At 34.3% G+C, this 123155-nt stretch overlaps 13 protein-coding genes and 1 long non-coding RNA gene across 24 annotated transcripts; 6 read left to right on the top strand and 8 right to left on the bottom strand.

The window, feature by feature from the left end:
* The first annotated feature begins 8839 nt into the window (after nucleotides 1-8839).
* Nucleotides 8840-11877, top strand: LOC129320658 (probable inactive receptor kinase At2g26730). Its single transcript, XM_054966202.1, has 2 exons — nucleotides 8840-10384; nucleotides 11164-11877. Exons 1-2 carry the CDS (start codon nucleotides 9082-9084, stop codon nucleotides 11823-11825), a joined length of 1965 nt encoding a protein of 654 aa, XP_054822177.1. The 5' UTR covers nucleotides 8840-9081; the 3' UTR covers nucleotides 11826-11877.
* An 8176-nt stretch (nucleotides 11878-20053) lies between these two features.
* LOC129321097 (pentatricopeptide repeat-containing protein At5g55740, chloroplastic-like) lies at nucleotides 20054-22624 on the bottom strand. The gene is given in 2 exon segments (XM_054966833.1): nucleotides 20054-20260; nucleotides 20262-22624. Coding segments are annotated over 2 exon segments (2361 nt in total). The 5' UTR covers nucleotides 22560-22624; the 3' UTR covers nucleotides 20054-20197.
* Nucleotides 22625-32415: 9791 nt separating this feature from the next.
* Nucleotides 32416-35171, top strand: LOC129320623 (myb family transcription factor EFM-like). Its single transcript, XM_054966152.1, has 4 exons — nucleotides 32416-32809; nucleotides 33240-33872; nucleotides 34009-34085; nucleotides 34316-35171. The coding sequence occupies exons 1-4, from the start codon at nucleotides 32620-32622 to the stop codon at nucleotides 34802-34804; spliced, it is 1389 nt and encodes a 462-aa protein (XP_054822127.1). The 5' UTR covers nucleotides 32416-32619; the 3' UTR covers nucleotides 34805-35171.
* Nucleotides 35172-47220: 12049 nt separating this feature from the next.
* LOC129320622 (uncharacterized) lies at nucleotides 47221-51177 on the bottom strand. Its single transcript, XM_054966151.1, has 9 exons — nucleotides 50983-51177; nucleotides 50373-50471; nucleotides 49673-50151; nucleotides 48737-48803; nucleotides 48580-48633; nucleotides 48189-48257; nucleotides 48022-48087; nucleotides 47865-47933; nucleotides 47221-47625 (listed from the first exon to the last, which is right to left on the bottom strand). Exons 1-9 carry the CDS (start codon nucleotides 51091-51093, stop codon nucleotides 47536-47538), a joined length of 1104 nt encoding a protein of 367 aa, XP_054822126.1. The 5' UTR covers nucleotides 51094-51177; the 3' UTR covers nucleotides 47221-47535.
* Nucleotides 51178-60332: 9155 nt separating this feature from the next.
* On the top strand, nucleotides 60333-72632 carry LOC129320298 (protein argonaute PNH1-like). Of its 4 annotated transcripts, XM_054965676.1 has the most exons (26): nucleotides 60333-60567; nucleotides 60898-61080; nucleotides 61409-61532; nucleotides 64448-64716; nucleotides 66758-67042; nucleotides 67133-67341; nucleotides 67575-67721; nucleotides 67840-67973; nucleotides 68084-68193; nucleotides 68291-68397; nucleotides 68478-68616; nucleotides 68683-68823; nucleotides 68927-69034; nucleotides 69104-69175; nucleotides 69270-69392; nucleotides 69479-69638; nucleotides 69975-70096; nucleotides 70187-70324; nucleotides 70413-70555; nucleotides 70642-70704; nucleotides 70798-70861; nucleotides 71081-71216; nucleotides 71526-71599; nucleotides 71730-71824; nucleotides 71922-71953; nucleotides 72271-72632. In XM_054965676.1, exons 5-26 carry the CDS (start codon nucleotides 66773-66775, stop codon nucleotides 72435-72437), a joined length of 2754 nt encoding a protein of 917 aa, XP_054821651.1. In that variant the 5' UTR covers nucleotides 60333-60567; nucleotides 60898-61080; nucleotides 61409-61532; nucleotides 64448-64716; nucleotides 66758-66772; the 3' UTR covers nucleotides 72438-72632. The 4 variants fall into 4 exon arrangements, 3 of the variants coding, with proteins under 3 accessions (XP_054821651.1, XP_054821652.1, XP_054821650.1); XM_054965677.1 differs by lacking the exon at nucleotides 64448-64716 and having other exon boundaries at nucleotides 68707-68823; XM_054965675.1 differs by lacking the exon at nucleotides 64448-64716.
* A 2343-nt stretch (nucleotides 72633-74975) lies between these two features.
* LOC129319976 (uncharacterized) lies at nucleotides 74976-77349 on the bottom strand. Its single transcript, XM_054965097.1, has one exon. It carries the CDS (start codon nucleotides 76314-76316, stop codon nucleotides 75117-75119), a length of 1200 nt encoding a protein of 399 aa, XP_054821072.1. The 5' UTR covers nucleotides 76317-77349; the 3' UTR covers nucleotides 74976-75116.
* Nucleotides 77350-77811: 462 nt separating this feature from the next.
* On the bottom strand, nucleotides 77812-80524 carry LOC129319977 (GDP-fucose transporter 1). 4 transcript variants are annotated; one of them, XM_054965098.1, is made up of 3 exons: nucleotides 79046-80524; nucleotides 78702-78763; nucleotides 77812-78505 (listed from the first exon to the last, which is right to left on the bottom strand). In XM_054965098.1, the coding sequence occupies exons 1-2, from the start codon at nucleotides 80082-80084 to the stop codon at nucleotides 78720-78722; spliced, it is 1083 nt and encodes a 360-aa protein (XP_054821073.1). In that variant the 5' UTR covers nucleotides 80085-80524; the 3' UTR covers nucleotides 77812-78505; nucleotides 78702-78719. The 4 variants fall into 4 exon arrangements, with proteins under 4 accessions (XP_054821073.1, XP_054821074.1, XP_054821076.1 ...); XM_054965099.1 differs by having other exon boundaries at nucleotides 77812-78092; XM_054965101.1 differs by lacking the exon at nucleotides 78702-78763.
* A 4291-nt stretch (nucleotides 80525-84815) lies between these two features.
* On the bottom strand, nucleotides 84816-87152 carry LOC129320181 (probable histone H2A variant 3). Its single transcript, XM_054965436.1, has 2 exons — nucleotides 86615-87152; nucleotides 84816-85314 (listed from the first exon to the last, which is right to left on the bottom strand). The coding sequence occupies exons 1-2, from the start codon at nucleotides 86726-86728 to the stop codon at nucleotides 85018-85020; spliced, it is 411 nt and encodes a 136-aa protein (XP_054821411.1). The 5' UTR covers nucleotides 86729-87152; the 3' UTR covers nucleotides 84816-85017.
* On the bottom strand, nucleotides 85176-91694 carry LOC129320180 (uncharacterized). Of its 2 annotated transcripts, XR_008595691.1 has the most exons (8): nucleotides 91022-91694; nucleotides 90462-90597; nucleotides 89827-89908; nucleotides 89246-89421; nucleotides 88979-89116; nucleotides 88761-88900; nucleotides 88245-88576; nucleotides 85176-85314 (listed from the first exon to the last, which is right to left on the bottom strand). XR_008595691.1 is itself a non-coding variant. In XM_054965435.1 (7 exons), the coding sequence occupies exons 1-7, from the start codon at nucleotides 91137-91139 to the stop codon at nucleotides 88314-88316; spliced, it is 1053 nt and encodes a 350-aa protein (XP_054821410.1). In that variant the 5' UTR covers nucleotides 91140-91694; the 3' UTR covers nucleotides 88116-88313. The 2 variants fall into 2 exon arrangements, 1 of the variants encoding a protein (XP_054821410.1); XM_054965435.1 differs by lacking the exon at nucleotides 85176-85314 and having other exon boundaries at nucleotides 88116-88576.
* A 4331-nt stretch (nucleotides 91695-96025) lies between these two features.
* On the top strand, nucleotides 96026-97198 carry LOC129320179 (uncharacterized). Its single transcript, XR_008595690.1, has 2 exons — nucleotides 96026-96643; nucleotides 96752-97198. It is a non-coding gene; the product is annotated as an uncharacterized LOC129320179 (long non-coding RNA).
* A 1113-nt stretch (nucleotides 97199-98311) lies between these two features.
* LOC129320177 (uncharacterized) lies at nucleotides 98312-102248 on the bottom strand. 3 transcript variants are annotated; one of them, XR_008595689.1, is made up of 8 exons: nucleotides 101563-102240; nucleotides 101026-101161; nucleotides 100368-100449; nucleotides 99879-100054; nucleotides 99612-99749; nucleotides 99394-99533; nucleotides 98881-99215; nucleotides 98312-98668 (listed from the first exon to the last, which is right to left on the bottom strand). XR_008595689.1 is itself a non-coding variant. In XM_054965434.1 (7 exons), exons 2-7 carry the CDS (start codon nucleotides 101148-101150, stop codon nucleotides 98953-98955), a joined length of 924 nt encoding a protein of 307 aa, XP_054821409.1. In that variant the 5' UTR covers nucleotides 101151-101161; nucleotides 102161-102248; the 3' UTR covers nucleotides 98492-98952. The 3 variants fall into 3 exon arrangements, 2 of the variants coding, with proteins under 2 accessions (XP_054821409.1, XP_054821408.1); XM_054965434.1 differs by having other exon boundaries at nucleotides 98492-99215; nucleotides 102161-102248; XM_054965433.1 differs by having other exon boundaries at nucleotides 98492-99215.
* Nucleotides 102249-108280: 6032 nt separating this feature from the next.
* LOC129320335 (26S proteasome regulatory subunit 8 homolog A) lies at nucleotides 108281-112852 on the top strand. Its single transcript, XM_054965739.1, has 9 exons — nucleotides 108281-108592; nucleotides 108942-109039; nucleotides 109985-110209; nucleotides 110403-110465; nucleotides 110591-110754; nucleotides 110987-111143; nucleotides 111318-111416; nucleotides 111537-111647; nucleotides 112570-112852. Exons 1-9 carry the CDS (start codon nucleotides 108397-108399, stop codon nucleotides 112708-112710), a joined length of 1254 nt encoding a protein of 417 aa, XP_054821714.1. The 5' UTR covers nucleotides 108281-108396; the 3' UTR covers nucleotides 112711-112852.
* On the top strand, nucleotides 112822-117073 carry LOC129320336 (EG45-like domain containing protein). The gene is made up of 4 exons (XM_054965740.1): nucleotides 112822-112963; nucleotides 115935-116086; nucleotides 116182-116482; nucleotides 116729-117073. Exons 2-4 carry the CDS (start codon nucleotides 115975-115977, stop codon nucleotides 116733-116735), a joined length of 420 nt encoding a protein of 139 aa, XP_054821715.1. The 5' UTR covers nucleotides 112822-112963; nucleotides 115935-115974; the 3' UTR covers nucleotides 116736-117073.
* A 282-nt stretch (nucleotides 117074-117355) lies between these two features.
* LOC129320936 (potassium channel AKT1-like) lies at nucleotides 117356-121918 on the bottom strand. 2 transcript variants are annotated; one of them, XM_054966622.1, is made up of 11 exons: nucleotides 121585-121918; nucleotides 120501-120866; nucleotides 120213-120270; nucleotides 119803-120120; nucleotides 119420-119665; nucleotides 119212-119310; nucleotides 119098-119130; nucleotides 118816-119001; nucleotides 118529-118723; nucleotides 118370-118445; nucleotides 117356-118134 (listed from the first exon to the last, which is right to left on the bottom strand). In XM_054966622.1, the coding sequence occupies exons 1-11, from the start codon at nucleotides 121728-121730 to the stop codon at nucleotides 117434-117436; spliced, it is 2424 nt and encodes an 807-aa protein (XP_054822597.1). In that variant the 5' UTR covers nucleotides 121731-121918; the 3' UTR covers nucleotides 117356-117433. The 2 variants fall into 2 exon arrangements, with proteins under 2 accessions (XP_054822597.1, XP_054822598.1); XM_054966623.1 differs by having other exon boundaries at nucleotides 121525-121723.
* Nucleotides 121919-123155: the final 1237 nt, after the last annotated feature.

Here is a 123155-nt window from a genome sequence, read left to right as displayed (position 1 = left end):
TTAAGTTTAAAGGGAAATGGACTTTTTCCCCATAACAAGCCGGCAACAACAAACAAAGGATATAGATATAAAATATTCATCATGCGCAAGTTGTTATGAAAGTGACACTCACTACACAATTTATTGGCCCGGCAATGGAACTTTGTTATTAAATCATAACGTAAGAAAACTAAATTCCATCATTTATTAATTAAATAACATTATTCTTCGTTTGGATGCGTTTTGGTAAAATTTAAGTTCTTGCGTGCGTACCCGCGAGCGCGCCAATTGAATGGCAGAAGAGCTATCATTACGTGTTAGCTAATTCAGGCTACGTCTAACAAAAAGTTATCAACTTTTACTCTTTTTCACGCCAAAAACTTTTTGTTAAAAAAAGGTCATATTACTTATGATGTATAAATAGTCATCCATGAGATCATCCCTCTAACATTATGTCGCTTCTTTAAAACTGTGATTATTAAAATAAAATTAGAAATAAACAGCTCCTGACTGTTGCCATCAATCAATACATCAGCGTGTGGAGTCTTCAGAGTCAATTAAGAAAATAGAAATTTCTTTCCAATCGTACATAGCTTTTGGATTTGTTGTTAATGACAGAATTGGAAACTACTACTTCTTCTTCTTTTTTCAAAGGATTACTGTAGTTGGTTTTGTTGAGATATTCCAAATGTTTAACTCAGACTAATCCATCCAATTAATAGCTTACACGTACTTTTGTTAAGAATTTAATCCGTACTGCATGTATGAGAATTGAACTTGAAATCTCTAGTTAAGAGAAATCAATTCCCTAGCCAATTGATATAAGCGCCGGTAATAAAGTTTATGTTTATATATATATATATATATATATATAGTTGACGTTCCAAATAGTTTTATTGAGTTCATAATTTGTTAGGGTTTTGGATTGCTCCCCATATGAGCTCTCGAAGTGGGCCCCATTTTAACAGCTGCGAAGGTTGACTTAGGGTGACTCTAGCCCCGCGAACAAGCATTCAATTTTGATATGTATCATTCAAAATTATTGACAATGCCTTCAGAGAGCAGGGATTCAAAATTTTGAAGCTGCGAAAAAGACTTCAATCTTATCCTTACTTATACATGATATAGGTGAATACTTCAGTTTTTCCTGTTGGGGTTTTATTTTTTGAGCATGCTCAGATTTTTGTAGGCAAGACAGCCAATAATGTAATTCAAAATTTGCTTGTTTGGTTTTGCTAAACTTACATTTGAAGCCACTTTCAATCAGGTTTGAGAATTGTTTATGACCACGTACGTTTTGTAAACTAGTTTTCAAACATAAGAAGAAATGCAGCATTCCAAGGAAAGTACTGGACAGGTTATTGATGGATGATGATTGAATAGCCAAGCACAGCCAGAAATGGAGAACAAACAGAAAGTTGGAGGCTTCCATTTCAAATTATGTTATCAAAGCTTCAATCTTCAGTTAAGCCATGAATGATTGATTGATTAATACTTCGAAACCTCTTATCTTGGAGGTGTATTATAGAAGCTGATCAGGAATGTGACAGAGTTGTCGCAAGAGAGGACTTGTCACAAAGTACAACAGCTTTTTTATCCGAAAGTGTGTTGCTGATAGAGAGAGATTATGCCTTTTGTGACAGAGGAGCACATGGAAGAAAGATATGGATGAAATGAAATCATAGTGAGAGATAATACACATGTGAATGTGATTCTTGAACGCATTTAAAATGAAACAAAGTTGTGTTGTGTAAGGAAGTACAAGGTAAGTCATTTACCAACAAGTGCTTAATTTAATTAGTAAAAAAGTTGTAATAATTTAATTAAAAATTTTGAATTTGAGTCTTGTAAATGCAACCGTGTTCAGTGGTTAAACTTTTACCTGAAAGGATTCTAATTCAAATTGATCTAGATTAGTTGAAGTTTTGGCTTCGGACGCTGAATGATTTACTAAAAAAAAGCAAAAGGAAAGTGCTATGGTGGAGATCAGATGAGAATAGTCCAATGCAAGGCAAGTATTTGATAATAGGGTAATGATTGAGGCGTGGTGCAACTGAGGAATGTGCTTCAAACTCTCATAGCTGAGATAGGCGAAAAAAGGGAGGGTTCTCATTATGACAATCATATTATTATTTCCATTTGACATTTAATCGTTGGGATATTGTTGATACCCAATTTAATGAGCAGCAATGAATACAAGCATCTTCTGGGCCTGAATCTTCTGAGATTAAAAGGACAAGTTGTCACAATCAGGTACAGATTGGAGTGGGGAAATGTATGGGAACAAAACATCATTGATGCAGCTTTTGCACCCACAAATTTGCATTCTTCTATGAGGGGGAAAAGGAACTTGTAGTGTAGTTGGTTTCTTCACTCGAAAGCATCAAAAGTTGAAGGTTGAAACATGATCCTGTGTGAGCAAACGATATAAACTAAATTACTGACTGTGGTTCCTCAAAGTTGTCAGCAAATCGGGTTGGATTCAATACTCTGCCCTGTTTTACAAGCTTCATCTTTGACTTTGCCCCCAAAAAATGACCACGTAAATATAAAATTTTGGATTCAACTTGTAAATGTAAAAGATGCTTTTGTGAAAATTATCTCTGTTTGTAATGTGACTTGACTTATATTTAAATTAATTAAAGTGTAATATGAATTCAAATACGAATTGGTTTGTTAAGAAAATGTGTAGTGTTGGTGGTACAAAGATGAGAGGGCACCTTTACTGATGACTAAACTCTATCAATTTCGGGTTACCTCCCTACTTGGTAGCCCTCAAAAGCTTGTCATTCTTATTTTAGGTTATTTCACTCTCTCACACACATTGTCATCTACAAAATTGATTTCATTCAAAAAATATTAACTCTTATATTATTTCTAAGTTATTTTTAATATATTTTACTATACTTTAAAAAATAAAATTCATTAACTTTCTCTAAGAAATTAATGAATTTTTAACTCACCAATATTTAATGGAGTAAAAAGGAGAAACTTGTGATTAAAAATTTAATGGAATAACTTACAATAAATATGATCAAAAATCATTCTCTCTCTATTTTATAAATAAATTGAAAAGATATTACAAGAAAATAAAGCATAATTACCAACAAAGGTTGATTTTGTTGATAAGTATTTGGCACATAACTCACAAGATTATAGGATCAAATATCACTGTCAATGTAAAAACCTTGTTGGTAAGTAATTTATAAATATTTTTGCAACTATTCATTGAATCTAAAAGCATGTTCTAACTCTAGTAAACTCAGGAAACCTAATTCATCTAAACTTTTTGTTATAAAAAAAGATGAAAAAGAAGGGAGTGTAATTAATTTTAAGAACAGGGATGATGCAATCATTTGTACACATTTTGAGTAAATTTTGTGTGGGTGCTTTGAATAGGGAAATAAGGAGGGGGACCATGCTGAAGGAAAGTGAAAAATGTTGGATACCAATTATGGAACCGCAGGTTAGACCCTTTATTTATTTTTGGAAATGTTGTTTGTATGTCCGGTGCTACGAGTTCAAAACATCCAAGGGTTGATTTAGTATTGCCAACGTTGAATTAAAATAAATACTATCTAATTATATAAAATAAGTTAATTAAGTTGGTAATAACAAAAGCCGGCATCTCTCACTTGTATTGCTTCCCAATTGCCTCTCTCAATAGTCAAATTGGGTTGCCTCCTCGTAATTACTTTCTTAATCACACTTTCATATATTTATCAACACATCCATCCTTCTTGTGCCCACCACATATATGCTGCACCTCATTATAGCTCTTTAATTCCTTTTCTTTATTCATCTCAAATTTTCAATTAAAATAAAATATATAGATTATGCAACCAAAAAAATATATTTGTCCTGTGAAAGTTAACATGTTAAAAAAAAAAAGGATCCATGATTTTTCTTAATTTTAGAACTGGGTATAAAATTATTGTTAATTGTGATTGTTCAACTTCCAGGGAGCCTTCTATTGTGTAGAAAAGAGAATTTTGTATGCAAATCAAATATGGCTTTTAGTGGACAATACCTTCTTTTCTTGTCACGGTTAATTCGTCTACAATATTTCTTGAATTAAAATTTCTCCTTTAACTGATTTTAAGGGCCACCATATTTTGTAGGTCAACTTGATACAATTAAATGTATTTTTTTCAGAGATCAGTTGGCGAAAGGGATGATGTAAATTCTGTTTATCGAGCAAAAATATGTGTTAAGTGAACCTAACTTGAATTGAATAATGAAGACCGCGAATGAATGATTCTAATTGCCTTAGCCTTTTCGGTAGCAGTAGAGTTCAGTGAAGATGGAACCGAGCAGAGCAACAACAAACAAAGATATAAGCATAAAATATTCATACTCAAGCTATGAAAGTGACATGGCCGGACAATTTATGAGCAATAAACTTTGTCAATAAAAACATCACGCAACGTAAGAAAGCTTATTATTTCTGTCAATTATTAAATAACTTCACTCTTGGTGTTTCGGACCTCGGTTCGTTTTCAAGATTAAGTTTTAACTCTCTCCTCCCTCCCTCACGCATTGATAGAAGTGGTTACTTATATCCACGATCATCGATCTACATTTGATGTTATATCTTTGTTTTTATGGAACTGTGACTTATTTTTTATCGACAAAAGCTTTGTTCTATGAGTCATTAAAAAAAAGACGTAAATAATAGCTTAAATACACCTATGAATTGACTGGAATTAAGTTTAGCAAAAGGGACTGGTGACTAATGATATAGTAAATTAAGGTTAAAAACTCTATTAAAAAAAGTGCTCACATTTATGCTTAGTTATGTCTTGAACAATAAAATTGCCTTCAATAAAAAAAAAATCTTGTGAGCCATTAAAAAAAATATATCAAAAATATTTTTATAGATTATTCACTAACTGATAGAATGTACTCACACCACTAACATGAGTCATATCTTATAGTTAACTATATTAACTTTTGTCGTTAGCTCACAATTATATCCTTAAATTTGTGATTATTAATTTACAAATAAGCATCACTTGCTTGTTTTGACTAGTCAATTATTGCAGTGCATTGACAGTTGATTAACTGAGAAACTAAAAAATTCTGACCAATCACATGTGTTACCAAGCTCTATTCTGCAGGGTGAAAGGGAGAATGACATAAAGTTCTTAAAAAGACTAACTAATTAATTCAACTTAAATTGTAAGTATCAAATTTTAAAAATTTATAAATTTGACTCTCAATTTTACAATTTTATTATGATAAATTTATAATTTATTTTTCTCAAACTTGTAAATTTCTAACACCTAACACTTAAATCTTAAGTTAAATTAATTGATTTTTTAAAAATTGCTCTATCATTTTCCCAAAGTAAAAACCCTACGTTGATTAAAAATTTGTTGGATTTAAGATTGTCAAGAAAATATAAGCAGGTTATGGCTCTTTGAAGATAGTGAAAACTGACCAAAATAACAACAACAACAACAAAGAAGCAGCTATTTTTATCCACTTATGTTAATTGGGCTGGGTTAGTAAAGCTATTTTTCTTTTTACTAAATGTCTTTTTATTAGAAACAATTTTATTTGAGGAATGGTCAAGTATTGAATATGAATATCTCTTTCAACAAGAATTTAAACATCACTTGGGAATTAAGGAAAAGGAGAGATGGGCAAGAATAGCGAAAAGACGTCACATCTAAACTCAAAAACTCAAGGTTTAAATTTACGAGTCTTTTCTCTTCATTATATATTAATTATTAGCCCAACTTTAAATGATGTGGGACTTTTTACATCATTTTTAGTCTTGGACAACGTAATACTAATTTCTATATGTAATAGTATAATCATTTTAAGTGAACAAGTATCCCAGAAATTAAATTACTGAAAAAAGAAAAGAAAAGAAAATAAGCAAGGGAAATAGGGATAATAGGGATGAATTTGACCTGGTATTAGCACGTGTGAATAAGAAACGCGCTCCATAATAGGACCGGGTCGTTGGGTTAGTGGTCCAATCAAATGAAAGGGAGATGTGGGATTTCTCTAAACTTCAAACTAGTGCCTTTTGTTGCTAGGTGATAATTAATTGAACAATATTACGGTATCTGTCTAAATATATACCTATAAAACAAAGTAGTGAGTTTTTAGGTATCTATAATTCAATTGCTTGTCCATGCGGCATTAATTTATCAGGGATTTACACTGAATACATCAACAAAGATTTCTCCGTATTTTCATGAATTTGAAGTGAATTGTCAGCTGTCACCTTGGATATTTATATGTACCGCGTTTGGTGTTTTGAAGGAGAATGATAGTTAGGTTCATGAATTTAAAAAAAAAATGATTTATACATAGCAATCAATCTTCATTTTGCAATAACTTTAATTGATATTTGCAATTTATCTTTTAAAAAATATTGACGACTTAACTACTGCTTTTTTGGTTTTATTTATAGGATAGGGAGAGAATAATTTTTTTATTCTATTTATAAGTCACGTCATTAAATTTCTATCACAAACTTCTTCTTTTATTCGTCAGTAGAAAAAATATATATATTTAATAAAAATAAATATAAAAGTTTATTAAATTTTTAGATGGAGGTAATGAGGTTTAGGATTTTCTTTTATATTGACAAAATATATTGAAAGTGATATATAAATAAAAAATTAATTTTCTCAATTCAATTTTTTAAGACTTTACTATCATTCTCTCCTCTTCATACAATGATTCTCAAATAAACAACTGAGACAACAATCAAGAGACTAAAGTAATAATTAAAATAAATTTAGGGACTAAATTTTTTAGCATCCCTTATTTTAAAAAATGATGGATGTGCTAATTAGTTAGCTTTTTATTAAGCATGTCACATGAATCTTATTTTTAGTATTTTCAACACCACTCCAACCAAGAGAGTGTAGGAAAATTTAGCTTCCGGGTTCTATTAGAGAGAGAGAGAGAAAGTGTGTGCTTGTTGAATGTTCACATAATACTTGTCCTATTCAAAAAGAGAGGCAGATAAATTTAGGTTTGGTGGCTAAGAAAGAAAGAAATGTAATGGATTAAAAAAATAAAAAAAATACAATAACAAAAAATGTGGAAGAGACAGGTGAGCCATATCATAAAGATAAAGGATAATTTAATTCACAATATTAAAAATTATTATTCATAAGATTTTTAAAAAGTGTGATGTTGTATATTTGTGATATATAATATTAAATTTTATCAAGTTTACTATAAAAAAAATAGTAATGTAGTCCATTCTTATTTTTCTTAATCTATTTTATTCTTATTTTTTTTTAACAACTAAATGGAATTTAAATTTTTTTAATAAGCAAGAGAAATACGCTTGGAAGTACTAAGATTCGAGGGAAGGATCTAGACATTTGTTCTTAGAATCAGAGGCATCAGAAAATTTGACATTTCAATTTCATATTTTCAGTCGCCCATGTGCGAATCAACTTTTATCTTCAGTATTAACTATCAAGTCCCCGTTTGGTTTTCGTTTGTTGCACTTATTTACCCTTTCGATTATATTAGACCACCCATTTTTTGTTCAAAAAAAAAAAAAAAGACCACCCATTTAGGTCTAAAGGCAGGCTTCTATTAGTACGGACAAGTTATTTCCAACCTCAACATCCCCTACAAGAGGATGAAGAATCTAAAACAAATATAATTGGAGCCGCATGCATCATTTACTTTCTATTCAAAACGCTTAATGTGCAATCGTATATCGGTGAACGCTAGCAGCCGTTTGCTTGGATAAATTCTCCTTTTCTTACATAGAGAATGACAAGTTGAGGTTACACATATCTAATGCGAAAAGAATAAATATGCTGACTTCTTAGTTTCTTTCGATTGCATAATCCGGATCACTCTCCCGAAGAGTTGAGGACGTTACTACAAGACAATGCTCTTGGTGTGGGGTAGATACGTTTCTTGTAGTCATAGATCCTCGTCTGGGTCTCTCCCTATTTGAACGAAAAAAGAAAAACTCCCTTATTAACTATTTCACTGAATTAAACTGTTGATGTTATCTAAAAAAACAGTTCTTTAATTCACCCTTAATAAATATGGCATTTTTAAAAATATTTTTTCCTTGTATATGACTTTTTTACCCATTCATAAATTATGTGGTAATATTATTAAAAAACAATTAATAATTCACATTTTAATATAAAATAGCGTATAAAAAGGACAATCATTTCTTTTTAGTAGATGAAGAAGTAATAAACGCAGTCTAATTTTAATCAATTATTAACTTTTTAAATCCTTTTTTCCTGGGGCAAAAAAAAAAAAACTTTTAAATCCTTTTTAATGCACAACTAATTGTTGAATAGGCAGTTCAAGGGAGCATACAAATGATGATGCCCATAGGTGGATCCAGCATGGGCAACATTGCAGCTTGACCTCGGATTACCATTTATGCCCTTCCACCATCTTCCTTAACCCCTCGCACAACCATTTAATATCCTAATCCTAACCCAACAATTTAGCACTCTCAGTACTTGCTTATTATCCCAAGCCAACGTCCCCGCCCGCCCTTTCTTGCCCATGCCCATGCCCATGCCCATGCTTACATTACAATCTTTACTTAAACCCTGTTTAACATGTGTTCGAGTTTGTACATCATCATTATTATCGCATAAATGCATAATAGTAATACAAATATTATCTACACGCGGGAGATCAGCGCGTGGCTGCTAAAAGCGGTGTTCTCTTTTTTAGTTTTTTTGGGGTCAAGGTATAAAAGCCTTGCAGTGGACTCCGTAGTAAATAACTTGATTTACTGCAACGAAAAATATAATAATAAAAAATGAATAACGTTTCGACAAATGCCAGCAAGACAGCTTCTTGTGTTCGCTTTGGAGCCCTCCCTCGTGATACTGTTCTCTTTTACAATCTTACAAAACCCTCTTCCCCCTTTTCTCTCCCACTCACACACCTCACTCTCTTTCTCTCTCTACGCCCCTTCCCCCCTCCTCCCGCCTTCTCCCATGGCACTCCGCCGGACAACCGCTTCTGGGCTTCTCTGCAACTCCCCTCATGGACGCCCGTAGGATCGCATTTTTGATCTCTTCCTCCTTGTCTCCTCTAGTATTATTGGATAAACAGAGCTGAGGTGCCCCAATGGCAGACCTTTTTCGCGATTGGCGTTTGATGATTGTCTTCTTCGTCTCGCTTCTGATACTGAGTGTGCGAGTCAGTACGGAGCCGACTCGGGACAAGCAAGCCCTCCTTGCCTTCATCTCTCAGACCCCACACGCGAATCGGGTCCAATGGAACGCTTCCGACTCCGCCTGCAACTGGTTTGGGGTCCAATGCGACTCTTCTCGTTCCTTCGTCTTTTCTCTCCGTCTTCCAGGCGTCGGCCTTTTGGGCGGGATTCCTCCCAACACAATCGGTCGTCTCACTCAGCTACGAGTCCTCAGTCTCCGCTCGAATGCTCTCGACGGCGAGATCCCCGCCGATTTCTCCAATTTGACGTTGCTCCGTAACGTTTACCTCCAGGACAACCAGCTCTCCGGTGAGTTTCCTACGTCTCTGACTCAGTTGGGTCGTTTGACGCGCTTGGATCTCTCGTCCAACAACTTTACGGGTCCAATCCCTTTCTCAATCAACAACTTGACCCACTTGACCGGTCTATTTTTGCAAAACAATAGATTCTCGGGCAATCTACCCAGCATAAGTGCCAAATTGGTTGGCTTCAACGTTTCTTATAATCAGCTTAATGGTTCGATCCCCAAGTCTCTCTCCAATTTCCCTGCATCCTCATTTGCCGGAAACTTAGATCTCTGCGGAGGACCATTGTCGCCATGCACCCCATTCTTCCCGTCTCCGTCCCCGTCGCCTTCCGCCCCCGTCGTGCCCTCTTCCCCTGCTCAGAAAAAGTCCAAGAAGCTCTCAAAAGGCGCCATTATCGCAATCGCAGTCGGGTGTTCTGCCGCGGCCCTGCTACTCCTCCTACTGCTTCTGCTGCTATGCCTTGGGAAACGCCGCAGAAGCCAGCCAGCGAAATCGCCAAAGCCCGTGGCTGCGACACGTGCCGTGCCGGCTGAGGCTGGAACATCGTCCTCAAAAGACGACATCACCGGCGGGTCCGTGGAGGCGGAGAGGAACAAGCTGGTGTTCTTCGAAGGCGGGATATACAGCTTCGATTTGGAAGATCTGCTGAGAGCTTCCGCTGAAGTTCTGGGCAAAGGAAGCGTGGGAACATCCTACAAGGCCGTGCTGGAAGAAGGAACCACGGTGGTGGTGAAGAGATTAAAAGACGTGGCCGTAACAAAGAAAGACTTCGATGCTCAGATGGAGGTTCTGGGCAAGATTAAGCACGATAATGTGGTTCCTCTCAGAGCTTACTATTACTCCAAAGACGAGAAATTGCTCGTCTACGATTACCTCGCATCCGGCAGCCTGTCTGCTCTGCTTCACGGTACCATTTTCAACCCTCGTCTCAATTTTTTCCTCACTGAATTGATTTGTTTTCCTTTTTCCTTTTTAAATTGATGCTGATAGAGTAGCTAACAGTTCCACATTAAAATTATCGAGGCCACTCCGGCATTTATTATGTTCATACGGAACATTATTCCTGATGTGTGAATTGGCACTGTTTTCTCTGGTTTTGTGAGAGAAGTTGACCAAATTTTCAACTCCCTCCAGCTGTAAATAAGGATGGAGATTGAGGATATTATAATTTAATCCAATTTAATATAGGAGTGTAGAACATAAGAATGTGTGTGTGGGATGATTGGCGCTGATAATGGAGGTAATTGAATATTATGTTTGTTCAAAAGCAGAGCGTAGTGTGCGCTGCATCATGATGCGGCCTTCAACTCATGCCTCTGCAGCAAACATTCTCCGGTCTTTCTTTTGCTTTTGTTATTTCATGTTCCTACCTTCAAGCAACATGCCCCTCATTATCTGATTTATTTCCCCTTTCCCTAAATAAATAGAAGAAAAGGGCCAAGAAAATTTCCACCCTCAATCATCAATTTTAAAAAAAAGAAGAAGCAATAGGCGTGCTTTTTTATGCCTTGGAAAGCAAGCTGTATGCTCCAAGAACACTACTTAAGTGGAATGTTTATTTCCAAATGTGCTTTTCTTTTTTATCACTAAAAATGTGATTATAATATAATGCCTTGTGTTAATGAAGATCATTACGAGTAATATTATTGGTTAATACTAAAATTGAGTTTTGGGAATGCGATACAGGGAGCAGAGGGTCAGGGAGGACGCCCCTTGACTGGGATGGCCGAATGAGAATAGCGCTGGGTGCCGCCAGGGGGTTGCTTCACCTACACGTGTCAGGAAAAGTGGTCCACGGCAACATAAAAGCCTCCAACATCCTCCTCCACGACAACGAAGCCTGCGTTTCGGACTTCGGCCTCAACCCGTTGTTCGCCAACACCACTCCTTCCAACCGGGTCGCGGGCTACCGGGCCCCCGAGGTCGTGGAGACCCGGAAGGTCACCTTCAAATCCGACGTGTACAGTCTTGGCGTGTTGCTGCTGGAGCTCCTCACCGGGAAGGCGCCGAACCAGGCGTCGCTGGGCGAGGAGGGGATCGACCTCCCGAGATGGGTCCAGTCGGTGGTCCGGGAAGAATGGACGGCGGAGGTGTTCGACGCGGAGCTCATGAGGTACCACAATATAGAGGAAGAGATGGTTCAGTTGTTGCAGATAGCCATGGCGTGCGTGTCGGTGGTTCCCGATCAGAGACCCGCGATGCAGGAGGTGGTTCGGATGATGGAGGAGATCAACAGGAGCGAGACCGACGAGGGGTTGCGGCAGTCGTCGGACGATCCGTCGAAGGGATCGGACGGTCAAACGCCGCCGGCGGAGTCGAGGACTCCGCCGAGATCAATCACGCCATGAGCAAACAAGAAAGAAAAATAGGAAGATTTTTTTTTTTTTGGGTGGGTGGGGGGGAAGAAAAAGAAAAAAGAGAAAAGAGAAAGAGGACAAAAGGGTAGGGTTGTGAGGAAGTGGAGGAAGAAGGTGATATGCCGTTGGGGAGTGTGGCTGGGGGGGTACCACGGTGGCTTGAGACGCGTACTTGTATTTCTTTGTTTATTTCCTTGATTTTTAATTTCAATTTTTATTGATTTTTATAGGTGGTGGGATGTGGGGTGAAGTTTGAACTGTGGATGAAGGGGTGGCGATTAAGAAGCTCCCATGAATTTAAGGACATTTCACTATTTGTTTAATTTTTCTGTTAAGCAAATTGCTTTTATTGTGCCCCAAAAAATTTCTTTCACACTTCTGCCCACATTTCTTAATTATGTCTTTTTTATTTCTTTTATTAAGACGAGGGTATTTTAGTGATATAGTAGTGCATCAGAATTGCAAGTAACTGAAGGTAATATGTCAGCATAATTATTAAAAAAAAAAAAGGTAAATAGTCACAATGATGATCAGGAATAATTGAGTAGATGGTCCATGGATAATGCTGTGGGTCGGCTCGTGACCTGTTTTTTTGGGCCAAGAAGCTCATGGCTTTTAATTTCATCTGACTATATGGTGCTTCTCATCTGAACTGCATTTATATAAAAAAATTATTGATGATAGAGTCAGATTCGTACAGCATTGGTTGTACGCAGATTCTTGTCTCCCTTTTTTTGAAAAAACAAAGAAAAGAAAAGAGAAGAGATTTCCATGGGTCTCATGTGTTTATGTGTGTGGCGTGCATTATCGTACATTTTTCTTATAAAATGACAGAAATGGTCATAGAGAGAGCGAGCGAGAGTCCTGTTTCTGTTTTCTGAAAAATGGAGGGTCGTTTTTAAATGTCTGTTTTTATTATTTGATCCGTATACTTTTAATTCAATTATAATTTAATTTTTAAATTTTAACTTATTATAATTTAATATTTATAATTTTAATTCAGTTATAATTTAATTTTTATCTCTTACAATTCAATTCTTATAGTTTCAGTTACTAAAATATTGATCCCTATATTTTAAAAAATAAAATTAAAAATATAAAAAATATTTTAAACTTTCAATGTTTATAATATTTATGAATATTAAAAGAGATGAGTAATTTAAAATATTAGTAATAAATATTAAGATAATTTTAATCAATATAATTTTATTTTTAAGATACATAGACCAATATTTACATGGTCGAGACTAAATTTTAACAATTAAATTTTAGTAACTGAGTTTAAACCGAGTCAAAATTTTAGAGTCTAAGTTATAATAAGTCAAAGTTTAAAAATTGAATTAAAATTATAATAATTAAATGATTAATTTTTTTCTTTTTAAAACTTTTTTGTCATCCAATGGAAATATCTAGGAATAATTTCAATCAAGGGCTATGTAAGGGAGACATTTATCAGTAGATCTTAAAAAAATCTAAAATTTCACTACAATTTTTTTGGACTAAATTGAAATAAAATAGGTGACTAAAAATACCGAAATGCCCTTTTGCAAAAGAAAAAAATGATTGAAAACTAATATTAATAAATTAATGAGTAAAATTAAAGAATTAACAACTAATGATTCCGCATTTATGACAAAATGATTAAACTAGTATAATCATTGGCAAGTCATGTAATTTACTTATAGTAGTAAATTAATAAGTAAAAGTTAGATGATTAACAATTGATATTAGTATGGTTATTGATAAGAAAAATTAGGTAATTTACAACTAAATTAACAAGTGAAATAAACAAATAACAATTAATGAGAGTGCTGTTCAGTCAAATTGAGTGAATAAATCTTGCAAATGATTCAAAAATTAAATTAACTGGTTAACAACTCATGTTGACAAATAAACAAGTAAAGTTATGAAATTAACAAGTAATGTTCTTAAGATCATAGAGTCATGAAATTAACTAGTTAACTACTCCCTCTGATCCTATTTATAGGACAGAGAGAGAAGAGTTTTTTTATCCTATTTATAAGTCACGTTATTAAATTTTTATAATAATTTTTTTTACCATCTATTGAATGTTGAAAAGAAAAAATATGTTACTGAAATGTGTATATTGAATAAGGATAAAGTTGATAATTTATTAAATTTTAAAACAAATTTAATGATTTTTAATGTTTTCCTTAGTATTAATAAAACATGTTAAAAATGATTTATAAATAAGATTAGAGGAGTATTTAACAAGTATTGTTAAGGAATTAATATGTATAAGTAAACAATTAATAAGTAAAGTTATATAGTAATCAAATACTTGTTAATTTTACATGAAGGATATTTTAATTTTTTTAATCACCTATTTTATTTTAATTTAGTCCAAAAATCTGATAGTAAAATTTTAAATTTTTTGTTGGGACCAACTGATGAATATCTTTTTAGTCATTAGTTGAAATTCTCCCAAATTTCCAACTCACGCTACCGCTACCTCCGTGTTATCTAGCTCCCTTTACTCTCTTGTCCTTCTCATTTGGGGTAATAACATCGAAACCTTAGACTTCATGAATTAAGAAACACAAAAATCTCCGTCATACTTAAATTCCTTCTTACACTGTAGTCTTCAAAGCGTTGTTGAATTTGCTGAGGTTAATCATTCCTAGATTCGCGCCAGCCGAACCACTTGGAAGGCTGTCCAAAACCAGCTTTTTTTTAATATACACGCGCCTTTCCATTTCCTCTCTCAATTCTTATTATAAAACATTTTTAATCATCTCATTGGACTCTGAAAAAAAGTAAATAATTCATTAACTTTATTTAAAAATAAAATAAATTTTTAATTTTATCTCTGTTAATTTTTTAAAAAATTCACATTACATTCCCTCTTATAATTGATAAATTAAATAGAATTAATATTAAAAAATATAATTAATTCTTATCAAATGTCTCGTATTAAAAATTAATTTTTTTTTAAAGTAACCTTATAATAGAAATTGGGGTGAATTGTTTTTTTTTTTTGGCTCCCTCAAAATACTCCCTCTTATGTACACATTGGCTAATTATGAGATGAGTATATTATTATTAATTATACGTTTTATGTCTTCGTTTGAGTAAATTATGAGATATAAAATGTAAAACAAAAACCGCATCTCAACAACATGCAAATCCTTCTTCCATATTTTCGAGTCCTTTTATTCTCCTTATTTGCCAGGCGCGGCTGATGGAATATTTTAAAGTTATACTTATAAAGAGAATGCGTTTTGATTAAATAGAACTTCACACTATCTCATTTAGTGTTTTGCGTTACACAAAACAGGAAATATTTTCCTAATGGAAAGAATATAAAAAAAACAATAATAGTGAGTCAAAGTATTCACAAAATGACAAGAAACTCGGTTAAATCCATTCAATCATCAACAGAAGGCCTTAAACATGACACGTGGATGGGATTGGCATCAAAATTGGAGATTAAAAGGGATTTAAAAAAAAAAAAACTTTAACTGTGCCTGTTGTATGTGGAGCTTTTTTGTTATATATTTTTTCATTTTGCTCGTACTTTGACTTCACAGTTTTCTACTCTATACTTCACTGAAATTTTGTTTTTAACGGTGACTTTGTTATCTAAGCTGTTCAAACAAGTTGATATTATTTGTATATAAGACCGACATATAATTATATATTTGCCCAATAGTTTAATCAAATATATCATCATCCTATTACGTGAGGTAGGTATACACAGACACACCCCATTGTTTATCATTTTATGTATCATGATGAAAACTAAAAGCATGTCCTTTTTAATATTAACTTGAAAATTCTAAAAATAAATTTACACTAATACTAATTAGGAGATCATAAAGAACATAGAGTATGAGATGCTTTGTTTTTACTTTTAACCCTTTTTATTTGTCAGCTTCATTTTCTTACTTTCTCTCCTTTTCTTTTATTACCTTATGAGAAGGACTTGATTACTAAAATGTCTCTCCAAAGTGAAACAAAAGAAGCCAAGGGGCCTCAGATGCTTGAGCCATCACTTCAATTAAACACCAACCGCTCCGTCCACCTGGTTATTATTATATTTCTTGCATCAATTATTTAGTTCCAAAAGAATTTTGGAAGTATCATTACTATAAGTATGGTAGGAGAAGAAAAGAAAGAGGGATAAGAAAAAAGAACGAGGCCACACCGTACATAATTATCGCGGAGTATCATGGATTAGAAAAATAGTATTTTCATTTTCAAAAAAATAGACACACTGAAAAAGCTGGGCTGGCAATAAGAAATACTCCTTTTGGTCACACAGAAAATGATTAGAAAAAATTAACGGCTAGTTCGATAAGTTATTTTGTACAAAAAGATGGATCATATTTTCTTTCAATTTTAAACTTTCACAACTTTTTATGAATAATAAAACAAAAATATTACCTATGAGGGAGAAAATATTTTTAAAATGATAAAATTTATTAACAAGATTATGGATTAGATTCAAGCATTGATAGACCTAATTAAAAGTAACTACTTAAAAAAATAATATATCAGAGGGCAACTAAGCAAAACTACCTAAAAAGTGAGCATCCGATAATTTAAAGTAAGAAAAAGTGTATGAATGCTCATAAAATTATTTTTTCAGTGCATTAGTAATCAAATCGTTGAAAGTTAAGAACATTAATCATTATGTTTTGAATCCAAAATTTAATGATTTGGTCACATATGTATTGAAAAAATAATTTCATGAACATTTATGCACTTTTACTCACTTTAGGTTACTGAATGCTTTTGACATATGACTTCTTGGATATTTTTACCCCATTGCCCTGTATTAGAAATTTCTTTCTTTTTCAAACAACTTGAAGTCTTGAATCACTTAATTACCTTTCTTTAGTTTAAATGAGATAGTTAAAAGTGATTTATATAACCAAGTGAGTGTAACTTAAATGATAGCAGTTCAGCCTCTTAAGAATCATTTAGGTCATGTTTGGTACATTAGAATTGGGTTCAAGAGAAATGGAATTGAAATTGAAATCATACTTTCAATTGTTTGGTATGCATGAATCCAATTCCTTATGGATTTCAATTTTACCAAAATACCTAGAATTCAATTCCATCTCCATCATGATGGAATTGCCACAATTTCATGAAATTATCATAAGTGCCCCACATACACACTCCATCATGATGGCTAAGTTTTTTATTTTTTTTATAAGGGCATTTTGGTCTTTATCTATTTTAAATACATATATTTATTAATATTATATTCAGATTCCATCTTCATACCAAACATACATTTATAACTCAATTCTATTCTGATTTCAATTCCAATTCTGATTTTATAAAAAACTCTTCCATCATACCAAACGAGGCCTTAAAGGTTCAATTCTTGAATATGTGTATAAAAACATACCTCTTGGGAGAAAACATACTCTTAAATAAAGCTTAAATTCTTTGAGGGATTAATCTATTGGCCTTGGATAACTAAAAAGAAAAAAGAAAAGTGAGCTATACATGCCATAAGAAAGAGTACATAAATTAAGTATCCGAAGCACTTTTTCGTTTATTATCATCGTGTGGTCCTATCGAGAAAAAGAAGGGTATGGCTATAATAATGATAAAGAGAAAGACCCGTTAAGTGGATTGAGCCAAAAGCCATATGGTGGGTATGTAATGTATTGTATGGCACAAGGAAGCTTTGGAATTACAGCATTGGATCCTAAAGAGGCACACTCATTGAACTCTACTTTTACAGTTTTCTCTTTAGTCTTTACGGTTCAACTACTCTATTTACAATCCCATTCCTATGATCACAACGTAAAAACTTCATCAGATGTGTTCATACTGTTCACCTGATTCTGTAATCAGGATATTAAGCATTAGCCTTCCTTCACTCCATTGAAAAATCTCCAATGTTGTTTACAACTTGAGCCAAGAAATTGACAGACATATATTCTATATTTCCTTGCCATCCTGAGTAAATTAAATCTCGTAACTTGGGACGACGTGAAGAGTGTTCTTCACGAAACACATGAATATATTAGTTTAGTCCTCATTCAGCGCCACATGATGCTCATCTACCTGAAGAATAAGAATGAGAAAAAAAATAAAAAAGTTAGACAGGTGAGAGAACACATGAAAATGCATCATCAACCACCATAAAGAGAAGTTTTCTTGCCTTCTAAGTTCATTGTTTTAACATACATACTGCTATGCAATGATGGTGACTTGTGAAGCTCCTCTTAGAAGAAAGCTTTCTCCCACAAAACTGTTCGAGGCTTGGTCATGAGGAGGAAATACAAGCACAAACATTCAAACGGTACATTATTTTCGAGTTGAGTTTAAATCAATAACAGTATTCTATTCAGTTCAGAAATTGCAGATTAGGCAAGATGCCTACTAAATTCATTACATCCATTATTACAAATTCATTATTAAAGTAACATCACAACAACCATAGCAAAATATAACTTGATTATTCAATGGATTAAAACAACCTAACCACTACTTATTTCTATAACTGTGAAAAAGAGGAAATGAGGCAAGTTCGTTTTCACAGATTTATAAGTTGTGATCAGGATGTTTGAGGTTTATCACGGGAAAAATTTTTAATTTGATATCAAGGACTCACTTTGATACGTAATTCTTTAAGATACAGTTGGCAAATATCCATTTCATTGATAAAAGAGATTCTTGACCTACAAAAGATAAATCAGTCAAATCAAACCAATCAGAGACATGTAAATGATATCAAAAGTAAATTCTATTAAAAGATATGCTACACACTTGCATCTCCTTTAATAGTTAACTTGTTTAATTTATCTTTTATAAACCGGATGTGCCATAAAATTTATGAATGGGAACATCTTCAAAGGTAGGATGGACTAAAGAAAAAGGAAAAGAAAACAAGAATTGATGACTGCCAAGTGCCAACAGCCAGCTCAAGGACTTTCACTTAGTGGTGGACCTCAAGGTGTACTGTACTAACCCTTTTCAACAGGCTGTTCCACCATCATGTGACTTCGCTTAGCAGTTGAGGACCCAGTCGCTCACCCAACTCTCTCTTTTCAAATAATGAAGTTTGAACTCTGAACATGTTTATCTGCCATGCCCATTCAAAATTTTCCATCTATTTGAGCAATTTAACTTGTAAAGAGATTTCACAAAAGAAAAGGGGGGCAAAAAAATCAACACTCATTTAGAGAATCACTCACATGACTTGCTCTTTTGATGACTTGTCCGGAGGTAAGACTCCTAATCTTGTCACTTGTGATCACGACCTGAATAGAAGAGCAACTGTTGCCACATTGTAACGTTTTTTCGAAAAACAATGTGCAGCGCGGTCATGCAAGTCAGTGAAAAACAAAATCAGGTTATACATCTCAAGACAACATAGTCGGGACTTCTAATCTTCTTTTGACACATAGTTGGAACTTCTAATCGATTGGTGCTCTTTGAAAGGAAAAAGGGAAACAATTTCCTTTACACATGGTTAGGCAGACCGGACATTTTGAGTGTTTGTTTGGGAAGCGGCTTTGAGAGATAAAGTGCTGCATTGGTGATTTTCATTTTACAGAGGGAATGCAAAATATGTATATGTATGACAGAAAAGGATTCAAAATCTTGGCCTCTCAATCATAGAAAAATGGAACCTCGGATATTTTCTCATGTGTGCAATCGGTAAACTCTCCTCCGGGGTATTGACAATTGACCTGGTAAAGAGCCGAAGCAGACAGAGCTCCTGGACTTTGAGATTGTTATAAATAAAACAAAGATGTGTTAGAACATTGAGTATTTACAGTAGAAGCAGGGCTATCTTCAAGAACATATCCTTCTTCTATTGTAGCTAGAACACATTTTCCAGCAAAATTTAATTACTGCTGGACATTTTGATCTGAAATTGCATAATGCCGAAGTGTAGCATGTTTTGTTTGAGATAAATTTGCTGATGGAACCTTCTCCAAATTAATGGATCAATGCCTATTCAACCCCAAGGAGAGTTTGCATCCTTCAATAAGCTTTTACCATCTTCTGACAATAGATTAATAAGTTTTTACCATCTTCTGACAGCAGATGTAGCTTTTAAGTTTCTTTCCTTCAGTAAATTTGCTAGTCGTCAGTTTCTTATCTTCCATGGTACACCCTGTTTTCTGCAACTCATATAATTCAATCAGAATCAAGAAGAAAATTAGAACTGAAGGATTTTGCATCAGGACCATGACCAAAACAATTTGCAGAATTCATTTCCACTCTCAATAAATTCAATGTTGTATAAATTTCTTCTATCTGGGGATGTGATCTAGTACCAGCAACAAATACATGAAGTTCTTGTCCAATTTCAATCCAGCTACATCCAGGAATTTTTCTCAGGCCCTTTTCTTTCAGTAGCCTCCTTATACTTGATACTTTATCCCATTTTCCAGCAGTTGCATACACATTTGAAAGAGCCACATAATTACCCGAATTACCTGGGTCCAGTTTTAACAACCATTTTGCTATATAACCTGCAAGTTCAATCTCATGGTTTCGTCCACAAGCCACAAGCATGGATCCTAATATATGTGCATCTGGGTGGCTAGGCATAGTAATAATAATCCTAAGAGCTTCATCTAAGTGACCATGAAGGGAAAGAAGTTTAATTAAGCAACCATAATGTTCTGAACTTGGCTTCATATGGAGTTCAGAGACCATATAACCGAAAAGTTCTAGACCTTCCTTCACCAATCCTGCATGGCTGCATGCCGACAAGACACTGGTAAAAGTCATGTGATCTGGTACTATAGCTTCTTTCTCCATTTGTCTAAAAAGCGCAAGGGCTTCTATAGCTTGACCATGTAATGCATAAGCAGAGATCATCGCATTGTAGACAGGTAATTCCTTTCTTGAACACGTGTTAAAAACTCTCTTTGCAGCATTTATAGCTCCGCATTTAGCATACATGTCCATTATAGATGTCCTGATGTGAAGAGACAGAGAAACATAATGTCTCAGAACATAACCATGAATTGCTCTTCCGTATTTCAACAATGTCATATTTGTACATGCGGAGAGTGCACAAGTCATGCTTATGCTGTTGGCTCTAATTCCTACATTTTGCAACTCTTTAAAAACCAGAATAGCTTCATAATTACGACCATTCTGAGCCAGACCAGACATCATTGTAGTCCATGTGATCAAGTTAGGCTGAACACCCAGAAAGTACATTTCTGAAAACATATTTTGAGCTTCAGTAACCTGACCATTCCTGAAGAAACCCAAGATCACAGAATTCCATGATATCACATTTGGTGTGATGGTCTCCATTTGCATCCTATAGAACAATCTCAAGACCTCGCCACTCAGTCCCAGCTCTGCATAAGCAGCTAACATTGTATTCCACAATACAATATCTCTTTTTGTGGTAGAGCTAAACACTCTTCTCGCATAATCCATCTTCCCACATTTTGCATACATATCTATGATGCTACTTGAGACAACCAAGTCAGATTCAAAGTTGCTTTTAATGCAATAGCTGTGCCCCATCATACCAAGTTCTACATTCCTTATATCTGCAGCCACAGTCAATAAAGATGAGAGGATCACACAGTCAAACCTCAAGTTTTCTTCTCTCATCAGATGGCACATGTCAAGTGCCTTCTCAACCAGCCCATTTTGCACATAACAGGATGTGAGCAAATTCCATGTTACCTCATCTTTCATGATTATTTTGCTGAAAACCAGTTCAGCTTCCTCAATCAGTCCGACCTTGGAATAGAAGTTTACAAGGGAACTACCCAAAATGTTGTCTAACGCTAATCCACCTATAATTGCCAGAGCATGCCCTTGTCTTCCCTCTTCTAGTGCCTCCAAATTAGAAGATGCAGTAAGTAAACCTGACAAAGTGACCTGAGTTGGCTCGACATCTTCCATTCGCATGGTATGAAAGAGTTTAATTGCCTCCTCGTTCAGTCCATTTTGGGCATAACCCACAATCATTGAATTCCAAGCAACAACGTTCTTCTCAGGCATAGCATCAAACACCTTTCTTGCATCCTCCAAAAACCCAAATTTCCCATACATATCCACGAGACTACTTGAGACAAAAACACAGTGACCAAAACCCATCATCTTGACGACGTTCCCATGAATTCCCTTCCCAATGCCATTCCATTGCAGAGCACCACAAGCCTTCAACGCATTTGGGATGACAAAATTATCCGGTAGAACCCCGTTCTCTTGCATTTCACAGTAACTCAACAACGCTTCTTCATACAAACAGCTCCGAGACTGCAAACCAATAATGGCAGCCCAGGAAAAAACGTTCTGTTTCTCTAGTCTACGAAATAGATGATTCGCCACCTCCAAGACGTCACATTTTGCATAGAAAATCACCAGTTTGGTTTCAATGTACTCGTTTCGAGAAAATAAGTCGCCTTTTTTAATAATCTGAGCATGAATTTGCTGACCCAGAAAAAGAGCTCGCTCGTATACGCATCCCTGAAGAATTTCTCCATAAACATCCGGTCCAGCATGGAGATTCCTGGATTCCATTTCAGCGAACAAGTCCAGAGATCTCTGGATTTTCCCATCTTTGCATAGTGAAGACATATTATCGAAGTAAGACTTGTACAAGTCTTGATGATTACTGCCATCATTGTCTTTGGGGTTTATAAGTTTTGTTGTGACTTTAGGAAAGTTCAAGGTGTTTTGGGGTTTCAGATGAGACACTTGCGGGTTTGTAGTGGGTGAGAGAGGAAGGCAGGCTATGCATTGCATGGAGGCTGGGTCCAACGGCACCGATCGATTTTGCAGCGTTGCAACTAACCGAAGCAGGAGGCGTATTTTCGTCAACTAAAAGTTTAACGGTCAAGGTCCCTTCAGGACGGATAAACTTTATATCAGATAGGGTGATGGGCGTTCAGGTGGAGACACTCTCTCCATTAAAAAAATATAAATTATTTTTAATTAAATCTCATCTTTTAATTATTTATTTTTTAATTAATTTTATCTTTTTATATTTATTATTATTAAATACTTTATAATAAATATAAAATTATTATTAATAAGAATATTTTTAAAAAAATTACATTTTAAAAGTTTAAAAATATCTTATATTTTTTAATATTTAATTTATTAAAAAAATATCTTACATTTTTTTATCAGAGGGAGTATTTTTTTCACCAGATTTTCCTTTATGTTTTTTTTGACCAATCAGATTTTTCTTTAATTAAAATAATCGAATTGTTAAATGACATCGGCATCACAATCTTTTGACACACAAAGTAAAAAAATGTTTTAATGCGAAACGCGGAGAGAACTTAAAATTCACCTATTAAATAACGATGCTATACTTCATTCTGCAAAAATAAAAATACTCAAAAGATATCAAATAATAAAATATCCTACTGGCCATGGTCTTTAAAATTGGGATTACAATAGATTATTGGGATTAATTTAATTTAATATGGATTTAATCATAGTCAATTTTTTTTTGGCCAATAAGTCATAGCCAATTAGTGACAGTGAATTCAGAAAACATGATATTAGTGATTAGTGAATAGTAATGCCAGGCTTCTTAATTTTTTTCGGGCAGAATTTCAAAAAAGGGTTAGGGATATGAGATAATTACTAATGAATCTTAAAAAATTTTAAAATTTCAATTCAATCTATGAGGTAAAAGTAAAAATAATTTTAACTATGAAATGACCAAAGTATCCTTCACTTATTATGCATAATCATTAATTATTAATTTTTTTTACTTCACTTATTAATTTATCAATATCACTTATAAATTACATTCATTTGTCAAACAAGTAGTAACATTAGTTATTAATTTGCTAACCTTACTTATTAATTTGCTAATATTAATTATAAATTACAAGATTTATCAGTAATTTACAACTGATGTTAGTAAATTAATAAATAAAATTAATAAGTGAACAACTGTTGTTACTGTTTATGAGTAAATAACTAATATCAAATTTTATATAATTATTGATATATCAATTCATGTAATTTACAATTCATATTAATAAATTAACATGTGAAATGAGAAAATTCATAACTTGTGATTTTGTATAATAAATGAAGGATATTTTATTTTTTTTTAAATTAAAATTTTTTTTGCTTTTATGTTCACAAACTGAGCTAAAATTTTAAAAAATTTTAAAATTGACTAATAATTATGTTACATCTATTATCTTTGATTGAAATTCTCTCCACCCTTTTTTTCAGCGCATCTTCGTTAATGTGTCGAAATCTTTGGTTGGGCTCAGGTCAAACAGCACTATACTTCACTTTACGTAATCGGCCCATCTAGATTTGCCAATACATTTATATTTTATTTATTAGTAAAAAATATAATAAATATTATAATAACAGTCTATAATTAATTTTTTTTTTTTGCCAACATAAGGAGTAGACTCCAGCAGAGCATATCTAAAAATAATGAATAGACATCTTTCAACTATATTGGTATATATAAACAGGCCAAAATAACCAATCACTTGCTTAATCAAATTGAATTGAGTGAGACCATGTGGGAGTACAACGATTCCAGCAGCAATTTCACATGCATGGTTATAACTTAAGATTTCACTCGAGGGGAACAAGTAGTTGCTTACTTTTTTGAATTGATTTATACATTTATTAACTAACATATAAACAACAATAGACACTTAGGAAGATTTAAAAAAATTAAGGAATATATTGAAGCGGTATTAGAAATATGGAAAAACTGAGAGTGCAGAATCTGGATGAAGAAAAAGAAGGTTGGTGTGGGTGGCGTGGGTGTGAAGTGTATTTTAGGTGTTAACAAAAAAAACGAGTCAACGCAAATTTTAATTAAATGAGAAAATAATGAGTTAAGAAATTCCAATCTTGTGAGTGACTCTAACTGAGTGTAACCTTTCATTTTTCCCAACAAAAGTTTGTTCTTTTTCATTAGAGGCCGACCAATCTCAATCCTATTCCTTATTCTCCACTCTCTCATAACGCTTCGCCCCTAGATTCCTGTCTCTGTGTGTGTGTGTGTGTGTGTGTGTGAATAGATATATAGTAATATAGACACGTACACACATTTTGTCAGTGCTTATCTTGTGTTGTTCTCTAAATTTATTCACCCACATTTGTTACATTCACCCTCTAATTGATACCTTTGTCTCATCACAGATTCATTTGCACATTAACATGATTTTTATAGGTTTGATTTGATTGTTAATTTTTGAATTTTAATTTAGTATAACTCAATTTTTATAGTTTTTAATTCAGTACAACTCAGTTTTTATAATTTTAATTTATATGGATAAAATGATTAATTTTTTAATTCTAAACTTGTGTTTTACTTAAATAGCAAAGACTAATCCTTTTAACTCTAAAATCATGTTCTGCACCTTGTTTTCATTAATAAATAGTTCCAATTAAAAGAAGAATCTAATATATAACAAAGTGAAACAATGGAGTGGAGAAGAACAATCCTAGCTAGCTAGAGCTAAGTGTGTGGGCTTCACAGGTGCACCTGTTTGTAGACTTCATACACTGATTCTCGTCCTCTTTCTTATACGCACATCCTTTTTGTTTACCCGTAAACGTACCTTTCATTGGCTTTAATTTCCCCCCACGACCACCCAATACATACTATATAATTTATCTTTCAATATTATTCCTTTCAACTTTTTAATTAACAATTTCTGATATCATATATAATTATTCCGTGAGATCCAAGTTGAACCGAATTTTGGGATAATTTTATATATGCGTCGCATATGCATGAACTGGCAGAGGCTTTTCAGGTGGATAGATAATGGATTCACAAGAATTTATATATCATATAGAATTTCCAGTTTCTTGTCATGGCTCTTTTCTCCTTAATTTTCACTTTCAATTATTGCTGCTTTATTTCTATCCGTATCTTGGACTTTCTCTCCCACACAGCACTGCCTTTTTTTTTTTTCTTTATCGTTTCATCATTCTTTCTTTTACTTATTATTAACCCATTTTATGTTCTTCTGTTTTTACCAAGCTTTATATTTATTTAGAATCAGATATAAGTTAAAAATTTACAGATAGTTAATAACATTTATCTATTTTATTTTATGATTTTTTTTCTGGGTAGCTTTGCCGAAGAAATAAATCTCATAATCAAAGTCATGAGCATATTTATTTCCTGTAATATTGAATACGACAAGCACGCGTGTGTACTGCTTGATGATTGATTGAAGTGTGATGATTCCAAATTTCTTTTTGAAGCTAAGGAAATGCAATACTTGTCCATAGCAAAAGTTCTCCCACAGTTAAAAGACGGAAGATATTTTTTATTCGAATCCCATCTTTAAATAAAATAATTATTTATTTTTAAATTAATCTTATATTTTTATATTTATTTATATTTAATAAAATATTTTATTTTGAAATATATATATATATATATGAAGTAATTTATTCAATAGGGATTTTTTTTAAAAAAAATGATTATATTTTGAGAGAATAAAAATATCTTGCATTATTTTTGAACATCCAACTCTTTCAAAAAATATTTTATATTTTTAAATGGAGAGAGTAGCATATATCCATTAATTTATTAGTGTGTGCACAAACGGGTTTCCAAATTTGAGAAGAATACTTCACCTAAAGTGTAGAAAGACATAGGCACACATAAATTTTCCATGTGGAACTTGAATTGCCACTTCCCAGCATAATTTTGTAACCATGTCTAACCATATAAGTACCATTAATTTTTGACGATGAAGCTTTACCTTAATTATGTTGGACTACCTTTGCCAGGGGACCATCACTGGCACACAAGTTGTTGTTTGGCTGAGAATGGAGGACCCAGACTTCTCAACTTGATAATCCTAAATCCAACTTGATGGCTGTTTGGGGATTGAAATTCAGATATCATTCATATTGGCACTTTTTATTGCACTTTGAGAACACAAATATTCAAAGATTTAACACTGTTTCTGTGTCTTAAAAGGGACAAAGTGAAAAAGGTACTAATATATATGAGTCAAACATACTTATATGATCTTTATTGTATTCAATTGATAGTGTTTGACACTGTTTCCATTCATCCATATGTTGGATGGAGCCAAGCCTTACATCCTCATCACTTGGCCTAACATGTTCAATTAACACCGTCGACTCAAATACTCTTGAATCTTTATTTATTTAATTATATTGTATATATTTTGGCACACATTATTCTTGGCATGTGATACTAACGGTCATTAAATTATTTGATCAAAAATTGTAAATTGCTAATCATTTGTGCAATTATATGTATTTATTTGAAGGGGGGGGGGAATAGCACTAGACTCGCGTTTCTTTTCTTTTGTTATTTTTGAGTCAAATAAAACTCTAAGACTCTAGCCAACAAAAGTAAGTCCAAACAATCAAAATGTCACTTATACCTCATAAAACTAGGAATTTGAATATGTTAATGATACGAAAATATCAATAATACGTACTCTTTTTATTTAAAAATATAAGATATTTTTTAAGAGTTGGATATTCAAAAATGTACTTTGAGGTGTAATCATTATCTTTTTTTTTAAGTGTCCTTATTGATAATGACTTTATATTTATTATAGGATATTTAATAAGGGTAAATATAAAAAGATATAGTTAATTTAAAAGTAGGTAACTACTTTATTGAAAGTAAGATTCAATTAAAAATGTCTTACATTTTTTAATGAAGGGAATAATAATTTATAAAAGTTCTTAATCTTGAAACCGGCCGCCCTGTCCCTCATGGTCTCCAACTCAACTAATCAATACATTTTTTTTAATGAATCGCCTTGCAAACCCTATCCCCACAAGGTATGGGGATCTCACACACAAACATTTCACACGCACCTGACAGCCCACCCACATACTCCTCTTTACCACAATGGCAGTTTGATTATCCTAAAACCTCGGAAGGATCATAAGAATATCAAGGTACCACTAGATCAAAGGGTCAACTGATACTTATTTAATTTCAGAGCTTTGATACATAAAACTAGCAGTGAACTATATTTGTAACGTGCTAAAAGTATACTTTTAATTTGCCAGTTTTACCCATGTATATGTCATGTGAAATTGATTACATACAAATGAAATCTCTCCCAGATTCCTAACACCATAGACCCTCTGTCAATCACTCGAGTGCGCGAGCTATGAGATTGTTATCGTTATTCTCTTGTCAACAATTAATCAATTTAGAAATTTTTATCAAAATAAAATATATTATTAAATTTATATTCAAAAGAACTATTTATATTTATTAATTCTTGAAAATTTTATAGTTTTTAGATAGTAAATTTATTTTTTAAAAAAGAATAAAATTCAGGAAATTATGCTTACTTTAAATTCCATATCCATTAAAATGGTAAGTTATCAACAATATAAAAATGAAGTAGTGTTAACTTTAGACCCTCCAATTTTAATCTTGAAATCCAACGGTCGAGATATGTGCTATCAAAATCTGATGAACCGGCGGAGGTAAGGAACTCCAGAAACGGTTGCTGGTTAGCCAAAAGCGGGAAAGAGGAGAAAGGAATATTCTGGGTGAGACAAAAGGGATATTCAGAAGGACAATATGCGGGAATGTTATGGACACGTGTCGCCCTTCAGATATTCTCCTCTTTCTTTTAAATCCTTTTTAAAAAAAGTTTTTTATTTCCTGTTCTTTTTTTTTTTTAAATAAAAGGTGTGGGTTGGAGTGTAGCTTCAAGCACAAGACTCAATCATATTCATTATCGCCTCTCTCCCTCTCTCTCCCTCTCTCTCTCTCAAAGGAATTCGATGCACTCTTCTCTTTTCCTTCTCATTTCCAAATTACTAAAGCATTCATCTTTTTTTCCCCATACTTTAAGTCATTCTTTTTTTTTTTTTTTGGTTTTCTCAGGACAGAAATGCACTACTGTTTGCGAATTACAACGAAGATCTAAAACTTGTTTAAATTTGGATCGGACCCAATTGGTTAGAGCCGAATGAATCGTAATCGGATCTTATCGGCCCATGTGCCAGAATACGGTTCGTATATACCAAGATCTCTGAAACAACCAAAAGGAAGCGCCTGATTAGATTTGCATTCAAAATCAATTGATTGTATGAAAATCGATTTTAGCAAAAATTATTCAAACACCTGTATTACATATTAAAATTAATTATGAATTTAAAATTATGTTTACTTAAAAATATTCAAATACCCATCATACATATTAAAATCAACTATGAATTCAAAATTATAATTTTTTTAAAAATATCTAAATACCTCTTATTATGTTAAAATCAATTATGAACCAAAAAATATGATTTGTAAACTAATTTATTTAATTTTTGGATAAATTTTTAGAAATGTAGAGTTGAAAAGCATGTAATAATAGCTTATAAAATAACTTTGATTTTGAATTCATAAATCAATTTGGCATGTACAAGGGTGTTTGGATTTTTTTTAAAAACATGATTTTGGATTCATAATTAATTTTAATATGTAACATGAGTGTTTAGATATATTTTTACAAAAATATAATTTTACCTTATTTTCAATTTTGCCTTTTAATTTTGCTTTTCAATTCCACTTTTCAATTATGATTAAAGTCAACCTTATTCATCAATTTTTTAATCAATTATATTTAATTGAAATTCAAACACATCTAAAGTAATCTACCCCAAAAAAACTTGTATTTATTTATTATTACCAATGAAATAACAGAATTAGATCACAAAATTTGTATCTCCTAGTTTTGAGAGAATTATAGTTAGTTCCTAAAATATTGATTTAGTGATGATTAAGTCGCTAATAATTTGATTAAAAATAAATTATAAATTTTAATTCAGATAGTTTTAAATAGAAATCTCAAAATTGCAAATTACATTTAAAATTTAGATGTCTTCTTTACAATTGAAAATTGCATTATAATACACTCACAATCTGCATCTATTCATAAAATTTAAGCTCCATGTGTTGCCAAGAGAGCCTACATTTGTTTGGATGGGGGAAAAGTGAAAAGAAAATAGGTAGTAGAGAAAATTAGGTAGAGAAATTTTTAAAAATAAAAAAAATTAAAATTTTAGGAGAATTACATTCAGATCCCACAAAAAAAAATTAAAAGCCACTAACAACACAATCAATTGTCAATAAATTTTATAATAATTATTTTTTTTTGTGAGACTTCAATATAATTCTTCCTAAAATTTTATTTCTATTTTCCTTCCTCCTTATTTTACTTATTTATAAATAATAGAATTTTATATGCAGGTTATGAATATAATATTGAAATGAATTTCGAATATCATTAATGTTATGTTCCCATTCGACACTAAAAAATATTCTTTTATATTAAGAATTAAGAAATTAAAATAAACAGCATCATCGAGAGACTAAGCAGTTTTTTTTATTAAACAGTTATTTATATTAACTGTCAATTAAAAAGGGTCAGTTCAGGCATGATTGACGTTTCTTAAAATTAGCAAGTGATCCATCAATATAACTAAAATGTCAAAATATCACTCATGAACATACGCATTTTTGTTTCCTCCAAAGTCTGGTACATATGTGTGAAATGAACGTGAATATTCCAAAACCACCCAATATATGTATCAGTTATATGTGTGAATTCGAAACAATTAACTTTTTGATTCTGGGGGAAAAAAGAATTAGCTAGCATTAAATAAATATAATTGCATATGCCATATTCATAACGCGACACAATATTCGCGTGAAAAAACGAAGGATCGTGTATTTGCATGAGTCACGTACAATATCCATATCCAGTTTGGAAAATTCTAGATGCTATGAAGAGCAGTGAAGCTGAAGCAGACTAGCCGTCCACTATTGCTATATTTGTCGTTTACTTAAAATTTCTGAATATAAATAATCCGGTTTATGATGTGTTGATAATATACTGAATAAACGAAAAGCTAAAATAAAAATTTTAATTAAAATGACCAACACTTCAGATAAATTATAGTCATTGTTAGATCTACTCCTAATTAATACGTGGATGGGTTAATAGTTAATACATTTAAACTTTTATTCACTGAAAATGCGAGACAATAATTATCATTAATTACACTACCGGATCGATTTGAAAATATCTATAGTAGCGTGTGAAAGACACGTGATGTTTGGTTATGTGAAATCCTGGAGGAATCAAGTAGTCGTGACCCTGACCCAATGGACAGACTTCCAGGATCCGATCCGGATGAGGGGATGGATCTCGGGACCCATATATGTGTAACGAAAAGAGAATCTTGTTACCTTCCAACCCACTTCACTAAAGTGAGTAGCAGAGGAAGATTCTTCTGGCCGGGTTAGCCTCCTTTGTAACTCTTTTGGAGGGTTAATTTTATTTTATTATATTCTTCCTTTAAGCTTCGTGGGTTGTGCTCCCTTAATTTAGAATCGCAGAATTGGGACTAAGATATTCCTTCCTTAGAGGCAAAATATTTTATTCTTTATTACCAATGTCGCCAATTTTTTTTTTTTTTTGGCCTCCTGAGATTAGATATTCCTCCCATTCTTCTCTCTGATCAATGCACTAAACCTCCTGCAGGACAATTATGCAACTTTCTAGACTGAAAAAAAAAAAAAAGAGGAGTAAAGTTGCATTGCAAGGTGGATTGATACTAAAACCTATTTGAATATGTGCTTTAATTTCTCTCGCCCTCCTCTCTCTCTCTCTCTCTCTCTCTATCTATATTCAATTTCAATGGGAAAATCATGTTGCATGGTATATGCTAGCTTCCCACAAGGTCATGGCCATTAATTAATCATGGTAGAATCATTAGTTTCTGCTCTAACACATGATCAATGTAAGGACATCCACAAGTACTCTACTACTTTGCCATGCATTTGGCCAGCATCTTCCACCCCCTGCTGATTTCTCTTTTCGGTGCTGTGTTGCGTCCGGCTAGAAATATGTGCGTGTTTTGATCAATTAATTACAGTTCCATACAAAGAATCCAAGATTTTCACAAAGAAGACGAAAATCACTCTCTGACAGCCATATTGAATGTTGATGATCCTTTCAGAGGACTAATATATATATATTGTATGTAAAGAGACCTTTGAACCAAAATTTTGGATATCCATTCACTGAATAAATTCAGTCTCAAATGGAAAGAATAATGAACAGTGGGGGGAGAAAAGGAAGAGAAAAGAAAAGTAGCAGGAATGATTCGCAGTTAATGAAGTTTTGATTTGAAATTGGCAGGAGAATCTGGGTTTCATTTGCGGATATATCTTTATAATTACAAAGGAAAAAAAGGAGTGCAATGGGCATAAAAGAAAGATTAAAAGAAAAAAAGAGGGGGGTAACAGTAAGAAGAAGAATCATCTTTCTATATTGGTGATTTTGAATTCGTACAAAGACTACTCTAAGGTTCTTAAACCAGGCTCTAAGCACATGACCCTCTAATGTCAGGCTCACTGATTCCTTCTCTCCATCTCTCTGCTTTTTTTTTTTTTTTTTAAATCTTTTCCCCTTTTGCCGTGGTTCTTTGTAGGAAGTTACATCCCACTGCTTTATCTTCTGCTTTTTCTTTTCTCTCTCTCTCTCACACACACAAACAGACTGCTTTATTCCCTCTTAAACTCGCCCTAAAAAGAAGACGATCCTCCCTCGATCCTCCTTGTGTTCATAAACATTAATCTCCGCCCTCCCTCCTCTCTCTCTCTCTCTCTCTCTCTCTAGTCCCCACCAGAACTCAAACAAAGAAAGGAAGAAGCCAAATACCCTCTTTTGCTCGTGTTTTTTCCTACATACCAACCTGCGCCTATTTTGGCATGAACATCTTCTTACACAGTGATTGTTAGGAGTTATATATTTACTTTTTGTACGTGAAAAAAATGGGTTCTCCGTCTGAACTAAGCCTGGATTGCAAACCGCACAGCTATTCTTGGCTTCTGAAATCGTTTGGAGATCAGGCAGATCATACCTACAAGCTTGAAGAGTTCCTTTCTCGGCTCCAGGAAGAACGTCTCAAGATTGATGCCTTCAAGCGCGAGCTTCCTCTCTGCATGCAGCTTCTTACTAACGGTACACCTCCAAATGATCACTAACGTTAGACTCGTCTCTCATGCACATGAAAATTAACAAAATCAAAACCCTCCAATAAACTAAACGCAGAATCAGAAACCAGCTTCCAGATTCAATATATCAGCAATAAACTGGTGGTATATTCATTCTTTTGATCTTTCCAATGGCTATTAAAATCAAACTTTTTCTTTATTTTGTTCTATCTATTCTTCCTCTTCTTTTCCTTTTCCTTCGTCGGATAGGAGATAGCTTTATCTGTTTGGGAAATCATATCTCAGGCTTTATCCTTTGAATGCAAAGTAGTCAGCAATTACTTGCTCTGGATAGTAACATATCATGCAAACTATTTCCTTTTTCTTTTGCGTTTCAGCATCTTCTTCTTTTGCTTATACGATTCAGTTATCCTAATCATAATTTGATCTTGGGACAGCTATGGAGGCCTCAAGGCAGCAACTTCAGGCCTTCAGAGCAAATCAAGGCACGAGGCCAGTGCTAGAAGAATTCATACCCATCAAGCAATCAACCTCTGAAAGCTCTGAGAAAGCATCCAACGTATCAGACAAGGCAAATTGGATGACATCTGCTCAATTATGGAGCCAAGCAAATGAAGGGACCAAGCCGCAGTCCACAATCACATCCCCTAAAGAAGCTGATATTGGTTTCAGTGTGAGCCCTAAGCTGCCTCTTGACAACAAACAGAGGAATGGGGGAGCCTTTCTGCCATTCTCAAAAGAACGAAACTCATGCCAAGGTGGCTCCACATTACGGATCATCCCAGAGTTAGCCCTCTCCTCTGTTGAGAAAGAAATGGAGGACAAGAAATGCACAGAGCCAGAAAATGCAGTGTCATGCCCCAAGAGGGAAAATTCCGGTAAAGCCGGCGGAGGCAACGGTACTGGAGTGGTCACTGATCAAGGCAAAGGGGTTTCAGTTGCATCTGATCCGCAAACAACCAGCACCATCAACACCACTAACCAAGCTCAGAGGAAGGCAAGAAGATGCTGGTCACCCGACCTGCACCGCCGATTCGTAAATGCTCTTCAGATGCTAGGCGGATCTCAAGGTATAAAAATTTTAATTGAAAATTATATATACATATACTCATCTTGCAATCATTAAGATGATAAAGTCTTGTTATTTTCATCATTATTACTGCTATCATATGCAAGGGACAACTTAGATTTTTCCAATTTTTTCAGTGGCTACTCCAAAGCAGATAAGGGAGCTGATGAAGGTTGACGGTTTGACCAATGATGAAGTTAAAAGCCATCTCCAGGTATCTCTCTATCTATCTATCTATCTTTCCCACTCTCTTTTTTTCCTCAGGCATGGACACGCGGGACAGGCATGAAAGAAGAGGTACAATTAAAATTGCCTTGCCAGTCTCACTGACAACGTACCATTCTGCGGCCTGCAGAATGCATATTCGGCATTTCCAAATCACACTTTTCTTGTTTTTCAATTTTCTTTCTCTCACTCATCCGCCTCTCTTTTGTCTCTGCACAGAAATATAGGCTTCACACACGACGTCCAAGTCCAAGCCCACAAGCAGCCGGGTCACCAGCACCTCAGCTCGTAGTCCTAGGAGGAATCTGGGTCCCACCGGAGTACGCCGCCGCCGCCGCCCACACTGGCGCCCCGGCCATCTATAGCCCACACCCAACCTCCCACGCGCCTCCACCGCACTATTGCACCGCAACACCAGTGCACCAAGAATTCTACGCTGCAGCGGCGCCGCAGCCAGGTCCGCCGCACCACCACACGCTGCTCCACCACCACCACCTTCAGATGTACAAAACGAATTCGCACCAGGGCTCTCCGGAATCAGAGATGCGAGGAGGGGGAGAGAGGTCGGAGAGTATAGAGGACGGGAAGTCGGAGAGCAGCAGCTGGAAGGGAGAGAGCGGGGAGAACGAAGGGGAGCGGAAAGGGCTTGCGGCACTGAGAGAAGAAGGAGAAGAGAGTCATCGGAGCGAGACGACCCTGAAATTCTAGGGTTCATGATAGATTCAACATTAGGGTTTTTTTCTATGCACATGCATGAATTGACGATGAGTGGTCAAGTATTAGTATTAGTATTATTATTATTCATTCAACAAGCGAAGAAAAGGAAGCACATATCATGTGTGTCGCCACAACTTTATTATTAATAGGCACCTATATATGTATATGTATGGATATGGAAGTGGAGAGGGTAAAAAGGGCATAAAAGTGAGCGTTTGTTTTGTTCCGTTTTGTTTTCTATGCATTCATATATGTGTTATTTACTCCAAAAAATTACTACGGGATTCCATCTACGTCTCTCTCTTTTTCTGTTTTTTTTTTTCCCAGAGAAAAGCAATTGACATTGTTCAATTGTTAATGGGGTTATATATGTTCCCTCAAAGTGGCGCAATGTTGGCTTGGATTGACGGGAGCACACCACGGTGACCCAACACTGAGTTAATTTAGATCATGACGTGCTCTGTTCACCTGACTTATATTGTGTCAAAGTGTTTTCCACGTGGCAATTAAGAGAATGAAGACGTGGTTAATGAAAAATTACATGAGTGTCATGAAAAAATTTACCCTGAATCAAATCAAAGTCAAGCTCTGACAGAAAACCTATTTTTCAGGTCAAACTCAACCTTATGTGTTTTATGCGGTGGCAAAGCCAAGATCCGAAATCAAGAAATGCAAATCAATTTAAAAATTAATAAATTTAAAAAATAATTACATTAGACCAAAATATAATAACATACGTATATTTTTATAAGAAAAACATATATTGAGAATCTGTTTGGGCAAAAATGTGTTAGAAAAGTTGATATAGAGTTTAACTTCGAAAGAAAAGCTACCTTTACCTAAAAAGGTAACTTAATTTGATGTGGTTGGATTTTATTATTTAAAATTTTAAAACTAAAGTACAAGATTGTAAATTTGATGCATTTCATATATAAATTTTTTTCTATTTGCCTCCCTCACATGCATGTGGCTCCGCCACTTAATTTATGGCCATCTAGTCAAGGGTGGAACAGCATTAATAGTTAGGGGGCCAATTCTCAAAAAGCAAAAGATATGTTCTTAATTTAAACTTTTAATTTTATAATTTAAAAATATTAGATAAGAAATTATAAAAAATTATATGTACTTTTTAGAAAATTTTTGAAACAGTTAAAATAAAGTCATATGATATACTTATGCCCTCTTCGCCCCTTGTATTATAAGGTACCTTCCAAAAATAAAAGTTAGTCTACATTATAAGATGTCTTGTTAGGATAATAAATAATGCTCCATTTTTTTGTAAAATATTTTTTAAAAAATAAAACAATCTAATAATTTTTCTTAATCTACGTAAAAAAAAAACGTTGAAAAGTATACGTAAAAGGCAAAGGGAGTATATCTCTAAACCACAATAAAAAAAAAATCTTGCCTAATTCAAAATATATGATATAGAGTATATATAATATTTATTGACAAAAATATGCCTGTAGATTTTAATTATCATTATTAAGACACTTGTATAAAATGTTAAATGAGGATATAATTAAAAAAATATACAATATTTTAAGAGATTAAGATTTTATCTAACTTTTTTGAAAACGGTGCAATACTTACTAATGTTATATATTATAACCTAAAGAGAATATATATGTATGTATGTATAAAATTCGTACATATATATGTGCATAATGTAAGACACTATTTTAATTGTGGGGTTATTGTGGAGAGTGTGTATGAGAATGAGGGGGGGATACAAAGAAAGTGCACAGGGCTGGCCCCTCTTGGAACACGTAGTTTCGCCGCTGCATCTAATCCTCTTGTCAATGTAAACTGATGTTGTACTATTCTCACATATCCATAAAAACTTAACGATAACAATTGCTCTTCTTTAAAATTATGCTTCTAGGATACAACTGTACTTTAATCCTTTCTTTATTAGTTGATTCTATTTTTCCCTAAAGATGATGATCATGTATAAAATTGATGAGCGAGAAAACTTCTTCTGAGTAGAAATTAGATCAGTTAAATTTTGGTCAAGCATCATTTTTTAATATTTAATATGATGAAATTCAAATAGAACAAGTATATCCTTAATTTTTGTCATGCATATATTACTTTTATTTGGTTAAAAAAAATAGCAAACACTTCTAAAATAGTTTTAAAACTAGAGAATTACCAACGGTACGTAGGGAATCAATTTCCAAATGTTACGGCTGGACAACATTTCACACTCCTCGTTAGGCGCTTGGATCTCATTAAAAGTCATACACATACAATATATGTTTTTTTTATATATAAAAAAAAAGCAAGTTATACTTTTATTCTTTCCTTAACATGAATTTAGGCTTGGTGGGCCTCTTGCACATGAATCTTCAGCTTAGAGTCATCGTCTGAATTAATCAACTGCTAATCTTTACCGAAATACCCCTAAAACGCAAAGTTCTGATCCATTTAGATCTTGACATGGTGAAGCTCAATGATGACTAATCAATTTAAATAATTACGCAATACTGTTGTCTTATTATTATTTTTTATGCATATCAATTTATTTTAAAAGTCACGTTGGGATTACTACACCTAGGTGAGAGAGGATGAGTGAGAAACCTAATAAGAGAGGGTTTGCTAGGGCTAGTGTTTCGACTCCCACAACCAACCCTTTAGGGGGGAGTAATGGAGTCCGATCATATGAGGAGGAAGTTGTGCTTGAGAGGAGCACCAAAAAACTAGACGATGATACTATCATGTAAGGGGTTCAAGAAGAAAATGATGCTCATATGGAAGAATCAATCCACGCAAGGGAACAACAGACACATGCAGACAAAGCAAAGCCAAAACAACTCTCATACAAGGCTGAATTACTGGGGAAGAAGACCATGACACCTACTGAATCAAACTTTGAGGAACTTTTCAAGGAATGGCTGAATGAAGAAATTTGCAATGCTCCGGTTTGGTCAGAAGAATAACAGAAAATTGTGAATGAATTGCCAAGTCTACACATGCCTGATGAACAACTAAAAGAACTTTGCAAACCTTGGAAACACTTGCTTATTATCACACCCCTAGGGAAGAGAATGCATCTAATTGAACTTAAGATGAAACTGCAGAGAATGTTAGGTACTTATGACTTTGAGCTTATTGATTTCAAAAACAACTACTTTACTTTCAGAATGAATAACAAATAACTCTATCAAAAAGTTCTCAATGATGGTATATCGGGACATTGTCTAGCCATCTAAAGATGGAGTCCTAATTTCAACCCCTTCACCAACCAACTGAAAAAACTTGCCTTGTAGGCAAGGATACTTGTGCTACCTATGCACTGCTACAACGAAGATTTTATGTGGGAAATAAGGAATGTTATCGGCAAAGCTCTTAAAGTAGACATGAATACTCTTGCACAGGTGAACTAGCACAATACTGTTAAAAGAGGTAGATTTGCTCGAGTCAACATTGAAGTGGACCTTACAAAACCTCTACCTTCACGGTTTATCATTTGGAAAAAGATCTTCACCATTATGTATGAAAGCATCAATCTCATCTGCTTCAACTATGGGAAGATTGGCCATAAAAATGATTATTTCCCCATGATCAAACCTATAGAGAAAACACCAGTTGGTGAACATCAGAAACATCCTTCAAACGAACTAACGGGCAACGAGGTTCAGCGTCAAAATTTCCAATCAACACCAATAAGATTCTGATTGAGGTCCAATATGGTGAGTGGATGCTAGAAAAGTGACCTGTCAGAGCAAGAACATTAAAACCTGAGCCAGCTAATGCTAGAATAGAGATGTATGTGGACAAAAGGATTTTACGAGTGAAGGGAGGAAGGTACATACCTCATCCAAATTTTCTGTCTTAGCAGATGATTTGGAGGTAGAACTGAGACAAGAACCAGAAAAGTCTTACACTAAAAAGGCTTCAAATCAAATCTGGAGAAAGAAAAAGAACGCTGCCAAACCAGAAGAAAGCAAGGGAATGGAAGATGATGAGGAGGGTGGTACAGAGAGATGTCAGCTCCCTTGCGCCATGAGAAAATGAATCTATAGCTGATAAGAAAGACTGCAACATAGACGATGCTGAATGGATTTTCTCCTTTAAGGCTAAAGTCCACAAAGGAGGTCATACCAGGAAAGGGAAATCACCAATCAGTGGGCCGAAAAATGGGCTTAATTTTAAAAAAGAAAAAAATAGAGGCAATGGGCTGAAACGAAACCAAAACACCAGGCCCAAGATCCCATCACCTACGCTGAAATGTAAACTCTCAACAAGGGGTCTATAATGTCATGGTGGGTAATATAGCTTTTAAAGGCCCACTTTTTCCTAAGCCACCAACCCAAAATGATGTTAATATGGTCCAATTAAGCCACATACATATGCAAAATAATCCCATCATGAAAGAGCCTCCTATCACAAACACACAGGCATCAACCTCAATAAAAGGAAGGCTTAATTTCTCAGAACACTCGGGTGATCCCCCCATGCAAATTACTTCAGATGAAATTACAAAATTGACCAGTACTAATACAGCTGACCCTGTGGAGCACTTCTACGAGTTGGATGGAGAAATTAAAGATGATGAGTTGGAGGTGATACTGGAAACACCTCCAATGGATCTTGCCTGTTAATCAAGTTCTTTTCCCAACATACTATGGTTTTATTTATGAATATTATGGTCTGGAATTACAGAGGTGCAGCCTCAAAAAATTTCCCTCTTCGTATTCATGATCTTCTTTGTAATAAGAAAGTGAGAATTTTTGTTCTAGTAGAAACTAGAGTTAGTGGGTATAAAGCTGATCAAATTTCATGTAGACTGGGGTTCTCAAATTAGATTAAAGTCGAAGTAACAGGCTATACAGGAGGTATATGGTTGTTCTGGAATACCTATAAAACTTCTATCAATTATCTTAGCTCTCTACTCAGTTGCTCAATGTGTTTATGTCTGATCCTAAGGGTAATAATGGATTTTGGTTTTCTTGTATCTATGCTGAACCAAATTATTTCTTCAAAAATCTCTTTGGGTTGACCTCTTCTCTTTCAGCACCTCTGTTGTTGGCCTTTGGCTTTTGATGGGGGATTTTAATGCTTACCTCACCCCAAAGGATAAAATCGATGGTGCACCTGCAAATTATTCTTCAATGAAGCAATTTGGTGAATGCTTGCATAAGATCAACTTATCAGAGATTGATATTATAGGAGATAAATTCACATGAGAAAAAAAGAACGTTAAGGAATGTATAGACTGAGGGTTTACAAATACTGAATGGCACCTAAAGTATTGCAATTTTAAAGTCCAGCACTTACCCGGATTTGGTTTTGACCATAGACCCTTATTTGTTAAAGACTTCAATGAAGATACTATTGTCCCAAGATATAGACTTTTCGTGTTCAATCAACCTAGTCAGTTGAAGACGATTTTCCTGACTTAATCAAAAGAGCCTGGGCTACTACTGACTGGAATGTTAATGTTGAAAATTTTCAAGCTCTGGATGACCAATGGAACAAATATAGAGTTGGCAATATCCCACAGAAGAAAAAAGATCTTCTCAAATGATTGGAAGGTCTAGATAGAGCAAGAAGCAAAAAAGACAACCAATATTTACAGAAAGTAGAAGCTGAACTTTGGAAGGAATACAACAAAACTCTTAATCTAGAAGAGTTATTGTGGTACCAAAAATCACGCTGCAACTGGCTTTAATGGGGGGATAAAAATAGCATTTTTTATCATGCCACAACTAAATTGAGGGGGAGGAAAAATAGGATTGACTCCCTTCAAAATCAGGCAAGAGTTTTGATTGAAAACTAGGAAGAACTAAAGGATATGGCTGTTGAGTTTTACAAAAATCTATTCAATTCTGACCATACACAACTCCACTGGTGAGATACCATCTCATCTTTCCTAAACCTTAACAATAAGGAAAAACAATCCTTGCATGCGACTGTTATTGCTGAAGAAATTAGAAGAGCAGTGTTTGATATTGGTTCTATGAAAGCACCTGGACCTGATGGCATTCATGCCTTCTTGCATAGTAATATTGGCATATTTTGGGTGAGGATATTATAAAACTAGTGCAGAATGCTTTCTCCAATCCTGCTGAGATTTGTAAGATTAACCAAACCCATCTTGCTTTAATTCCTAAATCTGAGCATCCTGTTTGCATGAAGGACTTTCATCCTATTTTACTATGTAACGTGAGTTATAAGGTGATATCAAAGGTGCTAACTACAAGAATTAAGACAGTCATGAACAAGCTAGTTGGGGACCATCAAAGCAACTTCATTAAGGGAAGACAGGGGAGTGATAATGTCATTATGGCCTAAGAAGTAGTTCATACTATAAAGACTAAGAGAACTAAAAACAGGTTAATGGCAATTAAAGTTGACCTAGAAAAAGCCTATGACAAGCTTGAATGGGACTTTGTTAAAAAAGTCTTACATGAAATGGGGTTCGAAAACAATATGATTGATCTTATTCTTTCCTGCATGAAAAGTTCCATAATGAGAATCTTATAGAATAGGGGACCTACAAAAGAGTTCAAACCTTCACGTGGATTAAGGCAAGGTGACCCAATCTCTCCATATATCTTTACTCTTTATATGGAGAAACTGAGCCATATGATAAAAAATGAGATCAAGAATAGAAATTGGAGACTAATCAAGCTGGCTAAACATGATCCATTGATCTCACACCTTTTTTGTAAAGCTTTGGCCACTTGATAAACAAGAAAAAATCTAAGATGTGTGTTTCTAAAGCTATCTACTTCTCTCGAGCATTGAACTTGAGTCAGGTTTTGAACATTGGGATCACAGGAGACCTTGGGAAATATCTTGGTGTTCCTCTATTTCATACTGAAGCCTCCTGCACCCACTTTAAGCCAATCTTGGGTAAGGTGTAGAAGAAGCTATCAGGTTAGAAAAGCAAGCTCCTAACTTTGGCTAGAAGATCTGTTCTTATCAAATCGGTGCTCACAGCTCTCCCAAATTATCATATGCAATTGATGTTCCTCCCAAAAAAAAATTCTGAATGACATTGAAAAAGCTAGTAAATCTTTCCTTTGGGGGAGTTTAGAGGAGAAAAGGAAAATACACCTTGTTTCATAGGAAAGTGTCAAGCAAAAATGAGAAGAAGGTGGATTGGGGGTGAAAGATCTTTCTAGACAAAACCAAGCATTCATTCTCAAACTTTGTTGGCACTTAGTAGCCAATAAAGAAGCCCTATGGGTGAGAGTATTGAAGTCTAAATATAAATGTGGCTGTACAAGTGTTCCAACAGTTCATAAAAGAAAGCATTCCTCTAAGACTTGGAAGAGCATAAATAAAGTTTAGGAGAAATTTCTAGAGGGACTGGGTACACGGTGCATACTTAGGAAATTATCCAACTTTTGGTGTAAAAATTGGTCAACTATGAATACACCTTTGATCACACTGATAAAGAATAATACGGTCCCAATAAATCTTACAGCTGAATTTGATCAGTTTATTAAAAGAGATGGCACTTGGGATCATTATGAAATGATGCAATGGCTTGATTACTCTACTGTGAGTCGAATTACTAACAGTAGCCCACCTAGTGAGATCAGAGGAAGAGTGAGTTTTGTGTGGAAACCATCCTCGAATGGTAACTTTAACATATCTTCTGCATATAATTTTACCTCTACAGGTACAGCAACAATGAAGGACAAAATCTGGACTAAACTTTAGAGGTGGAATATTCCAGAGAAGATCAAGACTTTCCTTTGGCTCTTGGGCAAAGACAGACTTCATATAGCAAGTTTGAGGGAGAAGATAAATATCACGGATGCTAATCAATGTCCCTTGGGATATGGGGAAGCAGAAACAGCCATGCACATTGTACGTGACTGTTGTATTGCTCAAGAATTGTGGAAACAAATTGTGAAAGCTGATCTCTGGATATAATTTTTAAATCTTGGATGATTAGAATAGATCAAATAGAACTCTACAAATAAAGCAAGCTCATACTCCAATTTGCACCTCTCATGGCCAGTATTATTCGCCTACATGTGTTGGAAACTTTAGGTTACACGATGTAAAAATGTCCTTGATGACCAGAGACAAATTATCCAACCTGACCCAAAGAAATGTCTGTTGAAAGCCTCCATTGATTCTCGATAGCTGGAAAAACTCAAAATAGATCGTTCTTTGTCTAATGGCACGGAGTCTTGTCACCCAACTTCACAAGGAGCTATAAGACTTGATGTTGATGGTTCTTGTCAAAATGAAGTAGCAACCTATGGAGGATGTATCTCAGATGACAATGGAGTTTGGGTTATGGGCTTCAATTCTAAGCTTGAGAATTATCCATCCACCATTGCTGAAGTTCTAGCAATTTCTGAAGGCCTTAATCTCTGTAAGATTAAGGGGTTGAAAAACATTGAAGTATACTTGGATAGTGTGGAAGAAATCAATCTCCTCACGAGAGGATACCATGAGGAGCACCCTTATAAGGACATCATTCAAAATGCTTGCAATCTCATTCATAGAGATTGGTCTATTTCTATTAATTTTGTTTCTAGGGATGTTGTAACATCTCAATTTAAATTTTAATAGTTAATTTTGGTTAATAGAAATTTTGAAAAATATTTAAAGGTAAGAAAATTAGTAAGAGATGATTATTAAATCTAACTTAGAATATAATTATAAATTAAAATAAAAAAATTTAAAAAAATAATTAAAAAATATTATTAAATTATTATTATTATAAAAAAAGAGAAAAGGCATGGAAAAACAAAACAAAACGAGAAGAACAAGAAGAATTTCGGCGTTTCCGCGTGCTATCATTACATATATATTATAATAATAATAAAAAGGTAGAGAGGAAAGAAGAAATAATAAAAAAAAGATGTGAGACCCACTGAATTTTTATAAAAACTCACTTGTTCCTTCATTTCTTCATTTATTCCTTCGTGCGCGCTGAGGTAAAGAGAACGTGAGTCGCAGGTGCGAAATATCTAAATTTTTAAGGTAAGAGTTTTTAATAGGATATTTAGGGTGTGATTTTAAGTTTTTCAAGATTAAGTAAGTGTTCTAAAAATTTTTCTTAGTCATCCTTCCTCTTTGGTTTATGATTTTGTAGTGGTAGAAAATTTAAGATTTGGAAGAGGGATGAATTTATGTTGAATGAATATGGTTTTTGAGGTCGTTAGTAGTATAATAAATATTCTAGAGTATAAATTTGTGGCTTATGGATCAAATTCTAGACTAGATCTGAAAATATATGTTGATTTATTGAGGTTTAGATGATTATTTGGAATGAAAAATAAATTATTATGGCTATAGGATTATGATTCTAAGCTAGAGACTCAATTTTTAATTTTTGAGTATTTTAGGTACGAATTTATGAAATAAAAAGAAAATTTTGATAATAAAAATTAGTTTAGAAGTTGATTTTTAGATTATTAATGTTTATTGATAATTAAAAGAGGAGTTAAAAATTTTACTTAATAGTATTAACTATAGATTTGTATTAAGATTGAGATTAGGAATTATGTTATATTTTTAATTCTATTATTAGAATTATTTTATTAGTTTCAAAAAAATTGAAACTAATATTTATAAATAATATGTTATTTGTAGATTGTATTACTGGTGAAGATTGTGGTGAGAGAGAAATTTTAAGGAATAATTTATTGAAAAAGCCACAAGGTAACCATGCTTTTAATTTGTGATTAATGTTACTTCATGTTAATTGGGTGATTATTGAGAAAATTATGAATTTTGTAATATTGTATAATTGTGCAATATTATTATGAATTTGTTTAATTATTATGGGAGGTGTTGGGAGACTTGCTATTATTGTTGTATTTATGTGCCATGTGGTACGCCCCTATTGGAGCTTAATAGGTGGCTTGTAAGGGCTCGGGCTAATCTACCTTTGGCCGGGTAATTTAGCACCGAATGAGGGCTACGGCTCGAGGTTAATGGAGGGATATAAGAATGATTGTTTGTGTGTATTGTAATATTTCTTATATTTGTTGAAATTATATTATTTTTAATTCTCACTTAGTAAGCACACACTTAACTGTTTGTATACACTATCATAAATTGAATTTGATTACTGGGACTTTTGAGTCTCATTATGTGGTTAACAATTTTCAGGAGAAGAGCCACGAGTGACACGTGGAGAAGTCCCAAGGCTTAGTGGTTTAGATCCACTGTCTCTTTTAGGTATTTGATTTATGATTTATAATGTATTATATTGCCAATATTAGGGCTTTTTATTTATTGTCAATTATATGAATATATAAATGTAATCATGCCTTTCAAACTATTTCTATTTTTGGTATACTTTGGATGACTGTAATTTTAATATTTGATTTACTTTGGGTTGGTTAAAATGGCATGATTATGAGACCAAATAACTGCTTGTATTGAAAATTGATAAATTATTTAGTTTACTTGTTGGGAGTATAAGGATGGACAAATGTGATTTAGTTTACTTGTTGGGAGTATAAGGATTGATAAATGTGATTTAGCCTAGTGGCATGTGGGAGGTAAAAATTTATTTGAAATGTTATATTATGTGAGTTGAAGCCAATTATAAAATATTTTATATTGAAATTATTATATAAAAATATGTTGGGTGGCTGTAACCCAACTATGGTTGAGTTAAATTATTTAAAAAAAATTTAGTGTGTTACAGATGTCATTAGTCATGCCCATTTTCTTGTTAGTGAAGCTCATTTTATGGAGAGTTCATTTTGTTTCTTTGATCATCCCCCACCTAATATTACTTTAGGAGGCGTATGATGATTAAGTTGACTCTCTTCGGTCTTGTATTTGCTTTGTTGTACTGTCTTATTTGCTGACTGTTTATGAATTTTAGTTTTCATTCAAAAAAAAAAAAGTCACCTTGGCCTCAACTAATTGTGGAAGTAAATATTTATTCACTTGCGAACTAATCAAATCTGACTATCACGTGTGAACTCGATATTAGATTTTTTATATTGAGTTTGTTTAAAGATAGTATACTCCACAAAAGTAACTTAAATCATTTAACTAGATACTTTTTAAATTTATATATTTATAATCTATTTTCTAATCCTTACATGTAGAGCTTCTTTTATGTTCTAATTTCATTAGAGTATTGTCGCCTATATTATTGCATGATGAGCAATACTAAAGAGAGATTTGGCAAATTGGTAAATTTTTTTTTTTTGGTCAAAATATTAAGTACTGATATGAAGGAAAAAGGCAGCCACTTAAGATATAGAAAAGGAGCTAATCCTTGCTGGTAAAAGAAACAGAGTGTTGCAGGTGACATTTAAAATAAGTTGGAAAAATATGAGAGTCGCCTCTAGTAGCCTTTTAAGAATGCAAATTGGTAATAAATTTAAAGTGCTTTAGTGATGAAGCAGAAGCAGAAGCAGAGCAGGATTCCAATGGCATGCTCACGCTCATCTATTACTTGGTTGGAGATACCCTTCCACCATTCTTATTGGTTCAAGCAAGCCTTGCGCCGCAAAAGAGACACGGGAAGTGACTCTATATTTAGTATTTATTACTCACTTTTCTTTGTTTTTTTTTTACTATTTTTTTGGGTGCTTCCAATCCATTACTTTCTTGCCTCGCCTTTTGCTACATGTACGTTGTAGTTTAAAATTTATATTTAAAAGAAAAGGTATATTTTATGTTTACAAGTTGGAATTGTTTTGAATTATGTAATATTTTCAATGTTTTCCAACGTTTAAAATTTTTATTTTTGTCCTATGAAACGTACAATCTCTTATGTTATTCGCACAATTTTTCCCTAATTCTTGTTTAAGAAATAATCCCACCCCACCACGGTGTTAGAACTTCATGGTTTCATCGAAGTTAAATAAACCACGAGGGAAAAAATTGGGATAGCTTTCATGTTTGGGATCGGATGTATGAAAGGGTTTAGCCACATTATTTTTAAATGCATCAAGAAATTGTTAAGACTTGATATACTTTTCGGTGTAAAGTCAGAATGGGAATAAAAAATGAGAAAAAAAATAAACATAGAATAGCTTTCCTGAAAAATTATTCCCCTGAACATGGTTAGAAAGTGTGCACAGCTAATTTGCAATATTCTGAATACATAAATTTAATGGTAAATAAGCAAATTTTTTTTAAAAAAAATTAGATTGAATAACACCATACACTCTGAACTCATTATTATTCAAACTATTTTTTAATTTTTAAAAATAATACAATCAAAATTCTCTATAAACAAAAGATCATTAATTGACTAAAAATTAAAAAAAAAAGATATTAAAATTACAGAAAATGATAAAAAAAATTAATTTTGTCATTTTTAAAGTCTTTTTCTATCATTTTTCAATCAATTAGTAGTCAAAATTAATTCTATTTTTTTACTCCTTTTCTGTCCTTAAAAAAAATCAAATTACACTATTTTCAAAAGTTAAAAGAATAATTTACATAACAAATGAATTTTAAATCTATAACATTACTGAACTTAAAGTTCAAGACAAAATTTGCTCACTTACCCTACATTCAACTTTTCGCCAAAATAAATACACAGCTTGTTTAATATGCTCAAAACTTAATACAGAATAGCTCACAGCAACAGGTACAGGTTTGCCCATTAAACTTGAGATTGCGAACAAAATTCCCCTAAAATTTATATAATCAAAAGGATGGTACATATTATGTTTTTGAATAATCACTGCTACAATCTCAAGCATGATAGCTAAATACAATCTAGTCAGCACAGCGACAATCAATGCCCTATCAACCAGAGATCATACAGTTCCACTTATGTATTGTACGTCTTTGAAGCCAACAGCATCGTCATCACCATCACTCTCTAACATTGCCGTATCAACCAGGGTCTGCGTGGCCCCCAAAAAAAAAAATTGTAAATATAAGCCCCCACTCACCAGCAGATCCATTTGGGACATTATGCAGGAAGGAGGAGGAGTTCAATGGCAAGTTAGCAACTAGATTTCTAGATGAAATAAGATCATTATAACATCAAAAATGAATTTAACAACATATGTTCACTGCAATTCAAGTCTTCAAGGTAAACAAGCAACGCAAAATAGGATATAATTTGCACAATTAAACCAACCTGAAGTTCTTTTTCACAGGTTTTTAGTCGCTCTGTATAATCTTTCACTTGCGTAAAACATTTGTGCAGCTGAAGATTTTCCCAAACCCAATGTCAGCATTCATGAATTAGACGTCAGAATGATAATTCAAAGCAGCTAATATTTAACTAATTTTACCTTGGTCAACTGCACGTGACGATATGAAGAATGTTTCTTTGCATTAATTAATGCATCCTCCAGTTTCTGCAGTAGTTCACATCTTCTAGGTCAGAAACATATTTTTTGTTCAAGCATGGGCAACCAGATATTGAAGAAATGTAATGCTTAAAAAAGGAGAAACGCACCCTAGAACGCTTTTGTAACTCCGGTACAAGTTGTCGTTTCTCTTGTAACTTCTCTTTCAACTGAGAGACCTGAAAAACCAGTAAATTTCAATCCCCCGAACTATTATCAACACAGCAGAAATAAAAATAACGAATGGAGGGCTAAATCATAACGCTAGACTTTTGTTTTAATCATCCAACTAACGACATCCTCAAAAGGCATCTAAGCAAGAATTAAAATTGTGGATTACTCTGATGAGAGAAAATGCTAATCCCTCAAAAAAAATACATTTGCTTTAATTGATTAAAACAAAACCATAGTTTGTCACACCATCGCAGGGGATGGGCAAGAACATATTTTTGATCATTTATTAAAAATTGACATGATATGTTCATTCAAATTATCACAAACCTCTTTTTTCAGTTGACCAAGCCTTTCAGTTGACCTCTCTAATTGATCTGCAATCTGGAATCCACATGTGAAATATAACAGAAATGTTCCACAATCAGTTTAAGCTTATCCATGAATTAAGAAACCTGCAAAAGGAATTTCCAAATGCTTACATTACCTCATCATTGCGGTTACCATTAGAGTCTGAAGAAAAATCCATGTTAGGTTGTTTTGTAATATTCAATCTGGCAGAGCAGACAGAAATTTGTCCGGTTAGGGGGGAAAACATAGACAAGGTATTCAAACTAAGCTATCTCTTACTAGATTCAACTAAGGAAGACTGGTTGCGGCTCAACTGATGACAGAACAAGGTGTTAAAGTTTGTGAAAACAACATCTCCAATACAGCCCTCCACTGATTACAAATTAAGCACCATAATTTTCCGCAAGATACCACCATGCCAATAATAAAAATGACCTCAGAATCAAAGGCACTTATACTGATCCAATATATTTTATACATGTTTCCAGAGAGAAATCATGCCATTACCTCATTGCTTATATATATAGTAATAAAAAAAAAATCCAACGGATATGTTTTAATGAAAATTCCAACAAAAATACACTTGTCACATTTGGACATAGCTCTCTTCACAATCTCAGACAGTATCAAGCATTAAAAGGTTCCTACCATAAATTTTCTCCATTTTCTTCTAGAACTGTCAACAATAGGAAGCAGTGAAGATGAGTTTTTATTCTTGTTTAGGAATTGGAAACAGTTAAAACATGTATCAGGCAAAGAGATTCAAGCACATTGACAATGTGTGTTCATTAAAGAAGGGGAGATGAACTGTTACTCTTGTTCAGGAATAGGAAACACTTAAAAGGTGTATCGAGCCAACAGATTTAAGTACATTGACAATGACAATGAATGTTCACACAAGAAGTGGTATGAAAGCAATGTCTAGATAATAACGCTTTCTCAACAAGAATATAATCCCTTCTAGTGGTTTTGAATTTGAATGCAGCAATAATAAATATACAAGACAGGCACATGCAAATGGGCATGCTACAAAGCAAAAAAAGGGAAGGAAGAAGAGCAAAGTTGAACTTACCCATTGTTTCTCCTTGAGTGTTCATTTCTTTCCCCATCAAAACTTCTGTCAGGATCATAAGTTCTGTCCATCTTCCTGTCCGTATCAAAATCCAGGTTATAGTCTCTATGTGTAGCTTGACCATGTACTTTGCTGTGTTCTTGTTCATCATCTGCCAGATGTCTCTCTTGACTTCGATCTTTGACATGCAAAGGTTCTCTTTCTTGATCATGATAATGTGTGTGGTCATATCTTCCATCCCCTTCATGCTCAAAGTCTCGAGACTGGTCACGCTCTCGAGACCTATCACGCTCGTGAGACCAACCACTATTCCGATCCCTGTGCCTGTCCCTGTCATGGTTATAATCTCGGTCTCGATCTCTACCACGATCCCAATCTCCATTCCTATCAGTATTATGATGAATAAGTTCTCTGCCAAAATTTGATCTTCCACCTCGAGTCCTCACCCCATTTACTTTAACCACACGCCCATCAATGGTCTGATTCAGAGCAATAGTACGTCAAAAGTATAAACATTTAAAAAAAAAAATCATAAGATATTGGCATTTCCTTTTGTTCAATAATACCTTCTAAGAACTCCACTTTAGAAACAAGAAAGGAGGGCAGCAAAGATGCTCAGAAACCATAAAGGTTCAAGCTTATGATTTATTCAATCATTCGTTGAATAAACAAAGAGAAAGAAAAATTAACAATTCCATACCCTGCCATTCATGTCATTGATTGCATCAACCGCTGATCGAGGATTTGTGAAAGTTACAAAACAATAGCACTTGCCCCTAGTCCGGATATCATTAATAATCTGCAAGTTGAACAGGAAAATGAAATCAATAATCCCAATCCACAAAACTTCCACGCGCATGAGCAGTAAATAACGCTACTAAGTAGCTAGATTATTATCTTTTCCATGTAACATAACAACCAACGACTAAAACATAAACAAACGAAATCGATGTCATAACTTGCCCGCCTGTAGCATCAGAGTCGAAACGAGGTAAACAACACAGCTCAGTTAATAAAAAAAAGCGAAATTGGCGGCGGCGTCCGCCTAAGAGGACTTAACCCCGAAACTAATATGCTGACCGAATCATATTGTTTTGCACAAGTACAGTCACCGTCTTGATAATACTGGAATCACAATGTTTTAAGCCGAACTATCCTGCGCAACTAATCTCAAAAGATAGCAACTCCAGACTACAACAACGGCTAGTAGAGTTCTATTAGCGAAAAACCTAATTGGTTTAAACCCGAAATACAAGAATGATAAAAGTTGGGGCGGCGAAGGAGCGGAAGAAGATAGAGAAGCGAGAGACCTTGACATCAAGAATGGCGCCATACAGATCAAAGACGGAGCGGATGGTATCTTCGGTGGCATCGTAGGGAAGACCTCCAACGTAAATGGAGCTCTCGTCGTCAATCGTCATTGTGCCCAGTCTTCGCCCTTGCTCTCTCACTCAGTCTTCCCACTCCTCGATTATTTCTTTCCCCTCTTCTTTTATTTTGGCCAAATTTCTTGCCCCTCTTCACGCCCGATTTTTTCCCACGGAAATAGATTTCGTCAAGAAAAATTAATCAATCCTAATTTTGTTTTATGATTTTTTTCAAATAAGCCCTCGTGCTTCGAAAATTTACAACAAATGCGATGTAGTCCTTGTTGTTCGCAAAATTAGTCCCCAAGAGTTGAATTTTTTTACAAAGCTATTAGCTATCAAACTATATTGGGGCGTATTTGTAGCATGACTTCTGCTAAATTAAGGTTTTATTGGAGGGTTTTGGAAGAAAGGAGATTATAATTACTTCGATTTTTCTTAAAAAATATGAGAAGTTGGGTTAGAAAAATTTAATCAATTTATTACAATTCCATAACTCCACTTATCAAATTTTTTTAAAAATAAAATTATTAGAAACTCCACTTTCTCCAAGACATTTCAAAACCAAATATGATGTCAGGGAATATCATTCTTAAATTATATATAAACAATTTAAATACAGAAAGTCTTACGAAATCAGGAAAATTACTATGTAATCCTGTATTCTCCACTGAAATTGCTAATTATTACTAGATAGTTGTTGGTTATTATTACTTAATTATTAACTACACAACTATTTAACAATGTATATCGGTAACCTTGAAATTATTTTTTTTTTAATTATAATGATCTATATTGATATACATAAGTTATTAAAAAGAGAGAATGGCAGATAAATCTTTTCAAAATAAAAAAATGACAATTTAATTCTGCAAAATGTAATAATAACAATGAAGTTTTAAGAAATTTGTTGAAGTTTAAATTTCTATGTGAAATTACTTTACCATCCCTTTATGATTTAAAAGGCTATCATTTTATAAATTATTTTAGTCATTGATAAAATTAAACTTGCAAATACTTCTACAAAGTTTCTAAATGATATAGAATTAGCTAGACTTTTTTTTTTTGGTACAAGAATTAGCTAGACTTTGCTAATAAAAAGTTGTGATTTTCTAAATTTGATTGATAAAACCAAACTTATGAATATTTATACCAAACTTCTAAATCATATAAAACCAGTCAAACGTTGCTAACTTAAAAACATTATTGATAGAAATTTGTGATTTTTTAAATTATTTTAGTCATTGGTGAAGCAATATTTGTATCGAATTTGTGAACCATATAAAATTAATTGCAAATGAGTACTAAAGTAATTTGAAGTAAAAATTTAATTTCAATAAAGTCCCTTAGGAATCACTATTTCACATATTGCATGTTTAAATTTTTATTTTTTTTTATTTTAAAGAGATTTATCTGTCATTCTTCCTATTTAAAATCATGTTATTTTTAAAGCTCTCAACCATATGATTTTTTGAGACTTTCAGCTTCCGGACTGGGCAGTAATAGTAACGTACTATGCCCAACATATTTTTGTTTCTTGGGTGTATAAATCAAGTTATATATATCATGTAATGATGATTAAACAAGAGGAAAGCGCTGAGGCCTTCCCCACGATCCGCGAAGTGCAAAACATAATGGTGGATCCAGCTAGCCCAATAGTATGGTCTACTTGGAACATTGTTCGGCCCATTTCTGCTTGTTGTTTTTGTTTCACAAATTGAATCTTACGTACCCTTCATTTACCAACCCTCTGATCCAGTCAAACAATAAATCATATTCCCAACAAGACGAGACTGTGTAATTTCTTGTCAGTACAGAATCTTAGTAGAATACGCAGCAACTGAGTGATTTGGTATTGAACAGATCAGAATCCAAGGAGTAGCATTGGTCTGTGATTGCCTTCTCTTTTACACTCTCCCACGCATGCAGTACTCATCAGCTGGTGCTTGTGTACGTACCAATGTTCCACAATATTGTTCCAAGGGCCAATTATATACATTCAGTTTCTTTCCTATATAATTCCTTTCGCTCAATGTTTTGGCTTAATCTCCGGCTGCTTCGTGTTTAAATCCATGCATGCCCCGCATGCCACAAGCAAGCTTGTCTGCTTTTGTCTTAGCCCCGGCTCTTTTTTTTTTTTTTAATATATATATTAAAGTGAACAATTTAATCAACGCAAAACAGTTTAGCTGGAAAAGCCAGCTGGCTTTTATGTATCTTCAAGATTTCTATGATTATAGCAAATCACGTCATCATCTTCAAGGATCGTTGCGTGTATAATTTGCAAATGCAAAAACACATGGTGGGAAATCAAGAAATTGAAGGAGGAATTACATACCACGTAGCACTTGGTTTAGTTGGGACTGGAGTCTCATCAATTTAATCAGAAATCTTGAGTTTTAATTTAAGAAAAGAAAACAAGAAGAAGAATGCAATAACATTTGTTGGTAGCTTCCATCTAAAATAGTCCTTCCTCATATCAATCCAAATTAATCAAAGCTGTTGGCCTCGGACATGATGATTTACTACCAAAAGAAACAACAAATAAAGGAGGGATGAATGAGGACAAGAAGCTAGAAGAAAAGAAGAGAAAAGAAAAGGTGCTTGAGAGGAATATTATTTTGTCTGGATGTATTGCAAAGTACAAACCCCATCCCCCTCATGCTTATGTCTTTTTCCTTTTCTTTTCTTTTCTTTTCTTTTCTGGATGGAAGTTTGAGAGCAATTTTGATACGTCAATATAAACGCTGGTGTGCAAATTGGTGGGGCTCCGCCTTTAAAACGTGATATTGCGTTTGTAGGGTGATCTTGCATTGAAAGTGCACATTAAATCCAAAGCTGCTGCCTTTTCAATTGTATTACTCCTTTTAATTCACGGTTTATCTACTGTTCACAGTCTTTTATTTTTTTTTAATAAAAGGCCATGGAAAGTAGTGTCTTAGGAGTGTTCGTGGCACCGGATAAAATCGAGCACTCGTGTTTCATATCCCATCTTAAAAAAAAGAATAGGACTAAAATTTGACCCCCTATACTGGCCTATTAGAATTGAGATGGAATTGAAATGAGATTGAGATGTCTTGTTGTCTCGATAAATTGGATAATATAAGAAAAAATTTTAAATAATAACATTCATTAAAATTTTAAATCACATGATTTATTGAGTTTAAAGTCAAAACAACATGAGTACATAAATCATAATATTTTAAAGTCAATTATTAAATTACATCAATCACAACTATAAGTGTATAACACATTATGATAGTAAATACAAGTGATTTCTAGGTTATAAGAGCAACAACAACAGATAAGTCAGTCGTAATATCAAGTCATTGTTCTTCTTCTTTAATTAAAATATGAAACTAAAACAACAAATACGATAGAAACAAAAGTTATTAAATGTATAAATATAAGAATAAATTATTTTAATATAATTAATATATTACAAAAATATATACTATCCTGTACTGCTTGCTCTATAAGTCTATATCATTAAAATTATTAATATAAAAAAATTTTAGTTTTTAAAAAATTGTATGTATTAAAATTATAATTGATATAATTAATATAAGTATAAGTTATATTAATATAATTAATATATTTAATATATATTTAAATATATATATATATATATTCGGGATGGGACAGGACATTTCAAGGGCAATCTTGTATCTCGCCCCATCCCAAATCTCTTTTCCATTTCGTCCCTCAAAGTTCTATCTCGATTGTTTTCAAGTCAAACGAGACTTTTTCTAATATGATCCGGATGAAGTCAAGCCAATCTGAACGGATATAAGTTGAACACTCCTACTATGCATGAAAAAAACAATTCAAGTTATATAAAAAACCATAGAGTTTCTGCATCCTAATGGAGTCATTATAGATCACAATATTAAAATTATCTCTAAATATTTGATGAACAATAAAATATGCACATTTATTTGATTATTTAAAAATATGATCAAATACGATTATTCAATCTCCCGTAATAAAATTCTTAATTTTGTTGATGATCTCAAGGAGGGAATGAACTTGGCAAAAATTATATTGGATGAGCAACAAAATTTTTAAAAAAATTAAAGTAAATGTGAATTTTAACGAGTTTGACATTCTATCAAAATTTAATTCCTTCTAAAATATTTAGAAATCCCCCGATTGTGTTGGGATCATATATGAGATATGTGAAAGAACTCGTGATTCAATTCCTTTAAGTTTTCATGTATGAAGCCTCCATAAGCAATGACTCCATTAATATTAGCTAAATCATCAATATTGAGGCCGCTTTTCACTCGTCCATTCTTAACTCAATTTGATTTTTTCAAGACTTCAAATTTTTTATTAGAAATTAAAATATCCCAGTTTGTGCGCTGGTAAAAGAAAAAAGAAAAAGAAAATCCCAGTTTGCGCTCTTCATTTGTCCTTCGTCTTGCTTTTTCAATGAAACATAAAAATAGCTTAATTTTACAAATCTCGGTGACCCTATTAATGTTGATACATCAATTAACGAAACACTGAATAACTAATTACCGTTCTGGCCAAAAATAACTAATTAACGGATAATATATATATATATATATATATATATAGCTTCAAATATTTAATAATGCCGAGAACACAATCAATCAATCAAGACATAACAGATGGTAATAATGTATATATAATTAACTGTTCTTTTAAGGATGAATATTCCAAACACAAGAATATCCATTGAGAAAAATAAGCTAGGAATCCCTTGGGTAATGATTACAGCCACCCTGTTCTTTGGATTTATGGCAAAAAGAATGTCGGTGAAAAAGGAAAATTATGAGATCAAAACTTGCAAAAAGTATTGATTTTCTTTTGATTTTACAGAATCTATAGCTTGAACAGCTGGTGAACAGGGAAAAAAAGAATAGTTTTAAAAGCACATATATAATCAATTAATCATGAGTGAATTGTATCGCTGATAATACAGGTTGAGATTGACTGATCACCTATTTAAATTCATTTTTTGGTTTGAACTTGAAAAATTAAGAAATTTTAGCGCATCCAGGCTTTTAAACCCAACTCGTCTGATCTCCATAAAAGCAAGTTCGGGTGGCTCATTTAGACCCCTTTTAACTTGCAAGAATAAAATATTTTCAGTTCTTAAATTAAATTTGGACCTTGTAATATATGTTAGAACATATATTACTTATTTTTAATTTTTGAACATATAATTTATAATTTAAAAATATTTAATATTATAATATAAAAATTGATTTTTTAAATTTGAAAAAATGATTAAATGATAATTGGACTTTAAACAACAGGCTCAAAGATGATTTGAATCCCAAACTCATGCTTAATACATTTTGAATCTCAAATAATTAAATTTAGGACAGTCTCAACCAACTTTTAATTCTAAAATAAGTGTGTATTTAATTTTTAGTTTATCAAAGGTTTATTTGATGAAAGATTCATTTGGTAAAAGTCAGTTGTTGTAACAAAATTTATATTTGATACATTTTTTTAAAAGTCAATTTGATATATCGAAAGTTGTTTTTTGGTTTGTGATAGTAAAATGTGATTTTGAATATATAATTACCAAAAATGACATTGATTTATGATGATTTATAATTTTTATAATACAAATGTAAGATATTTGAAATATTTAAAAATGTGACAAAGATTTAAATAACATAAAATTTGATTTATAATGCTAAAAATTTGATCTCTAATTATTTATATTTTTTTAATTTGTAATTTTAGAAAATGCAATAAAAATTTAAATTTTTATTATACATTGATGCTAGAAATTAACATGATTAATTATTTAATTTATAATGCTAAAAACTTGATGCATAAATAAGAATTATATTTTTAATGAATTAACTGTTTTTTAAATAAAAAATAAAAAATTAAATTTGAGATAGTATGGTTAAACAACATTTACTTTTTAAATTCACTTTTTAAAAATCTCAAATAGTTACATTTTAAAAATTTACGTTTAATTATTGTTTAAATATATTTTTAGGATATATTTTTTTGAAAAATATTTTATCAAAATAACTTTTAACATTTTAAAAATAAAATTTTACTTTTTAAACATAAATTATAAGAAATCCAAACCAACCATAACAACCATCTCTTTGAATGGTGGGCCCCATCATTCATCTATGAGAGGTTGCACACGCTTCTTGCATGTTCTCATGGGTTGTAAATATATCACACCCTAGGGGGAGGAGAACGCAGAGAGAGGGGAGAGACATCAGAGAGAATAAAAGTAAAAAATGATAAGCCCCACCATGCAAACAGATTAATGTTAGTTTGGAATTAATGATAGGATAACATCATCTTAAATTTAATTATTTAAAATTAAAATGTATTAAATATAAGTTTATAATTTAATTATTCTTAAACCTATAGTTTAAAATGCAAATTACTATTTAACCCATTAAAATTTAATTAAAAAAAATGCTTGCAAGTCCGGCCTTAAAGTTGATTGATAAAGATACAGAGCCGGGCCTACTTTTTTACCAGCTCTAAGTAAATGGTTTTGAAAAAAAAATCCCATCCTTTCTTTATATTCAGTCAAGAGGACAAACTAGAATTCAAACCTTGGGGCGATATTACACATATAAACAAATGTATGAATCTGCAAAAATAATCTCATAAATGCATAAAGTGTATTAATAATAATGTGGATCTTTGGTCCAAAACCCTTTCAAAATTATTTACCGCTTTTGAAGTGATAATCCGAATCTTTGTCTGCAAAGATGAGGCCAAACCCAATAATCATTTTTCACCTTTATGGCCATGCAAATGTATTGTGCATTGATTGAATATACTTGGTCTTTATTTCAATCATTTCACTTGGTGGGGTAACATAGTGTTTCGTGTGAGACATTCTCCGAGCAATCATTTCCCCGCTCGACTGGAACGCTTGGTTTTTTTTTTTTTTTTTGGCTGTCAAATTTTGGACTTTTATTGTCGTTGTTGATTCGTTATTTTTCATCATCAATTTCTCATTCGCCAGTAATAAAAGTATAGTGCATAATGTTCATTTTCTTTTTCTAAAGTGAAATGTGGACTTTTCCATCAAGTTCGCTTCAAGACAAAAGCGATTCAAATTTTTCAAGTCTTGAATATCTATCTCATGTCATGTATTGGATTTTTTTCGGGATATTTGGCGGTACTTTCATGTCGTGGGCTTCCACGGTTCCGCCTGAGTCGCCTAAGTTCAAAAGACTGAACGCATAATTCAAACGGTGGATAAAAGTGAATTTCTTATAATCGTGTTTTTAAGATTTTTTTTCCTGAATGCATAAATACATAAACGGAGAACATCAGGATGAACTGAGTTAGCAACATGGGACGTGCTTTTGGGCCAACAGTGCTATTGAACGTTTTAAAATTAGGATCAAACTTAATAAAGAATTAATGTAATATTAATAAAAGAAGTTTAACTTTCTATTATTTATTGCCTTTCTTCCTCTGCTACATTGTTTGGCAAGTTTGATATGCATCATTTATCAGAGTGCTTGGGCGAAACATTGCAATCCCTTAGTCGATAAAAAGTGCTCAATTATTTACTGGAAGTTTTGAGTTTGAGCTCTGGGTTGTCTTTGCTGTACTTTGTGATCATGCCATGCTCAGTCAAATTTAAGATATACTGGATATTTTAAGGAAAAAAAAACTACAATAGGGTGCTAAATCAAAAATAATTTTAAAATATCTATTATTTAATTGATAAGATACGAGAATGAAATATAAGAATAATAGAATCATTGATAGTGAAGATGTAGCAAAAATACACGAGGGAGAGATGAAGAGGTAGAAATTTCAAATGGCTTGGGTCCAAAGAGAATTTTAAATGGATTTAGATCAAATTTAAATTCATATACTTCTATATATTCAAATAAAAGATATGATTTATTATTTTTTGTTATAAAAAAAGAGACATAATTTAAATTCAAATTCAAATTTAAATTCCAGACACAGCATTAAAGAACTCTCAATAGTTTTGGTTGCTCTGAAAGCTTTATTATAAATTGTCACTTACTATGAGGGAGTCAATTAAAAACAAAAGCATTATTTTTATTAATCATGTAAAAAAATCTTGAGAGCACCAATGGAAACTGTACATAATTCTTTGGCATTAAAATTGAAATATTAACCAACGGAGTGAGCTGGTCAAGTCTAGCAAAAAAGTGTCAATCCCTCACAATATAAAAAACTAGGGTTTGAATGCGTGCAACAAGAGATGCTTAAATTTAATACATGATGCAATGCCTCGAATAGGATCATCATCAACAGGAGAACACCTGTGGGCAGCAAAAAATTGAGATATTAACTTATATGTCTTTGCATATTTTCAAATTTTTTGTATTGAAATATTTTAAAATAATTTTGAAACTGAGAATCTTTTAATACTGTATATACTTTTAACGATCATTTCAACTACAATTTTATTAAAAAAAAAAGCATGTAAGCATGTTTACTTATACAAGATACAAAGTCCTGTCCCGTATGTTTTTCAATAATTATGTTATTCTTAATAAAAATTTTCAGTTCATTGTATCATATACATTTATTTTACATTAAAAATTAACATATTATATTTAATTTTTTAGATTTAGATTCCTAATGTAGCTTAAATCTAATAACTCAATGAATATTTTAATTATAACTATTAGATGCCATCAATACTTAAAAAATGTTTTCTTTTAAAAATCCAAAACAATGTTCATATTAAAAAGCTCATCACGCATGTCCAATGTATCAAAAAGAAAAAACTCATCATGATATGCTGTTTTTTGAAAAAAAATTGAGATTAAATGTTTTTTAAAAATATTATATAACAATTTTTTTATAGATTTTTAATTAAATAGAATACTCTCTGTATTAAAAAATGTAAGATATTTTTTAAAGAGTTGAATGATAAAAATTGTAAGATATTTTAATCTTTTAATGTGTAATTATTGTCTTTTTTTAAAAGTACCTCGTTGATAATGACTTTATATTTATTATAAAATATTTAATAAAGATAAATATAAAAAATATAATTATTTTAAAAATAAATACTAATTTTATTAAAAGTAAAATTTAATTAAAAATATTTTATATTTTCATGAAGTAAATTTTAATCATATCATGTAAGACTCATTATATAAATGGATTTGCACCGAATGCAAGTAGTAAATAAAAAGGGAAAAAAAGGTGACAACTTTTAACAGTGAAAAGAAAGGAAAGAAATCATGGACGTAATCTTACAGGGCATGTGCTCCCTCTTGGTTTCTCCTTTATAAAAGCTGTGCCCACTCACTTCCCATCCCTCTATCCTCTCTTGCTTTCTCTCCGTCACACGCTCATCGGAATCTCAATCTCCGGTCAACTCGCCGTCGCACAAATCCTTCAATTATTTTCTCAAACAATCACTCCTTTATCATCCCATCGAAAAGCGCAGAAAGCAAGTAAAATGCACTGAACTTAAAGTTTTGCTGCAGCAGGCAGAGGGAGAGGGAGAGAGGACAGGCCAGCCTTCAGCTTCAGACATCACTTCTCTCTTTTGTATGGAATCTCACACCTTTGCATACTCTTCCATATCATAATATATTTATTTACTCTATGCATCCAAATGCTCCTTTCTGAGACCCAATTTTTTGTTGTTGATATATAATACTCGTTTTTGTGTTTGTGTTTTCTGGTTCCGAAAAGATAAAAAAGGCGTCTTTGAGTTTTCTTCCCTTTTAATATTCAAACGGTGGCATGCTCACCGCTACCTACCTTTCATGCTCCAAAAGCCTTTCATCTTCTCGTTTAAAGCTCCTTTCTCAAAGGCAGTGAAAGATAAACACTGTTTCTGTATGTGACTGAGTTTTTCTTTCATTTCATTCACAGCCCTATCAATCACACCCTAAAGAAAAAACAAATCAAAAGGGAGGCATATTCCCAGTCCAACCACAATCAAAGTTTCCTCCGGTCAGAGTTAGTAATGGCATATCCGTTTGTGTGAGACTGAGAACGTTCTGCACATCTAGGCAGAGGCTGAGACCAGGAACAATTTGTTTGAATTCCTCAGAGGTAATCCTTTTTTTTTTTTTGGAGTGTATCTTTATTCTTAAAGTCTTAAGTTGGAGGCTCACACGGACAACCATGGAAGATTATTGTCGATTCATGTCTGTCATGATCCTGATCACTTTGGATTTGCGTGTCCTTAAATGGGGCAGTTAGAGAAGTCGAAGCTTGAAAAAAGGTGTAGGGGCTATAATAGGGCGTGCATGTGATGGGGGCACTCTAGAGTTGAAAAGATACGCGGCAATAAGACACAATAAATGTAAAATGGAGGCTGCGGGGGGTAATGCTCGTGGCTTTCATGTCATCCATTAATGTATACTACTCTTGTACGCAGAGAAAGCAGAAGGGAGGAGGACTGGAGGAGGCTGAGTTGGCTCACATAACATTAAAAGCAGAGAGGTCATAGTTCGCTAGCTGCTCACAACACAGCAAAACACATAGCTAGCGTAAAGCACAAGGTTTGGTTTCAGCTGATCTGATATCTCTCGCATTACTGCTATACTAGCTAGTCGATCTTTGATTGTTTGTTTGCTTTGGCCTGTGGGTACGTAGTGGAAGTGTTAGACGCTCTGTGGGAAAATGCGAAGTTGTGTGCGTTTGTGTGTGTTGTGTGGAAGTGTCATTCAATGTGGTGATGCAGAAGCGCAGGAGGAGGCGTGAGAGTTTGCAGCAGCAGCCACCCTTTCTCTCTCACTCTGTCATCATTGCGATGTCTGGAAAGTGGAAACTCAGCTTTCTTTTGGTTTCGTCTTCGCCTTTTTCTTTTCTTCGTTTTATAACGCCATGCGTCAACATATCCACTTCCTCCTTCCGGTGGTCCGAAATATTTCATATATTTTTTTATAAGAAATATTTGATATTTTTTATGAGTTCTTAATCTAAGATATTTGGGGAAAATTAATAGTGTTGAATTCTTTTTTATAAATATTTTTAATTATATTATAGAAAGATTATATAAAAAAAATTAAAGGTGCTATATTTAAATTTTAATGGGAAGGTAATTTTAAAAAGTACAGAGTTATAATTTTTTATTACTTTAATGATACACATTTTTTAATATCTATAAAGTAATTAAAAATATTCTACTTGGCAAAAAAAAAATTGAAAATATTCTATATTTTGTGCTTAATTACGCAAAACAGCTTCTAAAATTTTGGGCTGTTTTGGAATACAATTTTTGGGCTTTCAAGCTTACTTTCCTTTCTGAGTTGGCACCTATATTTCAGCTTTTTTTAAAAAAAAATTGCAAAGTATAGGTGAATTAGATATCAAAAACTCACAAAATTACGACATATTTTTAAATTTAAAGAACGTTTATAAAAATATTAATAGATTGCCCACTAATAATTTTCTTCCATTGACACCAGGATTCAAATTCAAGATCTTGTAGATCATGAGTTAAATCTTCATTAATTAAATCAATCTTTTTTGTTATAAATTTCAGCTTATTTAACCTCTGCTCTCTTAACTATTTCTCTAATGCTACTGATCTTTAGGCTCTTTGATATCCATCCTTCATGTTATACGTGACTCGGGTGTAGGCGCACATCAATTCTTGGTTAATTATTATATAAACTAATAATTTTCATTTTAGTCAATTGAGCCGGTCCCTCGTCAAGGTTTTTGCCATCCATAAAGTTTGAACTTATTTAAAGAGCGTCGAGTCTCTTATTAATTAATCCAAATATCAGTTTAATAAATTAAACATTAGTAAGTTCATATTATCCAAATATGTCCGTGCTGTCTCGTAGTTAGGGGATTTGTATTTTGTCTGAAAGTGGGGGATTTGTATTTGCTGGGGGACGTTACGTTGTTGTGTACGTTGTGCAGATGATGTGGTGTTTACAAATTTCTGTATTGTTTATGTTTCTGGTTTTAAGATATGAACATATACTCCCTCGTTTTTATTATTTTCAAGGTGGAGAGAAAATTTTTTTACCACCCTATTATAATTGACATTATTAATTTTTTTTATCATATTTTTCCTTCGCCACCTTCCGTTAATGTTTTATGAGAAAAGAAATACTAGTATTTTGTTAAATAATATATATTTAATAAGGATAAAGATTTTTATACATAATTAATAATTTTTAAATTTTTTTATTTAAATAAAATATGTTAAAAATATTTATAAATAAGAATAATTATGCATGTGAAATTTAAAAACTGATTAAGTTTTAAAATTCGGGTTGTGATGATGGCATTTTGTTATTGGTAGTAATGCACTGGAATTCGTGGGTGCCCCTACACGGCCACACCCAACTCCTGCCATCGCCTCAGTCGTTGTGTGTGCCATTTAATTTGAAGCTTTTGATGGTCCAACTAAACATCGTCCCTCATTTCAGTTGTTCACTTTTAATGATTATTTTATAAAATTCATATATTTAATAGTAACTTAAAGAGTTTTAATTTAGATTATTTAAAAAATTACAATATTTATTTTTCATTAATATGCATGTTAAAAAATGAGTTGTAACCTTGTCATGTCGCAATAATTTTATTTTTCTTGGGTGATTTTCACGAAATCTTGGTAATTTTGGATGGTATGAAATTCAAGTTGATTGGTTGTCTGTTTTTTGGTCAAAGAAATTGAAGTTGCTTGGAATCCACATCAAATGAATAAAAAAAGTAATAAATGTAATAAATATTATATTTTGTCGTTTTGGAAGATGTTTATCTTCTCTTTTGAATTTGCTTTGCATAGAGTTTCGGGTCATATTAATTATTAATGGTTTATAAATATACAATTTTTTAAACATTACATATTACACATTAAACATTATCTACCGTAGTATTTGTGTTTCACGGTAGAGCTGTGGTTTAAAGAATCTTAGGGTGATGGTGATGAATCTCTGTAGGGTAGGCTTAGGATGTAGAGAGATAGAGAGCTGAAACGGGTAATCCAGACAACCTAATATTCGGATCATCACTAGACAGTGACATTTTGACCCGAGTTCTTTTTCCTCCTTTTTGGAGTTGAACTTTAAAAATCTTAAACCAAAATGATCCGTTCACTCATTCCAAAAACGAAAAAAGATCCCATTCACACTTCACAGGATAGTCCCTATCTGTTCTTTTGTGCTGCTCATTTCCTTCCGATTATCATATCTAGGCGCTAGCTTCCCTACGTGACTACGACCACCAGACATACCCAACTTTCAGAAAATGGGAAACAAAAGCGTCTTCCACCAAACTTCTCACCGAAAGCAATTTTTACAGCTAGCTTAGCTACTAGATACGACACTCATTTATGCACTATGCCTATCACATTAACCATAGTTGCAGCGTTCATTCACTCACTCACAGCCATGGCGGCAACATTAATACGCCAAATTAATGGATGTCTTTTTCACTTTCCTCTTTTACCATTCAGGTGGAACAATTTTACGGCACCGGTCTATCTAGTTGATCGCTTTTACAAGTTCTAGACTCTATTTTTGGTTCTTCATGTCAAACTATGAGATTTTCCCCTTGGGTTTTGGATAATGCTTGCTGAGTTTTACACACCCTGGACAAAGGGAAAACGTATGAATAAAGATGCGTATACGTATATATTATTTGATATCAATAAAGATATCCTTGTTTATATACAAATCCATGAAACGGATCGCGAGAACAATCCATTGAACGAGGCAATGAAAGGTACGCAGCATCTGATTGTTCTTCATGTCTCACTATGAACTGATGATCCCACAGTTGGTGTGTGTTGTTGCCATCACTTTAAGCATTTGTTGGCAAGTTCAACTATCTTCTTGGCCACCTCCAAGTGGGGCTTGTATGATCTGTATGTTTTTGTGTTTTATTACTTTTCTTTAATTGTTGGTCACGTTTGGAGATTTTAGCCATAGGTGCGCACGCACGTACAGGTGCAGCTGACAGTGGCAGGCATTATGGTAAGTTGATGCGTGAACAGTGGCATACAAAAGAAGAAAAGGTTCAAATTTTGTTTTGACTCGGGGCTCCATTTTGCTGATTCTGATCGAGTTTTTTTATGCCTCGTGCCTCTCTGCTGGACCTGTGTGTTGTCGTAGTGTAATAGTGCTTTTAGTTCTCGTTCTGTCACTTTAGTTCAACTTGGAAAGCAGTTAAAGCTCCCTTGTGCTTGCTGAAAAAAGCCCTTTTTTCTTTATCTTCATTCATTCACTCTCACACAACCTCCCCAGCTACCCTGCCCATTAACTTGGACTAGGGTAATTCCTCTCCTGCTTCTCCCCCCACTGGGACCACCCCAACCAGCTCACTAACTCCGTTCAATGGACCCAAATCTGCACCTTCGGGTCCTAACTGTGAACTGTGACTGTGAACCCCCAACTATATCACCCATGCCCTATCTCTGGGATTTGGGTAAGGAGTGCCACACCACACTCCCTAATCAATCTCTTATATACTGCTGTATTCAATGACGTTGACTTTAACTTTTTCCCCCCTTTCCTTGTCTAAGTATAACTAGAGTGAATATGTATGTAGCATGAAGTGTAGGAAATGAGTTATAGTGTAAATAGTTTTTTACAAGAAAAATTAGTCATTTGATTCTTATAGTTTTGACTTAATTGTCACTCAATTTCTGAATCTTAACTCGTTATAATTCAGTTCTTAAAGTTTTGATTCGGTTGTAAATCAGTCATTGAACTTTACTTTTTGTAACTTAGTCTTTGAACTTTCAACCTTTTAAATATTAATCCTTATATTTCAAAAAATAAAATTATAAATATTAAAAATGTTTTAAAATTTATTACCAATATTTTAAAGTATTAAACCCTTTTAATCTTTATAAATATTATAAATATTAAAAGTTTAAAATATTTTTAATTTTTATAATTTTATTTTTTAAAATATAAAAATCAATATTTAAGAGATTGGGATTTCAGGGATTAAATTACAAAAGGCAAAATTTAAGGACTGATTTGTAAGTGAGTTAAGATTTTAGGGATTGAGTTATAATGAGTTAAAATTGATGGATTTAATTATAAATGGGTCAAAATTATAAGGATCAAGTGATTAACTTTTCTTTTTTTATATTATGTACGGATGTGATGGTCCCATTTATTTTAGCTTATAAATCCATGACCATAGTTTCTTTTTGGTGTCAAGCTGCTTGCTTGACTTGAACTTGTTGTAGATGTGTGGGAGAAACTTATTCCCTAGCTTCCAAAATTTGCTCAAGATTCTACAAGCAAGAAAAATAGGGGGGAAAGTGGTGTTGACGACAAGAAAGCAAATTATATGAATGCAATTAGTTTTTAATGAAAAGAAGTTTGCTTCATGTTTTCATCACATAGGGAGTTTAACTTTAAAGGACAAAGATTAGGACCATTAGAATTTATCGGCCGTTTCTGTGGTTTAGTTTTGCATGTACATAAGCACGTCACCAAAGTTATTTTCACCCTGCATCACTTTTCAGAGAATATACAGCGCCTAGGAGAGGAGAAACGCTGTGATGATTTTACGTCGTGCCATCTTTTCTTTTCTCCTTTTACGCTCCTTTTCAGCTATAGCAGCCGTTACAATGCTTCCTGTCTTTCCCTATTCTTTGTACTTTCTATATACTCTCTCTTTATTTAATGCCCAACTTCATCAGATAAAGGGGTTCCAGTGAAAACGTGAACCTTATTTCTTAATCTCTTACTCTCCCTGATAAGCTACCCGATCGGGAAAACCATGTGAAAGTCTCTCTTTTCTGCAGAACTACCCTGTCAAAATGAAGGAGCCAGAAGAAGATCAAGTTAAATCCAGAAAACCTGTGCAGAAACACACGGATCGTAGAAGAAGAGGAAGGAGAAGAAGCCATTGCAAACCAGAGATATTAAAAGAAAAAGGGGTTGATTTAGAACTGAATCCTTCTTCTGCTTCTTGCAATAACCTTGAGTTCACCCATAGGCCTGGCTATGGCCAGCTGGGGACAAAGTGTGTGGTCAAAGCTAACCACTTTCTCGCAGATATATCAGCATCTGACTTGAGTCATTACAGTGTAAGTCGGGTCTACAGAACAAGTGAATTAATTAATAGAATTAAAGGCAATAGTTGACTTATACGTAATTGTTTTTCTTGTTTTGTGAAGGTTAAGATAACACCTGAAGTTACTTCTCGTAAAATTAGCAAAGCTATCATTGCTGAGTTGGTGAGACTTCATAGAAATACAGACTTGGGTATGAGGCTTCCCGTTTATGATGGAGGAAGGAATCTTTACACTGCTGGTTTGCTTCCTTTTACACAAACAGAATTTACCATAACATTGACCGAAGAAGATGAGGGTACTGGCAATACCTGGTAATGAACCATATCAACTCTCAAAGCAATTTCCCTTATTTGCGAGCTCATTCTCTGTACTCCATTGCCATTTCTATGTTCCCATGTAACCTCATTATTTTGCAGTGTAATTTAGTTTGAAATCACTATATGTAGTTGGGTCAGAATTTTGGGCATTAATTGCTCATTTATCAAGGTATATAATATATCCCTTACCTGCCACACTAAATTTTCTGATTTTTGCAACTGGTTAGGGAAAAAGAGTTTAGAGTGAGAATCAAGTTCGCAACTCGTGTTAGCTTGCATCAGTTACGGGAGCTTCTAAATGGGAAACAAGTGAAAACCCCACAAGAAGCACTTAACATCATTGATATTGTATTAAGAGAGCTTGCGGCTCAAAGGTGGTGCATTTTCTGATTTGCTTTCCCGCCCCCTTCAATTTCCCGCATTAATTGTCTTCTTTCACACGTACCAATCTTCTCTTCTTTTGTTGTTACATAATTTGCATGTGATGTGTAGCTACGTACCGGTTGGAAGGTTTCTCTATTCTGCCGATATAAAAAAACCACAACAGCTAGGTGGTGGTTTGGAATCATGGCGCGGTTTCTATCAAAGTATAAGGCCTACTCAGATGGGATTGTCGCTTAACATTGGTGAGAATTTCGCTATATCTTCAGCTTTTTCCTTATGTTAAGATTAAATACTTAGATCATATTGCCCATGGTAACAAGCTGTTTTTGTTCTCCTTCGACACTACATTCAGACATGTCATCAATGGCGTTTATTGAACCACTCCCTGTCATTGATTTTGTTGCTCAAATTCTGGGTAAAGATGTGCATTCAAAACCATTGTCAGATGCAGATCGTGTCAAGGTGTGAAACTTCTTTTCCTGTTGATGGAAATTCAGAGACCATTTCCCAACATTTGGGTAATAATTAACCAAAAAATCTTCTACATGTGGTCAAGCAGATTAAAAAAGCCTTAAGAGGTGTGAAAGTTGAAGTTACTCACAGGGGAAATGTTCGAAGGAAGTACAGGATATCAGGACTCACGTCACAGCCTACCAGAGAGCTTATGTAGGCATTTCTATTATTTTGTATTGCAAGTTGGACTTTTAATTAGAAGATATGAATTATTGTTTCTTTGTTCTAAACAGATTCCCTCTTGATGATCAAATGAACATGAAATCAGTAGTTGATTACTTCCGAGAGATGTACGGGTATACAATTAAGTATTCTCATCTACCATGCCTGCAAGTAGGGAACGAAAAGAAGGTCAATTATTTGCCAATGGAGGTAAGCTACTAGGACTTTATTTGAATTCTGTTCATAGCGCATTTTTCTTTATCAGGTTTTCCACAGGCAAGTCATGTGAGTCTTTGCCAGGCATGCAAGATTGTTGGGGGCCAGAGATATACAAAAGGGCTAAATGAGAAGCAAATAACTTCTCTGCTTAAAGTTTCATGTCAAAGACCCCGTGAACAAGAGCTAGACATTCTACAGGTCCTCATCATTTATCATAGGTTTCAACTCTTCTAGAAATGGGGGAAAATGAAGTTTATTTGGTTTCTTTGATTAATATAAAACATTTTCAATTTACATACAGACTGTTGAACAAAATGATTTTGAAAATAATCCCTACGCAAAGGAGTTTGGTATCAGCATAGACGACAAGCTTGCATCTGTTGAAGCTCGGGTTCTGCCTGCTCCATGGGTAATTGCTCATTGCTATATCCCTAATTACCTTTTGTTGTTCAATTTTGGAATTATCTTTTGCCTGTAGTTGAAATATCATGATACGGGAAGGGAGAGAGAGTACTTGCCACAAGTTGGTCAGTGGAATATGATGAACAAGGTGACCTCCGACATAAACATGTCATAATTCTCTTATTTTTTTCCCAAGATTCACTCGTTCCAAGCTTAGAATGATCCCAATGATTTATATGCAGAAAGTTATAAATGGAAGCATAGTGAGATATTGGGCATGTATCAATTTCTCACGTAGTGTTCAAGAAAGCACAGTTCGTGGTTTTTGCCAACAATTGGTTCAGATGTGCCAAATCTCAGGCATGGTAAAGATTTTTTTAATTGTCCACAAAGATTAATTATTGATCCTTGTGCACCCGTACCATACATAATGTGTTTGATCCTTCTTCAGGAATTCATTCAGGACCCAGTAATTCCAATATATGCAGCAAGACCAGATCAGGTCAAAAAGGCCTTGAAGTACGTACACTCTACTGCTTTGGACAAGCTTGTGGGAAAAGAGCTAGAGTTGCTTATTGCCATTCTTCCAGACAATAATGGCTCTCTTTACGGTATGATTCCAAGTCACTTAATCATGTCTGTTTGGCATTTGCATGGCCACCCCGTGATCATAGATAGAAAGCTATGGGGATGAAATTATGGAAGTGTTAGAAGGTTATAACGCCTCAAAGCTCCTCCATTTTCCTCTGACTGTTGCTATAGTTATTGAAATGGTGAAACCTATTGCAATTGCTTTCTCTCCTGAAATTACTTCCTCATCTCAATTATGGTGGAAAATGAAGCAGAACCCTGGTCTTGTTTAAGCACTTCATGTTTTGCTTTTTCTGTGGAGGAAATTTCTCTATATTTCTTTGCATGCATTAAAGGAAGCTTACTTTTTTATTCAGGTGATCTCAAAAGAATTTGTGAAACAGATCTGGGGTTGATTTCTCAGTGCTGCCTCACAAAACACGTCTTCAAGATTAATAGACAGTACTTAGCAAATGTGGCACTTAAAATCAATGTTAAGGTGTGTTATTTGTAATTGATCTACATATACACTCATTCTTCATTTTTGGTTCGTTCTCCAACTTCTTGACCGAATGCATCACATTTTTAGATGGGAGGAAGAAACACAGTACTCTTGGATGCATTGAGTTGGAGGATTCCATTGGTTAGTGACATTCCAACAATAATATTTGGAGCTGATGTAACTCATCCAGAATCTGGAGAGGATTCTTCTCCATCCATTGCTGCTGTGAGCTTTTGCAAACCACTATCTATATATCATGTGTGGCTTTTTGCATATATTCAATCCATATTTATCATTAATCACTGTACTTCAGGTTGTAGCCTCACAGGACTGGCCTGAAGTAACAAAGTATGCAGGACTTGTGTGTGCTCAGCCTCATCGTGAAGAACTCATTCAAGACCTTTTCAAGTGTTGGAAAGATCCTGAGCACGGCATAGTTTATGGCGGCATGATCAGGTATTTAAGTACAACTCTTATCCATCCTCATGATGTTTTTTGCGAAAGTTCAAGGATCATACTAATTTGTGGCTGTCGAACTACAGAGAGCTCTTACTCTCATTTAAGAAGGCAACTGGACAAAAACCATTGAGGATAATATTTTACAGGTAGGAATAATCTGTTTGGTTTTTTAACAATTAAGGAATATTTATTCTTGTAAAGGATTTTGTGGTTGACAATTCTACCAAACGCATTTACAGGGACGGGGTAAGTGAAGGACAATTCTACCAGGTTTTGTTGTACGAGCTTGATGCGATACGCAAGGTACTCTTGCACTTGAAGTCCTCACAGTTATTCTTAGAAATTAATATTGTTACAGTTTTTTTTTTTAAGTGTTTCATTATGATATTCTTCAATAGAGTAATACCATGTAGAGATTTTTAATATCCAACATCACGTTATTGACTTCAAAAAATTCCTCTAAAAGTCATAGTTTTGGTAAAGATCTTAATAGAAAAAAAACTAAATTCTCACCATATGTAGGCTTGTGCATCACTGGAACCTAGTTACCAGCCTCCAGTAACATTCGTTGTGGTTCAAAAGCGGCATCACACTAGACTCTTCTCAAGCAATCATGATGACAGAAATAGCACTGACAGGAGCGGCAACATCTTACCAGGTACACATTTTTGCCTCTGACAGATATGCTCAAGATTGTGGACTGGCGACCAATTTCAGGACATCTTATATGGTAGTCGATAATGATGATTCATATCTATTTCTCCTTTCTTCATCTACCTACTCTCTTCTCTTTAACAGATCAGCATCCATGAAAATTCCAAAGGACAGGAATAAGTGTCTAGAAAATGGTTTAAACTGAGATTTGGAAAGCAATTGGGCTGATATACGTTCTCATTTGTCTCTCTTCCTTAAAAAAAAAAAAAAAAACTTATGTTACCGTTTAAACTTACCTACTTGGTCAATGTAGGCACTGTGGTGGATTCTAAGATCTGTCATCCAACAGAATTTGATTTTTATTTATGCAGTCATGCAGGAATACAGGTATTAATAAGAGCTGCAAGAGATGTTATCAGATGAACCTCAATTTTCTGTTCTGTTTTGACAACATTTAAAAGAAAAGATGTAGATAAGCATATTTGTTATTGTTTACGTTATGATTGGCAAATTGCAGGGCACAAGTAGACCAGCTCACTATCATGTCCTCTGGGACGAGAACAAATTCACTGCAGATGAGATTCAATCTTTAACCAACAACTTATGCTACACGTAAATAAACATTTCTTCTTCTTCTTCCTACTCCATCAACTTGGAGTGCTTTATTCTTATAATGTCATAATTAGCCTGCTTAACTATTTAATCGCAGGTATGCAAGATGCACAAGATCTGTTTCAGTAGGTAATTCTTATGGCCTTCCTTGACATTATACTTGCATATTTTGGCATACATGAAGCTAGTAAGTACTAGGTGTATCAGAAATATGTTCACAAAACCATTCATCAACCTTCATTTAATACCTTAAACTTCTGAACAAATTGATGTTTGGTATGTCCTAAGGCAAGCTTCAAGTATAAAGAGCTTTCCTGTGAGTGAGTGTCGAAAGACATGAACAAAAATGATCAAAGCATTCATGATCAGTTAGATAATTCAAACACAAGAAAGAGAGTAAAAGTAGAATTTATCAGAACTTAATGGTGGCTTATTTGTGGGTACAGTGCCTCCAGCATACTATGCTCATCTGGCAGCTTACAGAGCTCGATTCTACATGGAACCTGATGTGCATGAGAATGCTAAAGCACGGAATGGAAGATCAAAGGACGGGTCGGTTCGGCCACTGCCAGCTCTGAAAGAGAAGGTGAAGAATGTAATGTTTTACTGTTGAAACCAGGGCAAGGCCAAACAAAGACTCTTCAAGTAGAGGATAGGTCTAGAGAGAGAGAATGGAGGTGAAATGAAATTGTTGTACATGTACAACCCTGTTCATATTGTAACTTATTTTTCCTGCATGCAAAAATTTTGACAGTTCTTTGACTGTTTGTTTCCTCAGTGCAATGCTTGGGCAAAATTTTGAAGTTCACTTTTGTGTCATGAATATTAATTCTGTCGGGTGTCTGTAATTTTTGTTATAACTTATAATATAAAGAATACTAAAGCATTATTTTTTTAAAGGTTAATATAACAACATTGGGGACAGTGGCTAGTTATCCTTTCATTTCTTACCTAAGATCGCTCACCTGTATAAGTAAAATTAAAGAATGAGGATTTGATTAAATTTTTGTTTTGAAGTACCATCCAATATTCGGGAAGATTTTTTTTTTTTGAAAGTTCTCTTATTAATTTTAATTTAACATATTGATAAGTAGTTCGTACTATCTTCCTAGCAATAATACGCTATATGTTTGTGTTTATACTTTGAGCAGTGGATCACAAAATTATTTGGATTTGACATAATTCCAATTTCCAGGTCAACGACTTTTTTTAAACAAAAAACATGAAATGGATTTTCGCCCCCCAACATGTTATATTTGCAATTTGGCCCTCATTCATCAATTCCTGGGTTTGTCACTGTCTATCTCTATCTCTATATCTCATTTTTTCTGATAAAGCCAACTCATGGAAAGAGTAAACAACGATCATACAGTTAAAATATTTTTTTTATCAAAATTTTTGAAATATTATATCACCATATACTAATGAAATTGTTACGTACCTTAGAAAGTCGAGTTTTTTAAATATAAATAAATGGGCATGATACGTGGCTATAACTTAGAAATCATCAATCTTTTGTCGCCACGTTTATCGTGGGAAGGCATCTTACGGTGTATTTGCCAGCTAAACAATAACATATATTACTTGGCCAAAAAAACCAATAATAAACTACACAAGCCAACATCATTGGTGGCGGTAATAAATATACCATTAATATCATAGTCAAGATAGCTTAAGATTTAATTACTCTCCAATCTCAAAATATAAGTATTTTAAGATTAATATATAAATTTAAAAAAATTACAATTAAAGTATATAAAAATTATTTTAACTGGTAAGAATTTAAGTCGTAATTCACAAAGTTGAATTCACATCCCACTATTTCTATAAGGGTTTTATTGTTGGGCAATCTTTCAATATCACAATTTAGCTATTTTCAAATGTCAATACTGCCCCTACATAATGTAAATTGTAAAGAACACTTCGTTTTGTGGCACCAATTGAGAATGACTGGTACTTGGCCTTCAACCCGCCAATATCTAATTCCCACTCCTCTACAAATCAATTTTAATAAATTATCTGTGAATTTTATTAAAAGTATAATCTTCAGATTTATATTCGAAATTCAAATTCCAATTTTATTAAACTAATGAAAGACATGTTTTTTAACAAAATATGTCAACTTGACAAGGATTCAGAATTTGTTAATGTAAGAACGTATTATATTTTAGATTCAACACTTTCAAGAATTTAATAGGGAAAAGTCAAGCAAATGGGCCAGCGTATGATTCAGTGTTCCAAGATGCATATATTTTTAGCGGAGTGTGAATGGGGCCGGATCAGTAAATCAATATTGATTCGCTTTCATAATGTTTCTTGGAAGAAAATTAAAGCTTAAAATATAGGGAAATGATTGAGGCAGAGAAATAAAGGGAGCTTGAGGCTAAAACATGGTAGCGTGAGGTGATTATTAATTAATTCACAATTAATCATTTAATTAACTCATGTTTCAGTAAACGTCTCACACCAACTCCCTAATATGATAAAAAGCATCAGCGATGTGGACCTCATGATGGAATTCAAATTTGGCCTAATCCAAATAATATGAAAATAAGGTAGTGAATAAAAGTTAGTTTAATTAGTAAACATTTAGCCATTAACCTAAAAGACTATAAGATCAAATCCTTTGCTGTTATAAGAATCTTTCGCAATCTGTAAGTACTTTTATAAGAATAAAAATATAAACATACCAACAAATAACCAAATAAGCATGAAATTTTGAATTTGAGCTTGTGTGAATGAAAAAAAAAAAAAAGAGAGAGAGAGAGAGAGAGAAACGCATTGTACTAAGTTTGAAAATCACTCTCACCATATGTGGATTGGATAAAGACATTCATGCTATGATTTTAAATGTTGGGTTACTGACTTAAATGCATTTCTGTTTTTCCTTTCAAAGTTATTTATTGAGACCATGTAATTCTTTAAAAAAAAAAAAAAAGAACCGGAAGCGTGAATGAAGGACCCACGCAGGAAAAAAATGAAGCAAGAACAAGAAGTCTCTGTGCTTTGAGTGGGTGGGGCTGACGACTTCATCAATCACTTGCTTTTTCCTATTTTTTCCTGACACCTTCACGTTATTGCACCCCAAACCCTTTGGCCTTCACCAATTCACATGCCATTCCTATTACAAGTCTGCCATTCCCCCCCCCCCCCGAAAAAAAAAAGAAAAAACAAGGCTTCTGATTGGGTATTCCATACACTTGTACACAGACATCACGGGCGACAACCAAGCCAAGCCGCACTATTCACAACCTCGGTAAAATGCACTTGCCTGCATTTCTAATGGAAGGAATCATGGCAGGGTAAGGCCGGAGGAGAAGCCGATTCCGGCCAAGTTACAGCCTTTCATCTTGCAGTCAGGCAGTGGAATCCATGACCAGAGATTGGTGTTGGAATCCAAGGAGATCCACATGATGTCCCAAACTCCTTCCCAATTCGTCACCAGAGATGCTCTGATCACTCCGTTCCTCTGCCCCAAGCAACCCATCATGACCCCATAGACCCTCTCTATCTTCTTCATCACCTCGCCCGGTGCCTTTGATATGAACTGCCATTCCCTCCCTGTTCTTCCCTTCACGCCCCACATCTCTATCCCCTTCATCACCCTCTTCCTCCCGTCTCTTCCTCCTCCTTCTGATTCCACGATCATCATGTACCCGTCACCGTACACGTGTAGTCTGTCTATCACGTTCCCCCAGCTGAACCCTACTCTCATCTCTCTGTCTCTCTCGCCCTCGCCTCCGCCTCTCTCCAATCTCGGCCGCACCACCACCGGCGACTCGCACGCTCCTGTGCACGCTACCAGCACGCTCTCTCTCCGACCGTTGATCACGTTCAGGAATATGCCTTTGTCGTCCTCTTCTTCCTGTCCTCTGTTTGTGTCCTCTGCTGCTTCTGTGGCTTTCCATGTGTCCGTGATGGAGCTGTACACGAAGACGACCGGGCGGTTCTCCACGAACTCCGCGAACATGAACCTGAAGTGGCTCGACCCGGGTGGGCCGGTCACCAGCTTCATGCCCGATCTCCTCCAGGAGGAGGTGCCGCGTGGGCCCAATGGGCTGGGAGGGATCTTCTTAACGGTCATGGTGACTAGATTAACCGCAATAACTTCCCTCACGGTGTTGGAGGCGAAGAGGAAGACGTTCCCCGAGGCAGTCAGGAAGTAGAGATCTTCGGAGTGGAGGCGGATGGGCTTCAGGAGCTCCGTGATCGGGATCCGGAACCATCGGTCGGAGCGGTCGGTGAAGCCGTGGAGGACGGCGTCGCGAAGCCACCGTTTCTTGTAGACGAAGAGCCAGGCCGTGGAGCTGGACCGCGAGTTACACTCGCGGACGAAGCTCTGGTCGGAGATGATATCGGAGAACGACTTGCTGACCAGCTTTAACCGGATGATTTCGGGTAAAACCAGAGAGAGAAAGATGTTCTGCATAAGCTCGGACGGTAGGAGGCAGAGGCCGATAGCATTTGGCGCTGAATTCTGATGATCCTCCATGAAAAGAGCGGTCAGGGGCCGACGAAGTCCCACAATTGCCTGTCACTGACAGTGTATGCGGGAAATTCTGGGAAGGGGTGGCTCAAAATGTTGCATATATAGTGGGAACCTGAAAGGGATGTTGAGATTGTGCGTCTCCTGAATTATTATGATTTGGAGAAGCAAAAAGACAACCTAAAAGAAGGAGCTGAAAACTAGGCAGAAAGGACAGTGACTCGGAAAGTTTTGGAAAGAGGATGATCCATCGTCATGGACGGTGTCATTGGCGGAGACATACAGAGTTATTTAAAGGCAAAAAATTTATAGTACAAAGATAAGGTTGGATTTTTGTAGTTGGCCAGATGTGGAGAGCAACTGAGAATGAATGATGATGATTTGAGAGGAACACGCAGGATGATGAATTAATTAACGTTGGGGTTATCGGCATTGCAAGATTGATTTGGGAGGGTGGGTAGGTGTAGCTAAGCAATTAGGAACTTGAAGCGGAGAAGGAGCAGGGCACTCCTCCACTTCCCAGTGTTTTCAAGTCAATCAAACAATTTCTTTTTCTTCAAGGCTCGCTCACTGTTTAATATATTAATGAATGGTCGTGAAAATTGTTAGGTGGAATAAGACATGAAATTTTAGGTAGACTTACCCACACTATACACTTCAATAGTAAACCCTACTTGCTATTTAATTGCCTTCTTACTATAGACACGATAAAGTTCTGGAGGATCCATATCCTCCATTCAATGCGGACATAGTTTCTCTCCACCATGTCTATACTAAAATTCTGAATCATTTAAATTAAATCATAATAGTACAAATTAATCTATGCTTTTAAGAACTATCAAATTCAATCTCATAGTTTAAAATTGCAATAGTTTCTCCACTTAGTGGAGAGACACTTCCCTGCAATGAATGCATTACTCAAACTCTTTTCCTTCTAATTAATGGTGGAATGATGACAACAGCAGCTTGCTGATTTGGAAAAGCAAAACTCCGAGGTGTAAAATTCTTAAGGTTAAATAGAGGATGTTTCACGCAGAAAAGAAGGGACGGTTTTGAAGACAATAAATGTATAATTACACTAATCATGGATTTAAGTATTTAACGCAGCTGTGTCCATCATTTTCAGTGATTTTTATGAAAGCAAACAAGGCATGGGACAGAATTAACCGGGCTCTGTTTGTATGCCAGACTGGAAAATGTGGTATTGACGTAAAAAGAATATGAAAATAGTACATGACTGCTTAGGAGGGGCGCTTGAATTTGCTTCTTCACTCAAGATTCAATTGCTGAAGAACAGCAGCATCACTTTTTCTAATCAATGTACTTGCCAAACCGTTTCTTCCAGAGTAAGTATTTTCCACTATAGTAGAATGTTAGAACTTATTATAAACCACGTCTACTGATATGGCTATGGGGTAAACACTAAATTCATAAGACCAATGAAGAGAACCGCCTTTAAATTAATAGGGACTTAAGACTTGGGCAAAACTTGAGGACACCCTTGGACAAAATACCTCGTATGTCATAATACTCCATAAAATGGCCATCAAACACACTTTGTTATCTCTTACCTTCAAGTCTGTCTCTCCCAACCAACCCCATACTTGATCAGCCTGAGAACCTATTGGCTACTCATCTTTTTATGTTTGTGAATGGGGCTATCAGGGTGTCACTGACATTGTGTTTTGATTACAACAAGAAGAAACAAGAAATCCTTATGTCTAACAGCTAGTTGTGAAACTCTCGACCGATGGCTTTATTGCTGCTGCTCAACAGCAAGTTCTGTCGCAATATCAAATAACAGTAACATACTAGCCAAAAAATAATATTAAGGTTAGAGTAAGTTAAATCAACCACTAAATGTTTAACATCAAATCAAACGTTGCCATATGACTGACTTGACAGATAACACAGCATACTTACAAGATAATGAACAAATTTGTGAGAGACTTGAGGCCAGTGCCCATGACAAATAATCCAATTTCAGACAATTTTTCCTAAGTAGCAATAGCAATAGAACCTAATATATCTACCACTCCCAACCATTACCCCTTGTCCTATTAGCATAACATCACGCAATATCATGTTCAGAGTGCCAATGGCCTTATCACCTAGTAGGAACGTAAGCTCCTCCATAAGTAAAAGGTAGCAGGTTTAATTCCACTTGTAACCTCAAAACCCTGGTACCTGTCCCTCTAATTCAAAAAACAAAAAACAAAAGAAAAGAAAAAAGAAAAGAAATCATGTTCAGAGTCAAAGATGCACAGGAGAAGACCACACAATTTCTTAAAGTTGGGGGCCTTGGAGTAACAAAGTCCACAGCTACTGATAAAAAAAATGATGGAAACCTTGTAATATATATTTTCAAACTGACTGACACATCCATATTACCTCATAACAAAGCCCACCTCAACCGCAATATTGTGCAGGATTATCACGAGGCAGCCCTCCCGCTGAGACATGGTGTTTGAAGATTAAAAATCAGGACAAAAAATGATACTTCATGTAGAAAATTTTGATCCACTGAAGATTAGGCTATCAAACAATCTCAGAGAGAGGGCAACACGTGAAAAACAAGGTATTATAATAGCAAAACATGACCCTACTGAAAATGATCTGACACAATGCATGAAAAATTTCTAGAATTGTTACTAGAGATAAGACGGCAAATATACTGCCAAAAAATGAAGTCCTGGCAAATCAAAGTACAAATGCTCATACAGATGCATGTTTACCATGCACGGCCTTTCGTTGATCCTGATCCACCAAATCATCATCATCATGATTATTTTCAATATCTGGCTGCTTAGACACTAGTGCATCACGCTGTGGTGGAGCTTTAGTAGATCGAGTAACTGACTGTTGATAAAGAATTCCCCCTGCAATGGTAAAAAGCAGACAAACCAAACCGATTGGGCTGGCATGCTTATCCCAAATAGTCACGTTAATGGCTACGGTAAGAAACTTATTGACCACTCCAGTGACGGTAAATGCTGTTGCGGAAACAGCTTTTCTAGCTGCAAAGCCAAAGAAACTGATGAGCAAGCCAAATACGCATGACAATGATACTGCAGCAAATGCTGGGGCTTCAAATAAATGGCCCGAGTTAGATCTCAAAGCAGCAAGAACTTCAACATTCTCTCCCGTCAGAAACCAAAATATTGGAGCCATCATCAGTGACAACAAGTTATTGTACAGAACGAATCCCCAAGTGTTCAATCCAAGATTCATCACCATATGTTTGATATACACCATCTCAGTAGTAATTGTTACCAAATAAGCAAACGCCCACGAATAAGCCATCAGCGAAAATGCAGAATCAGTGGCCACATACCCAACAGCTCCGCCCAGAATGATGACCAGCGACAAGAATGTGAGTTTTGAAGGGCACGGTTGCTTCCGAAAAGCAGTGTCGGCTACAGCAACCAGAAGGGGAGTCAAGGATCTAAACACTATGAAAGTGTCAACATTTGCGTGACGGAGAAGATTCGTATTGGTAAAGATTGCCAGATAAAATACGACAGCAGCTGGGAAAAATTTCTTGGCAGTTTCCAATGTGAAAGGATCATGATGTAAAAATCCCAACTTCCCCAAGACCCACACCCCAAGTGCGGAAGTCAGATACTGCAATGCAGTTAAAAGGCCAGGGTAATTGAACTGAGTAATAGCATACTTGTTTATGATGGCGAGCAAGCTGGAACAGAGTGCATACCCAACCACGAGACTGCTCGTGGTGTAGTACTGCTTGGTGGCGTCGAATCGAATCCCCGACATAGCGCTACTATTTCACCAAATTCACCTCCCAATGTGACAAAATCCCGAGGAAATCAGAGGTTAAGCAGTGTGAACAACTTAGAAATCAATTGAGAAGAGACACTGCAGGGCATCATCGCGATAGCTCGATTCTGGGAATTCGGGATAGAGGTCGATCTATCAGAAAAGGTCGAGGGTTGAGATGGGATGGGGCACAGAGGGAGCTTGGCTGAAAATAAGGGGAGGATTGAACCACCGACACAAAGATTAACGCAGATCTTGGCCAAAAAGAAGGATAGGGAGATATGAGAAAATCAGGAGCAGTGAATGAAATGAGATGAAACGGGGAGCAATCGGACGCACCGAAATAAAGAAAGAATTGAATGGGGAGAGAGAATGAGAGGAGCCAAGGCAATCGTTGGAGCCTTGAAGGTAAGGACCTAGGAAGCAGCGGCAGGAAAGAGAGAGCCAGGGGATACGTAGAAAAGGCGGGCGGGCAGTAATACGACATCGTATAGGAAATACTTGCTGTGGGGTAACGTGCATCCAGCGAAATCAGGCCCAGCCCATCATCGTAAACCACGTCTGCGCATAACCCAATTTCATTGTACTAAATGGGGCTGCTGTAAACGAGGAAGGGCAAGCTAGACGTGCACGTAAATTAGGGCGGAGAATTTTTGCCCAACTCCTCGGCTGCACTAATCTTAAAATATTATAAAATTCTTTACCAAAAGAAACATTATAAAATTTATTGAAAACAACCAGAGAGGTGCTTCCCCATCAAGACTTAGAACAAAATTACCTCTAATAATGAAAAAAATTGACAATTACTTTTAATCATCACACGTTTGGTTCAATTGGCAAGGAACTTGTACTAGATTGATCATGGTTTTGATTATTTCCTCTTTTTGGGAAGTGATCCTCATGGAAGCCCTGCATCTGTCGAGCCCGCGTTTCGGAGAAAGCCAGAGGTTGAAAGTGATTCTACGTTGCTAATGAAAGCCAGTAGCAAGGCAACGAAAGGACAAAGCAGGTCACATTCACAGTCACAGGCGAACGATTATTGATTTTTTTTTTTTGAAATAATTAGTTCATTTATTTTTTAAAAAAATAAATTATTAAGAAAGAAATAGATGTCATGCGTGAGGGGGTTTATAGGCTAGTGTTGTGATAAAATTAAAGTTGTTTCAAAAGCAGATTTTGAGTGAGTTAGATGGCAGTAAACGACTAAGAATATGAATGAGCAAGACAGGGGGGGTCCAGATATGACAGAGAGCCCAGAATTATTGATGAAGACATAAATTAAGCAACCTGCAGAGAAGGATCAGCTCAGAAAACACTGTAGCGAAGTCTGAAGAAAATATATCCAATCCTTTCTCTTCACATGGCCTGGCAATTAAAGTAGGTTCATGTTCATACACAATTGAATGCTCTGTGTGTATTTATTATCACTGGAATTGTACAAAAAATAACATAAGAATACTTCCTCACGGGAGTGACTAAATGAATAATATATTTGATTTAACTACACACAAAGGAATAGGGAAGTGATGTGCTTTAGAGCAAGGGGATAAAGGCTGTGCATTTATGATTGGGGATGTGGGTCTGCTGGTTACTGCATCAGTATGTGTGAGAACTGTGTAGTGAGAGACAGAGAGGGTGTGTTATATGTACAGACAGAGGGATCTTTTTTTGTTTGTGTATGGGGGGAGTACAGCAGAGGCATGTGGTAGCTCTAACTTGGACCAATCATATAAATTTTGGTGCCTGGAATCTGCATATGTACTATTGTCTACTACACACACACACACACACACACACACACACACACACACATCTATTTCTTGTTTGCTTCCCACGTCACAAACTATTCCCATCTAAATTCTAAATCATATTCACACAGTGCCTTTAGGTTTTCCCTAATTATATTCTCGAGTGTTGACTTCTTTCCCAGCGGACAGCCATATATAAAGCAAGCATGGTTTTTCATGTTGGAGACAACATCAAAAATATCTGTACCATTTGCTAGCTTCCTACATCAAATGCTATGATTTTATATTTACTCTCATCTGTCACTTGGCATCCTCATCGAATCTCTGAGTATTTAATTCTCAACACACACACACACACCCCACCCTGCACTGACAGTAATTTTAGCTTTCCCTGAAGCTCTTCAAAATTTCATAACCAATCACATTGAGGCTTTTTCCTCACCTTCCCTCTGCATTAACCCCGTGCCCAAACAGGACCTAAAATCATTACAAACCCATATACAATGAAAATCAATACTTGCTGGTGCTTTCAATAATTAACCTGGATTATCTGTATTTCCTATACTGCTAATTCTCTTCGAGCAGCCATTATTAGACATGATTATATACTTATAGTTGTGTAAAGGCTTGGCCCTGTGATGTCAATTCACGACATGTCAAGTGGAAGCACAGAACTACTGCAGGTGTGTGTGTGTGTGTGTTACATTTTGCTTTCGGCTAAATACTGTTATATCAATTCATTCTTATGTATATAGTGATTTTCTCTAAAGTGGTAAATACATAAAAAACAGTTAACTCACATGACTCGCGTAATCACTTTAATCTTTCAGAAAAATACCACATAAGGTGAATTTTTCTTTTGGTGTTCATCGAGCATTCTACTTTCTTTTTCTTATTTGGTTCACTTTAAATATAGCCACGTTTGGTTGTAATATAAGCAGCAAGCATAAATGACGTCTAAGCTATCAACGAAGAAGACATTCATCAACGTTCACAATGCGTTCTATTATTTATTTGTGATTACGCCATTACGCACGCCAGTACATATAAATACTAAGCTGCCAAACTGTTTCTATCTCTATGTAGGGCTATTAAACTAAGTAGCTACACCTAACCTTAAATATCGTTACATGTTCATATAACAGCAATATATTCTCATCGAGGGAAAACTAGCGAGAACTCATCAAGTGATCATCCTCTCTGCTCTAGGCTGCCGGAGCGTAGTCGTAGTCGCCGTCATCGTCGTCGTCATCTCCATCTCCTTCATACTTAGGTCTGAGTTGAGAAGCACATCGATCTTGCAGGTTATAATTACACAAAACAACATCGACATGCAGCTGCCAGCACTCGTCACTGAGAACGACCACCATTTCTGCACCAGCAAGCTAGAATGGTACTAGTTAGCTACAGCTATATACTAATGCACCGCATAAGATATATATGAGAGCTCAAAAGCTTGAGTGATCGGAATGGCAAAGGAAAAATGAAGTTATATATAGAGCGAGATCCAGACAAGGTTATCAGCCGGGGGAACAACCGGCACGTGGAAATATGTGCCCTAGCGATGAATGAGTGTGTCTGACTCGTGAGAATAAATCCTAGGTGGTATCCTAGTTGGCAAGATTGGAAGCACAAGACACGGAGAGACACAGACACGGTGATCTGATAAAGCCAGCAAATCGAATTTATGTAAAGGACATGCAGATACACTGATTCTCTCTGGTTCGTCAAGTTTGGGAACGTGTCTAGGAATGAGAGGCCTCGAGCTCCATCGAATGAAATGGCACTGGAGATATTTTGCATTTTTTAAAATATGAAGAGGGCATGTCTTGTTCTGTTGTGACTAGTGACTATTGTCCACAGAATTTTCTGAGAAAGTAATGAAATTACGGAGCAAGAATCTCAACTCAATGATCTCGCAAGCTAGCCCTAGGAGAATCTCCTCACTCGGAAGGGGAATATACACCCAAACTTGAGAGTGCCTTGGAAGCTTATCTATCTCTAGCGTAATATTTATGAATTAAAATTTTAAAAAAGATAACGAGTAAATAACGGAAATATGGCAACATTTTTTGCACATTCTAACTATGCTAAAGTGATACTGATACTGCACCATTATTTCCTGCAACAATTTTCACAGTGATGGAGTTGGATTTCTTCAACCCCACTTCTAACATCATATCTGTTTGCTTGCCCTCATTCCTCCAACGTGTCTTCCTTCTATTGTAAGTGATAATAAGTTTTGCATCAAAATGATAATTTTAGACTATATATAGATATATATTATTGGGAGGTCAAGTATGAGTTGACTTAGTATAGGAAAAAATTTAATTTCGGATAAAGTTAAATAAGAAAAAAGATAAATAAATGTAAAAGATATATAAACTTAATGCTTTAATTTTTTGAATTATAATATGATGTCATATTCCCTTATGTATATATACTCTTAGATATCATTGAGTCCAATCACGTTCTTCCTTGCAAGATGCTCCCCTATCGGCCAATTTTACCTATAATTAAGTTGGCAAAAATAATTTTACTCAAATCTAATTTTGGCTAACTCAAATCCAAACAGAATGTTAGCCAAAATTGAGCTTGACCACAAGAACGTTGCCCCTTTCTCAGACATAGTTTTGGCCTTTTGGGTTTAAACATGATTTAGCCCAAAAAAAAAATGTTGCTTGGTTTTAAAACTAAAAATTCTTACTTGTCGTTTTAGAACTTGTGGTGTTTGACCATTCTCAACAAAATCATGCCTGACCAAACGAACTATAGTTTCAAAAAAATTATCCCATTGAGAATAAAATAATCCATTTTCAACCTCTTCAGGTAATTGACTTATTGTTGGCCTGTTCACCCGTAACATCTTGTCTCCGAGGAGTCCACTAGCAAGACGTTTCCCCTTAATGACACGGGAATTCAATTACAATACACGATATCTAATGACTAATTTCTCGCTCAAGCCAGTGCACTGTTAACATGCAGTTGAAAATTCATAAATACAAGAGGGAAATAACATTATCCTCAGCTAACATAGTTGAGAGCCATGAGGTCAATTTATCCATGACAGAATCTGATCACAAATTGCATGGCTCTGCTGCTGATTCAGTAACATCCAACAAAGTCACAACTAGTACAAGACAAAAAATAATTCCATCACGCATCTATTATCTATTAGTAACCTACTCCTTGGAAGATTTGTTGATCAGAGATTTGTGGATATGAGGAATCACACCTCCCCCAGCAATGGTTCCTTTTATCAGGGTATCGAGCTCTTCATCACCCCGGATTGCTAGCTGTAAATGCCTGGGAGTTATACGTTTAACCTTGAGATCCTTGCTTGCATTCCCCGCCAACTCCAATACTTCAGCAGTTAGATATTCCAAAATAGCGGCAGAGTAGACAGCAGCTGTTGCTCCCACTCTACCATGTGCTGTGGTTCTGGACTTCAACAGCCGATGAATCCGGCCAACTGGGAACTGCAGATCATATGCAATAGCATAGAAGTATCATAAGAAAACTGATCCAATTCAGTTAAAAAACTTGACTCAATCAACACTAATGAAAGGAGCTCTATTGGTTTAAAGGTTCTTCACTCATCACAGAAATACACGCCCTTCTCTAATCCCTTTATACGGTTTATTAAGCACAGTAGCACTGAAGTTGCATTAGCCAGTACGCCTTCAGGAAAGAATACCATTACAATAAAAACATACACTCCATCAAAATGTGGAGAGTTGGCATTATATAAAGCAAAGCTATCAGAAAGAATTGAAAACTTTTGATGAGGTTATAAATTTCAATAAACTATCTAAATCAACTACTTACTACCTAATAAGAATGGTGGGGTTCGTTCGTCTAGGTAATGGCCCATAAAAATTCAACTAATCAGAACTTACAAATGGAGAATAGTCCTTTGTATACACACTCAGTTAGTCAAAAGGGAGGCAACATAAAGGGTCGCAGAAAATTATCAATAGTCAATATTCACGGCAACTTGCTGCCATCAGCTAGCAAGAAATGACCAAACCGAATGAGCTTCACAGACCGGGGCCTTCAATAATATGAAATGCAAAAGAGCCAACTATCTAGTTATGGTTAACGTCACAAGCAAACAACAAAAACGTTCTGTTTCATATCACTGTCAAGCTAAATTTCCTAAGATATATATATATATATATATTTTCCTGGGAACTTTCCTAATCCTAAGAACAAACGAACGCAGGCATTAAAAAAAAAGGAGAAAGGTAAACAATGTAAACAACTCGTGAATCTAAGTTAGATGAGTCTTGCAATGTTATGCTTTCCTAAGAATGCACACTCACAAACGATAAAAAGTTAGGGAAATAAGAAACAGAATGTATAACTCATATGTCTAAGCTGCATAACAGTTGATGGATTAACCTAAATAAGCATACAAATAAAACATTTCAAATGTACGCTATAGCTAATAGCAACTGTTTATGAAAAATCACCCTTCAAGTTCAAGAGTTCACTTGTCGAACTAGTGCCCTGTTCAAATTGTACGCAAGAACTAGATTTAAAAAAAAAAAAAGGCTAGCCTATTTTTTTGCCGTGCCAGAATTTAGCGGCACTCTCACGGAATAACGCAAACATACGAGCAGGACCCATAAATTTTCAGAATAAATAAGTCTCATATTTTCCCGTGAGGGAAAATGTGCAGATTGCAGACACATAACAGAACACATCAACTCAAGGAAGTCAAAATAGAGAAAGGAATAGCAAAGAGACAGAGATCTAAACAAAAAAGAGAGCGACCTGAAGTCCGGCACGAGAAGAGCGAGAAGTGGGCTTCTTCTTGTCCTTGTCTTTGTTGGCAGCGGCGGCCGAGGTCTTGCCGGTGATCAAACCCTTCGCGCCCTTCCCCGACATCTTGTCCCGCCAAAAGAAAAAGGGCTAGAGAGAAGTCCGATTTTAGAGAGAGAGAGAGAGAGAGAGAGAGAGACTGCAGCCGCTGGTCTCGAGTCTCAACTTTCAAGTTTGGAGCTCAGTTGAAGAACGTACGGGAAGGATTTGGCATGAGAAGAAAAACCCAATTTATAGAGCCCCTCTTCATTGACCCTTTTACTTTGTGCATATCACACACGAAGCTCTCCTTTTCAGTTTTCACTGTTTTTTCAATTTTTACCCCAACCATTTTAGCCCCCGCTTCACTTCACAGTTTGCACGCCAAGAAACATCAAGTTAAACTTTTTTCTTTAGGCAATATCTAAAATAATATTGACTTATATATATGAATGTTTGACTCAGTTTAACGTTTACGTTGCAATATATATTTTTTTCATTTTAAAAACATTAGTATAAAAAATTAACTAAAATTTAATGCTATCAATTTAGTCTAAATTTAATGAAGCATATTGTTAGGTTTCAAAATTCTTTTTTTGGGGGCCCAAAGTTATGTTCCAAAATTTAAATCTCAATTTTATCATTAAATATTAAATATACATATTTCAATAATATATTTTTTCTGATCAAAATTTAATAGAAAGTGAAATGAAAAATTTGTGATAAAACTTTAATAATATAATTTATAAATCCCCGACTTATACATAATAAAGTAATTAGTTAGGCGATAAATCAAAAAGAGATAACAAAAGAGTGAGAGTCACGCATGTGAAATATAATTCTAATTTAAAATTAAGTCGATCTGCTCCTGCCTCCTGGCCACCTAGATTTTATGAATATTTTTCTTTTTTTCATCAATACCATTATAACTCAAGGCCTATCAAGCCTCAGTAATGGCAGGACGGAGACCCAAACTAGAGTTTCCAGTGAAAATCAACAAAAGCATCAGTTATAGTTTTACCAAGAAAGAGGGGAAAAGCATCTGTCGTGAAGTGAAGATAGATTTTTAAGCAAAGGGTAAAATATCATATTAGCTGAGAACTTGCACCTTAAGGAATGCCAATGCTGTAAAATTCGAGACAAGGATTTCACTTCAAAAAAGAAAGAAGGAATCAAAAGAAAATCGAGACAAGATCAAAACAGCTGGGTGAACTGACTTGACTTGGGGGAAAAATGATGTTATCTTGTCATTCACAAATTTAAACATAGATTTGCGGATGATAGAACAAACAATCAACAAAGGGCGAAAAAAACTGGATTCGAGCATGAAAGTTGAACTGTATCTGCAGAATTCTGCATATCGCATCTCCGACTCAGAAATACTGATTTGGCCGCATTAAATGACTCAAGCACTATCATGTTATTAATTTTTACTAGGTTACTACGCCACAACACCCCCCCCCCACACCGAAAAGCCAAAAAAGAAGGGTTCATCTAAATAAACACCAAGCATATTACAAAGTACAAACTGGATAGAAAAAGGTCGCTTGATTCATTAAATGACCAAAGTAAACAAAAATTTACAAAATTTAGCTCACGAAACCTGTTATGTAGGTACTTGTCTATGGCATGATAACCCTGCCGTTCCAAACGACCATCCTTACCAGGATCGCTATTCCTCCACCGCCTGTTCCTTTTCTTTGGATTTCTCCTCATCTGCAATATGAAAACCCTCAATCTTGCGTGAAACCTCGTCTGCATTAACCTTCACCTTCGCAACTGATCCATTTGCTGATATAGAGTCCGACCCATCAAAGGTCAAAGGCCCAGTTTGCCATATTCTGATGGTTCCATCCTCAGATCCTGAGGCATATGATTCTCCCCCAGGAGAGAAACGGAGGCAGTGAACAGGACCATGGTGGCCCTTGTTGCATGCTGTCATCGAGATAGATTGTCAAAATAATTATACATAAATCACATCAGTTATAGAATAAACTGAAATATCAATCCATCTAAGCATATTGGAAAACACAAGTCAGAAATGTGAAATAGACAAAAGGTTCAAGCACCGCAAGCATCAGCCTGCATATTAGGTAGTGAAAAATAGTTCATTACTTACCAATCTCATGGCCAGTATGGAAATCAAAAACACGAACCCACATGTCTTCTCCCCCAGCAACAAATTTATTACCATACTTAGGTTCCAAAGAAGCTGATTCAATGGTGCAAGGCATATCATAACTCTTAACCAAGCCATAGCTGAAAGACAACAGTAACATCCTAAACATGAGATAAAGAATACTTTGACCAAATTGACTAGTTTGGCTTAATACTTACTAATTCGCGTCCCAAAATTTAACAGTAGAACCATCTGCAGTTACGATGTAGCGCCCATCCTGACTCACTTCAGCACTGGTCACAGATGACTTGGTCTCAAGTGTCTGGACTATTTGGCCACTTCTTATATCCCATAACCTTTGAATTGTTGACTAAAATCAGTGCAATATAGCATTTAATGTTGAAATCAAAATTTAGAAATTGCAACAAGAAACAAATAAAATCCAAGAGAAGCTTCAACATCACATGATTAACTGAGGCACATACCTGACACCTCCCATATCAGTACAAGAACTTAATATTGTCTGGTCACTATGAAGCCATGTAACAGTTCTGATCGAACCAGGGGACTTATCAACTTCTCTCGGTGATGCATCAGGACGATTCAAGTCATAGATTCGGAGAATTTTCTCTACTCCCCCAGTGAGTAAAAGATGTGTATCCTGCTCCCAGGTATAAAATAGTAATGCAAGTGAACAACGAAGCATTTGTAGTCTAGGTCCCAACAGATAACAACTGTTGATGGCATCAATTAATTTCCAGAGTCTACTTTTCAGATAGAACAAATTCAAGAGTATTAAACAAAAAGTAACCACTAAACATCTATTGTCAAGAAGGCCAATGGTGTGTAGGGAGAAGTCAGGAAAAGAAAGAGGGGAGCAAGGGAGAACTTCTAAAATTAAGCATTAAGAATTCCTAATAAAGACCTTGAGCTTCTGAACCATTGTAACTTGCATATCATTTTTCCATCCACAGAAACAACCAACAGTCATCATAGACAAAGAAAAATCAGCAACTATAATAGTAATGATTTCACCCAAAAAATCATTATAAAGAATCCAATCTACCTCAGAAAAAGCACATGCACGAACAATGTGCTTGTGTTCAAACGAGTGTAATTCATCTCCTGTTAATGCATCCCAAACTTTCCTGCACAGGAGAACAAAAACATGATCCAGCAACCTCAGATTGATGAACATCTTCTACCATTGGTAACACGGCTCACTGCATTTATAGCTCAAAGCCTAGAACTAAGAGTGTTAAAAACAAAAGGAAAAGAGAATTTTTTTTGTGGGGCATCAAAAGAGAAAACTTGATTCAGCCAAATACTGCTCCCATTCTACTAAAAGACAAGCAAATATAAAGAAACCAGTTTTCAACTTTAAAATTTTGAAATTGAAAAAAATTAGGCAAGGAAAACTTGAGATGCTAACAACTCTGATAAGATGATGGATTGATTCAGCACAGTGGACAACTAGCCAACAACAGGGCGCACTAGTGATATCATCATATGCTGAAAAAATTAACTAAACCTTTTCAGATGCATTCCACACGAGCTGAATCCATTAATATCAATGAAAGAATCTAGTTAAGGCAGATGATCTAATCCCAATGAACTAACAAGACAATTCGCGTTACCAAAAATGCATAGGACAGTGAGCTTCGTACTGAGCAAGCAAAAATTGATGAAGCAATTACATACGATGAAAAGTCAGCAGAGGCAGTTGCAGCACGTAAAGCATTTGTATCCAAGCAGCAACTCCATACCGCACCTTTGTGCCCTTCAAATGTTCCAATCCAGTCTCCAGTCTCACCATTTCTAAGCATAGGACTAGAATCTAAACACCACAAGAAAAGCTCAATTGTCACCTTAGTGGAAATATTTTTCAAGGAAAAAAAAAAAATCAATGAACAATGTTGCAACTTCGATACATTAGTGCTGAAATGCCAACACCCTATGCGGGTTTTAATTTGAGTATCAGCAACTCAAGAAAGCATCCTAATTACTGATCCACTAACATCAGCTTTTCAGTTTCGGAATTATAAGCGATAAAATATTGACCCGTTGAAGTCTGAGTGAGGCCACGGAATAAAACAGAAAATGAGTCAGATGCATCAAATTATGCACAATCAAAGGGAAAATAACAGTCAAAACCAGTTTCGCCTTTCCATTGCAGGCAAAACAAGTGCAGCCGACAAGCATAAGTTCAAAAACTGAATTTCGAAGCCAAAAAGATAAGGCCAGGGCTGAAGACATCATACCCTTGCTTGCACTGATGAGGAAGAATCCATCGGGCGTAACAGGACTGTAAAAGAGATCCACTACAGGACGGGAATGGCCGTGGCAAACAAGCGGAACCGCCACCTTTTTCTTATCCATTCTTGAAGAAGATAATCCAGTAAATTCAAGCCTAGTTTATGTGTAAAATAAGCTAACAATGAGAAGATTCTTTTTTCTCCTCCCTATATATACTGTTCTTTCTTTCTTTCCTTATTGTGATTTTTTTTTTCTTATCCGAAGTGTGAGTTGCAAATAAACCCTAAATATATGAGAACTATTAGAAATCGCAACCAAAAGAAGATTCAGAAGAAATAGTCACTAGCAAAAATGAGAAATAAAGCCCTCGGTGAGGGATTAAAACGAAAGTGCGATCTCAATCATGCGAAGATTAAGAAGAAATGGCGGTATTAAAAACACAGGTGGGAAACGCTGATTCACTGAAACTGGGAACCGAAAAAGGATAATATACATGAATCCACACCTCCTAACCCTCTAAAAAAGCTCTGAGAAATTGAGATCTAAGGGAGATGGAGACTAAGAAGAAACCAAACGTAAAGAAAAACTACAAATGAAAAACGAAGATGGAGAAGGGAACAGAGAAGATGGGAACAGAGCAGGTAAAGGCAAGGGCTAGGCGCGAGGAAGTGATGGTTTGGGATGTGCTCTTTTATACGGTGATTTCTAGTCGGGGGTCGGACCCCAATGGCAAGGAATCGTACGATGTCGTACGAGCAGAGCAAGTGAATATATAATATAATGGAGATGTCTTGTGCATACATCATAACCCTCAGGCAAGATTAATTTTAAACAAACTCCTTAAAATTCCAAAATTTAACTACACATGTAAGAGACTTGAGTGAAATTAAAGAGCTAGCTGAAATTATTTTATTATCTCCAGTGAAGCTAGATGTATAAATAGCTTGTATAAGAAAATTAATAACTAATATATTAAAAATAAACAATTAACATAAGTAAAATTTACAATTTTCATTGATAATATAACACCATTATGAATATGAAAACGTGAAACTAGGAGGATGAACAACTCATGTGGGAGAACAAACAATTAATGTATAGAAAATAAACAACTAACATATGTGAAATAAGAGTTGCAAATTCATGATTGTGTTACATTATTAACGAGGGTTGTGAATTCTAGCTATGTCAGTTGTTTATTTTTCATACATTAGTTGATAATTTTTCTATATAAGCTATTTATGCGCATTATTTCATCAAAGATAATAAGGTCATTTCAATCAAATTTTAAAAGTTTTAATTGAAATTAAGTTGGATCAAGGGATCCTCATTGAAATTTTCCTTATATTGTATCCTTGAATTGCTTAACCAACTTAACATCCATTTCGTGAATTGTTAATGTGTTAATGTAATGCCAGTAGAAACATGGATGTTGCATCTAGCAAAAAGGGCTTATTTCTCACAGTGTAACGAACAAAGTTCAAATCCCCATTAAAAAAGGTGCCCGTATTTAATGATTGATTATGCCCCTGAATATAGCTATTTCTAATATGAAGATACTTGTAAGTAATAAAAAAAATATGATACTAATAAAGTTGAGTCTAGTGAAAAGAGTTAGTCTTTCACAGTGTGGCAAATTCGAATCCCACCTAAGAAATGTGCCCACATTTAACACCCAACAATGTATTAAATAAAATTGCCTCTAATGAAAGAATATTTGTAAGCAATAAAAAATGCATTAATATCATCGAACCCTTTATTTTTAATACTGTCTGTTGAAAAAAAAAAGAGATCTACCATTTGCCCTTGATATCTCATGTCAAATAACTTCTATGATGTAAAATCTATTTCTTCTACTTATAAAAAAAATATTTATCAAGCCCAGTCTTTTGTTCTATTTTTGCTTTTAATATTTATGTATTGCTATCATTAGCAAGTTCTAAATCTTATACATTTCATCACAACCATTACATTTTCACACCAAAGGTTAATTAGAGGACTATTCACAATCATAAGGCCTTGTTTAGTATGAAGGTGTGAATTTTAAAAGATCAGGATTAGGATTGATAATGAGATTGAAATTGGGATTGAAGCTTTAAAAGTATGTTTAATATGAAGTAATATTTAGATAGAATACTTGCCATAATTTTATTTTATAATCCATCAACAGCTATCAAAAGACCATGATGACCCTTATCAGTAGCCAAAAAATAGTCTCAACCTCCAATCCGGTGAGCTTCATCTTGAACCTTATCTCAAACTTGAGTCCACCTCAATCTCTAATTGGATGTGAAAACATGTGAAGGCAAGTAGATTCAAACTCAAACTAGTGTAGTAGAAATAGCAACAAGATCAACTTGCAATAGAGATGAAAAATACACAAATTTGAACTTAAACACAGATCCTCATCTTGCTAACAAAACTCAATCTCCTTTTAATGTTTGAACCTAAAAAATATCAAAAAGGAGGCAGAATGAAAAATACACATATTTGAACATGTGACTAGTTGTTTAAAATTGCAAGGGAGGGAGAACTCATGATTCACTGTCAATGATGGTGGGAGGAAGATGAACAGGATAGGCAAAATCGAATTACTTGAACCTATCAATAGAAACTCAAGCTTGAACCAATTGGAGGAAGATAAAGGGAAGGGGAAGGATGTTGCTTTAGGAATGACGGCACCGACAAAGGGAGGAGGCCGTGGTATGAGAAGCTTAGCTGCATAAACGGTGATGGTTGGAGGGTCGGGGAGAGAGACAAGGGAGGAAAGATGGGAAGAGCAATTTGGTCACAAAATAATCAATCATATGATTGATTTCCTCATATCAAAGGATGGTAGTATTGGACAATCCCATGTAGACAAATTTGGAATTAGAATTAAGTTTCCTGATACCTCATACCAAATATAAAAAGCTGGTATTGATCAATTTTGATTTCAATCCCACCCCTCCAGTCCTTTATACCAAACAGTACCTAAGTTTCAAAATCTTATAAATCACTACTGTTGTCTTCAAGAACCAGTCTTTATTGTGCAGCAATATTGGAGCAAGTTTGTCTTTTCATGTCTGAAGACAAGATTTGGAGCACATGTTGCCTCGTCGTTCTTGGGCTGCACAAGTATACATGCTGGTTCTTAAGGCTTGGTAGCCGCATGCTCCCTTATCCATTGTTCAAACAACAAGAAGTGATCTGCTGTGTCATGTCATAGTGTCTGCCATGTTAACTTTTCCAAAAAAAAAAAGGAAAAACATTAACTTTTTATAAATTATTAATTTAATCCATTAATTTTGGTGTAGAATAACTCAACCCTTATAATTTATTAAATTATAAAATTATAGGCATTGAGTTGTTCTAGGTAAAAAAATTATAAAAATTGAGTTGTTCTAAATAAAAAATATGTATATGAATTGAATCATGTCAAGTAAAAGTTTAAAGATTAAATAGTAATTTAAAAAGCTTAATTGCTAAAAACTTTAAAAAAAATTATTTTTTTCTAATTCAAGAGTTCAGTTGTTGAACTCGTGTACTGTTCAATTTGTATGCAAGATCTAATTGACAAAAAAAAAAGCTAGATTTTGGAAACATTTTACTTTTCCTCAGCACACTATTACTCGTTTAAGAGAAAATGTCAAGTGACTTGAATAATGGTGTAGAACTTGGAGCGTTTTCCCACAAAATTGTACTTTATGGTAATTATCCTTTCCATTTTAACCACAAAAAAAATGCATTGACTTTTTTTTTAAAGGTGCTTGACATTTTTTTTTTTTTTAAAAAATAATGTTACCTCAAAAAGTAATGTTGCTACGGTAGCCTTTTGTTTAGAGTCGGTAATTCAGGCGAGTCGGGCTCAATTCGGGCCGGACTTATTTGGATCGGGCTTAAAGAATCTTACTTTTTTTAAAAAACTCATATAGCCAAACCCGACCCTAACGCTTTTGGGCTTATTCAGGCCGGCCCAAATACCTGAAAACTTTTTTAAAATATTTTTTTTATTTTTAATCAATTTTAATTTTTAAATAATTTTATTAAGCATAACATATTATTTTAACTTGAAAGGAATAAAAAAATAATAACTTATTAACTTTATAGTTAAGTATTTAAGTAGCTTTGTTACTATTTTATTGTATTATGTGCAATTTATTCATGAATATTTCCTTTACTTGTAAATTAATGTCTTATTTATTTAAATATTGCCCTTATCATAGTTATATAAAAATATTTATATATTTTAATTAAATCATATTATTTTAATTATAATCAAGTTAATCTCAATTCAACTACGGTTAAACCATTAATTTAAAATTATTGTCCTGATTAGTTCAAAATTTTTAATAACTATTGGAATAAACTATACTTTTTATTTTTAAGAATATGAAAAAAATAGTCGTCATTATATTATATAAAACAAAATTATTTAATTATGGGAAAAATACTATTTTTTGAATTTTTTTCTTTAAATATTTTACATTGTTTAAGTCCTATATATAAAAAATATTTACTTTAATTCATTCTTAATTTTTAACTAAGTCTGGCGTGGATAATAATCTAATAATTATTTAAAAATATTATTTTATTTATTATATTTATTTAGTAGTAGAGCCAAAAATTTGTACATGTCCAAATTTTATTTTTAAAATTATTTTTAATTTAAAATTAATTATCTTATTTTATAAAAAATATAAAATATAATTTTTTGGACAAGAAAATATTTATATGACTCAATTTTTTTTAATTGAGTCTTAAAATATAAAAATTAATATTAAAATATATTTTAATTATTATTATGAGATATTTTATTTGATTAAAAATAATAAAAATGGAAAAATATAAATATTTTTATTTTTTTAAAATAACTATAATAATACACTCAAATATATGGTATTTTAAAATAAAATAATATAAAATTTGAAAAATAATTAATATTTATTATATTATATATTTTTTAAAAAAATTATTTTTTCGGGTATTCGAGCCAAACCGAACCCAATCGGGTTTGGCCCTAATTTTCTCAGACCTATTTGAACAGTCTGAATAATAAAAAATTTTTTTTTTTGAATTTAAAATTAAATTTTTTGAGTGAATTCAGACTAACTCATTAAATTTAATTTAAATTACCGGCTTTACTTTTGATCACGGTCGCTTTGGCTTTATTTAACATGCTGGCAGCCATCATGAGACATTAAAAAAAAAAAAAAGTTTACGTAAGCTTTCTTGCTTCTTTCTCTTCTTGCTCTTCGATGATCTCAGCTCCCTAGCTCTCCCTAAGCTCTTCCACCACCGGATTGCCCAAAGGGGTTGCACTTTACCTGCTCATCTTCCGCCACAGTAGTCAACCTGCCGCACAGCTTCACCACTGCATCCATGCTACTTCAATCTTCTCTAGGCTTAAAACCTGGTTCCCACATTCCACATACCCTGTTATCTCTGATCCAAATGAACGAAGCCACAGAACGATCTCCCACCTCACCTATCGGCTGCAGATGAGGGTGCCCATGAAACCCCCTTACCGCCGCTACAGATTCTCCTACCATGGAGAGTATGAAAACCAAGACGCCACTTCGATAGATCCCTAAGTGGCACGTTGCCATACAGAGAGTTGAATCGCTAAACTATGCCAATTCTTCACGGTGCTCGTTCTTACTTTAATTTTTCTGATTCAATTGTCCTATTCATTTTCCCTTTGTGACTCTGTACTTGTCAACACTTACCTCCTTGTTCCCTTGGGTGACAATTAGGAGTTTTCCTCTTCTTCGGCGTAAGTGGCCACCGGCGAGTTTGGAGGAGGAACGGTGGCGAAGTGGCCACTGGAGATTGGAGCAGAAGCGACGGAGGGTCTTGTTGAAGAGTTTGATCATAGCGGTGAAGTGGGTATGTGATGGAATTGGATCGCGGTGAGATGCGAGCATGGGACAGAGGGTTGTGGTCTGTGAGTTGAAGTTGCAGAGTTGTTTTCAACTTTGCCTTGCGTTTCTGTTTGGAATGAAGTTCTGAGGAATTTTGAGTTTGACTTTTCTTGCTGATTGTGTTTCTGATCTTTTCCCCGCTATTGGTCGAGAAAAATTATTGCATACCGCAGCTATAGGAGAAAAAAGTACTTTGTTGACCCATTCCTTTTTGGATTCGTGCTTCTTTGTATCATTCTAATCTTCATTATTGAATGAAGTTATGACTGAGAGAAACAATATACTTTGTCTGTTAAATTGTAGAGGATATGGAATTTGGATGGGAAATTGTTCTGGGTTCCATAATTGGTTTTTGTGGAGCAGCGTTTGGAAGTGTTGGTAGTGGTTCAAAAAATCATTCCAATGTTTTCCATTGCCCAGTAGCCTTCGTCGTTGTCTTCTTCTTTACAGTAGTACATCACAATCACTCTCTCTAGTCATTAAACCCGAGAGGAAGATCGGGGCCCCAAAAAATGTCCATCAATTGCTTGAGGAAGGAAGAAGATGGAGACGAGATGAGTGAGGAAGAAGAGCCACGTGTATATGTTTTTTAAAAAATTAAAGTTAAATATACGGTTAACACTAATGCCAAGGCAAAATTCCTTCTTTAAAAAATTAAAGTTAAATACACGATGGCAAGGGAAAATTACTCCTTTTAAAGTCTTGGGACAAAATTATTTCAAAAAAATTTAAGTGTTAGACGCTTTTGAAGAAAAAAATTTTAAAATATTTTTACCTTTTAACTTTTGAAAATATAAATTTTGTTTTGTTTTTATCAATAAGCAAGTGTTAATTTTAATAGGAGGAATGATGATAGTTTAAGTTTAGATTTGAATTTGTATAAATAAATAAAAATTAATAAAATTACTTTAATATGAACCCCAACAATGCTTGATTCTATCTAGTTGGATAGCTATATCCAAAAAATGTGTTTTTAAAGAATTTTTTTTTTCCATTTTAGAAGTTCAGAGCAGCATTTATTTATTTTTTCTTATTATAACCCAATTTACTTTGCCAATTTCAAATATATATATATATATATATATATCAAGCTTTAGAGGTAAATTTGACAATATGACCAATATTTTTGTGTATTAATTGTGTTTCTTTATCCGTGCAAAAATGCTTTATATATATATATATATATATATGAAAGCGAGGAAGTATATTATAAACTATTTTTTGTTACAGAGATTGCTATCTCATAGCTTGTGTTTAGGGATTTGGCCAGCCTCAATAAAAGCAGTGGCAAGGAGAGAGTAAAGTTTTCAGTAAAATCAACAAAAGCATTTGTCCAGTTTAACATGGGGTAGGCATCTGTTGTGAAATGAAGATAATTCTTTGAGCACAGGGTAAAATACCATATTAGTTGAGAATTGCCATTTAAAATAGTGCTCTCAAGGACTAGAGCACTAAATAACATCTCAAATTCACAATGATGACCTAGGAATGCTAAGCTGTAAAATTCAAGACAAGAATTTCACTCAAAAAACAAAAAAGCAAAATCAAGACAAGGAGATCACAACAACCAGGTGAAGTGATGAACTATGATTTTAGTTTTGGACCACTGATATTGTCATTCACAAATTTACATATGGATTGGTGGATGATTGAAGAAACGATCCACAAAACCGGGGAAGAAAATCTGGGTTAGCATGAAAGTTGAACTGTCATTGCAGAATTCTGCATATCGCATCTCCAACTCAAATCCTGATTTGGTCACATCAGAAGATTCAAGCCATTACCATGTTATTAATTTTTAACAATTAGAATGCTAGGTTATCTCCTATACGCCATAAGCCCCAATGGAAGAGTTAAATGCAGAAAAAGGCCAAGCGTATTGCAAACTGGGTGGAACAAGATCACTCGATTCAGGAAATGACCAATGTAAACAAAAATTTACAAAATTTAGCTTGCCAAACCTGTGTAAAAGTAGGTACTTGTCTATGATATGATAACCCTGCCAGCCAAAACGACCGACTTTATTAGGATCATTATTCGTCCCCCGCCTCTATCTTTTCCTCGGATTTCCCCTCCTCTGCAATATGCAAGCCCTCAATCTTGCAAGAAACCTCGTCTGCGTCAACCTTCACCTTTGCAAGTGATCCATTTGCAGACATAGACTCTGACTCATCATAGGTCAAAGGGCCAGTTTGCCATATTCTAATGGTTCCGTCCTCAGATCCTGAGGCATATGATTCACCCCCAGGAGAGAAACGCACACAGTGCACAGGACCATGGTGGCCTTTGTTGCATGCTGAGATAGATCATCGCAATAATTATATCTAAATCAGAACAATTCCAGAACAAACTGAAATATTAAACCATCTAAGCATATTGAAAAACCAAAAGTCAGAAATGTGAAATAACCCTACAAAAGCTTCAAGCAAGCAACAGCCCATATACTAGGAAGTGACAAATGTTTGATAACTTACCAATGTCATTGCCAGTATGGAAGTCAAAAACACGAACCCACATGTCTTCTCCCCCAGCAACGAATTTATTCCCATGTTTAGGTTCCAATGAGGCTGATTCAACAGTGCAAGGCATATCATAACTCTTCACCAACTCGTAGCTGAAAGGCAAGAGTAACGTCCTGAACATAAAATATAAAATATTTCGAAGAAATCGACCAACTAGGATTACAACTCACTAATTTGCATCCCAAAATTTAACAGTAGAACCATCTGCAGTTATGATGTAACGACCATCCCGGCTCACTTCAGTACTAGTCACAGATGATTTGGTCTCAAGTGTCTGGACTATTTGACCACTTCTTATATCCCATAACCTTTGAATTGGTGACTAAAATCAGTGCAATATAGCATTTAATGTTGATATCAAAATTTAGAAATTGAAACAAGAAACAAATAAAATCCAAGAGAAGCTTCAACATCACATGATTAACCGAGGAACATACCTGACACCTCCCATATCGGTACAAGAACTTAATATTGTCTGGTCACTATGGAGCCATGTAACTGTTCTGATAGAACCAGAGGACTTCTCAACTTCTCTGGGTGGTGCATCGGGACGATTCAAGTCATAGATGCGGAGAATTTTCTCTAATCCTCCAGTGAGTAAAAGGTGTGTATCCTGTTCCCAGGTATAAAATATTAATGCACATGAACAATCATCCATTTGTAGTCTAGGTCCAGACAGATTACAAGTGTTAATGGCGTCAATTAATTTGCAGAGTTTACTTTTTGGACAGAACAAATTCAAGAGTATTAAACAAAAAGGAGCCACTGAACATCTAATGGTCAAGAAGATTGAGTGGTGTGATAGAAGAAGGCAGGAAGAAAGAAGAGGGGAGCAAGGAGAACTTCTAAATTTAAGAATGACGAATTACCAATAAAGACCAATATTGAAAGTAGACGTAAATAAAATTGTAAAGCATCCAACCTACCTCAGAAAAAGCACATGCACGAACAATGTGCTTATGCTCAAACGAGTGTAATTCATCTCCTGTTAATGCATCCCAAACTTTCCTGCAAATGAAAACAAATAACATTATCTAGCAACCTCACATTGATGAACGTCTTCTACCATTGGTTCAACCTGGCTCACTGCATTTATTGCTCGAAGACTAGAACTATGTGTGTTGCATTTTGTTGGCAATATTAAAAACAAAAGGAAATAAAAGAGAACTTTTATTTGTGGGGCATCAAAAGAGAAAGCTTGATTCAGCCAAATACTGCTCCCATTCTACAAAAAGACAAGCAAACATAAAAGGAATCAATTTTCAAATTTCAAATTTTCAAATAAAATAAAAATATAGAGGAGGAAAACCACAGGTGCTGATAACTCTGATAGGAATAATGGATTGATTCAGCAAAATGCACAACTAACCAACAACAGAGTGCACTTGTGTTATGTATATGCTGAAAAAATTAACTAAACTTATTCAGATGCATCCCACACGAGCTGAACCCAGAAATTTCAATGAAAGACTCTAGTTAAGGCAGGTGATCCCCATGGGCTAACAAGACGACTAGCATTACCAAAGATGCATAGGACAGTGAGCTTCATAATGAGCACGCAAAAATTAAAAAGCAATTACATACGATGAGAAATCAGCAGAGGCAGTTGCAGCACGTAAAGCATTTGTATCCAAGCAGCAACTCCATACGGCACCTTTGTGCCCTTCAAATGTTCCAATCCAATCTCCAGTCTCTCCATTTCTGAGCATGGGACTAGAATCTAAACCCCACAAGAAAAGCTCACATATTACACGGTGAAAATATTTATAAAACAAAAAACAATGAACAATGTGGGCAAGTTCGATACAATAGTGCAGAAATGCCAATATCCTAAATGGGATTTAAATTTGGGCACTACAATTCAATTAAGCATCCTAACTTCTCATCCATTAACAAAAGCCTTTCGGTTTTGGAATTATAAACGACAAAATATTGACCAGTGAAGTCTGAGAGCGGACACGGAATAGATCAGAAAATGAGTCAGAGGCATCTAGTCACAGGAAAAATAACAATCAAGACCAATTTCATATTGCTGACAAAACAAGTGCAGCCAACAAGAATAAAGTTCAAAAACTGAATTTTGAAGCCAAAAAGATAAGGTCATGGCTGAAGAGACCATACCCTTGCTTGCACTGATGAGGAAGAATCCATCGGGCGTGACAGGACTGTAAAAAAGATCCACTACAGGACGGGAATGGCCGTGGCAAACGAGCGGAACCGCGACCTTTTTTTTATCCATTATTCAAGGAGATAATCTAGAAACTTCTAACTTAGTTTATCAGTAAAATGAGGTAGAATGAAAAATTCTGTTTTCTCCCAATATATACTGCGCTTTCTTTCTTTCCTTATTATTATTATTATTATTATTATCCAGAGTATGAGATGCAAATAAACCCTAAATCTTTGTAAACTATTAGTAATCGCAACCAAAAGAAGATTCAGAAGAAACGATCACTAGCAAAACTGAGATATAGAGCTCTCGGTGAGCGAATCACACGCAAGTGCTGTCTCAATCAGACGAAGATTGAGTCAGAAAATGGCGGTATTAAGAACACAGGTGGGGAAAGCCGATTCACTGAAACTGGGAACTAAAAAAGGGTAATATACTGACATACATGTATCCACACATCCTAAGTCCTAACCCTCCATCAAAGCTCTGAGAAATTTAGATCTAAGAGAAATGGAGGCTAAGGAGAAACCAATTGTAAAGTAAACCTACAAATACAGGACCAGGTTGGAGGAGGGAAGGACACAGTAGATGAGGACGGAGCTGGGGGAAGGTAAGGGCGTGCTTGGTTATGGGAGAGAGGTTGTTAGTAATCCCTGCGTTTTTTTTTTTTTTTGGGAGGGGGTGTGGAATCTCTGTTTGGTTGGGCTGTGTGCAAAAGTCTTTCAGTCCTGTCTGGTCCAATCCAACTCGAAATGGTCTCAATCTTGTTCAGTCTATATAGTCACTAACCCTTCAGGACCAAAAAGACTAAAAAGATCAGACTATTTTTTTGGGTTGGACTGGACAAGAGACCAGGCATCCGGACCACTTGGTACAATCCAGTCCTATTAATTTTTTTATTATAATTATAATTAATTTATTTTTGACAAATGTTTAAAGTGTAATTGATGCTAAGGAGATGATTGTATAAAGATTTATTAAGTTTGTTTCTAAATTGTTATTGTAATATAGTGTTGTTGAATTTTGTTGAGTACTGTTTTTGTTAAAATTATAAATTTAAATAATTTAGACTATAACAGAAATATTTTTTTTTCTTATTGTTAGAAATTATTATGGATTTATTATTATTATAAGTGTTTTTACTATCTTAATTGAATTTATTATGTTGGAATGGATTATTGCCTCTCATATAATAAAAAGAAGGAAAAAAAGCTAAGTGAGTACTGGACTGACAGGACCAGTCTCCCAGTCCTATGGACTAAGTCCGGTCCTGTTAATCTTCGGGTTATCACTGGACAAGACTGGACTACGGGTTGCCTAATCTAGTCTTTTTCATGAAAGAGACCGGATTTCGGGTTAGGGTGAAGTCCAGTGCCATTCTGTCTTTTGTGCAGCCCTACTGTTTGGTTTAATTGAAGGGAAACGTAGAGGGAGAAACTTTTTATCCCTTGTTTTTTTTATTCCAGAATTAGGAAAAAAAAACTAATAATAAATTGATCATGCCATGAAAAGTCATGTCAACTCACTTGGATTAATAAATTATTAAATTAATATTTTATTTAATTTAATAAAATATTTTGTTAAAAAATGAAAATAAAATTTTTTAAAATTATATAAATAATAGTTTAATTTTTTAAATGTTATAATTTTATTGAAATTCTTAAAAATTTTTGTGTCGATAAATTTTAAAGTGAAAGAATATTTTACTCTTATTAAAAATAGTAAATTTTAATTAAAAATTTTATTTAAAGAATAATAAATTTTATTTTATAAATTACAATAGTTGAACAATAAATTACAATTTGTTAAGTATAATTTTTGTTGAAAAACTTTTCAAACTAACAAGTAACAATCACAAATTTTACTTAAAGAATGACAATTTTTGTTTTGCGAATTGCAAAAGTTGAATAAAAGATAACAACTTGTTAGGTGTAATTTTTGTTATATAGAAATAAGTTATTAAAATAATAAGCTTCGATCATAACTTTTGTTTAAGATGTAATAACTTTTATTCAAAAAATAGTAAGAATTGAATAAGAAATTACAACTTATTAATAAAAGTAAAATGACCTTTTCAGTTTAAAATTTTTTAATACATAAGTCCTTAGTTACTTCAGTGAAATTATAACATTTTAAAGAATCAGATTATCATTTATATAATTTGAGGTATTTTAATATCATTTTTCCTATTTCGTTTATAACCAATTTGATTATGGTTCAATCATAATTTTAACTATTGACTCTTTAATCAATATTTTGTTCGTTTTAATAACAAGTATGGTTTTTGATACTTTCATGTCAACAAATTGTAATAATCCCTTTCATGTGATCATACAATTTGAAAATAATTTGATTTTTGTAAATAATTCAAGTGTGACCTTTAATCGCCCAATTTATTTGTCATGAATTTGAGAATTAATAATGTTTGAATCCTAAATGCTACCCACATTTATCCCATTATAATAATTTAAATATGATTTTAAGAGATCAATATCAATTGTCCTCCCATTAGAGCAATCCTGTTTGAGATAGGATCAGATACTGGATGTAGACACCTCTTATAACAGAGATTTTTACCTTAATTTGTCATATTATAAAGAACTAACTCATTTTATTAAACCTAACACTAATAATAGTATCAATTGTTTTTATTTTTAGTTTCATTGACTAATTAACAGATAGCAAGGCACCACAATCTAATGCCTCATTTGGTATAGTAAAAGTGATTTTAATGGTAGTAGAAATGGATATAGAAATGAAAATAGGAATTTAAAACATGTTTAGTATGTTCGTGAAATTATTATATAATTTTTAATTAAAATTATTTTGCTAAAGGACTAAAATACCCTTTGCTCTGGGGAAAAAATACATTTGCAGAACATCCTCCAGCCTCTGCCATCGAAGGCACCCACCCCACCCCCTACCGGCAACAACAACCAAAATATTTAACAGTACAAAGCAAATATGAAAAATGACAGTTAGAAAAATATATTTGAAACATGGTAGAGAAGATGAAGTGGAATCAAAGATTTAGAGAAATCAAAACCGTAGTTTGAAGATCTAAAGAAAAAGATGAAGCTAAAGATCTAAGAAGAAATTGTGAAGAAGAGATGGTGAAGCAGAGGAGACGATGGCAATGGCTGTCGAGGAAGGGAGGAGGACAAAGCATTCTATCATTGAGGAGGTCATTGTCATCTCATTATCATCATTGTCATTAAGGAGATCACCGTCATCTTTCATTACCATAGTCAAGGAGGTTGTTTTCACCATCAATCACATATATTGATTTACAAATCCGTTGCCATTGCTGAAGAGTTTTTATCGAGGGGGGAGATAAAAATAAAGGAGAAAAATGACATAAACCTCAATTCCAAGGAACTCTTCATAATTCTATGGGTTAGATGATGGGAATCAATTTAGCCAATTTTTATAGAATTTGATTCCACATGGAATTATGATTTGGCATCATAAACAGACTAGCATGTGATTTTCAACTCTAATTCCACCTCCATATCATTCAATTCCACTATACCAAACAGGCCTTGAGTTTTAAAAAACCACCTGAGGCATGTTTGGTTAACACTCTAACTAAGGTTTGGGTGACCTAAGTCCTAAACTTTAAATGGGATGTTAAAAGTCCATTATAAAATCCTGAATTTTGCTAGGATAAAAAAAATGATAAAAAGAGATTCTAGAAGGAACAAATTATTTAAATTAAAGCTATATAAACAAGCTTTTGAATGCTTGTGGGTTTAAAAATGGCTAGCATTTAACAGTTTTAAAAATTTGTTAGGTTTTCTCTCTCCTTATCCTCTCTCAACGTGGTCCACCACTCCTTTTTTTCTCTCTTATTGCCTCTGTCTTCAATTTAAGCAATAAATCGTCAGCTCTATCTTTGCTTGTTTGTGTATTCGCTCATTTACCTTGATTTTTTTAAATAATTCAAATGCAACCTCTAATCACCAACAAAAAGTTATCATTTCTTTATTCTCCAAGGCTTTAAGAACTAACAGTGTTTGAATTCTAAATGCTACCTAATTTATCCTTTATAGACATTTAGGAAGATTTCTTCCACCTATCTCTTTGTTGGGGAAGCAAGATAGGTTGTCATAGAAAGGATGTGCCTCCTATTCTTACAATACTAAGGATGATTATAAACCAATCATAAATGATTTAAGCAATCATTGTCTTGATAATTTTCCCTAGTCCCTCTTTTGGAAGCTTAAACTTCCTTTGAAATTGCTGCCCTTTATTTGGATGTTTTTTCATGAAGCAATTCCCATCAATGACATCCTCTAAAGGCATTAATTATTCTCTAATAACAAGTGCTCCTTTAAATTGTTCAAGTTGCTTGCAACCTCTTAAAGATTTCATAAAAGGGTTGATTCTGGATAAGGAAAATCATTTGCTTGAGAAGTTCATAATTCTAATATATAGTATTTGGAAGACTCGAAATTCCATCATTTATAGCGGACATAAGCTTTATCTAAAGAGAGGCGTACACGGATTTCATCACTCATGTTATTTCCCAAAGCATGTTTTTACCTGAAATTAAGGAGAGGTGCATGCATCTAGTACAACTGATCCTTACAACTTATTTAGCCTATGAAAGCTTACTATCTCTCTTGATAAAAGGAGGTCCTTAAAGCTCCATGGATATGAATGAAACCTTATCTAAACTAAATAGATTGTTCACAATAGCTTTGAATTATGTTTGTTTTACTACTAACATTAGGGGTTGTTGTTCGCAAGATCTCATTCCCTTATGTTGGTCCAATTGCTTCTTTAATGATCTTGCGGATGAAGGCTTTAGTTTTGTGATAGCAAAAGACATCCAATCTCTATTCACCAACTTCAATGCAATCCATGCAAAAAGTTTAAGATGTAGACATATACTAGAAAACATGTGTCTTCCATCTTTTAATTTATTTTTTAGCTTCTAGCTTGCTTTTGTCTAATTATTTTCGTTTTTTTTTTATTTACCATATGTATTTGAATTATTTGGCAATAAAAAAAAAACCAAATGCTATCTATTTTTTTTATTGCTCACATGTATCTCAAGGCACATTCGAATATTAACTGTGGAGGGATTTGGATCATGTTTGTGCCTTCCCTAGCTCCCTCAATATCTCTTTTTATGTCCAACTATATTTGACCATTTAAATACTTTTAAATTTAATTCAATAGTGTAAGACCACATGTGGAGAGAGATATTGGTAGAAAGGGCATGGAAAAGATCTAAATCTAATGATAATCCTTCACCATATCTTTGTTGTAGCAAACAGAACATACATTACAGTGATTACATTTATCTTGAACTTTATTTTTCTATCACCTGAAACATCAATTTTTTTTTGTTAAAGGGCAAAAATGCCCCAAAACTTTTTTCCAGAGGTTCCTGATATTTAAAACTTTTGTTTAGAGCAATTTTACCATGAAGTTTTAAAAAAGGGTACTTTTTGACCCATTGTCAACTTTAAAAAATGTTGACTGTTAATGACTTTGTTTGACTAAAAAAAAGTGACATGCGTCAACTGAATGTTCTTCCTCTTCCTTTTACACCTCCTTTGCCTTTAGTTCCTACAATTCCACACTATGGGAACAAAAACAAATCTTGACCTATGGTAAATAGATGCTTCCTAAAAGATTCTTCCTCTTCCAAGAGGTGAATTGGCGAATTCAAACCTTGTGCTGCTAAATTTGCCTTACACAGTTCTTTTTCTTCTTGGTTTTTCATGAGGGACATGCCGAACTTAAAAAGCTTTTTAGTTATCGTTTTGGCTGTGGCTTGGAAGGAGATTGAATTGTCTTGAAACTTCACTCTTTTGAGTGACAATGGCAGATCATGCAATCCCCTATGCCCCTACCTTGACCTTGCCGTGCACATGTTCCTTAAGATTTTTGTCTTTAAATGTTGTTACGCAGTTAGATTTGCGACGCCATCATTGCAAAACCAAAGAAATATTTGCTGAGGTTGACGAGGCTGTTGTGAGGTAATAGGAAGGGTCAGGTCCTCATGAGTCATTTGCGAGATCTATGAGGAAACTAAAGAAGCTCCCCATTCATTTTGCTCTGATTGTGTTACAAAACAATGGTAATGAAAATTCAAAAAAACATAGCAATAGTTTTGTGTCCTTGTTTGGATTGCAAGAGTGATCTTGAGCTTGACACTCGTCAACCATGGCTTCCAAGGATTTCCTTGATCAGGAACATGTGTAACTTGGGGTAAAATGATCAAACAAGAGAGCGACATGTGTACATTTATTGATCAAAGTAAAGATTTAACTGTCAATGGATATCTGAACGGTAGGGCAAAATTATTTCTGCTTTTAAAGCTCTTAATAAAATTATTTTAAATAAAAATTAAGAATATCAACCTTACGTAAAAATATTTCAAGATAGTTTTACTTTTTTATTTTTTTAAAAGCAGTAAAATCATCATTATTTTATAGGAGAATTATCATCAAATTTTACACAAAAAATTTAATTATTATAAAATTTATTAATAACTCTATCAATAATTTTAATTTAATTATTAAAATTATTAGTTTAATTATTAATAAATTTTACAAGTAATTAATTTTTTTACGGAAAATTTTAAATGTAATTCTAATTTCATTTTGATTTATTAATAAGGGCGGTATTTAAAAGTTCATTTGGTCCATAACTTCAGCGAGTCGATTAGCTGAGGCGTGAATTGCAACGCACGAAACGAATAGAATAAAGAGATTCATCTGATTCCGGATTTGCAAATCGAGCGATCCCGAGTCACTGAAAGGTTTCCTATGGCGACGGTGGGAGTGGAATTGAAGCAGCCGGAGGCGGCACCGGAAGAGACGTGCTCAGCGAAGCCCGCCAAGCAGGGTGAGGGTCTTCGCCAGTACTATCTTCAGCACATCCACGAGCTTCAGCTCCAGGTCCGCCAGAAGACCCATAACCTCAACCGCCTCGAGGCTCAGCGAAATGAGCTTAATTCCAGGGGTGATTTTTCTTGCTCTAACCCTAACCCTAAATTTGAAATTATTTACTTCATGTCTTCAAGATTTCTTTCGTTTCCGGATGTAATTGGCGAACTTTGCAATACAATCCTGGTTCTATATTTTAAAGCTAGATTTGATTCACTATGAAATAAGTATTTTTTTTAATGATATTGGAATGGGAAATTCTTCTAAATCATAGAAGTGTTGATTAATCTTTCACAGAGATTGTGTGGATGGTTGTTATTCATGTCACTTATAAATTCTTGGTTTTGTTTCCCTCTCTGCGCTACTTTCTCTTGTCTCAATCCACTGTTTGATTAATGCGTTTCTAACATGCATAATTGGGACAGTGAGAATGCTTCGGGAAGAACTACAGCTTCTTCAAGAGCCCGGATCATATGTTGGCGAGGTCGTCAAAGTTATGGGAAAAAACAAAGTTTTAGTAAAGGTGAGCAGATGGTGCATCCTACTATTCTCTCTTATTTGATTTGGGTTGTGTTTTTGAAGCTTTGGAATCTCTTTAACTGTGGTAACTTGCATCAATTTCTATTTTCTTTTAAAGACATTACTCATCTCTAGAAAAATTTCTTAGAATGTTGTTAGCTGCAGAATTGAAAATCTTCAGCTCATTTTTATCTGTGCACATAGTATAGGGCATCGATTTGAAGCCAACTATTAAGGCAGACTCGTGAAAATTGTTGTGTTTTAAATCTAGGGTTTCCAGGGGAGGTCAACACGACATATGCAGTCATTCTGCTGGATTTGGGAGTAAAAGTAAACGATTTCACCTACTGGCACAAAAATAGTCTGCAGAACTTTTGGTGCACTTAAATTATTAGAATAGGACGTGCAAGACAAATCTCCACCCACCATATGATGTTTTCATCCGTCACTCTTTTTACAAAATTTTAAGTCTAATAACCCAATTCACGACAGTTATCAGCAATGTCCCTGGAATTATGAACCTCCATCTTGTCTGTTATAGTTCATGGAACGATCATCACGTATTTTCATTGTTGTTGGTTTTGTTATACATTAAAGTATTTGTTTTTGAATCAATGTAGTAAGTAGACATATTCATACTTCCTATTCATAATGATTTTCTTTATCCTGCACTTGTGCCCATAGTAGGCGTGATATCTGTACTCTTAATTGGCAGCATAATTGGCCAAAAAAAGATGTTGTAACATAGGTTTTTTGACTGATTGATGGCATCTTTGATCATTTATGCAAGAAAACACCAAAATAGTTATGTCGAGGACCATGCTTCATCTGTTGTGTTCCCCAATATCAGTATGATTTTATCCCTTGGAAATTGTATTCGTTTATGCATGAGATCACCACTATAGAATGAAAATAAACGAGAAGCACTAATTATTTTTATTTTCTTCAGGTTCACCCAGAAGGAAAATATGTTGTTGATATTGATAAAAGCATTGACATTACAAAAATTACTCCATCAACCAGGGTTGCCCTCCGCAATGACAGTTATGTTCTTCATTTGATCTTGCCTAGCAAAGTTGATCCATTGGTCAACCTGATGAAAGTTGAAAAAGTTCCTGATTCTACCTACGACATGATTGGTGGCCTGGACCAGCAAATCAAAGAGATAAAAGAGGTTCTCTCTCTCTCTCTCTGTATAAGCATCAAAAGATTATTACATCTGTTTGGTTTGATGTTTGATATCTTTTTGTCCTTTTGTATGGTTTCTCTTTATGTATTTGATTGTGTACTGCATATTGCTCTTATTATATATTACGCAAACCATTGTAAGTGTTGCTTAATCTCTTGTTTGGCAATTATATTCACAGGTCATTGAGCTGCCAATCAAACATCCTGAACTGTTTGAAAGCCTTGGAATAGCTCAACCAAAGGTTTGTGTTAAAGTTATTTAAGAAATTATTAATACTTGGTTCAGCCAAGAATAGTTTCTTGAGTTTGGTTCTTCTCATGCCTACTTTTGTTTGATTTTTTGTTGACTCTCCTTCACATGCCACAGGGTGTCCTACTGTATGGACCTCCTGGTACAGGAAAGACATTGTTGGCTAGGGCTGTGGCACATCATACTGATTGCACATTCATCAGGGTTTCTGGTTCTGAGTTAGTTCAGAAATACATTGGAGAAGGTTCTAGAATGGTTAGAGAACTTTTTGTTATGGCCAGGTTTGTCCTCTTTACTCAGATTCCTTAATTCTCATTCATCTGTCACCCCACCCCAAGAGATCAAATAAAGATTGCTGTCATTGTGGGTAGAAGACAATTCTAAGTAAAGGCTTAATGTTATGTATGAATGAAATGTTGTGTGAATTTTGCTAAGTCTCGATATTTTTGGTCATCATTAGACATGCTTGGCTGTTGGCTTATATTTTATGGCAGAACAATGTTCTGTTTGTAGGGAGCATGCTCCATCCATTATCTTCATGGATGAAATTGACAGCATTGGTTCTGCTCGGATGGAATCTGGAAGTGGCAATGGTGACAGTGAGGTGCAGCGCACTATGTTGGAGCTTCTCAACCAGCTGGATGGATTTGAGGCTTCAAATAAGATCAAGGTAATATGCGATGCTTCAGAATGATGCTACAATGTAGTAACTACCAACTAGTAAAGGTGATTAGTTTTGTTTCTGTGCTGAACGTAGGAGGAGACATTTAATTACTGCACCCATCTCATTCATTTAAATGAAGACTTTCCTGCTACGTTCTGAAGAGAAATATGTAATTTACAGGTTTTGATGGCAACAAATCGTATTGATATCCTTGATCAAGCACTTCTGAGACCTGGGCGGATTGACAGGAAGATTGAATTTCCAAACCCTAATGAAGAGGTATGCATCAATACTTGCATGGTGTCATTTTCATGTACTTGTATTGAGGAAAGGGTGAATGCACTGCAATTCATGAATATTTCTCTCTCTCAAACATGATTTTGTTTTGAATTCCTGCAGTCTCGGTTGGATATCTTGAAAATCCACTCTAGAAGAATGAATTTGATGCGTGGAATTGATCTGAAAAAAATTGCTGAGAAGATGAATGGTGCTTCTGGTGCAGAGCTCAAGGTAGTGTTTCCCTCTTCTTTTGCATTTCATCTTTGAATTCTGTAGTGCGCTCTCATCTGCTATCTTAATAATGGTCCCTGTCTGAGCAATGGATGGTTTGTTTTCAATGATTACTCTAAGGAGGATTTACCTATTCAATCCTGTTAGCCTTTGTTATAAACTATCAGTATGCATGCTTGCTGAGAGGCTGTGTATTTTGTTCAATTGAACTAAAGCGTTAATTTTGAATAGAGTAGCAAGAGATTGAGTTAAATTTGCTTGATTATCATGACTTATAAGTTGTGACTGGAATGAAGGGTTTCCTAGGAACAAGCCTTGAGAAACAAAGGTTAGTTTGAACTTTGATCGTATATACCATCAACATATTTGGGATGGACTGCTCAATGGAGCTGCATTGCCCAAGCATTATATGTCTGAATTTTGAGCTGACGGAGGCAAGCATGACAAAACACTTCAGGGGCCTGTTTGTTTCAGGTTAAAAAAAGTAATTTTTAGATAGCTTAAAGAAGGGAGACAAAAGAATAAATATAGTTTCACAGTTGTAAAATTAGAGTGTCAGTTTTGTCTTTAGGGTAGTTGCATATCTAGATAAGATGATAGAAGACTGGTTGAGACGGGGGATCTTGTGGCATGTACTTCATAATAGATATATGGCGTGAAACAGTGAAGAGATTTTGTTAAGCAACTCCGTGACATGGGCATTAACTTGTCCAACAAAAGCAAATAGGATGACTGTCGAAGGATCCACACAAATGCTCTCTCTCTCTCTCTCTCTCTCTCTCTCTCTCTCTCTCTCTCTCTCTCACGTCCCACGTCCCAGCCGGTAAGGGCAAGTTTGATATGTTGTCTCTGCCAAATTAATGCTTTTCTTTCAAATTGCGTTCAACTGGAACTAACATTGAATTTTCTTATGTACTTGAAGGCGGTGTGCACAGAAGCTGGAATGTTTGCTCTGAGGGAGAGAAGGGTCCACGTAACGCAGGAAGATTTTGAGATGGCTGTAGCCAAGGTCATGAAAAAGGAAACCGAGAAAAATATGTCATTGCGGAAGTTGTGGAAGTGATTTGTATTGGCTATTTGAACACAGAGACATACGCCTTAGGCTTGTTCCTAGGTTCTATACTTCACGCCTTTTTCCACAGTGCTTGTATTGCTGAAGTTGTGCATACTCGCTCCTGATTCGAGTTTGGCATTTTGACTCATCATCGGATATTTTGCATTTTGCTTTATGATTCAGAAGTTACTACTGAGCAGTGATCCTTATCCGGGGAGCATTTAATCCCGAATGCGAACTAAGTCAAACGTACGGGTGGCAGGTAGGTCTTTGATTTAATTTCCTTGACTTTTGAGTTTTTGGGCCAGCACCCATCAGCACGTTGTTTATTTCTCATATCTCAAAATTTTCGAATTTTATATTTCAAATTTAATTTCTTCTTCAGTAATATATCTTTTTGTGTTAGCTTTCAATTTGTATTGCAAGCTTTTTTTCTACAATATCTTGAGAAATTTTACAAGGTTATTAACATAAGTTTTTTGGGGAAAGTGATATAAAAATTCTTTTAAAATATACAAATGATAATTAAATCTCTTAAAATGTCATAATTATTTTCAGATTTTTGAGAATCTTTTTGATATTAATATTTTTAGTGAAATGATTAAAATACTTTTAGTTAAAAAAAGGGTAAATATTAGTTCAATTTTAGTTTAAGCAATAATTATTTTTTTAAAAATTAGTGACTAGAATAAAATAAGCAATTATAATTTTTTTATACAAATTTTTTATTTATTAAATTTAAAGTGTTGTAAATATTTGTAATTAGTTTAGTTTAAGTAATGGTTGTTTTTCTTATAGAAATGATTAAAATGAAATAAATGATTATATTTTTTTTAACTTTATTTTAGTCATTATTAGAAGAAAATAGTCATTGTTTAAACTAAAATAATTACTAGTATTTATTTTAAATTGAGGGTATTTTGATTATTTTATAAAAAAATTATTAATGTCATAAAGGTTAAAGGACTTGAAAAAAAATTATGATATTTTATGAGTTTTGCTGTCATTTGCATATTTTATAATGATTTTTATGTTATTTTTTTCCTTTTTTATATATGTTTTCATATTGGTTTTGAATCCTTGCATGAGCAATGGGTTCATAGATAAAATAATGTGTTTATATTTTTAATATGTATAAGAGTAACAAATTATAAAAAAAGAAAAAAAAAAGTTATTAGAACAACTCACTTTTTTTTTAAAAAATATTATTACATTTTTAAATTTGCATAGTTTTCAAATCATCAATATTACACTGAAATTGGGATGTGCAAACAAAATATGCCATGTGAGGCGTAATCTGAAAAAAAAAAAAAAAAAAAAAGACGCCATGTGAGGGGTCTGCATAATATAATTGCGTGATATGTTAAGTATTATTTTTACCGTTTTGTTGGGTCTTAATAATTATTATTGTACTTGGTATTATTGTATACCAAATGTGTGAAATTGTTTTTTAATACTGAATTTTTCTCTTATTTTTAAATTCCTTATCATTTTAACAAATAACAGATCATGACACCTTTTCTCCTTGGAGTCATTTGTTTAAGATTAAAAAAATAAATAATTTTTAAAATTTTAGATATTTTATAAAAATATATTTATTCTATAAAATTTTTATAAAAAATAAATATTATTTCATGTTCGGTTACAATAATCAAAAGTGATTGTTAGTTAATTATTTAAATTTTATGATATCCTCTTTGTTTTATAAAAATGATTTGTTATTCAATTATTTTAAAATTTTACCATATTTTTACATAACCCTTTTTTTTAAAACATTTTCTTTCATATACTATATTAGAATATGCTTTTTTTTTATTTTTTTATTTTTAAAAGTTTAAACAGATATCATTAAAACTTACAAAATAATTGTTTCAAAAAATAAGTGATTTTTTTTTTTCTTAAATAAGCTGAAACAAATGAGCCTAAACTAGTGCAATATTAAAAATCCCATGCATGGTGTATGGTATTATTATTATTATTGAAGATGTTTTGGAGGTTATAAATATATTGAAGATATAATTTTATTTTTTTAAATATCTTCATTTATTAACAAGGTTATATTTATGATGATCTTGAGAAAACTGGCTAGTGGCTTGTTAATTGACCAATGGCTCTTTTATTAATAAGGTTACGAGGGTATACAAAAAGTCAAAAATTAAACAAGTATATTAGTTAATACCATAATGGGTATTTTTTTTTATAAATATGACGAAAAATAACATCTAAAGAGGACCAAAGGGAATATATAATTATCATGAACTTGAATCCCACAAAAATCTAGTGTTTGATCAATCAGAAGACATTGAGAGAGTAATGGAATAATTTTATGTAACATTATATTGTTATTATAACTCCTCATTTGATTATATTTATGCTAGTTAAATTGTTTTCACACATGAATGGAACCATCATTTGGGGAATAATAGTTAAATCCTAAAAAAAAAAAATAATGATAGTTGTATTATCAATTTTTTTAAAAAAATTGATTGCAAATATTGCTTGAGACATTTTAAAAACAAGATTCTTAATTACAAAGTTATATATAAAATTTAAATATTTTATGTATAATCAAGACTACCAAATTTATAATTATTTAAATTAATATTAACAATTCACTTATAAAAAAAATTGTTGATAAATTGACCCACTAGACAAAAAAATTTTGCGCTCAATTTTAAAAATTTAAAAGTATAATTGATTCACATAAATATGCAAGAAATTTATCTTTGATATAAAAATAGTTTATTATTAAAAATTTAAAAATTTATAAGAGATGTATTAATAATATTATATTATTAATAAATATAATAAATAAATCATACTATAAAATATAATAAATGTTAGAGTGTGTATTTAATTTGGTCTAATAACATAAAAAACAAAAGCCCTAAAATTGTCAAGGAAATCATTAATTCGCTGTTTGGCACTTAACTCTAATTCCTTTTAATATTTTTTCCTCTCATTTTCCTTTCCTTTTTTTGGCTGAATTTTTTCCCTCCCATTTTCATTATTGATTATAATTATTGTACGACTCAACCGCGTGGACGAGAGTCAATTCCTTATTGGAGGATCCTACGTTGGGTGCCACTTGGGTCGGAGAAATTTAATAATGATCACATCAAATCAAAATTGTTACATTTCACAAATTAAAGGATATAAAAATACAAGTGATTTCCTTTTTTTGCCCCCTTTTTTATTTTTTATCACAATTTGTTTTCTTTATCATTTTATAGTGCGTTCTCCAGTTTCCTTCATATCATTCCATCTTCAACAATGTCAAGAACTCAAACACAAACACTCCTCAACTTCTTCATCTTCATCAATTTTCAATTCCCTTCTTTTGCCGATGTTGGTACTGCGGCTCACTATTCTCCTCCTTATTTACGTATGTACCCTTCAGACTTCCCTAAACTAATTTACTGTATTTATATTCGTGATTAGATTATATCTAATCATATCTAATCAAGTTATGATATGTAGCGACCGGTTGCTACGGCGGGGAGGCTTTACAGTTCCCGTCCAGCAACCTGTTTGCGGCGGCCGGAGATGGAATATGGGATAATGGGGCGGCGTGTGGGAGGCAGTACTTGGTAAGGTGCATAAGCGCAGAGCAGCCCAGGACTTGCATTCCGCAGCAGAGCATTCAGATCAAGATCGTTGATTATGCCGTCTCCACCGTGTCGACTCCGTCGGCCACCGGAACCACCATGGTTCTCTCTCAGAAAGCTTTCCAGACCATTGCTAATTCTTCTGCTGCTTTCATCAATATAGAGTTTCAACAGTGGGTTTATCTTCTTCCTCTTCCTTCATCCTGCTTCTTATTTTGCAGCGTGTGATTGTCTCTCACTCCAAGGAGCAGCTCGCTGTTATTAAGATGTCATAGAACGTTATGCCCTCAAGTTTAATATCATAAGTGAAAACGAAACAATTGAAGTTTTATAAGAATTAACAAATCTAAAACTTCAGGATGTTTTTTTAATCGTTTTTGACGCAACCTGAAAATATGAATGTATATCTTTCTGTGCAGGGTCTGATATATATAAAATTAAAAGCTGGTTATGATTAATTTGCTGTGGTCTTTTGGGAGGGTGAATTGATAAAGCTAGAGGAAGATGATGATGAGAAGAAAGATCTTGGTCGCAAGAGTTATTGTCAAGTGTTTTGGAACGGGATTGGCGATTATTTAATACTGAATTAAATTTCTTGTTTTTGTAATTTTCTTGGAGACTCCCCATATTTCTACGTTCCCGTTTTAAATTCTTATGGGAAGTTTCCTATATGCTTTCTGGCTTTGAATGCTTCTTTGGAAGTTATATGATGCAATGACTTGTATTATTCCTAGCACGCTTGGAGTCAAAGCACGTTATTCCTACCCCGTTTCCCTTTTGCTACTTCAGAACTGACACATAAAGAGATTCTCTGCCTCTGGTCTTTCTTGGTCATCTTAACCGAAATTTGCTAACAACCAATATCATGTTAGGATTAGTACTAATATTTACGTCAATTTATAAAGAGAAATGACCTTTGATAAATTACTATTTTTAACTTTCCCTTGTTCCGGAGAAGACCCTTTAAAATTTGTTGAATTTAGAAGTGATGGTAATAATTTTGATGTTTTTGGAACTCCGTATATACTGTTGGATTCATACTCAGAAGAAAAAAACACCGAAGGGGATAAAATTCTTCTATTTATTGCAAAAAATCATATGCCTGTTACAAAAGTGTATCAGCATCAGCCATTAGGGGAACCGGCTTTAGAGATCTTTTCAGAACTGACAAACAAAAGGTGATCACCATCTCTAATCACATCTAGATCATCAATTTCAGCTTCATCTCTGCTCAGTATCCTAGCAGGGGTGATACCAAATTTATTAGCTCCAATCTCAAGTAGCTCCTTAAAGCTCCCTGGTAGAAGCACAATTTTTCCTGCAATTTCGACCTTTTCAGGGCAACTGATTGTTACCCTAGGTTGGAAATTTCCAGTGTTCTTCCCAATTCTTGCAAGCCTTCCAACAGACCTCTCAGGAGTTGCAGTGACAGGAGTTGGAGCCTTAGGCTCCACGATAGTCTGAAAAATAGCCTTGATTTCCTCATGTCCCTGTTGATCTGCCAGAGCTCTTGGTTTCCAGCCATGCTTGTCTGGTTTGTCAACGTCAGCCCCTTGATCCAAAAGGAACTTCACAATCTCTACACTGCCTTCACAGACTGCAATATGTAATGCTGTGGTCCCATCATAATTCCTAGAAAGTGCTACATCTCCTCCATGTCTCACTATATCTTTGAGCAAGCTCAGATTATTCTGTTCAGCGGCAATGCATGCAAATTGACCCACATCTCCACATTCTAAGTTTGCGCCATTTTCTACCAACAGCTTGCTCACAGACTCGTGTCTGCCCACTACAGCCTCCCATAGAGGGACACTGCCATCATAATCTGCATATGCATTAAGCTATCTTGCAAGTTGAGGACTACTTCTTATGTCTGTTTATACTCCAGACAGGGTTCATATTGGTTTGTCTTGTTACATACTATAACATTATTATTAGTTCAAAATTATTATTCAAACTTCATTTGGATCGTTCCTTTTAAAATTTAGATAACCTTGAACAGTAAAAAGCATGGGATTAGGGAAGTAAAAGAAGAAAAGCAGAGGGCCAAGACAAGTTACCTCTAATGTTTGGATATGCGCCATGTTCCAAAAGAAGAATGACATGGTCCAAACTTCCTTTGGATGCTGCTATATGCTGAAAATTCAGGTAGAGATCAACAAGATTAGTGAATCTAACCAAATGAAGGAAACAGGAAAGAATGATTCACTTTGTCATACCAAAGCAGTCCTTCCTTTGTTGTCAGATTCATTTGGATCCAAGCCCCGATTCAACAACTGATGCAACAGCCAGTCATCTCCTCTTAGTGCGGCAAAGGAAAGACTAAGTGGTAGGTTCACCCGACCACTAGCTAGCAAGTTCTCTGTAGTCACTAGAATTCCGTCCATAAATGGGTCCTTAAGTTCTTTCAAATGCTGCCACAAGATCCCCCCCCCCCCAACCCATAGTAAGCCCAGTATCTCAATGATAAAGGAAGACCTGAAGGGTGTTATAAAGTTAGGCAGACCTGAAGGAGATTATTCATGATTAAGTTCCCATCTCCCACGTTGGCTTGAATAGCATTTAAAAATACGGTGCGGTTAAGCCTCAGTAGCTGGCTCAATCGCTTGGTTCGAACAGTGAAGGGTTGTAGCCTATAGCAAAGCACTCCAATCTCGCCAAAAGCATCACCATCTTTTGCCTCGCCTACGAGCTGCATCAGTTATCATCATTGATATTCATCCAAAATAACGCAGGTTCAAGCAAATAAAGTTCGATATTTCAGGTCTGTTCAAGTAATTAGACTTGCCTCTTCGGCTCCATTTTTCATAACTAGCAGGTCCTGTTCATGCAAGCGTTAGAAACCACATTTTGTAAGATAGATATCAAAGAAGGAATTCTCAGACGTAAGTTAAATAACTACCACAGCACCGGTGACTATAATATAAAGATCAGTTGGTTCTTCGTTCTGCAAGATAACGTCTTCTTTTGGGGGGAAATACTCTGCTTTCATCTCTGTTACCTATGCAAGTTACATAAAACGTACCCATTTAATGCAAAGCGAAGAAAAAATTTTCTCAGAAGAGAGAGAATTCGAAATTTTCCTGACTGAGATAGAATATTGCGATTACCAGTTGAAAAAGCAAGTTTCTTGAAACCCCAGAAAACAAGTAGACATCATCCACCACAGAGTAAAAAAGATTGCGTGAGATGCTTGATCTGATGGCCTTGGGAAGAGTATCGAGGCTCTCGTGATGCTGCAACCCCTCTGAGTCTGTTCTGAACCTCAAGCACATGTGTTCAAGCATCTGATCTTTCAGACGAGCAGGCAAATGGTTCCTTTCCGCAAAATTTGAGGCAGCTTGTATGGTATCCCTCTGAAAATTGTATACCAAACTTTAAAAACTTCACGAACTTCCTAATGAATTCCTAAGAACGGACTTAGAAATGCACAAGTTTCTCTCAGATAAATCAATTTACTACAGCAACATTCCCAATAAAATAATTTGCTTACAAATCTACTGGTTCGACTTGTGCCATTGACAACCAAGTTGGTCATATTACCAATCAAATATGACGTTAAACCCAGATTGAAGAACATGTAAAAGATGTCAAAGACCATCTCTGACGCATTAACTGGATGCAAATCGCCATAGCCAACAGTTGCTAAAGTAGTGATAGACCAGTACATGGAATACACATATTTTGTATACAAGCTCTCTTGATGGAAGTCTTCCAATGATAGCCCGATCCAAGTCTGCTTAGGATCAGGATAATGTGCAGCAATATAATAGAAGAAGCATCCAGCTAAGTGAACAGCAAAAATGGTAACCTGCACGTACACATTAATAACTCAATTTACTAACTGATAGAGAACTTGCACTTGATATTAATATAACCACAGCTCCAAGCTCAGAAACGTACACAGATAAGCTTAGCACACCGAACCAGGAAATAGTTATAGTTTATGTCCTTCTCCAGTCTGCTCGGAACCACAATAATTGGAAGTTACAACTGGGAAGTAATAAAAAATGGTCGAACCCAATCAAAAAGAATTTAGATCAGAACTAGTTTTATTTTTGGAAGAAAATTAGCATATTCTTATAACCGGTTATTAGTTGTTTTGAATATATGCTTTCACACTAATCCATATATATGTTGTGTGCGTAATGAATGAGGCTTGACATTATGGCGAACAGATTGAGTACATACCTAGCAAACAAGGCACTAACTCTTCGAATGCGCCAGAGGCGAAGCATGTTGAAAGGTCCATAGGACTCAAATGGCGAGATGGGAACCTTGCGAGCGAGCTCCGAAGGGATAATGGAGATGACATCGAGGACGAACCAAGTCTTGAGATATCTCACGGCAATGGTTCTTCGGTCTTCAACCAAGAGGTAGGTGACTTTGTCAATGTAAGCGACGAAGAACGTGAGAACTATATCCACAGCGAAGAGCCCATTCGCAACATTGTCCGTGATCGAGAGAAACCCTACTGGCTTTTCAAGAAATCCGAACTCAAATGGCGATACCCATGCAGTGTACCCCACCAGAATAATCAGAAAGTTCTCCCACAACCTATATTTATTTATGCCCGCGTTCATATAAAATAAAAATAACAGATAATATATATATATATATATATATATGATTCTTTTTCTAAAAAATAAAAAAAGCTATTACATGATAAAATTATATTTATATATATATAATATGTCTACATGTTTTTAAGATTGAAAATATTTAATCACGATAGCATTGTGTAGGTGTTAAATAAAAAGTGTACCGCTGTTTTAGGAGTGATTTTTTTTAATTGTTTTAGTGATGATTTGATATCGTGTTAGTACAATAATTATTTGAGGTCATAGGTCTTTTTATTGTCATTATAGAGTGATTATCAGAACTTTTTTATTTTTGGTTGGTAGCGAAAATGTTGCCAGTAATTCTGTAAGATATCAGCGCTAGTTCACCGATATCCACAAATATATGCCCAGCCACAGGCAAAGATTATCAAGAAAATACATCTCTATATATCTCTAATTTTTTAACATGCAGGTCGAAGAATTCACTCATATCTAAATGCCGATTAGGAAAAAAAGAAAGAAAGAAAGAAATTAAAATCCATGAGAAATCGTAGTAACAGAAGAATGCATGGTGATGAGGATCAGGCAGTTCCGATTATAACAGAGAAAAAGATATCAGGATGGAACTGATTGATTCTTGTTGAGAAAAGTACGTGAAGGCATGCATGAAACCCAGAAGGAAGAGGAAGAATTTGACAGAGAGAAATTAGAACCTGTAACGACGGTCATAAGGCGAGATAATGAAGGTCTTGAGGCTCCTTCTGGGTGCATGGGGGGCTCCGAGTGAAGGCAATATACCAGTAGAGAGGCTTAAATAGTTGGCTTCTCTTGGCAGTTCTATCTCCGCCTGGTTCTTCATCGAACTTGAAAGCTAATCGCTTCTTCTGGATTCTCTCTTAGCTTCCGGATCTTTTTCTCCTCCCACAATTCAACACCAACAAGATTTGCCAGACGAGAGAACCCACTATATATGTGTTTTCCCCTCTGCAGTAGCCCCCTTTACTATATATATCTTCAGCAATTTTTATTGTGTGCTTCTAGCTAGTCTCGTTGCTTCTATCTATATATAAGCTACCACCTATAAATATATCACACATTCATCACTAAGATCATTTCCAATTCCTGCCAATAATTTTCTTGTGTGTTAAAGTACGATATATCTTCCTTTTTTATTTCTTGCTTTTGGTTTCGAGAGTCACTTTCATTATCGTCTTTGATTGTTTGCTATATGTAGAATCCACCCTTTTTCTGTCTTGCGCATTTTTAACTTCTTTAAAAATAGAAGAGGTTATCCTATATATTCCTCTTGTTTAAAGATTGCCTCCGCTGCTGCTCCTTTCAATTCATTGGTTTGTCACAAAGTAAAATTAATTTTTTAGTTTCCTAATTGTCAAGTTAATTAATTAATTGTCTAACAATAGAATTATATACATATATAAATCCACGTCGACTCGTCTTTATTTATTATCACCATGCAACGTATAAAATCATATCATTTTAAAAATGTGGTCTCTTTAAGGTAAATCAACGTATCAGGAAAATAAACTGTAACATTTTATGTGTTATTTATATATATATATATATTTAAAAAAAAAAACCTCTACCCTTCTTTTGGAAGAGTGCTTTGTTTTTCATATTATAAAAAAGAAGAATTACGTGTTTAAATTGTTTTCTTAAACAGGAAGCAAAAGTAATTTACGAGCATCTTAAAATTTTGCCAAGATTACTTAAATATTATTATACAATTTAAGTAAAAAATAATAAATATATGTGAAGAAAAGCTCTCAAGAAATTAATACTGATGTTGATATCTGAAAAAAGAAAAATGAAGGTAAGGGTTCTCATAATACAAGGTATTGCATGCCTAATACAATTTTTCAGTACAGTATATGATTGGTGTAATATTTATACGATAAGTAGTGCAATATACATAATATTAAATTAGTTCAGTAATATTAATATTATACAACACTTAAGAAAATTCAGAAACCATGCATGGGATGAAGACACGTAGCATGCTATGCTTTAAATTGCCATGCGTACGTGATACTTAATAATAGAATAAAAATAAATTTTAAGAGAACCATTATTTACAAGAATATATAATAGTATTTCTCTAAATTGATCAAGTTATGTAGTTCTTAAGAAGTATTCAATCATTTGAAGGAAAGATGATTTAAAAACAACTCGGCCAATTTAATCACAACAACTTTCGAATCTAATCAAGCAACCTGAAGACTCCGTCGTGTGATCTTACATTAGTAAATTTATTTTAAATATATTT

The sequence above is a fragment of the Prosopis cineraria genome, unplaced genomic scaffold, assembly GCF_029017545.1.
Source record: "Prosopis cineraria cultivar Desert tree isolate PC_DT_omini unplaced genomic scaffold, ASM2901754v1 PC9, whole genome shotgun sequence".
Classification (NCBI taxonomy): Eukaryota; Viridiplantae; Streptophyta; class Magnoliopsida; order Fabales; family Fabaceae; genus Prosopis; species Prosopis cineraria.
The sequence above is the reverse complement of the archived record's forward strand: the minus strand, read 5'-3'. Positions and strand labels throughout refer to the sequence as shown.

What these genes read in the sequence shown, in the direction of transcription:
- LOC129320658 (XM_054966202.1), top strand. Translation starts at nt 9,082, where the DNA reads ATGGCAGACCTTTTTCGCGATTGGCGTTTGATGATTGTCTTCTTCGTC. An exon ending in CCTGTCTGCTCTGCTTCACG is followed by an intron (nt 10,385 to 11,163) that starts GTACCATTTTCA and finishes AATGCGATACAG; the next exon opens with GGAGCAGAGGGTCAGGGAGG.
- LOC129320623 (XM_054966152.1), top strand. Translation starts at nt 32,620, where the DNA reads ATGGGTTCTCCGTCTGAACTAAGCCTGGATTGCAAACCGCACAGCTAT. An exon ending in GATGCTAGGCGGATCTCAAG is followed by an intron (nt 33,873 to 34,008) that starts GTATAAAAATTT and finishes CAATTTTTTCAG; the next exon opens with TGGCTACTCCAAAGCAGATA. An exon ending in AAGTTAAAAGCCATCTCCAG is followed by an intron (nt 34,086 to 34,315) that starts GTATCTCTCTAT and finishes GTCTCTGCACAG; the next exon opens with AAATATAGGCTTCACACACG.
- LOC129320622 (XM_054966151.1), bottom strand. Translation starts at nt 51,093, where the DNA reads ATGACGATTGACGACGAGAGCTCCATTTACGTTGGAGGTCTTCCCTAC. An exon ending in CACTCAAGGAGAAACAATGG is followed by an intron (nt 48,804 to 49,672) that starts GTAAGTTCAACT and finishes CTGCTCTGCCAG; the next exon opens with ATTGAATATTACAAAACAAC. An exon ending in ATGGTAACCGCAATGATGAG is followed by an intron (nt 48,634 to 48,736) that starts GTAATGTAAGCA and finishes TGTGGATTCCAG; the next exon opens with ATTGCAGATCAATTAGAGAG.
- LOC129320298 (XM_054965675.1), top strand. Translation starts at nt 66,773, where the DNA reads ATGAAGGAGCCAGAAGAAGATCAAGTTAAATCCAGAAAACCTGTGCAG. An exon ending in AGCTTGATGCGATACGCAAG is followed by an intron (nt 70,862 to 71,080) that starts GTACTCTTGCAC and finishes CACCATATGTAG; the next exon opens with GCTTGTGCATCACTGGAACC. An exon ending in ACCAACAACTTATGCTACAC is followed by an intron (nt 71,825 to 71,921) that starts GTAAATAAACAT and finishes ATTTAATCGCAG; the next exon opens with GTATGCAAGATGCACAAGAT.
- LOC129319976 (XM_054965097.1), bottom strand. Translation starts at nt 76,316, where the DNA reads ATGGAGGATCATCAGAATTCAGCGCCAAATGCTATCGGCCTCTGCCTC.
- LOC129319977 (XM_054965098.1), bottom strand. Translation starts at nt 80,084, where the DNA reads ATGTCGGGGATTCGATTCGACGCCACCAAGCAGTACTACACCACGAGC. An exon ending in TCAACGAAAGGCCGTGCATG is followed by an intron (nt 78,764 to 79,045) that starts GTAAACATGCAT and finishes ACCATGTCTCAG; the next exon opens with CGGGAGGGCTGCCTCGTGAT.
- LOC129320181 (XM_054965436.1), bottom strand. Translation starts at nt 86,728, where the DNA reads ATGTCGGGGAAGGGCGCGAAGGGTTTGATCACCGGCAAGACCTCGGCC. An exon ending in CTTCTCGTGCCGGACTTCAG is followed by an intron (nt 85,315 to 86,614) that starts GTCGCTCTCTTT and finishes TATGATCTGCAG; the next exon opens with TTCCCAGTTGGCCGGATTCA.
- LOC129320180 (XM_054965435.1), bottom strand. Translation starts at nt 91,139, where the DNA reads ATGGATAAGAAAAAGGTGGCGGTTCCGCTTGTTTGCCACGGCCATTCC. An exon ending in GTGCATGTGCTTTTTCTGAG is followed by an intron (nt 89,422 to 89,826) that starts GTAGATTGGATT and finishes ACCTGGGAGCAG; the next exon opens with GATACACATCTTTTACTCAC. An exon ending in ACTGATATGGGAGGTGTCAG is followed by an intron (nt 89,117 to 89,245) that starts GTATGTGCCTCA and finishes AACAATTCAAAG; the next exon opens with GTTATGGGATATAAGAAGTG.
- LOC129320177 (XM_054965433.1), bottom strand. Translation starts at nt 101,680, where the DNA reads ATGGATAAAAAAAAGGTCGCGGTTCCGCTCGTTTGCCACGGCCATTCC. An exon ending in GTGCATGTGCTTTTTCTGAG is followed by an intron (nt 100,055 to 100,367) that starts GTAGGTTGGATG and finishes ACCTGGGAACAG; the next exon opens with GATACACACCTTTTACTCAC. An exon ending in CCATACTGGCAATGACATTG is followed by an intron (nt 99,216 to 99,393) that starts GTAAGTTATCAA and finishes GATCTATCTCAG; the next exon opens with CATGCAACAAAGGCCACCAT.
- LOC129320335 (XM_054965739.1), top strand. Translation starts at nt 108,397, where the DNA reads ATGGCGACGGTGGGAGTGGAATTGAAGCAGCCGGAGGCGGCACCGGAA. An exon ending in AAAACAAAGTTTTAGTAAAG is followed by an intron (nt 109,040 to 109,984) that starts GTGAGCAGATGG and finishes TATTTTCTTCAG; the next exon opens with GTTCACCCAGAAGGAAAATA. An exon ending in TTCCAAACCCTAATGAAGAG is followed by an intron (nt 111,417 to 111,536) that starts GTATGCATCAAT and finishes GAATTCCTGCAG; the next exon opens with TCTCGGTTGGATATCTTGAA.
- LOC129320336 (XM_054965740.1), top strand. Translation starts at nt 115,975, where the DNA reads ATGTCAAGAACTCAAACACAAACACTCCTCAACTTCTTCATCTTCATC. An exon ending in CTATTCTCCTCCTTATTTAC is followed by an intron (nt 116,087 to 116,181) that starts GTATGTACCCTT and finishes TATGATATGTAG; the next exon opens with CGACCGGTTGCTACGGCGGG.
- LOC129320936 (XM_054966622.1), bottom strand. Translation starts at nt 121,730, where the DNA reads ATGAAGAACCAGGCGGAGATAGAACTGCCAAGAGAAGCCAACTATTTA. An exon ending in TGAAAAATGGAGCCGAAGAG is followed by an intron (nt 119,002 to 119,097) that starts GCAAGTCTAATT and finishes TAACTGATGCAG; the next exon opens with CTCGTAGGCGAGGCAAAAGA. An exon ending in CGCATATCCAAACATTAGAG is followed by an intron (nt 118,135 to 118,369) that starts GTAACTTGTCTT and finishes ATGCATATGCAG; the next exon opens with ATTATGATGGCAGTGTCCCT.